Genomic DNA, 144,179 nt, shown 5'->3' with positions numbered 1-144,179 from the left:
GCAAGGTAGTGAGTGATAACGGAAGGAATTTTATGGCTGCCATAGCCCTTTCACAACTGAAACACATTCCTTGCCTGGCTCACACCTTAAACCTGGTGGTGCAGTGCTTCCTGAAAAGTTATTCGGGGTTACCCGACCTGCTCCTCAAGGTGCGCAGACTTTGCTCGCACATCCGCCGTTCGCCCATACACTCCAGCCGTATGCAGAACCATCAGCGATCTTTGAACCTTCCCCAGCATCACCTAGTCATCAACGTTGCAATAAGGTGGAACTCCACACTGCACATGCTTAAGAGACTGTGCGAACAGAGGCGTGCTGTTATGTATTTGTGGGAGGATACACATACACAGGCAGGCAGTTGGATGGCAGACATGGAGTTGTCAGGTGTGCAGTGGTCGAAGCTACATGACCTTCAGTGTTTTGAGGAATGCACACGGCTGGTTAGTGCAGACAACGCCATAATAAGCATGAGCATCCCCCTAATGCATCTGCTGATGCAAAGTTTGACGCACATGAAGGAGCAGGCGTCTGCAGCCGAGGACGAGGGAAGCCATGATGACAGTCAGCCATTGTCTGGTCAGGGAAGTCTACTGGACGAGGTGGCGGGCGAAGAGGAGGAGGACGAGGAGGATGATGGGGATGAGTATTTTTTGGATCAGGAAGCTTCTCAGGGGGCAATAGAAACTGGTGGCCTTGCAAGGCCAGGTTCAGGGTTTTTGAGGGACGCAAGATACGTTGATTTGCCCGAAAGTGCTCCTCAACCCAGTACAAGCAGTGAATTGACAACTGGAACATTGGCCCAAATGGCAGATTATGCTTTGCGTATCCTAAAAAGGGACCCCCGCATTATAAAAATGATGACCGATGATGATTACTGGTTGGCCTGCCTCCTGGATCCACGCCTTAAGGGGAAACTGCAAAACATCATGCCACATGAGAACTGTTATGTAGGCAATCCAGTGACACAATGTGCCAGCAATAAGAGCACATACAGTGATCTGACAATAACCCAAAAACAATAGAACGAGCTCTGAGACGTGGAATCTCTGTAGACCGCAATACCTGAACCTATCCTAAACACAACTAAAGGCAGCTGTGGATTGCGCCTGACACTACCTATGCAACTCGGCACAGCCTGAGGAGCTGACTAGCCTGAAGATAGAAAAACAAGCCTGACTTGCCTCAGAGAAATACCCCAAAGGAAAAGGCAGCCCCCCACATATAATGACTGTTAGCAAGATGAAAAGACAAACATAGGGATGAAATAGATTCAGCAAAGTGAGGCCCGATATTCTAGATAGAGCGAGGATAGCAAAGAGAACTTTGCAGTCTACAAAAAACCCTAAAGCAAAAAACCACGCAAAGGGGGCAAAAAGACCCACCGTGCCGAACTAACGGCACGGCGGTACACCCTTTGCGTCTCAGAGCTTCCAGCAAAACGAATTGACAAGCTGGACAGAAAAAGTAGCAACAAAAGCAAAGAAGCACTTATCTAAGCAGAGCAGCAGGCCACAGGAAAGATCCAGAAGCTCAGATCCAACACTGGAACATTGACAAGGAGCAAGGAAGACAGAATCAGGCGGAGTTATATAACAAAGCAGCCAACGAGCTCACCAGAACACCTGAGGGAGGAAGCTCAGAAGCTGCAGTACCACTTGTGACCACAGCAGTGAATTCAGCCACAGAATTCACAACAGTACCCCCCCCTTGAGGAGGGGTCACCGAACCCTCACCAGAGCCCCCAGGCCGACCAGGATGAGCCACATGAAAGGCACGAACAAGATCTGGAGCATGGACATCAGAGGCAAAAACCCAGGAATTATCTTCCTGAGCATAACCCTTCCATTTAACCAGATACTGGAGTTTCCGTCTAGAAAGACGAGAATCCAAAATTTTCTCCACAATGTACTCCAATTCCCCCTCCACCAAAACCGGGGAAGGAGGCTCAACAGATGGAACCATAGGTGCCACGTATCTCCGCAACAACGACCTATGGAATACATTATGTATGGTAAAGGAGTCTGGGAGGGTCAGACGAAAAGACACAGGATTGAGAATCTCAGAAATCCTATATGGACCAATAAAACGAGGTTTAAATTTAGGAGAGGAAACCTTCATAGGAATATGACGAGAAGATAACCAAACCAGATCCCCAACACGAAGTCGGGGACCCACACGGCATCTGCGATTAGCGAAAAGTTGAGCCTTCTCCTGGGACAAGGTCAAATTGTCCACTACCTGAGTCCAGATCTGCTGCAACCTGTCCACCACAGAATCCACACCAGGACAGTCCGAAGACTCAACCTGTCCTGAAGAGAAACGAGGATGGAACCCAGAATTGCAGAAAAATGGAGAGACCAAGGTAGCCGAGCTGGCCCGATTATTAAGGGCGAACTCAGCCAACGGCAAAAAGGACACCCAATCATCCTGGTCTGCAGAAACAAAACATCTCAGATATGTTTCCAAGGTCTGATTGGTTCGTTCGGTCTGGCCATTAGTCTGAGGATGGAAAGCCGAGGAAAAAGATAGGTCAATGCCCATCCTACCACAAAAGGCTCGCCAAAATCTTGAAACAAACTGGGAACCTCTGTCAGAAACAATATTCTCAGGAATGCCATGCAAACGAACCACATGCTGGAAGAACAAAGGCACCAAATCAGAGGAGGAAGGCAATTTAACCAAGGGCACCAGATGGACCATTTTAGAAAAGCGATCACAGACCACCCAAATGACTGACATCTTTTGAGAAACGGGAAGGTCAGAAATGAAATCCATCGAAATATGTGTCCAAGGCCTCTTTGGGACCGGCAAGGGCAAAAGCAACCCACTGGCACGTGAACAGCAGGGCTTAGCCCTAGCACAAATCCCACAGGACTGCACAAAAGTACGTACATCCCGTGACAGAGATGGCCACCAGAAGGATCTAGCCACTAACTCTCTGGTACCAAAGATTCCAGGATGACCAGCCAACACCGAACAATGAAGTTCAGAGATAACTTTACTAGTCCACCTATCAGGGACGAACAGTTTCTCCGCCGGACAACGATCAGGTTTATTCGCCTGAAATCTTTGCAACACTTGCCGCAAATCAGGGGAGATGGCAGACACAATGACTCCTTCCTTGAGGATACTCGCCGGCTCAGATGACCCCGGAGAGTCGGGCACAAAACTCCTAGACAGAGCATCCGCCTTCACATTTTTAGAGCCCGGAAGGTATGAAATCACAAAATCGAAGCGGGCAAAAAATAACGACCAACGGGCCTGTCTAGGATTCAAGCGCTTGGCAGACTCGAGATAAGTAAGGTTCTTATGATCAGTCAATACCACCACGCGATGCTTAGCTCCTTCAAGCCAATGACGCCATTCCTCGAATGCCCACTTCATGGCCAGCAACTCTCGGTTGCCCACATCATAATTACGCTCAGCAGCCGAAAACTTCCTGGAAAAGAAAGCACATGGTTTCAACACTGAGCAACCAGAACCTCTCTGTGACAAAACCGCCCCTGCTCCAATCTCAGAAGCATCAACCTCGACCTGGAACGGAAGAGAAACATCTGGTTGACACAACACAGGGGCAGAACAAAAACGATGCTTCAACTCCTGAAAAGCTTCCACAGCAGCAGAAGACCAATTAACCAAATCAGCACCCTTCATGGTCAAATCGGTCAATGGTTTGGCAATGCTAGAAAAATTACAGATGAAGCGACGATAAAAATTAGCAAAGCCCAGGAATTTTTGCAGACTTTTCAGAGATGTCGGCTGAGTCCAATCCTGGATGGCTTGGACCTTAACCGGATCCATCTCGATAGTAGAAGGGGAAAAGATGAACCCCAAAAATGAAACTTTCTGCACACCGAAGAGACACTTTGATCCCTTCACAAACAAAGAATTAGCACGCAGGACCTGGAAAACCATTCTGACTTGCTTCACATGAGAGTCCCAATCATCTGAGAAGATCAAAATGTCATCCAAGTAAACAATCAGGAATTTATCCAGATACTCACGGAAGATGTCATGCATAAAAGACTGAAACACAGATGGAGCATTGGCAAGTCCGAACGGCATCACTAGATACTCAAAATGACCCTCGGGCATATTAAATGCAGTTTTCCATTCATCTCCTTGCCTGATTCTCACCAGATTATACGCACCACGAAGATCTATCTTAGTGAACCAACTAGCCCCCTTAATCCGAGCAAACAAGTCAGATAACAATGGCAAGGGATACTGAAATTTAACAGTGATCTAATTAAGAAGGTGGTAATCAATACACGGTCTCAGCGAACCATCCTTCTTGGCTACAAAAAAGAACCCTGCTCCCAGTGGTGATGACGATGGGCGAATATGTCCCATCTCCAGGGATTCCTTCACATAACTGCGCATAGCGGCATGTTCAGGCACGGATAAATTAAATAATCGACCTTTAGGGAATTTACTACCAGGAATCAAATTGATAGCACAATCACAATCCCTATGCGGAGGTAGGGCTTCGGACTTGGGCTCTTCAAATACATCCTGATAATCAGACAAGAACTCTGGGACCTCAGAAGGAGTGGATGACGAAATAGACAAAAATGGAACATCACCATGTACCCCCTGACAACCCCAGCTGGATACCGACATAGAGTTCCAATCCAATACTGGATTATGGGTTTGCAGCCATGGCAACCCCAACACGACCACATCATGCAGATTATGTAGCACCAGAAAGCGAATAACTTCCTGATGTGCAGGAGCCATGCACATGGTCAGCTGGGTCCAGTACTGAGGTTTATTCTTGGCCAAAGGTGTAGCATCAATTCCTCTCAACGGAATAGGACACCGCGAAGGCTTCAAGAAAAACCCACAACGTTTAGCATAATCCAAATCCATCAGATTCAGGGCAGCGCCTGAATCCACAAACGCCATGACAGAATACGATGACAAAGAGCATATCAAGGTAATGGACAGAAGGAATTTGGATTGTACAGTACCAATGACGGCAGACCTATCGAACCGCTTAGTGCGCTTAGGACAATCAGAAATAGCATGAGTGGAATCACCACAGTAGAAACACAGACCATTCAGACGTCTGTGTTCTTGCCGTTCAACTCTGGTCATAGTCCTATCGCACTGCATAGGCTCAGGTTTAATCTTAGACAATACCGCCAAATGGTGCACAGATTTACGCTCGCGCAAGCGTCGACCGATCTGAATGGCCAAAGACATAGACTCATTCAAACCAGCAGGCATAGGAAAACCCACCATGACATCCTTAAGAGCCTCAGAGAGACCCTTTCTGAACAAAGCTGCCAGCGCAGATTCATTCCACCGAGTGAGTACTGACCACTTCCTAAATTTCTGACAATATACTTCTATATCATCCTGACCCTGGCACAAAGCCAGCAAATTTTTCTCAGCCTGATCCACTGAATTAGGCTCATCGTAATGTAATCCGAGCGCCAGGAAAAACGCATTGACATTACTCAATGCAGGGTCTCCTGGCGCAAGAGAAAATGCCCAGTCCTGAGGGTCGCCGCGCAAAAAAGAAATAATAATCAAAACCTGTTGAATAGGATTACCAGAAGAATGAGGTTTCAAGGCCAGAAATAGCTTACAATTATTTTTGAAATTAAGAAACTTAGTTCTATCACCAAAAAACAAATCAGGAATAGGAATTCTTGGTTCTAACATAGATTTCTGATCAATAGTATCTTGAATCCTTTGTACATTTGTAACGAGATTATCCATTGAAGAGCACAGACCCTGAATATCCATGTCCACACCTGTGTCCTGAAACACCCAAATGTCTAGGGGAAAAAAAAGACTGAACACAGAGCTGAGAAAAAAAAATGATGTCAGAACTTCTTTTTTCCCTCTATTGAGAATCATTAGGTTGGCTCCCTGTACTGTTATGTAGGCAATCCAGTGACACAATGTGCCAGCAATAAGAGCACATACAGTGATCTGACAATAACCCAAAAACAATAGAACGAGCTCTGAGACGTGGAATCTCTGTAGACCGCAATACCTGAACCTATCCTAAACACAACTAAAGGCAGCTGTGGATTGCGCCTGACACTACCTATGCAACTCGGCACAGCCTGAGGAGCTGACTAGCCTGAAGATAGAAAAACAAGCCTGACTTGCCTCAGAGAAATACCCCAAAGGAAAAGGCAGCCCCCCACATATAATGACTGTTAGCAAGATGAAAAGACAAACGTAGGGATGAAATAGATTCAGCAAAGTGAGGCCCGATATTCTAGATAGAGCGAGGATAGCAAAGAGAACTTTGCAGTCTACAAAAAACCCTAAAGCAAAAAACCACGCAAAGGGGGCAAAAAGACCCACCGTGCCGAACTAACGGCACGGCGGTACACCCTTTGCGTCTCAGAGCTTCCAGCAAAACGAATTGACAAGCTGGACAGAAAAAGTAGCAACAAAAGCAAAGAAGCACTTATCTAAGCAGAGCAGCAGGCCACAGGAAAGATCCAGAAGCTCAGATCCAACACTGGAACATTGACAAGGAGCAAGGAAGACAGAATCAGGCGGAGTTAAATAACAAAGCAGCCAACGAGCTCACCAGAACACCTGAGGGAGGAAGCTCAGAAGCTGCAGTACCACTTGTGACCACAGGAGTGAATTCAGCCACAGAATTCACAACAGAGAACCTTCAACAAATATTGGCAACCAAACAAGCAACTCTTGTTGACCGTTTGATTCAGGCATTCCCAGCACACAGCGCCGGTGATGGTTCTCACACGAGCTGCAGGGGGCAACAGGGCAGAGGTGTTAGAGGTGCACAAATCAGAAGTGGCGTTGGACAGAGGAGTTTTATGACCAGGTTGTGGAGTGATTTCGCAATGACCGCAGACAGGACAGGTACTGCAGCATCAATTCAAAGTGACAGGAGACATCATTTGTCCAGTATGGTTACTAACTATTTTTCCTCCCCTATCGATGTTCTCCCTCACTCGTCATTCCCATTTGATTACTGGGCATCCAAAATAGACACCTGGCCTGAATTGGCAGAATATGCATTGCAGGAGCTTGCTTGCCCAGCAGCTAGTGTGCTATCAGAAAGAGTATTCAGCGCTGCTGGTTCAATACTGACCGAAAAAAGGACTCGTCTGGCTACCCAAAATGTTGATGATCTAACCGTCATTAAAATGAACCACTCATTGATTTCTAATTATTTTACCCCACCTTTCCCGACTGACACCTAGCTTTCCTTTAAAAAGGTCTTGCTTTTGGACTGGTCTTACTGAGTGTTCCAATTTCTCCATTTGCAGCTGCTGTATATCCAGCATACGACATGTTTAAACCTCCCTAAATGGGCTGACTCCCCCCACGTGGCCGTGGTCTCACCACTTGGTGAGAGTGCCATTTGTCTGAAGAGGTGGGTGTGCCTACTTTTGGTCGACGGCACTGGCACCGGGTCCCTCATAGTACAATGAAGTGTCTCTGGTGGTGGTGGCGCGCACCCAACGTCAGACACACCGTTGTAACATGAGGGGCCTTGGGCCAGTACCGCCGGGCATGAGAGAGTGCTCCCCACCCCCAGCTCAAACTGTGCTCTACCACTTGCAAAATTATCTGTCACTGCTCCCCCGCTGTTTAGTCTATGCGGTGAAATCTTTCAATGCCTGGCACTGACAATACCAATTTGTTGACATGTATGATGCTACTTAAACTTTTCAGTGGCCCTGTCCTACATTTACACCAGTAAATACTTTGCGCCAAATAACAATGTCTGAAAGTCAGCAGAGGAGCCCACACCTGTACCTAAGTATGCCACCCTTTTTTTTGTTTGTTTTGTTTTTTTGCGAGACATTAACATCTATGTATTATTTTGGAGTACTAACTGTGTCAGACACTCCTTCCAATTGTCCTCTGCTGACCACACCAATGCTGCCTGTGTACCCCTGCAAGATAATTGAAACTGCATTGAGCCTCCTTTTGTTATTTTAGGCCTACTAAGTCTGTCTGCGGTCCCTCCTTCCAATAGTCCTCCACTGACCACACCAATGCTGCCTGCGTACCCCTGGAACCTATTTAAAAGTGCATAGAGCCTACTTTTTTTATTTTAGGCCTACAAAGTCTGTCTGCGGTCCCTCCTTCCAATAGTCCTCCGCTGACCACACCATTGCTGCCTGTGTACCACTGCAAGATAATTGAAACTGCATTGAGCCTCCTTTTGTTATTTTAGGCCTACTAAGTCTGTCTGCGGTCCCTCCTTCAAATTGTCCTCCACTGACCACACCAATGCTGCCTGCGTACCCCTGGAACCTATTTAAAAGTGCATAGAGCCTACTTTTTTTATTTTAGGCCTACAAAGTCTGTCTGCGGTCCCTCCTTCCAATAGTCCTCCGCTGACCACACCATTGCTGCCTGTGTACCACTGCAAGATAATTGAAACTGCATTGAGCCTCCTTTTGTTATTTTAGGCCTACTAAGTCTGTCTGCGGTCCCTCCTTCAAATTGTCCTCCACTGACCACACCAATGCTGCCTGCGTACCCCTGGAACCTATTTAAAAGTGCATAGAGCCTACTTTTTTTATTTTAGGCCTACTAAGTCTGTCTGCGGTCCCTCCTTCAAATTGTCCTCCACTGACCACACCAATGCTGCCTGCGTACCCCTGGAACCTATTTAAAAGTGCATAGAGCCTACTTTTGTTATTTTAGGCCTACTAAGTCTGTCTGCGGTCCCTCCTTCCAATAGCCCTCCGCTGACCACACCATTGCTGCCTGTGTACCCCTGGAACCTATTTAAAAGTGCATAGAGCCTACTTTTTTATTTTAGACCTACTAAGTCTGTCTGTGGTCCCTCCTTCCAATAGTCCTCCACTGACCACACCAATGCTGCCTGTGTACCCCTGCAAGAAAATTGAAACTGCAATGAGCCTACTTTTTTTATGTTAGGCCTACTAAGTCTGTCTGCGGTCCCTCCTTCCAATAGTCCTCCACTGACCACACCAATTCTGCCTGTGTACCCCTGCAAGATAATTGAAACTGCATTGAGCCTCCTTTTGTTATTTTAGGCCTACTAAGTCTGTCTGCGGTCCCTCCTTCCAATAGTCCTCCACTGACCACACCAATTCTGCCTGTGTACCCCTGCAAGATAATTGAAACTGCATTGAGCCTATTTTTTGTATTTTAGGCCTACTAAGTCTGTCTGCGGTCCCTCATTCCAATAGTTCTCCACTGACTAGGGTTGAGCGAAACGGGTCGTTCATTTTCAAAAGTCGCCGACTTTTGGCAAAGTCGGGTTTCATGAAACCCGATCCGACCCCTGTGCGGGGTCGGCCATGCGGTACGCGACTTTCGCGCCAAAGTCGCGTTTCAATGACGCGAAAAGCACTATTTCTCAGCCAATGAAGGTAAACGCAGAGTGTGGGCAGCGTGATGACATAGGTCCTGGTCCCCACCATCTTAGAGAAGGGCATTGCAGTGATTGGCTTGCTGTCTGCGGCGTCACAGGGGCTATAAAGGGGCGTTCCCGCCGACCGCCATGTTACTGCTGCTGATCTGAGCTTAGGGAGAGGTTGCTGCCGCTTCGTCAGAAGCAGGGATAGCGTTAGGCAGGGTCCATTAACCACCAAACCGCTTGTGCTGTAGCGATTTCCACTGCCCAACACCACCTTCGGTGTGCAGGGACAGTGGAAGCTACATTTTTTTTTTTTTTTCCCTCAGCGCTGTAGCTCATTGGGCTGCCCTAGAAGGCTCCCTGATAGCTGCATTGCTGTGTGTACGCCGCTGTGCAAACCAACTGCTTTTTTCAAAGCACAAATCCTCTTGTTCCTTCCTTTCTGCACAGCTATCTTTTTTGTTTGTCCACACTTTTATTTAATTTGTGCATCAGTCCACTCCTTATTGCTGCCTGCCATACCTGGCTGAGATTACTGCAGGGAGATAGTAATTGTTGGACACTCCCTGTTTTTTTTTTGTTTTTTTTTGTGGGAGATTAAGATTGACATTTCTGCTAGAGTGCCATCCCTGTGTGTGCCATCTCTCACTCAGTGGGCCATAGAAAGCCTATTTATTTTTTTGCTTGATTTGGGTTATAAAATCTACCTGAAAAAATCACTACATCAATCAGTGGGAGAAAAATATTGGCCTCAGGGCTTGTGTGCCACTCTTGACTCCTGTGTGTGCCATCTCTCAGTCAGTGGGCCATAGAAAGCCTATTTATTTTTTTGCTTGATTTGGGTTCTAAAATCTACCTGAAAAAATCACTACATCAATCAGTGGGAGAAAAATATTGGCCTCAGGGCTTGTGTGCCACTCCTGACTCCTGTGTGCATCATCACTCACTCAGTGGGCCATAGAAAGCCTATTTTTTTTTTTTTTTTGCTTTATTTGGGTTCTAAATTCTACCTGAAAAAATCAATAAATCAATCAGTGGGAGATTAATATTGGCCTCTGGGCTTGTGTGCCAATCCTGAGCGTGCCATCTCTCTCACAAATAGTGGGCCATAGAAAGCCTATTTATTTATTTTTTGGGGGTTTTATAAATTCTCCCTGAAAAAAAAAAAGGGAGATTAATATTGGCCTTTGGGCTTGTGTGCCAGTCCTAAGCGTGCCATCTCTCTCTCAGATAGTGGGCCATAGAAAGCCTATTTATTATTTTTTTTATTGGGTTTATAAATTTTCCCTGGAACAAAAAAAAAAAAGTGGGAGATTAATATTGGCCTCTGGGCTTGTGTGCCAGTCCTGAGCGTGCCATCTCTCTCACAAATAGTGGGCCATAGAAAGCCTATTTATTTTTTTTTTTTTGGTTTTATAAATTCTCCCTGAAAAAAAAAGGGAGATTAATATTGGCCTTTGGGCTTGTGTGCCAGTCCTAAGCGTGCCATCTCTCTCTCTCAGATAGTGGGCCATAGAAAGCCTATTTATTATTTTTTTTATTGGGTTTATAAATTTTCTCTGAAAAAAAATAAAAAGTGGGAGATTAATATTGGCCTCTGGGCTTGTGTGCCAGTCCTGAGCGTGCCATCTCTCTCACAAATAGTGGGCCATAGAAAGCCTATTTATGTTTTTGGTTGATTTGGGTTCTAAATTCTACCTGAAAAAATCACTACATCAATCAGTGGGAGATAAATATTGGCCTCTGGGCTTGTGTGCCACTCCTGACTCCTGTGTGCGTCATCTCTCACTCAGTGGGCCATAGAAAGCCTATTTTTTGTTTTATTTGTTTTATAAATTCTCCCTGAAAAAATCATTTTTATTTTATTTGGTTTCTAAATTCTTCCTGAAAAAATCTTTTTTTTTTTTATTATTTTTTTTTTCTAAAGTCTCCCTGGAAAAAAAAAAAATCAAATCAGTGAGAGATTAATATTGCCCTTTCTGCTTGTGTGCCAGTCTTGACTCCTGGGTGTGTCATCTCTCTCTCTCTCTCCAATTGTGGGCCATAGAAAGCCTATTATTTTTTTAGCTTGATTTGGGTTCCAAAATCTACCTGAAAATATCACTACATCAATCAGTGGGAGATAAATATTGGCCTCTGGGCTTGTGTGCCACTCCTGACTCCTGTGTGCGTCATCTCTCACTCAGTGGGCCATAGAAAGCCTTTTTTTGTTTTATTTGTTTTCTAAATTCTCCCTGAAAAAATCATTTTATTTTATTTGGTTTCTAAATTCTTCCTGAAAAAATCATTTTATTCTATTATTTTTTTTTCCTAAAGTCTCCCTGAAAAAAAAAGAAAAAACAAATCAGTGGGAGATTAATATTGCCCTTTCTGCTTGTGTGCCAGTCTTGACTCCTGGGTGTGCCATCTCTCTCTCTCTCTCCAATTGTGGGCCATAGAAAGCCTATTATTTTTTTAGCTTGATTTGGGTTCCAAAATCTACCTGAAATAATCACTACATCAATCAGTGGGAGATAAATATTGGCCTCTGGGCTTGTGTGCCACTCCTGACTCCTGTGTGCGTCATCTCTCACTCAGTGGGCCATAGAAAGCCTTTTTTTGTTTTATTTGTTTTCTAAATTCTCCCTGAAAAAATCATTTTATTTTATTTGGTTTCTAAATTCTTCCTGAAAAAATCATTTTATTCTATTATTTTTTTTTCCTAAAGTCTCCCTGAAAAAAAACAAAAAACTAATCAGTGGGAGATTAATATTGCCCTTTCTGCTTGTGTGCCAGTCTTGACTCCTGGGTGTGCCATCTCTCTCTCTCTCTCCAATTGTGGGCCATAGAAAGCCTATTATTTTTTTAGCTTGATTTGGGTTCCAAAATCTACCTGAAAAAATCACTACATCAATCAGTGGGAGATAAATATTGGCCTCTGGGCTTGTGTGCCACTCCTGACTCCTGTGTGCGTCATCTCTCACTCAGTGGGCCATAGAAAGCCTTTTTTTGTTTTATTTGTTTTCTAAATTCTCCCTGAAAAAATCATTTTATTTTATTTGGTTTCTAAATTCTTCCTGAAAAAATCATTTTATTCTATTTTTTTTTTCCTAAAGTCTCCCTGAAAAAACAAAACAAAAACAAATCAGTGGGAGATTAATATTGCCCTTTCTGCTTGTGTGCCAGTCTTGACTCCTGGGTGTGCCATCTCTCTCTCTCTCTCCAATTGTGGGCCATAGAAAGCCTATTATTTTTTTAGCTTGATTTGGGTTCCAAAATCTACCTGAAAAAATCACTACATCAATCAGTGGGAGATAAATATTGGCCTCTGGGCTTGTGTGCCACTCCTGACTCCTGTGTGCGTCATCTCTCACTCCGTGGGCCATAGAAAGCCTTTTTTTCTTTTATTTGTTTTCTAAATTCTCCCTGAAAAAATCATTTTATTTTATTTGGTTTCTAAATTCTTCCTGAAAAAATCATTTTATTCTATTATTTTTTTTTCCTAAAGTCTCCCTGAAAAAAAAAAAAAATCAAATCAGTGGGAGATTAATATTGCCCTTTCTGCTTGTGTGCCAGTCTTGACTCCTGGGTGTGCCATCTCTCTCTCTCTCTCTCTCCAATTGTGGGCCATAGAAAGCCTATTATTTTTTTAGCTTGATTTGGGTTCCAAAATCTACCTGAAAAAATCACTACATCAATCAGTGGGAGATAAATATTGGCCTCTGGGCTTGTGTGCCACTCCTGACTCCTGTGTGCGTCATCTCTCACTCAGTGGGCCATAGAAAGCCTTTTTTTGTTTTATTTGTTTTCTAAATTCTCCCTGAAAAAATCATTTTATTTTATTTGGTTTCTAAATTCTTCCTGAAAAAATCATTTTATTCTATTATTTTTTTTTCCTAAAGTCTCCCTGAAAAAAAAACAAAAAAACAAATCAGTGGGAGATTAATATTGCCCTTTCTGCTTGTGTGCCAGTCTTGACTCCTGGGTGTGCCATCTCTCTCTCTCTCTCTCCAATTGTGGGCCATAGAAAGCCTATTATTTTTTTAGCTTGATTTGGGTTCCAAAATCTACCTGAAAATATCACTAAATCGGAAAGGGGTGTGTGGAAACCACACAGAAAAACGACCAATAAGGGTATATAGTAAATATGAAAAAATCTTTATTAATACAAAAATGCATAAATATAAAAACAGTAAAAGGGAAAATAGATACAGATCCCTGGACTACAGTGGAACAAACAGAGGGAGTGGTGGCGACCGCTGCAACTAATCGCCACTATACAGAACAGGACGCGCACACCGAAAAACCAGACACAAAAATAGCAACATATGCTGGTAACTATACACATATATACTGACTCCACATAGTGATGGTAAATCTATGACGCACCTGTCCAACAGTGGACAAATAGATTGTAGCAAAAAAGATCATATATGAAACTGTATACCACAATGGGTTCCTAAACAAGCTACATAGAATAGTGCATTCATGCAGCACCTGCATACAGAAGGGATGCTCATATAACATATTAATACAGTCCTAAGACTAAAAAAACACCTTGGGTAACAGTAATCCAATCAGGATATAAGCAGGGCCACGACAATAAAGTGTTCGAACACACCAGCAGAGCCAAATATGGGAAAAGTCACCCTAGACAAAACATAATATGGGCACCCTAAACAGACATGAGTATGCGGCTGATAGCTGCATAGCAAGGGTGTAGCCAGGCAAAATTGCCATAGGCACACCTGATAATTACCTCAGCGTGGGAGCCACCGATGTGTCAGGGTCCTGTGTGCACGTCCGCCCGACGCGCGTTTCGGAGCGGAAGCTCCTTCGTCAGGGGGCGTGCCGGCTGGTGTGGATGACGGGGTTTATATAACGGCGAGGTTAGTGACCGCTCGAGCGGAAGCCGGAAGTGACGCAGGCGCTACCATGGTAATCGGGGACGCCAGGCGGCGGCGGCGTCATGCATGGAAGTCACCATGGTGACCCACCATGCATAATGACGCCGCAAGCCGCCGGGAGGCGCCGACCCAGGCACGCATGCGTACGGGCAACGCTCCAGCGATCAGACCAGGCGCAGTAAGGATAGTAGTAGATGTTCCTGAAGCATAGAGAAATGTGTAGCCATCAAAGGGACTTCGAAGAGGAGAGCAAAGAACAAATCAAGGGAAGACAAAGAGAATACAAGGGGGAAGAAAAAGAAAGGGAAGGCAGAAGGGGAGCTAAATAGCATGTGAATATACCCCAAACACCGTACGCGGGGTGAGACCCATTACGTCCGTATACAAAACTCCCGCACATATGGAAACAGCAGTATGTGATCTCGGAAACATTTTACGGGTCACACAGACCAAAACTACATCACATTTCCAATCAATTATCCATATGACAGGCCTAACGCCACCGGTAATACTATACCCCACATACAGAAAACTGAAAAATAAAAAATAAAAAATAAAAAAAAAAAAAAAAAAAAAAAAAAAAATTTTTTTAAATAGAGCACCAAGGATGAACAAAAAACTAAACCCCACAAGCATAAAATACAATACAACTAAATGTAAAGACACAAACAGAAAACCAAATAAAATAGTTGTATGCAAAAAATTCTTCTGATCATCGTCTTCATGTATCTTCTGTGGTCTCCAGAGAAGGAAAAACTTGAATGCCATTATCATATCACGACACCATAGCTGGACACAACGAATATCTGAGAATGAAACGGTAAAATTAATAAAAATGATAAAAACAAAAAACAGGGGCGACCATACAGAAGATCGCCACCACTCGCACCAAATAGCAGGATCACAGGAAGGGGGCAAAACTGATGGTTTCGTTTAAACCATGAGGGTGGACAGTATTTAGAGTCCACATCCATCTTGATTCGAGCCGTGCCAACCTCTGGGAAATATTACCACCCCTAAAGCCCATCTCTATCATATCAATACCTTTCACTTTCAGACCACTGCTCTCACAATTGTGGTGTGACCTGAAATGCCTCGGTATCGTTTTTAACAAATTAGGGTCCGTAACACGTGCTGCTGCTTCAATCCCAAGGACGTGTTCACGTACCCTTATTTTTAGCTGCCTGGTTGTAAGGCCCACGTAGATTAGTGGGCAAGGGCATACAGCATAGTAGATTACGTTCCTCGATGTGCACGTAATGGCCTTTGTGATCTTATAGCTTTTAAGTCCAGAGGAGTCTACGAAAGTGTCGTCCCTCCAGATATTGCAGCATGCCACACACCTACCACAACTACGACAACCCCACCTAGGTTTATTCAGTGGATCATTTAAAAACGTTCTGGGTGGATTATCTACGTAGTGGCTGCGCACTAGATGGTCGCGTATGTTCTTGGACCTTCTAAAAGTAATAGGTGGACGATTAGGTAAAAGTTTGGCCAGTGTAACGTCTGTTCTAAGTATCGGCCAGGCCCGTTCCAGAGCATTTCTTATTTCTCCTGCTCTCGAATTGTAGCTAGTAATGAACCTGACAACATCAGAATCATGGCCTTCCGTACGGTTAGCGTATAGCAGTGAGTGTCTATTGCTATATTTCGCTCTGAAATATGCTCTTTTAATGGCCCGACTACTATATCCCCTGTCCTTAAAACGGCATTTAAGGTCTTTGGCCTGAATTTCAAACTCTGAGTCAGTAGAACATATCCGTCGTATGCGTAAGAACTGTCCAATAGGGACAGCCCTTATCATATGGGTCGGATGAGATGAGGACGAGTGGAGCAGCATATTAGTAGCAGTTGGTTTTCTATAAATTGTTGTCTGTATTGTATCAGTGCAGTCTCTTTTAAGAGTCACATCAAGGAATTCAATGCTCCATCTATTACAAGTGGCTGTGAGTCTGATGTTCAGAGAGTTGTCGTTTAGAATGGACACAAATTGCATGAAGGACTCGCAACCACCCTGCCAGATGACCAGAATGTCATCTATGTAGCGCGCCCAGAGGAGGGCGCACTCCATAGATGACGGACCATCTGAACGTAGGAGGTCCCTTTCCCACAGCCCCAGGAACAGGTTGGCATATGAGGGCGCAAAAGCCGCCCCCATTGCTGTTCCCTGGAGCTGTAGGAAATAGGACCCCCTAAACGTAAAAAAGTTGTGGGTAAGGGCGAAGTTGAGGACCTCCAAAAGGAATGCAACAAAATCCGGGGACCAATTGGATGTGGACAAAAAGAATTGAGTTGCTGCCAAGCCATCACTGTGGCGTATGCTCGTATATAAGGATTCCACATCCATGGCCCCCATGACCGTGTCCGTCCCCAATTTCAGGTCGTCAACCCTCCGTAATAGTTGGTTCGTGTCCTTCAAAAAAGAAGGGAGCTCTTCCACGAGCGGTTGAAGGATCGAATCAATCCATTTGTTTATCTGTTCAAGGTAGCTACCATTCCCCGACACAATGGGTCGTCCAGGTGGAGTGGACATATTTTTATGTGTCTTAGGAAGTAGGTAGAAGGTTGGTATTGTGGGTTCTGTCACCACCAATGCCAAACACAATTCCTTAGTAATCGTCCCTTTTTCCAACCCCCTTTGAAGGATCTCCCTGAGTTGCGAACAGTAGGCGGACAAGGGGTTATAGGTTAACTTTTTGTAACAAGTGGAATTAGATAATTGACGCATAGCCTCCCTTTCGTACATGACTTTAGGCCATAACACAATGTTACCCCCTTTGTCCGCCGGCTTAATCACAACATCAGGGAGATCCCTAAGCTGTTTAAGTCGTACTCTCTCCTGCCTAGACAAATTGTCATTCTTGACAGAATGAGGAATCCGCATCAATTCCTCACTAACCACTTTCACGAATGTCTCAATGGCACTACAACTCGATAGGGGTGGGAACTTCTTTGAACGTACTCGTATTGCTTGTGGAATCATACCTCCTTCCACTGTCTGATGTTCCCTGGATAATTCCTCAAGGATTCTCAAGGCCGACTGTTCGCTTTCTGTGGGGAACAAATCATGCATGCTGTTATCAAAAAAATGACGTTTAAATAATAAAGACCGGGCGAATAAATGTAAATCTTTAATGACCGTGAAACGGTCAACACCCGCAGTCGGAGAAAATGATAGGCCCCTTTGTAACAGCGAACAGTCGGCCTGGGACAAGGGGTAAGTGCTCAAATTAATTACCTTATTGTCCTCCCTTGGTACTTCAACAGTACGGGCTTTATGTCTCCTATAAGGATGATAATTTTGTCTTCTAGTTCTATTATAGGATGCTCCCGACCGTGTGACCGCAGAAGAGACTGATCCATCAGACTGTGAGCCGTACGATGAAATGGACGTATTCGATACACTTCGTGTCATAGCATGGTTTTGAACCGATGGTTTCCTCCATTGATACACATTTTGAGATTGATAGTCTTTAAGATCTCTGTTTAGTTTAGATGTCTGCATCTCACTGATACGTTTAACAGTAGACTCCACTGCTTTGTCCATTTGTGTGTCATACTTTTTTAATTGCTCCTCTGAGCACTTATCACGTAGCTCTGATAGGACCACATCTATCTCTTTGTCAAGTCCTTCCATAGTTTTCGAGTTAAGTCCAATCAGTAGCTTCATTAGGACGCCTGAGCAGACACTACAGGCCTCCTCCCATTTAGTCACGAACTCAGAGTCATCCACCGGAAAGGTTGGCACCACTCGAACCCGAAGGCCCCTAGGGATCATGTTCCTGGAGAGATATTTCTCCAGGAACAATCTATTCCACCAGAGTCTGGTGCGCTTTAGTAATAATTTTTTCATGGATTCAAATAAAATGTCACCACTATGATCCTGGATAGGCGCGCTGCCTGCCCCATCTTGTCCAAAGACCTGTTCGATCTGTCCTAGCCAGGATTGTTCCCTAGCCCTAAAATCCATAATACCTGCAAATAAACCTGTGCAGAACACAGAAGGAGATAACAAAATAATAAAGGTATTAAACAACAGCATTACAAAGTATCACTAGTATAATAACTCTGTTGTCAAACTATAGGATAAGTCTGCACCCAGTCGTGAAACAACTAAATCGGAAAGGGGTGTGTGGAAACCACACAGAAAAACGACCAATAAGGGTATATAGTAAATATGAAAAAATCTTTATTAATACAAAAATGCATAAATATAAAAACAGTAAAAGGGAAAATAGATACAGATCCCTGGACTACAGTGGAACAAACAGAGGGAGTGGTGGCGACCGCTGCAACTAATCGCCACTATACAGAACAGGACGCGCACACCGAAAAACCAGACACAAAAATAGCAACATATGCTGGTAACTATACACATATATACTGACTCCACATAGTGATGGTAAATCTATGACGCACCTGTCCAACAGTGGACAAATAGATTGTAGCAAAAAAGATCATATATGAAACTGTATACCACAATGGGTTCCTAAACAAGCTACATAGAATAGTGCATTCATGCAGCACCTGCATACAGAAGGGATGCTCATATAACATATTAATACAGTCCTAAGACTAAAAAAACACCTTGGGTAACAGTAATCCAATCAGGATATAAGCAGGGCCACGACAATAAAGTGTTCGAACACACCAGCAGAGCCAAATATGGGAAAAGTCACCCTAGACAAAACATAATATGGGCACCCTAAACAGACATGAGTATGCGGCTGATAGCTGCATAGCAAGGGTGTAGCCAGGCAAAATTGCCATAGGCACACCTGATAATTACCTCAGCGTGGGAGCCACCGATGTGTCAGGGTCCTGTGTGCACGTCCGCCCGACGCGCGTTTCGGAGCGGAAGCTCCTTCGTCAGGGGGCGTGCCGGCTGGTGTGGATGACGGGGTTTATATAACGGCGAGGTTAGTGACCGCTCGAGCGGAAGCCGGAAGTGACGCAGGCGCTACCATGGTAATCGGGGACGCCAGGCGGCGGCGGCGTCATGCATGGAAGTCACCATGGTGACCCACCATGCATAATGACGCCGCAAGCCGCCGGGAGGCGCCGACCCAGGCACGCATGCGTACGGGCAACGCTCCAGCGATCAGACCAGGCGCAGTAAGGATAGTAGTAGATGTTCCTGAAGCATAGAGAAATGTGTAGCCATCAAAGGGACTTCGAAGAGGAGAGCAAAGAACAAATCAAGGGAAGACAAAGAGAATACAAGGGGGAAGAAAAAGAAAGGGAAGGCAGAAGGGGAGCTAAATAGCATGTGAATATACCCCAAACACCGTACGCGGGGTGAGACCCATTACGTCCGTATACAAAACTCCCGCACATATGGAAACAGCAGTATGTGATCTCGGAAACATTTTACGGGTCACACAGACCAAAACTACATCACATTTGGATGGATAATTGATTGGAAATGTGATGTAGTTTTGGTCTGTGTGACCCGTAAAATGTTTCCGAGATCACATACTGCTGTTTCCATATGTGCGGGAGTTTTGTATACGGACGTAATGGGTCTCACCCCGCGTACGGTGTTTGGGGTATATTCACATGCTATTTAGCTCCCCTTCTGCCTTCCCTTTCTTTTTCTTCCCCCTTGTATTCTCTTTGTCTTCCCTTGATTTGTTCTTTGCTCTCCTCTTCGAAGTCCCTTTGATGGCTACACATTTCTCTATGCTTCAGGAACATCTACTACTATCCTTACTGCGCCTGGTCTGATCGCTGGAGCGTTGCCCGTACGCATGCGTGCCTGGGTCGGCGCCTCCCGGCGGCTTGCGGCGTCATTATGCATGGTGGGTCACCATGGTGACTTCCATGCATGACGCCGCCGCCGCCTGGCGTCCCCGATTACCATGGTAGCGCCTGCGTCACTTCCGGCTTCCGCTCGAGCGGTCACTAACCTCTCCGTTATATAAACCCCGTCATCCACACCAGCCGGCACGCCCCCTGACGAAGGAGCTTCCGCTCCGAAACGCGCGTCGGGCGGACGTGCACACAGGACCCTGACACATCGGTGGCTCCCACGCTGAGGTAATTATCAGGTGTGCCTATGGCAATTTTGCCTGGCTACACCCTTGCTATGCAGCTATCAGCCGCATACTCATGTCTGTTTAGGGTGCCCATATTATGTTTTGTCTAGGGTGACTTTTCCCATATTTGGCTCTGCTGGTGTGTTCGAACACTTTATTGTCGTGGCCCTGCTTATATCCTGATTGGATTACTGTTACCCAAGGTGTTTTTTTAGTCTTAGGACTGTATTAATATGTTATATGAGCATCCCTTCTGTATGCAGGTGCTGCATGAATGCACTATTCTATGTAGCTTGTTTAGGAACCCATTGTGGTATACAGTTTCATATATGATCTTTTTTGCTACAATCTATTTGTCCACTGTTGGACAGGTGCGTCATAGATTTACCATCACTATGTGGAGTCAGTATATATGTGTATAGTTACCAGCATATGTTGCTATTTTTGTGTCTGGTTTTTCGGTGTGCGCGTCCTGTTCTGTATAGTGGCGATTAGTTGCAGCGGTCGCCACCACTCCCTCTGTTTGTTCCACTGTAGTCCAGGGATCTGTATCTATTTTCCCTTTTACTGTTTTTATATTTATGCATTTTTGTATTAATAAAGATTTTTTCATATTTACTATATACCCTTATTGGTCGTTTTTCTGTGTGGTTTCCACACACCCCTTTCCGATTTAGTTGTTTCACGACTGGGTGCAGACTTATCCTATAGTTTGACAACAGAGTTATTATACTAGTGATACTTTGTAATGCTGTTGTTTAATACCTTTATTATTTTGTTATCTCCTTCTGTGTTCTGCACAGGTTTATTTGCAGGTATTATGGATTTTAGGGCTAGGGAACAATCCTGGCTAGGACAGATCGAACAGGTCTTTGGACAAGATGGGGCAGGCAGCGCGCCTATCCAGGATCATAGTGGTGACATTTTATTTGAATCCATGAAAAAATTATTACTAAAGCGCACCAGACTCTGGTGGAATAGATTGTTCCTGGAGAAATATCTCTCCAGGAACATGATCCCTAGGGGCCTTCGGGTTCGAGTGGTGCCAACCTTTCCGGTGGATGACTCTGAGTTCGTGACTAAATGGGAGGAGGCCTGTAGTGTCTGCTCAGGCGTCCTAATGAAGCTACTGATTGGACTTAACTCGAAAACTATGGAAGGACTTGACAAAGAGATAGATGTGGTCCTATCAGAGCTACGTGATAAGTGCTCAGAGGAGCAATTAAAAAAGTATGACACACAAATGGACAAAGCAGTGGAGTCTACTGTTAAACGTATCAGTGAGATGCAGACATCTAAACTAAACAGAGATCTTAAAGACTATCAATCTCAAAATGTGTATCAATGGAGGAAACCATCGGTTCAAAACCATGCTATGACACGAAGTGTATCGAATACGTCCATTTCATCGTACGGCTCACAGTCTGATGGATCAGTCTCTTCTGCGGTCACACGGTCGGGAGCATCCTATAATAGAACTAGAAGACAAAATTATCATCCTTATAGGAGACATAAAGCCCGTACTGTTGAAGTACCAAGGGAGGACAATAAGGTCATTAATTTGAGCACTTACCCCTTGTCCCAGGCCGACTGTTCGCTGTTACAAAGGGGCCTATCATTTTCTCCGACTGCGGGTGTTGACCGTTTCACGGTCATTAAAGATTTACATTTATTCGCCCGGTCTTTATTATTTAAACGTCATTTTTTTGATAACAGCATGCATGATTTGTTCCCCACAGAAAGCGAACAGTCGGCCTTGAGAATCCTTGAGGAATTATCCAGGGAACATCAGACAGTGGAAGGAGGTATGATTCCACAAGCAATACGAGTACGTTCAAAGAAGTTCCCACCCCTATCGAGTTGTACTGCCATTGAGACATTCGTGAAAGTGGTTAGTGAGGAATTGATGCGGATTCCTCATTCTGTCAAGAATGACAATTTGTCTAGGCAGGAGAGAGTACGACTTAAACAGCTTAGGGATCTCCCTGATGTTGTGATTAAGCCGGCGGACAAAGGGGGTAACATTGTGTTATGGCCTAAAGTCATGTACGAAAGGGAGGCTATGCGTCAATTATCTAATTCCACTTGTTACAAAAAGTTAACCTATAACCCCTTGTCCGCCTACTGTTCGCAACTCAGGGAGATCCTTCAAAGGGGGTTGGAAAAAGGGACGATTACTAAGGAATTGTGTTTGGCATTGGTGGTGACAGAACCCACAATACCAACCTTCTACCTACTTCCTAAGACACATAAAAATATGTCCACTCCACCTGGACGACCCATTGTGTCGGGGAATGGTAGCTACCTTGAACAGATAAACAAATGGATTGATTCGATCCTTCAACCGCTCGTGGAAGAGCTCCCTTCTTTTTTGAAGGACACGAACCAACTATTACGGAGGGTTGACGACCTGAAATTGGGGACGGACACGGTCATGGGGGCCATGGATGTGGAATCCTTATATACGAGCATACGCCACAGTGATGGCTTGGCAGCAACTCAATTCTTTTTGTCCACATCCAATTGGTCCCCGGATTTTGTTGCATTCCTTTTGGAGGTCCTCAACTTCGCCCTTACCCACAACTTTTTTACGTTTAGGGGGTCCTATTTCCTACAGCTCCAGGGAACAGCAATGGGGGCGGCTTTTGCGCCCTCATATGCCAACCTGTTCCTGGGGCTGTGGGAAAGGGACCTCCTACGTTCAGATGGTCCGTCATCTATGGAGTGCGCCCTCCTCTGGGCGCGCTACATAGATGACATTCTGGTCATCTGGCAGGGTGGTTGCGAGTCCTTCATGCAATTTGTGTCCATTCTAAACGACAACTCTCTGAACATCAGACTCACAGCCACTTGTAATAGATGGAGCATTGAATTCCTTGATGTGACTCTTAAAAGAGACTGCACTGATACAATACAGACAACAATTTATAGAAAACCAACTGCTACTAATATGCTGCTCCACTCGTCCTCATCTCATCCGACCCATATGATAAGGGCTGTCCCTATTGGACAGTTCTTACGCATACGACGGATATGTTCTACTGACTCAGAGTTTGAAATTCAGGCCAAAGACCTTAAATGCCGTTTTAAGGACAGGGGATATAGTAGTCGGGCCATTAAAAGAGCATATTTCAGAGCGAAATATAGCAATAGACACTCACTGCTATACGCTAACCGTACGGAAGGCCATGATTCTGATGTTGTCAGGTTCATTACTAGCTACAATTCGAGAGCAGGAGAAATAAGAAATGCTCTGGAACGGGCCTGGCCGATACTTAGAACAGACGTTACACTGGCCAAACTTTTACCTAATCGTCCACCTATTACTTTTAGAAGGTCCAAGAACATACGCGACCATCTAGTGCGCAGCCACTACGTAGATAATCCACCCAGAACGTTTTTAAATGATCCACTGAATAAACCTAGGTGGGGTTGTCGTAGTTGTGGTAGGTGTGTGGCATGCTGCAATATCTGGAGGGACGACACTTTCGTAGACTCCTCTGGACTTAAAAGCTATAAGATCACAAAGGCCATTACGTGCACATCGAGGAACGTAATCTACTATGCTGTATGCCCTTGCCCACTAATCTACGTGGGCCTTACAACCAGGCAGCTAAAAATAAGGGTACGTGAACACGTCCTTGGGATTGAAGCAGCAGCACGTGTTACGGACCCTAATTTGTTAAAAACGATACCGAGGCATTTCAGGTCACACCACAATTGTGAGAGCAGTGGTCTGAAAGTGAAAGGTATTGATATGATAGAGATGGGCTTTAGGGGTGGTAATATTTCCCAGAGGTTGGCACGGCTCGAATCAAGATGGATGTGGACTCTAAATACTGTCCACCCTCATGGTTTAAACGAAACCATCAGTTTTGCCCCCTTCCTGTGATCCTGCTATTTGGTGCGAGTGGTGGCGATCTTCTGTATGGTCGCCCCTGTTTTTTGTTTTTATCATTTTTATTAATTTTACCGTTTCATTCTCAGATATTCGTTGTGTCCAGCTATGGTGTCGTGATATGATAATGGCATTCAAGTTTTTCCTTCTCTGGAGACCACAGAAGATACATGAAGACGATGATCAGAAGAATTTTTTGCATACAACTATTTTATTTGGTTTTCTGTTTGTGTCTTTACATTTAGTTGTATTGTATTTTATGCTTGTGGGGTTTAGTTTTTTGTTCATCCTTGGTGCTCTATTTAAAAATTTTTTTTTTTTTTTTTTTTTTTTTCAGTTTTCTGTATGTGGGGTATAGTATTACCGGTGGCGTTAGGCCTGTCATATGGATAATTGATTGGAAATGTGATGTAGTTTTGGTCTGTGTGACCCGTAAAATGTTTCCGAGATCACATACTGCTGTTTCCATATGTGCGGGAGTTTTGTATACGGACGTAATGGGTCTCACCCCGCGTACGGTGTTTGGGGTATATTCACATGCTATTTAGCTCCCCTTCTGCCTTCCCTTTCTTTTTCTTCCCCCTTGTATTCTCTTTGTCTTCCCTTGATTTGTTCTTTGCTCTCCTCTTCGAAGTCCCTTTGATGGCTACACATTTCTCTATGCTTCAGGAACATCTACTACTATCCTTACTGCGCCTGGTCTGATCGCTGGAGCGTTGCCCGTACGCATGCGTGCCTGGGTCGGCGCCTCCCGGCGGCTTGCGGCGTCATTATGCATGGTGGGTCACCATGGTGACTTCCATGCATGACGCCGCCGCCGCCTGGCGTCCCCGATTACCATGGTAGCGCCTGCGTCACTTCCGGCTTCCGCTCGAGCGGTCACTAACCTCGCCGTTATATAAACCCCGTCATCCACACCAGCCGGCACGCCCCCTGACGAAGGAGCTTCCGCTCCGAAACGCGCGTCGGGCGGACGTGCACACAGGACCCTGACACATCGGTGGCTCCCACGCTGAGGTAATTATCAGGTGTGCCTATGGCAATTTTGCCTGGCTACACCCTTGCTATGCAGCTATCAGCCGCATACTCATGTCTGTTTAGGGTGCCCATATTATGTTTTGTCTAGGGTGACTTTTCCCATATTTGGCTCTGCTGGTGTGTTCGAACACTTTATTGTCGTGGCCCTGCTTATATCCTGATTGGATTACTGTTACCCAAGGTGTTTTTTTAGTCTTAGGACTGTATTAATATGTTATATGAGCATCCCTTCTGTATGCAGGTGCTGCATGAATGCACTATTCTATGTAGCTTGTTTAGGAACCCATTGTGGTATACAGTTTCATATATGATCTTTTTTGCTACAATCTATTTGTCCACTGTTGGACAGGTGCGTCATAGATTTACCATCACTATGTGGAGTCAGTATATATGTGTATAGTTACCAGCATATGTTGCTATTTTTGTGTCTGGTTTTTCGGTGTGCGCGTCCTGTTCTGTATAGTGGCGATTAGTTGCAGCGGTCGCCACCACTCCCTCTGTTTGTTCCACTGTAGTCCAGGGATCTGTATCTATTTTCCCTTTTACTGTTTTTATATTTATGCATTTTTGTATTAATAAAGATTTTTTCATATTTACTATATACCCTTATTGGTCGTTTTTCTGTGTGGTTTCCACACACCCCTTTCCGATTTAGTTGTTTCACGACTGGGTGCAGACTTATCCTATAGTTTGACAACAGAGTTATTATACTAGTGATACTTTGTAATGCTGTTGTTTAATACCTTTATTATTCTGAAAATATCACTACATCAATCAGTGGGAGATAAATATTGGCCTCTGGGCTTGTGTGCCACTCCTGACTCCTGTGTGCGTCATCTCTCACTCAGTGGGCCATAGAAAGCCTTTTTTTGTTTTATTTGTTTTCTAAATTCTCCCTGAAAAAATCATTTTATTTTATTTGGTTTCTAAATTCTTCCTGAAAAAATCATTTTATTCTATTATTTTTTTTTCCTAAAGTCTCCCTGAAAAAAAAAAAAAACTAATCAGTGGGAGATTAATATTGCCCTTTCTGCTTGTGTGCCAGTCTTGACTCCTGGGTGTGCCATCTCTCTCTCTCTCTCCAATTGTGGGCCATAGAAAGCCTATAATTTTTTTAGCTTGATTTGGGTTCCAAAATCTACCTGAAAAAATCACTACATCAATCAGTGGGAGATAAATATTGGCCTCTGGGCTTGTGTGCCACTCCTGACTCCTGTGTGCGTCATCTCTCACTCAGTGGGCCATAGAAAGCCTTTTTTTGTTTTATTTGTTTTCTAAATTCTCCCTGAAAAAATCATTTTATTCTATTATTTTTTTTTCCTAAAGTCTCCCTGAAAAAAAAAAAAAAATCAAATCAGTGGGAGATTAATATTTACATTTGTGCTTCAGTGACAGTCCTGCGTGTGTGGCATCTCTCTCATTTGTTGCCACCAACAACAGAGTGTGTAACATTGTGCCTGATTTTCGTTGTGGTCTCACTCACCTGTAAAGGGGTAGCTAAATCATACTGAAGTTATAGCTCACCGTGTAAGTTGTGTGACAGCAACAAATACCGTTAGTTTGTTTACGTTTTTAAACCAATGAGGAAGTCTGGTGGAAGAGGTCGTGGTCGGGGGCGTTCATTGTCAGCTGGTAATGAGGGTAGTGGTAGTGGTGGAGCATCAGCTGGTCGTGGGAAAAAAAATATTGCACCTAAGTCTGGAGCTGTGAAGCCAGGTTCGTCATCTGGCTACACAAGGCCTCGAACGCTCCCTTTTCTGGGAGTAGGAAAACCGCTTTTAAAGCCGGAGCAGCAAGAGCAAGTTTTGGCTTATCTTGCTGACTCAGCCTCTAGCTCTTTTGCCTCCTCTCGTGAAACTGGTAAATGTCAAAGCAGCGCGTCGTTAGTGGATGTTCACGGTCAGGGACAAGTTGCTTCCTTGTCCTCTTCAGCAAAAACAACAACAGAGAAGAATGCAGCAGGCGACACAACGGGTTACTCCATGGAGCTCTTTACACATACCGTCCCTGGCTTACAAAGTGAAGCATTTAACAGTCCATGCCCATTACAAGTTGAATCTGACATGGAGTGCACTGATGCACAGCCACAGCCAGAATACTATGCTGGTCCTTTGACTCAGACCACAACATTGCCCTCGCAGGGTAATGATCAAGAATCAGACCCTGATGAGACTATGTTGCCCCATCACGAACGCTATACCACCGACCGACACGGTGACACAGACGAAGTTGCACACGAGCTACAAGAAGAGGTAATAGATGACCCAGTTCTTGACCCCGATTGGCAGCCATTGGGGGAACAGGGTGCAGGCGGCAGCAGTTCTGAAGCGGAGGAGGAGGGGCCGCAGCAGGCATCAACATCGCAACAGGTTCCATCTGCCGGGCCCGTATCTTGCCCAAAACGCGTGGCAAAGCCAAAACCTGTTGGAGGACAGCGTGGCCATCCGGTTAAAGCTCAGTCTGCAATGCCTGAAAAGGTATCCGATGCTAGAAAGAGTGCAGTCTGGCATTTTTTTAAACAACATCCAATTGATCAGCGCAAAGTCATCTGTCAAAAATGTTCAACTACCTTAAGCAGAGGACAGAATCTGAAAAGTCTCAATACAAGTTGCATGCATAGACATTTAACCACCATGCATTTGCAAGCCTGGACTAACTACCAAACGTCCCTTAAGATTGTAGCACCCTCGGCCAATGAAGCTAGTCAGCAACGCAACATCCCTTCCGGCAGTGTAGGGCCACCATTTTCCGCACCACCTGCAGTATCTGTGCAGGTTTCTTTGCCAGGCCAAAGCAGTCAGGGTCAGGGAATCACCAGTTTCGTAGTAGGAAACACTGCATCTAGGGCACCGGCGGCAACAATACCATCTCCCACCGTCTCTCAGTCTGCCATGTCCACCGGCACCCCCGCTAGTTCCACGATCTCCAGCTCTCCAGTCCAGCTCACCCTACATGAGACTATGGTTAGAAAAAGGAAGTACTTAGCCTCGCATCCGTGTACACAGGGTTTGAACGCACACATAGCTAGACTAATCTCGTTAGAGATGATGCCCTACCGGTTAGTTGAAAGCGAAGCTTTCAAAGCCCTGATGGACTACGCTGTACCACGCTACGAGCTACCCAGTCAACACTTTTTTTCCAGAAAAGCCATCCCAGCCCTCCACCAGCATGTTAAAGAGCGCATCGTCCATGCACTCAGGCAATCTGTGAGCACAAAGGTGCACCTGACAACAGATGCATGGACCAGTAGGCATGGCCAGGGACGTTACGTGTCCATTACGGCACACTGGGTGAATGTTGTGGATGCAGGGTCCACAGGGGACAGCAAGTTTGGGACAGTTCTGCCTAGCCCACGGTCTAGGAAACAGTTGGCTGTAGCCGTTCGCACCCCCTCCTCCTCCTCTTCGTCCTCCTGCAGAAGCGAGAGCTCGTCCACAGACCGCAGTTGCACAACCACTCCATCCGCAGCTGCCACTGTTGCACACCAGGTCTCCCATTATGGGGCAGCTACTGGCAAACGTCAGCAGGCTGTATTGGCTATGAAGTGTTTGGGCGACAACAGACACACCGCGGAAGTTCTGTCCGAGTTCTTGCAGAAAGAAACGCAGTCGTGGCTGGGCACTGTAGATCTTGAGGCAGGCAAGGTAGTGAGTGATAATGGAAGGAATTTCATGGCTGCCATCTCCCTTTCCCAACTGAAACACATTCCTTGCCTGGCTCACACCTTAAACCTGGTGGTGCAGTGCTTCCTGAAAAGTTATCCGGGGTTATCCGACCTGCTCCTCAAAGTGCGTGGACTTTGCTCACATATCCGCCGTTCGCCCGTACACTCCAGCCGTATGCAGACCTATCAGCGTTCTTTGAACCTTCCCCAGCATCGCCTAATCATAGACGTTGCAACAAGGTGGGACTCAACACTGCACATGCTTCAGAGACTGTGCGAACAGAGGCGGGCTGTTATGTTTTTGTGGGAGGATACACATACACGGGCAGGCAGTAGGATGGCAGACATGGAGTTGTCAGGTGTGCAGTGATCGAAGATTCAAGACATGTGTCAAGTCCTTCAGTGTTTTGAGGAATGCACACGGCTGGTTAGTGCAGACAACGCCATAATAAGCATGAGCATCCCCCTAATGCGTCTGCTGATGCAAAGTTTGACGCACATAAAGGATCAGGCGTCTGCAGCTGAGGAAGAGGAAAGCCTTGATGACAGTCAGCCATTGTCTGGCCAGGGCAGTGTACAGGACGAGTTAGCGGGCGAAGAGGAGGAGGAGGACGAGGAGGATGATGGGGATGATTATATTTTTAATGAGGAAGCTTTTCCGGGGCCACTGGAAATTGGTGGCGCGGCAAGGCCGGGTTCTGGTTTTTGGAGGGACACAAGTGACGTGGATTTGCCTGAAACTGCCTCTCAACCAAGCACAACCGCAGATTTGAGAACTGGAACTTTGGCCCACATGGCGGATTATGCCTTACGTATCCTCAAAAGGGACACACGCATAACTAAAATGATGAACGATGACGATTACTGGTTGGCCTGCCTCCTTGATCCTCGCTATAAAGGCAAATTGCAAAATATAATGCCACATGAGAACTTGGAACTAATATTAGCAACCAAACAATCAACTCTTGTTGACCGTTTGCTTCTGGCATTCCCTGCACACAGCGCCCGTGATCGTTCTCACACGAGCTGCAGGGGCCAGCAGACCAGAGGAGTTAGAGGGGCAGAAATCAGAAGTGGCGTTGGCCAGAGGGGTTTTCTGACCAGGTTGTGGAGTGATTTTGCTATGACCGCAGACAGGACAGGTACTGCAGCATCAATTCAAAGTGACAGGAGACAACATTTGTCCAGTATGGTTACAAACTATTTTTCATCCCTTATCGATGTTCTCCCTCAACCGTCATTCCCATTTGATTACTGGGCATCAAAATTAGACACCTGGCCAGAATTGGCAGAATATGCATTGCAGGAGCTTGCTTGCCCGGCAGCTAGTGTCCTATCAGAAAGAGTATTCAGTGCTGCAGGTTCAATACTAACAGAAAAAAGGACTCGTCTGGCTACCCAAAATGTAGATGATCTAACCTTCATTAAAATGAACCACAACTGGATTTCGAAATCTTTTGCCCCACCTTGCCCGGCTGACACCTAGCTTTCCTATGAAAAGGTCTTGCCTGTGGACTATTCTGAATGCCTTTTCCAATCTCGTAATTTTCTGCACCTGATTGTCCAGCATACGACATGTTTACACCTCACTAAATGGCCAAACTCCCCACACGGGGCCGTGGTATCGACACTTGGCGACAGCACCCGTGAGAGTGCTGTTTGTCTGAAGAGGTGGGTGTGCCCGCTTTTGGTCGACGGCATTGCCACTGGGTCCCTTCTAGTACAATAAAGTGTCTCTGGCGGTGGTGGTGCGCACCCAACGTCAGACACACCGTTGTAATATGAGGGGCCCTGGGCCTGTACCGCCGGCCACAAGACAGTTCCCCCCCCCCCAGCTCAAACAGTGCTCTACCACTTGCAAAATTATCTCACAGCTCCACCAATGTTTAGTGTATGCGCTGACATCCTTCAATGCCTGCCACTGACAATACCATTGTATTGGCATTTTTGTTATGTTAGGCCTTCGAAGCCTGTCTGCGGTCACTCCTTCCACTATGCCTCCACTGACCACACCACTGCTGCCCGTGTACCCCTGGAACCAATTTAAAATTGCCTACAGCCATGTGTTATTATTTTAGGCCTTCGATGCCTGTCTGCGGTCACTCCTTCCACTAGGCCTCCACTGACCACACCACTGCTGCCCGTGTACCCCTGGAACCAATTTAAAATTGCCTACAGCCAGCCCAATTTTTTTATTTTAAGCCTTCGATGCCTGTCTGCGGTCACTCCTTCCACTAGGCCTCCACTGACCACACCACTGCTGCCCGTGTACCCCTGGAACCAATTTAAAATTGCCTACAGCCAGCCCAATTTTTTTATTTTAGGCCTTCGATGCCTGTCTGCGGTCCGTTCTTTCTACTACTACTACACTGACCAGGCCACTGCTGCCCGTGTACCCCTGGAACCAATTTAAAATTGCCTACAGCCATGTGTTATTATTTTAGGCCTTCGATGCCTGTCTGCGGTCACTCCTTCCACTAGGCCTCCACTGACCACACCACTGCTGCCCGTGTACCCCTGGAACCAATTTAAAATTGCCTACAGCCATGTGTTATTATTTTAGGCCTTCGATGCCTGTCTGCAGTCACTCCTTACAATATGCCTCCACTGACCACACCACTGCTGCCCGTGTACCCCTGGAACCAATTTAAAATTGCCTACAGCCAGCCCAATTTTTTTATTTTAGGCCTTCGATGCCTGTCTGCGGTCCGTTCTTTCTACTACTACTACACTGACCAGGCCACTGCTGCCCGTGTACCCCTGGAACCAATTTAAAATTGCCTACAGCCATGTGTTATTATTTTAGGCCTTCGATGCCTGTCTGCGGTCACTCCTTCCACTAGGCCTCCACTGACCACACCACTGCTGCCCGTGTACCCCTGGAACCAATTTAAAATTGCCTACAGCCATGTGTTATTATTTTAGGCCTTTGATGCCTGTCTGCAGTCACTCCTTACAATATGCCTCCACTGACCACACCACTGCTGCCCGTGTACCCCTGGAACCAATTTAAAATTGCCTACAGCCATGTGTTATTATTTTAGGCCTTCGATGCCTGTCTGCGGTCACTCCTTCCACTAGGCCTCCACTGACCACACCACTGCTGCCCGTGTACCCCTGGAACCAATTTAAAATTGCCTACAGCCATATGTTATTATTTTAGGCCTTCGATGCCTGTCTGCGGTCACTCCTTCCACTAGGCCTCCACTGACCACACCACTGCTGCCCGTGTACCCCTGGAACCAATTTAAAATTGCCTACAGCCATGTGTTATTATTTTAGGCCTTCGATGCCTGTCTGCGGTCACTCCTTCCACTAGGCCTCCACTGACCACACCACTGCTGCCCGTGTACCCCTGGAACCAATTTAAAATTGCCTACAGCCATGTGTTATTATTTTAGGCCTTCGATGCCTGTCTGCAGTCACTCCTTACAATATGCCTCCACTGACCACACCACTGCTGCCCGTGTACCCCTGGAACCAATTTAAAATTGCCTACAGCCAGCCCAATTTTTTTATTTTAGGCCTTCGATGCCTGTCTGCGGTCCGTTCTTTCTACTACTACTACACTGACCTGGCCACTGCTGCCCGTGTACCCCTGGAACCAATTTAAAATTGCCTACAGCCATGTGTTATTATTTTAGGCCTTCGATGCCTGTCTGCGGTCACTCCTTCCACTAGGCCTCCACTGACCACACCACTGCTGCCCGTGTACCCCTGGAGCCAATTTAAAATTGCCTACAGCCATGTGTTATTATTTTAGGCCTTTGATGCCTGTCTGCAGTCACTCCTTACAATATGCCTCCACTGACCACACCACTGCTGCCCGTGTACCCCTGGAACCAATTTAAAATTGCCTACAGCCATGTGTTATTATTTTAGGCCTTCGATGCCTGTCTGCGGTCACTCCTTCCACTAGGCCTCCACTGACCACACCACTGCTGCCCGTGTACCCCTGGAACCAATTTAAAATTGCCTACAGCCATGTGTTATTATTTTAGGCCTTCGATGCCTGTCTGCGGTCACTCCTTCCACTAGGCCTCCACTGACCACACCACTGCTGCCCGTGTACCCCTGGAACCAATTTAAAATTGCCTACAGCCATGTGTTATTATTTTAGGCCTTCGATGCCTGTCTGCGGTCACTCCTTCCACTAGGCCTCCACTGACCACACCACTGCTGCCCGTGTACCCCTGGAACCAATTTAAAATTGCCTACAGCCATGTGTTATTATTTTAGGCCTTCGATGCCTGTCTGCGGTCACTCCTTACAATATGCCTCCACTGACCACACCACTGCTGCCCGTGTACCCCTGGAACCAATTTAAAATTGCCTACAGCCAGCCCAATTTTTTTATTTTAGGCCTTCGATGCCTGTCTGCGGTCACTCCTTCCACTAGGCCTCCACTGACCACACCACTGCTGCCCGTGTACCCCTGGAACCAATTTAAAATTGCCTACAGCCAGCCCAATTTTTTTATTTTAGGCCTTCGATGCCTGTCTGCGGTCACTCCTTCCACTAGGCCTCCACTGACCACACCACTGCTGCCCGTGTACCCCTGGAACCAATTTAAAATTGCCTACAGCCATGTGTTATTATTTTAGGCCTTCGATGCCTGTCTGTGGTCACTCCTTCCACTAGGCCTCCACTGACCACACCACTGCTGCCCGTGTACCCCTGGAACCAATTTAAAATTGCCTACAGCCATGTGTTATTATTTTAGGCCTTCGATGCCTGTCTGCGGTCACTCCTTCCACTAGGCCTCCACTGACCACACCACTGCTGCCCGTGTACCCCTGGAACCTATTTAAAATTGCCTACAGCCAGCCCAATTTTTTATTTTAGGCCTTCGATGCCTGTCTGCGGTCCGTTCTTTCTACTACTACTACACTGACCAGGCCACTGCTGCCCGTGTACCCCTGGAACCAATTTAAAATTGCCTACAGCCATGTGTTATTATTTTAGGCCTTCGATGCCTGTCTGCGGTCACTCCTTCCACTAGGCCTCCACTGACCACACCACTGCTGCCCGTGTACCCCTGGAACCAATTTAAAATTGCCTACAGCCATGTGTTATTATTTTAGGCCTTTGATGCCTGTCTGCAGTCACTCCTTACAATATGCCTCCACTGACCACACCACTGCTGCCCGTGTACCCCTGGAACCAATTTAAAATTGCCTACAGCCATGTGTTATTATTTTAGGCCTTCGATGCCTGTCTGCGGTCACTCCTTCCACTAGGCCTCCACTGACCACACCACTGCTGCCCGTGTACCCCTGGAACCAATTTAAAATTGCCTACAGCCATGTGTTATTATTTTAGGCCTTCGATGCCTGTCTGCGGTCACTCCTTCCACTAGGCCTCCACTGACCACACCACTGCTGCCCGTGTACCCCTGGAACCAATTTAAAATTGCCTACAGCCATGTGTTATTATTTTAGGCCTTCGATGCCTGTCTGCGGTCACTCCTTACAATATGCCTCCACTGACCACACCACTGCTGCCCGTGTACCCCTGGAACCAATTTAAAATTGCCTACAGCCAGCCCAATTTTTTTATTTTAGGCCTTCGATGCCTGTCTGCGGTCACTCCTTCCACTAGGCCTCCACTGACCACACCACTGCTGCCCGTGTACCCCTGGAACCAATTTAAAATTGCCTACAGCCAGCCCAATTTTTTTATTTTAGGCCTTCGATGCCTGTCTGCGGTCACTCCTTCCACTAGGCCTCCACTGACCACACCACTGCTGCCCGTGTACCCCTGGAACCAATTTAAAATTGCCTACAGCCATGTGTTATTATTTTAGGCCTTCGATGCCTGTCTGTGGTCACTCCTTCCACTAGGCCTCCACTGACCACACCACTGCTGCCCGTGTACCCCTGGAACCAATTTAAAATTGCCTACAGCCATGTGTTATTATTTTAGGCCTTCGATGCCTGTCTGCGGTCACTCCTTCCACTAGGCCTCCACTGACCACACCACTGCTGCCCGTGTACCCCTGGAACCTATTTATAATTGCATAGAGCATCCTTTTTTTAATAGTAGGCGTACAAAGTCTGTCTGCGGTTCACTATTGAAATTGTCCTCCACTGCCCAGAGCACTGCAGCTTGTGTACCCCTGTAACTTTTTTCTGCTGCAGTGAGCCACATTTTTGGTTTGAGTCCTACTACCTGTGTCTGTCTGCGCCACTCAATTCAGCTGTGTTCCTTTGAAAAAAGCTGAGCGTCAATAGTCTTGTTTTCAGCCTCTAGGAATTTTAAAACTGCATTGGGTGTACAACTTTGGTAGGGCCTACTAACGGTGTCTGCCTCCCCAAGGTGTTCCCCAGGTTTCCTCTCCATTGCTTCAATCTTCATGCTCTCGTTTAGTAGTTGTTGGAAACTACGCTGCATTAGGCCTACAAATTGGGTATGGGGTGTAGAGAGATGGTGTGTTCCACTCCAAGGTGTTCTCCAGGTTGCCTTTCCTGAGCTTCAATCTTCATGCTCTCGTTTAGTAGTTGTTGGAAACTACGCTGCATTAGGCCTACAAATTGGGTATGGGGTGTAGAGAGATGGTGTGTTCCACTCCAAGGTGTTCCCCAGGTTTCATCGCCATTGCTTCGATCTTCATGCTCTCGTTTAGTAGTTGTTGGAAACTACGCTGCATTAGGCCTACAAATTGGGTATGGGGTGTAGAGAGATGGTGTGTTCCACTCCAAGGTGTTCCCCAGGTTTCATCGCCATTGCTTCGATCTTCATGCTCTCGTTTAGTAGTTGTTGGAAACTACGCTGCATTAGGCCTACAAATTGGGTATGGGGTGTAGAGAGATGGTGTGTTCCACTCCAAGGTGTTCCCCAGGTTTCATCGCCATTGCTTCGATCTTCATGCTCTCGTTTAGTAGTTGTTGGAAACTACGCTGCATTAGGCCTACAAATTGGGTATGGGGTGTAGAGAGATGGTGTGTTCCACTCCAAGGTGTTCCCCAGGTTTCCTCTCCATTGCTTCGATCTTCATGCTCTCGTTTAGTAGTTGTTGGAAACTACGCTGCATTAGGCCTACAAATTGGGTATGGGGTGTAGAGAGATGGTGTGTTCCACTCCAAGGTGTTCTCCAGGTTGCCTTTCCTGAGCTTCAATCTTCATGCTCTCGTTTAGTAGTTGTTGGAAACTACGCTGCATTAGGCCTACAAATTGGGTATGGGGTGTAGAGAGATGGTGTGTTCCACTCCAAGGTGTTCCCCAGGTTTCCTCTCCATTGCTTCGATCTTCATGCTCTCGTTTAGTAGTTGTTGGAAACTACGCTGCATTAGGCCTACAAATTGGGTATGGGGTGTAGAGAGATGGTGTGTTCCACTCCAAGGTGTTCTCCAGGTTGCCTTTCCTGAACTTCTATCTTCAGGCTCTCATTAAATTGTAGTTAAATGGAACAACTGCATTTGGCGTACTAGTTGGTTTGGGGCCTACTATCGGTGTCTGCCACTCCTTGCTGTTCTCCTGGTTTCCTGTCCTGAAATTCCATTTTCAGGCTCTTGTTAAGTAGTTGTTAATGTTAGACTGCATTTGGCCTACTAGTTGGGTTGGGGCCTACTATCGGTGTCTGCCACTCCTTGCTGTTCTCCTCAACTGAACAAAGCTGGGCCGCCTGTTTACTACGGTTGCCAATTTTGAACTGCATGTCGACTACTTACTGATTTGGGACTACTCTCTGTGTCAGCCTCTCATTCCAGTTGTCCTCCACTGCAATGCCCCCTGGTTAGTCCTGTGTTACCAATTTTGAACTGCATTTAGCCCACTTTATTCTTTGGGCCAATATCTTTGTTTCCTCCTCATCCTGCCCATTGCCCAGCCAGTGATAGATGAGTCTGCTGGTACATTGACCCATAACGCAAAATTCCCCGTGCACGCTACACAGCAAGATTGTGACCCTGCTGAAAGTCAGGTTCCTCTTCCCGCATACCATACCACCTTACACGGGGACAAAGAGGAAGGTGCAGATGAAAGTGCAGGTTCCTTCATCAGGTGGGGGGAGGAATACTAGTTGGCGACGTCACTGGCACAGGGCCTCTCATAGTACGCAAAAGTGTTGCTGCCGGTGGGAGGCGCCCCCGCCGTGCAAACACACCGCTGTACTTTGAGGGGCCCTGTGCCAGTGCCAATGCCAACGAGTGGGCCCCCCCTGCTTGCTCAGGATCACAGCACTTGCAAAGTTTAAATATTTACCTCTCCCTGCTCCACTGCCGTGACGTGGTCCAGATTTACTGGGCCCACTAATTACTTGAACCAGCCCTACCCCCCACAACTTTAGCCAAATGACCCCCAATTTCAAATGCCTTCCAATTATTATAAGGTAAATTACGATTGACAAGCTTCTTTAACAAGAATGGATGTTTTTGCCATTAAAATGGGCAGTGTAGGTGTTTTCCTGGCCTCCACTCACTGCCGACTATGCTTCCCCATTGACTTGCATTGGGTTTCGTGTTTCGGGCGATACCCGACTTTTCGCGATAATCGGCCGATTCCACTCGACTCGACTTCTAAGATAGTCAGGTTTCGCGAAACACGGCTCGACTCTAAAAAGGTCAAGGTCGCTCAACCCTACCACTGACCACACCAATGCTGCCTGTGTACCCCTGCAAGATAATTGAAACTGCATTGAGCCTCCTTTTGTTATTTTAGGCCTACTAAGTCTGTCTGTGGTCCCTCCTTCCAATAGTCCTCCACTGACCACACCAATGCTGCCTGTGTACCCCTGCAAGATAATTGAAACTGCATTTAGCCTACTTTTTTTATGTTAGGCCTACTAAGTCTGTCTGCGGTCCCTCCTTCCAATAGTCCTCCACTGACCACACCAATGCTGCCTGTGTGCCCCTGGAACCTATTTAAAAGTGTATAGAGCCTAGTTTTTTTATTTTAGGCCTACTAAGTCTGTCTGCGGTCCCTCCTTCCATTAGTCCTCCGCTGACCACACCAATGCTGCCTGTGTACCCCTGCAAGATAATTGAAACTGCATAGAGCCACCTTTTTTATGTTAGGCCTACTAAGTCTGTCTGCGGTCCCTCCTTCCAATAGTCCTCCGCTGACCACACCAATGCTGCCTGTGTACCCCTGCAAGATAATTGAAACTGCATAGAGCCACCTTTTTTTATGTTAGGCCTACTAAGTCTGTCTGCGGTCCCTCCTTCCAATAGTCCTCCACTGACCACACCAATGCTGACCGTGTACCCATGTAACCTTTTTTAAACCAGCATCAAGCCAACTTTGTGGTGTAAGGCCTACTAGCAGTGTCTGGCTGCGCAACTCAATACAGCTATCCTCTTAAAAAAAATGACCTGCAATTATCAGGTTTTCAGCCTATCGGAATTTTAAAACTGCAGTGGGGCTACTAGTTTGGTTGGGGCCTACTAACAGTGTCTGCCGCTCCAAAGTGTTCTCCTGGTTGCCTTTCCTGAGCTTCTATCTTCAGGCCCTTGTTAAATAGTTGTTAAATGGAACAACTGCAGGGGGGCTACCACTTTGTTTGGGGCCTACTAATGGTGTCTGCCGCTCCTTGCTGTTCTCCTGGTTTCCTGTCCTGAACTTCCATTTTCAGGCTCTCGTTAAGTACTTGTTAATATTACACTGCATTTGGCCTGCTAGTTTGGTTGGGGCCTACTAACGGTGTCTGCCGCTCCTTGCTGTTCTCCTGGTTTCCTGTCCTGAACTTCGATCTTCAGGCTCTCGCTAAGTACTTGTTAATATTACACTGCATTTGGCCTACTAGTTGGGTTGGGGCCTACTAACGGTGTCTGCCACTCCTTGCTGTTCTCCTCCACTGAACAAAGCAGTGCCGCCTGTTTACTACTGTTACCAATTTTGATCTGCATTTAGACTACTTACTGAATTGGGCCTACTCACTGTGTCAGCCTCTCATTACAGTTGTCCTCCACTGAACAAAGTAATGCCGCCTGTTTAGTCCTGTTATTATTTTTGAACTGCTTTTAGCCTACTTTTGTATTTGGGACTATATCTGTGTTTCCTCCTTATCCTGCCCATTGCCCAGTCAGTGCTAGATGACTCTGCTGGTACATTGACCCAGACCGCTACATTCCCCTTGCACGCTACACAGCCAGATTCTGACCCTGCTGAAAGTGAGGTTCCCCTTCCCGCATACCATACCACCTTACACGGGGACAAAGAGGAAGGTGCAGATGAAAGTGCAGGTTCCTTCATCAAGTGGGGGGGATACTCGTTGGCGACGTCACTGGCACAGGGCCCCTCATAGTACGCAAAAGTGTCGCTGCCGGTGGGAGGCGCCCCCGCCATGCAAACACACCACCATACTTTGAGGGGCCCTGTGCCAGTGCCAATGCCAACGAGTGGGCCCCCCCTGCTTGCTCAGGATCACAGCACTTGCAAAGTTTAAATACTTACCTCTCCCTGCTCCACTGCCGTGACGTGGTCCACGTTTCCTGGGCCCACTAAATACTTGACCCAGCCATACCCCCCACAACTTTAGCCAAATGACCCCCAATGTCCAATGCCTAACTATTATTATAAGGTAAATAAAGATTGACAAGCTTCAGTACCAAGAATGGATGTTTTTGCCATTAAAATGGGCACTGTAGGTGTTTTCCTGGCCTCCACTCACTGCCGACTATGCTTCCCCATTGACTTGCATTGGGTTTCGTGTTTCGGTCATTCCCCGACCTCGACTCGACTTTTGAGATAGTCGGGTTTCGCAAAACCCGACTCGAACCTAAAAAGTAAAAGTCGCTCAACCCTATTGGCGAATACTGCAAATTTGGTGATTGTAATCCGAACCAAACATTGAAATATTCGCTCATCTCTATTCACTACTAGCAAATGTTTTTTTTAATCTCCTCCTGCTGTTTATTTGTCGCCTTAGTGTTAGCTCACTGTGCCTTTTCAATAATTAAAAATTATTTTGTATATATTCTTCACTAAGGATTGTACTTATTGATTATTCTTGCTTATATGCCTTTTTTGTGAATAGGTTATAATTTCTGTATGTATGCTCATCTATTATTGAATACTTATTCATGTACACCTTTTTTGTCTTTTGCTTTATATATACCATATAATAAGTGAACCATACCATTTACTGTTGTGATTCCCATCAATTTTAGTCTTTGTCTGTATTGCAGTGATTCATCTGTAGTCATTGTTTTTATGATTTGTACCCAATAAAGCTCACTATTTTTTTTAGTTATTTGTATTAGTATAACTCTGCCCCAACACATATCTCCCTCTTCAGTTTCTCCTCTTGATCTAGTGCCTATTTGGGACAATGACAGTGTCTAGGACTACAATCCTTGGTTGCTCAAAAATTAGATTTGCAGCAAGTAATTTTGTGCGAAAGCTTGTAATTGCTTGGAAAATACATGTGGGAGAAAGGAGAGGACCCCTCTCGACATAAGAGCCTTCACTCTATAGGAGAGAGAGGGAGGACCCCACTCAACATAAGAGCCTTCACTCTAAAAGGAGAGAGTGGACCACACTCACCATAAGAGCCTTCACTTTATAGAAGAGAGAGGACTCCGCTGACACTATGACATTCCACTCTGCAGGCAGAAGAGAAAGAAGACCCTGCTGACCATAAGAGCTTACACTCTACAGGAGAAAGAGATTTACTCAGTGACTCTGGAGATAGAATACGCCAAATAAACTGCTCATCTCTGATGGCCCAGGTACTGACCACCTCTCTACAAGGTATGATAATCCGTAAGATGTCACAGCTGCAGGGCATTGTGTGGATGTCCGCGCAGCAGCACAATATTGCAAGCCCACTCTCTGATGCTTCAACAGTGTAGGAAATATCAAAGTATTCAAATTCAAGTGGAACCACAAATTTCAGGAAATGCTACTCAAACTTGACCTTCAGCTGATCGAACCACTCATCTCTAGTACAGACTTATCCCTGCTGATTGCTCAAGTTTGTTAGAATTGTATCTATGGTAGCTAATTTTTTGTGAGATGCATATGATATTATATAGATATTTATTAAATCATACGCAAACTATAAATTCACAGAGGATTATGTAGACTACATACATGAGCAAATTATGAGGAGCTACTTTATAGGGTGTTTTATGGATAATTTTTAACTAGGCACCTTTTCCTTATGTTTTGCTTCTATTTTAAAATATAACAGGGTTCCGATATTACGTTGTTTTATGCTGAATTGAATGAATGCCTAATTAGACACTGCAAAGGAAAAATACACATTTTTTAAAGGTAGGATCGAGTTGTCCTATCTTTGGTGCTTTGCACCTAGGCACACAGGCTTTTATACAATCACATAGCTCTACAATGCATCTAATATGCTTATAAAGTCTAATAAATATATTAAAATATTTTTAGTATAATCTAATGCTTATCATACGTCGGTTACGCATATGACTATAGTATTCAAAAACAATAAGAACTTGAGAAATGGATTCCTCCCAAAAAATGTTCAATTCTGGGTCATTACCTTTGCTAAAACTTAAGTAATTTACGTCAAAACATTGTTATCCCTTAGAGACTCGCCCAGTCCTGCTATTCAGGTAAGTCAGGTATAAGAGAAGTGCTTTCTGTCATTCATCGGCTCCTGGTTATGGGAAACACTGCACAATGATGTCGCTGCTAGGCTCCGTGCTGCTACTGGCTAGTATCGGGATTGCAGGTATGGAGCATAGCTAGCTGGAGCTTCTCCAAGAATCATTATCACATGTCTAGCAAATCTTAATTAAAAAGTATTATTTTTTTCAGTATTTGAAATATTTTTCATGTGCATTTTTGTTTGAATTAGTCTTGCATAACAATATTTGGTTTCAATGCACGTAATATTAATCTTATTGATTAAAGAACTGATGTAAATGCAGAGACCTAAATCATGGTCCCTCTGTATGCATCATTTTATAAATTACTTTATATGTTTCACATAAGAAATGTCAAAAACTGAGATAAGTAGAAACTGCATTGCTACCTGCCCACCCTACAACAATGCTACTTTCTAAATGTTGTTTTTCCACTGCAAATGCAGGTCTTATATAAATGTGGGGGAGTGCGGATTGTACAGTATGTAGGAGGAACAGATAGATATGAGATAGATAGATAGATAGATAGATAGATAGATAGATAGATAGATAGATAGATAGATAGATATATGTATCTATCTCACTATCTCACTATCTATCTATCTATCTATCTATCTATCATCTATCTATCTATCTATCTATCTATCTATCTATCTATCTATCTATCTATCTATCTATCTATCTATCTATCATCTATCTATCAACTATCTGTTATTTATATATCTATCTATCTAATATGTATCTATCTATCATAGATAGATAGATAGATAGATAGATAGATAGATAGATAGATAGATAGATAGATAGATAGATATGGGATAGATAGATAATAGATAGCTAGATAACAGAAAGATTGATAGATATGGGATAGCTGTCTATCCCATATCTATCATCTATCTTTCTGTTATCTATCATTATCTACCTGTCTATCCCATATTTATCTATCTATCTATCTATCTATCTATCTATCTATCTATCTATCTATCTATCTATCTGAGATAGATACATACATACATACATATGGGATAGATAGATAGATAGATAGATAGATAGATAGATAGATAGATAGATAGATAGATAGATAGATAGATAGATAGATAGATATGGGATAGACAGGTAGATAATGATAGATAACAAAAAGATAGATGACAGATATCTCATATCTATCTATCTGTTATCTATCTATCTGTCTATCTATCCCATATCTATCAATCTATCATCTATCTATCATCTATGTGATAACATGATAGACATATAGCTAGATAGGTACAGTAGATTGATAGATGATAGAGCGATAGATATGGGATAGATGATAGATAGATAGATAGATAGATAGATATGGGATAGATAATAGATAGATAGATAGATAGATAGATAGATAGATAGATAGATAGATAGATAGATATGGGATAGATGATAGATAGAGAGATAGATAGAGAGATAGATAGTGATATAGATAGTGAGAAAGATAGAAAGTGATATATATGATAGATAGATATGAGATAGATAGACAGATAGATAATCGCTACTGATACATTCACAAAACCATATACAAAGTCATCCGATTTTCATCCAGAAAATACCATGATTTTTCATCTATATTGCCATCTGTATGCTGTCCTTATGCATTTTTTTTATGGCATCCATTTTTATGCATAAGTACTTCACATTTATTAGACTGAATATGATCAGTACACGATCCATTTTTTTTTGCACACCCATAAACTTGAATAGGCGAGTTTTAGCCAAAATACGGAGTGCAGGCAATTGGGGATCTGCGCTAGCGGGGAGGGAGAACGCCGACCCTATAGAAGCACTGCGTTAGCGCAATCCGCTAGCACTATGAGCTTAACGGATTGCCCTAACGCAATGGGAACCTAGCCTAACAGATCAGAGGTGGCCCACAAACTATTCACTTCTGAGTTGTCTTTTTTTTGTTGGTTAAACAAGGAACTGTAGCTCATAATGTGGCATCTGACATAGATTTGAACACAGCATAAAGTTGTTACTCTTCGTGATAAATCTGCATCTGTCTCTTGTGCATTTCTGTGCCCGTTCACCCAGACTCTGTATCGAGCACATACGGTACATTTTCTAATAAATCAGTTAACTTTACTTATGTATTGTATGTTTTTCAGTATATAATCTCAGAGAAATTGTGCACAAATTATTATTATTATTTATTTATATAGCACCATTGATTCCATGGTGCTGTACATGACAAATAAATGAAAGCCTATCATATATCTCCTTATGGTTAAGTTCGCTCATAAAGTACATTTAAAAGGTTATTAAATATATATTTAAATATCTATTGAAATGGAGGGGAAATGTATAATGTTAAAACTGTTAACTAAGGATGAGTGAACGTGCTCGGCGAAACTCGGTTAACACTTGAGTATCACAATGCTCGGATAAGCTCGTTACTCACCAAGCAATGGGTGGTGCTCGATGTAAAACTCAAATCCCCATCTTTGGCGCCTCTAAGGCTGGGGTTACACTACAGAGTAATACGGATGTATGAGAGGCAAAAAAACGCATTGCACACTGACCAATGGTTCTCTATGGGGCAGCTCCTATCTGGCGTATATTTCTCGGCTGTATTTTACGGGCTGAGAAAATCGCAGCATGCGATTGTAATAAAAAGTGATTAAAAAATGTCATGTGTCCGAAAATGGTACCAATAAAAACATCAACTTGTCCCGCAAAAAAACAAGATCTCACATGTCTCTGTAGGCTAAAATATGGAAAAATTATAGCTCTCAAAGTGTGGTGATGCAAAAACTATTTTTTGCAATAAAAAGCGTCTTTTAGTGTGTAACAGCTGCCAAACATAAAACCTGCTATAAATAGTGAATCAAACCCCCCTTTATCACCCCCTTAGTTAGGGAAAAATAATAAAACAAAAAAAATTATTTATTTCCGTTTTTCCATCAGGCTTAGGGCTAAGGTTAGGGTTAGGGCTAAAGTCAGGGTTAGGGTTGGGGCTAAAGTTAGGGTTAGGGTTTGGATTACATTTATGGTTGGGATTAGGGTTAGGGGTCTGAGAATGTGACCTAATACTATATACTTTTGTGTCCGTCCAGGGACTTCTAACTATCAGTTAGTTTTAAAGTGCTGTGGAATATGTTGATGCTATATAAATGAAATTACATAGTAATATAGTAACATAGTTAGTAAGGCCGAAAAAAGACATTTGTCCATCCAGTTCAGCCTATATTTCATCATAATAAATCCCCAGATCTACGTCCTTCTACAGAACCTAATAATTGTATGATACAATATTGTTCTGCTCCAGGAAGACATCCAGGCCTCTCTTGAACCCCTCGACTGAGTTCGCCATCACCACCTCCTCAGGCAAGCAATTCCAGATTCTCACTGCCCTAACAGTAAAGAATCCTCTTCTATGTTGGTGGAAAAACCTTCTCTCCTCCAGACGCAAAGAATGCCCCCTTGTGCCCGTCACCTTCCTTGGTATAAACAAATCCTCAGCGAGATATTTGTATTGTCCCCTTATATACTTATACATGGTTATTAGATCGCCCCTCAGTCGTCTTTTTTCTAGACTAAATAATCCTAATTTCGCTAATCTATCTAGGTATTGTAGTTCTCCCATCCCCTTTATTAATTTTGTTGCCCTCCTTATTAAATTAAATTATTATTATTTGAGACCAACTGGAACAACAATACTGTACAGAAGGTTGTTACTTGCAGCTCAATATTAGAAAATAATTTACAATTGATTATTTTAATATATATCTCTCACTATTAATCTGTTTTTTTTTTCTTGACAGGTTCCAGCCCTTCATGTTATGGTAAGTTTAATTATGTCCTGATTACTTTAAAACACATAATAATTAGAATGTAAAATGTTTCTATAAATATTCTTTAGGAAAACTTTAATCCAGAGTCGTGGAAAACTGATCAGCTAGATCTACCTCCAGCACTACTGGCATCTCCTTCATTACTGCCCACCCACCTCTCCATGATTGACAGCTCTGCTCTGCACTGGCCTATTGCAGAAGAGGGCAGAGCTGTGAATTATGGGGAGGAGGAAGGGAAGCAATGAAGAATGTGGAGCGCCCCCAGACACAGGGCCACAGGTCACTCGGTACCGGTCCCTTCTTCTTGGTTCTGCGGTTGTCACGGTGGCTGGACCCGGTCGTGACCCTGCTAAGGGGCGTCCAGTGAAGGTGGTAGTACAGTCTGTCAGAGGTTCTTGATGCCACCTGTGGTGTTCGGTCAGGCTGAATGACGCTGCTGTGGGGTCCGCTGGGGTGATGGAATGGCAGCTGGATGGTATACCTTCCCACAGGTGAAGTATGTCCCCAGGGCTTCCCAGTAAGGTGTATGGTGATGGTGTGAGGTGCAGGCAATAACAAGGACACAAGGTTGCAGTCTCTTTACCTTTTTACTGAAGGCTTCAATACACTCAGTCCAGTGCATGTTCAACTGGGCTATCAGAGACCGGCCGGTCTGATGGGCACATCCAGAGTTTCCCTCGCAGATGGAAATCGTTGCCTACCAATAGCGCCTGTGTGTTGTAGTCCTACCCTGCTGAGCATTCGGAATAGTCCTCACAACTGCTGTTCTCCTTCGTTCGTTCTCTACAGCTTTCTCTCTCTCTCTCGTTCTTTGGTTCCAGATGTTGTTAGTTTCTAACGTCCCCCAGGTATATTTTGGCTAGGACGCCACCCGTTTGACGGGAAGGCTTGGAGGTCTTCGGGGACCCTAGAGACGCCCCCCTCCCAATGTTGCCCCCATGTCTTCGTAGGTGTAGAAGGTAGACAGCCAACCTATAATCAACTGTCCAGCGGAATTTGAAGTAAGGCCTGAAGTCAGTTACTCCTACGGTGATCCGGCCACCGACTACGCGCCTCAGCAAGATGTTGCCTTTCTCTCTCGGCATGACTCTTACTGGCTCTCCTTTGTGCTGATCTCGTTTACACTGTTCCACAATATTCTTCCCTTCGTGTCTCTCTCTTGGGATACCGCCGCAAGGTGTGCAGGCGCGGTTCCGTTACGTTCTGTTCTGTTCGCTAGGCACCTGCCAGGTTCCCACGCCTGACAGGTACCCCCCTGTGCCTTCTCCCTGCAACACCCCCTGCCACGGGATGTTGCCTGGTTCCAACCCAGTCAGCTTCTGACTAACTTCCTCCCCAGCCCCTAGTTTTACCAGTGTGAGGAGTGGCCCAATAAATAAAGCCTTTTTCTCCCCCTAGTGGCCGGAGTGTGAAGTGTAATGTGTTCTGGTGATACCTGGTCAGGAAAACTCTTTAGTGCCATCAGACGTACCGCTACTCTCCTTAGTGGCAGAGTGCCATACTGCAACGACCAGGTCTCTGGGGCGCTGCAAATGCTTATGCCCTTACCTTGCATCGGTCCACCCCTCATCCATTTTAGTCTTATTAGTATATCCATTCAGAACAGTATTTCTCAGTACTGGAGCAATCCTTTGGGACCATACAACTGTTCAGTCTCCTGTACAGTATTTTAAAGACTACACTGCCATGCATGCTGTTGGGAGGGTCTAAAGTTGAAGATTGAATCCTTTGAGGCTACATTTGCATACAGCGAAAAAGCAGTGGAATTTCAGCTGAATGTTCCCTTGTAAAAAAATTAGTTGCTTTCTCCAGTGCCACCATAGCGGATGAAATTTTCAGAATTATCATGCGTACACTACAATATTTATATTAAACCGTACTGTACTGTTTCTCCTGAAGAAAAAAAACTTACCCGAATAAAATAAAATACCTACAAAAAACTACCAGGAATAAAACAGCCCATATAAAATGAAATAAATCTTTATTGAAAGCACATAATAAACACCATTCCGGCATTTTTTTTATCTTCAGAGTTGGAGTGGCATTTTAAATGTAAGCCCCCTGCTCCCTGGTCAAATACTTCCCCTCCAGTGTCTTCATTGTTTTTCAGTGCTGCTCTGGCCCCAAGGTGTCATCTTTTGATAGTAGCTTCTGATGGGCCGGAAGTCAGAAGCTACATCAAAACCTCTCAATTCAAATCTATGAGAGACAGAACAAGGCCAGAACAAGGCTCTTATGATTGTCGAGCATCTGTGGACACATAGTAGACATCGGATTTCTTGAAATCCCATCCACTATGCTGTAACAGCTGGCAACTGCGGGTTTGACGCTGCACTAGTACACAGTGTCATACCCATTGGAACTCCGGATCATGGCTAAGTTATCACTTATCTTGTTATCCCAGGACAACCACTTCGGAAATACCATTAGCTTTACATACCATGCTCATTGTACATAATGGGTGCTTTCTTGGATTTATCAAAACAAGAATCTGGGAGGGTATTTGATGAAAAAATATGACTTTCCCAGTCTTGAACTTATGCAGGAAACTTAATATCCCTTATTTTGACAACTCGAAAATTATAAAAAGTGACTGAAAACTGCATCCAAAAAGGTTATTGTTTATTTTGTTGCTCCATTTTTCTCTAATCCTCCCATGACAGTACACAGGAGGTTGCCTCCCCATCCTAATTAGGGACAGGAAACAAGAGGTTTGAATAACCCTCCCCTTCCCTTAATCCCCAGTGTTTTCATTTCCTAAAAGGGATGAAGAGGTTTTTCATGTGTGCTCCTGGGATGGGCCAGTGACATCCTCGGGGGTTACCGTTAGCCGGGCAGCCTGGGTCGATTGTTCCGGACCTTCCTCCCTGAAGCTTCTCCTGCCGCTGGCAGGACTGCACCATACTCTGGCGTCTCTGGCAATGCTGGATGGGAAGACAGGGCTGGGGGCCTCCTGTAGCCCCCAGCTTCATAACTCACTCTCCCCCTCACGCCTGTTTGCTGACGGTGGCTTCTGCTCTCCGGCATTTCGGGGCATACAGAGGAAGTGACGTACACCGCTAAGACACATAGCGCAACGTCACTTCCACCCTGTGTTCCATGGTGGAACGCATTGCCATTTTGGTGGGAAATTTGAATTTTTTTTTATTTTTTTGTTTCTCAACCCGGAAGGCGCCATGATACATCCTATCACAGAGGGGGAGAGATCTCATCCCATTGGATGAGAGGGGGAAAAGTGCTGAATTTCGGTTCCTCTAAAAAGGACCATGATAGAAGACTACATAAGGTAGGACTGAGGTCTGAATGATGGATGTATCGTCCCTGAGAGCTGCATCTGCAGAGCACAGCGCAAACCCTGGCCCACTGAGTATATCTGGTAAAGGGATACCCATCTTTGGTTCAGGACCCATCCTTATGGGACTCCCCTTTTATCTCTTCTAGGGAGACAAGGATCCTGCACCAAAAACACAGGAAAAAACTGCAAACCGCAAGTGCGCCATCTGCAGTAAAAAACTCCCCTCTAGTTACAAGAAAGTCTGGTGCCAGCTATGCACAAAAAAAATTGTCCGGGAAGAACAACCATCCCTGATGGATGTAGTTTTTCTCCACAGAAGATATGGAGAAGCTGCTGTCAGCGGTCAGAACACGATGGGGGTTGATGAAGAGAAACCATCCCGCTCAGTCCAGGATGATTTATTTGGTAGTCGGAAGTCAACAAGAAAGATGGTCTTTCCTGTCCATGACAACGTCTAGAATTTAATCCTGGAGGAATGGGAATTTCCGGAAAGGAAGTTGAACATTCCAAACAAAATGAAGGATCGCTTTCCCCTGGATGAAGACACCTTAAAGTGTTGGACTGAAGTCCCTAAAGTGGATATCCAGATGGATAGGGTTGCCAAAAAACTACACTACCCTTTGAAGACACCTCACAACTCAAGGACCCCCCCTTGACCGCAAGATGGACAGCTTATTGAGGAATTCCTGGGAGGCATCAGCCGCATCAAATGCCGCATCCGCCTGTGTCACGAGAACTTTGTTTCTCTGGCTACAACTGGAGGAACATATTAGGAATGGTACCCCGAGGGAAGATCTTCTAACATCTTTACCTCTCCTTCAGAAGGCAGTGGGCTTTCAGGCAGATGCCTTGGCTATGTCAGTTTGCATTGCGGCAAGGACATCGGTATTCTCCAACACTACCCGGAGAGCTCCTTTGGCTAAAGATATGGAGCAGAGACATTCTATCCAAATCTAAGCTATGCTCTATTCCGTTCAAGGGCGAATATGTGTTTTCCGCTGCACTGGACAAATTACTGTAACCGACAAGAATGAAAATCTTCCAGAACGAAAAACACCCAGGAAAAAGCCTTTTTGTCCTCCCCAGACTCAGACCCCTCATTACAGTGGGAAAGGTAACACTGGACGATGGAGTTACCCTAAAAGGTGTAAGGGGAAGAATATTTTTCAGAACCCTTGCTCAGGCAGGAAATGACGCCAAGCAGATAGGGGGCAGGATTTCGAACCACTTCCCAAAATGGCAGGAGATAACAACAAACCAAAAGATCCTGGACTCAGTCAGAGGGGGAGTGAAAATAGAATTCTCTTCCTTTCCCCCACAAAGGCTAGAAGTAACACACCTTCCGTCTGCAAGGCTTCAGAAGATTCTACGTACAGAGCAACAACAGATGCTATCTTCAGCAGTAATGGCTCTGCTTCCAGAAGCACAGCGTGGTCAGGGCCATTACTCCCAGCTGTTTCTAGTAAAGAAGCCAAGTGAGAATTAGCGGGTCATCATCAACTTAAAAAAGCTGAACCAGCATATTGTGTGTTATGATACGGTGGTCTAGGAGCAACATGGAACGAGCTCTGAAGGAAGTGGTAACTGTACTGACCGCAGTCCCTAAGCTCAACACAACACTAGAAGTAGCCGTGGGATGCTCCTAACTCTCCCTAGGCACCTCGTCACAGCCTAAGAGCTAACTACCCCTAAAGATAGAAGCAGAAAAACTATTTTGCCTCAGAGCAAATCCCCAAAGGATAGATTAGCCCCCCACAAATAATGACTGTGAGTGGAGTGGGAAAAGACATACACAGAATGAAACCAGGATGAGCACAGGAGGCCAGTCTAGCTAAATAGATAGGACAGGATGGAATACTGTGCAGTCAGTATAAAACACTACAAAAATCCACGCAGAGTTTACAAAAAATCTCCACACCTGACTAAAGGTGTGGAGGGTAAATCTGCTTCCCAGAGCTTCCAGCAAGACAGAATTAATTTATACTGATAAGCTGGACAAACATAGAAAGCACAGAACGGATAAGTCCACAATCTATGGACAGAAAAGAGCAAGCAAAAACTTAGTTTTGCTGAACTGGTCAGGATAACAGGGAAATCCAAAGAGATGTGAATCCAACCAGGAAGCATTTACAAGTGGCACTGGCTGAAGGAAAGAGCCAGGCATAAATAGCCGAGCAGAAAAGATGATCAGTGGAAGCAGCTGCAGACAGCTAAATCCAAGGAGCAGCCATACCACTAGAAACCACAAGAGGGAGCCCAAGAGCAGAACTCACAAAAGTGCCACTTACAACCACCGGAGGGAGCCCAAGAGCGGAATTCACAACAGTACCCCCCCCCTTGAGGAGGGGTCACCGAACCCTCACCAGAGCCCCCAGGCCGAGCAGGACGAGCACCAACCAACACTGGGGCAGGAGGGTCAACCGAGGGAACAACGGGCACCACATATTTCCGCAACAAAGATCAATGGAAAACATTATGAATGGCAAAAGAGGCTGGAAGACCAAAACGAAAAGACACCGAATTAATAATTTCAGAAATTTTATAAGGACCAATAAACCGAGGCTTAAACTTAGGGGAATAAACCTTCATAGGAACATGACGAGAAGACAACCAAACCAAATCCCCCACACGAAGCCAGGGACCAACACACCGACGGCGGTTAGCAAAACGTTGAGCCCTTTCCTGAGACAACGTCAAATTGTCAACCACATGAGTCCAAATCTGCTGCAGCCTGTCCACCACAGAATCAACACCAGGACAATCAGAAGGCTCAACCTGCCCAGAAGAAAAACGAGGATGAAAACCAAAATTACAAAAGAAAGGTGAAACAAAAGTAGCCGAACTAGCCCGATTATTAAGGGCAAACTCGGCCAACGGCAAGAAAGACACCCAATCATCCTGATCAGCAGACACAAAGCATCTCAAATATACGACCATGAATTTATCAAGATAATTGCGGAAAATATCATGCATGAAAGACTGGAACACAGATGGAGCATTAGAGAGCCCAAATGGCATCACAAGGTATTCAAAATGGCCTTCGGGCGTATTAAATGCAGTTTTCCATTCGTCACCCTGTTTAATACGAACAAGATTATATGCCCCTCGGAGGTCAATCTTAGTAAACCAACTAGCCCCCTTAATCTGAGCAAACAAATCAGTAAGCAAAGGCAAGGGGTATTGGAATTTGACCGTGATCTTATTAAGAAGACGATAATCAATACAGGGTCTCAAGGAGCCATCCTTCTTAGCAACAAAAAAGAAACCCGCTCCCAATGGTGACGAAGAGGGCCGAATATGCCCCTTCTCCAAAGACTCCTTAACATAACTCCGCATGGCGGCATGCTCTGGCACAGACAGATTGAAAAGTCGGCCCTTAGGGAACTTGCAACCAGGAATCAAGTTAATAGCACAATCACAGTCCCTGTGCGGTGGAAGGGAACTGGACTTGGGCTCATCAAATACATCCTGGAAATCCGACAAAAACTCAGGGACCTCAGAAGAGGGGGAACAGGAAACTGACATCAAAGGGACGTCACTATGTACCCCTTGACAACCCCAACTAGTCACCGACATAGTTTTCCAATCCATCACCGGATTATGTTCCTGTAACCATGGAAAACCCAGTACAACAACATCATGCAGGTTATGCAACACCAGAAAACGGCAATCTTCCTGATGTGCTGGAGCCATGTACATAGTCATCTGCGTCCAGTACTGAGGTTTATCCTTGGCCAAGGGTGTAGCATCAATACCCCTCAAAGGAATAGGGCTCTGCAAAGGCTGCAAGGAAAAACCACAGCGCCTGGCGAATTCTAAGTCCATTAAGCTCAGGGCAGCGCCTGAATCCACAAATGCCATGACAGAAAAGGACGACAATGAGCAAATCAGGGTCACAGATAAGAGAAATTTAGGCTCTATAGTACAAATGGTAACAGACTTAGCGACTCTCTTAGTACGCTTAGGGCAATCAGAGATAACATGAGCAGAATCTCCACAGTAAAAACACAGCCTATTCTGACGTCTGAATTCCTGCCGTTCTGTTCTAGTCAAAATCCTATCACATTGCATAGGTTCAGGACTCTGCTCAGAGGACACTGCCATATGGTGCACAGCTTTGTGCTCGCGCAGACGCCGATCAATCTGAATGGCTAGAGACATAGATTCGCTCAAACCGGCAGGCGTAGGAAAGCCCACCACAACACCTTTAGGGGCTTCAGAAAGACCTTTTCTGAAAATAGCAGCCAGAGCCTCCTCATTCCATTTAGTGAGCACAGACCACTTTCTAAATTTCTGGCAGTATAATTCTGCCGCTTCCTGACCCTCACACAAGGCCAACAGGGTTTTTTCTGCATGATCCACAGAATTAGGTTCGTCATACAATAATCCGAGCGCTTGAAAAATGCGTCTACATTCAATAATGCCGGATCCCCTGTTTCAAGAGAAAAAGCCCAGTCTTGAGGGTCACCACGCAGCAAGGATATGATGATTTTTACTTGCTGAATGGGATCACCAGAAGAACGGGGTTTCAAAGCAAAAAACAATTTGCAGTTATTTTTAAAGTTCAAAAACTTGGATCTGTCCCCAAAAAACAAATCAGGAGTAGGAATTCTAGGCTCTAAAGCCGGAGTCTGGACAACATAGTCTTGGATACGCTGTACTCTTGCAGCAAGTTGATCCACACGAGAAAACAAACCCTGAACATCCATGCCAAAGCATATATCCTGAACCACCCAGATATCAAGAGGAAAAAAGAGACAAACCAGAGCACAGAAAAAAAAATGGTTCAGAACTTTCTTTTCCTTCTTTTGAGATGCATTTAATTCATTTATGGCCACTTGTACTGTTATGATACGGTGGTCTAGGAGCAACATGGAACGAGCTCTGAAGGAAGTGGTAACTGTACTGACCGCAGTCCCTAAGCTCAACACCACACTAAAAGTAGCCGTGGGATGCTCCTAACTCTCCCTAGGCACCTCATCACAGCCTAAGAGCTAACTACCCCTAAATATAGAAGCAGGAAAACTATCTTGCCTCAGAGAAAATATCCAAAGGATAGATTAGCCCCCCACAAATAATGACTGTGAGTGGAGTGGGAAAAGACATACACAGAATGAAACCAGGATGAGCACAGGAGGCCAGTCTAGCTAAATAGATAGGACAGGATGGAATACTGTGCAGTCAGTATAAAACACTACAAAAATCCATGCAGAGTTTACAAAAAAATCTCCACACCTGACTAAAGGTGTGGAGGGTAAATCTGCTTCCCAGAGCTTCCAGCAAGACAGAATTAATGTATACTGATAAGCTGGACAAACATAGAAAGCACAGAACGGATAAGTCCACAATCTATGGACAGAAAAGAGCAAGCAAAAACTTAGCTTTGCTGAACTGGTCAGGATAACAGGGAAATCCAAAGAGATGTGAATCCAACCAGGAACCATTTACAAGTGGCACTGGCTGAAGGAAAGAGCCAGGCATAAATAGCCGAGCAGAAAAGACGATCAGTGGAAGCAGCTGCAGACAGCTAAATCCAAGGAGCAGCCATACCACTAGAAACCGCAAGAGGGAGCCCAAGAGCAGAACTCACAAAATTGCCACTTACAACCACCGGAGGGAGCCCAAGAGCGGAATTCACAACAATTGTGTACCGACGCTTCAAAATGGAATCAATAAAAACTACAATAGCATTGATAGGGAAGAACTGTTGTGAATTCTGTGGCCAAGCTCCCTCCTGTGGTCGTGAGTGGTACTTCGGCTGGTTCTGTCTATGAGCTTCCTTTGGTGGATGAGAGTGGTACTGCGGCTTCTGAGTTTCCTTCCTCAGGTGATGAGGTTAAGTCGTTAGGTGCTGATCTATTTGACTCCACCTGGTGCTTTGATCCTGGCCTCCAGTCAATGTTCTAGTATTGGTCTTGCTTCCTTCTGGATTGTTCCTGTGGCCTGTCTTCCTGCATAAGCTAAGTTCTGCTTGTGTTACTTTTGTTTGCTATTTTTTCTGTCCAGCTTGCTATATTGGTTTTTCTTGCTTGCTGGAAGCTCTGAGACGCAGAGGAAGCACCTCCGTACCGTTAGTCGGTGCGGAGGGTCTTTTTGCCCCTCTGCGTGGTTGTTTGTAGGTTTTTGTGTTGACCGCAAAGCTATCTTTCCTATCCTCGGTCTCTTCAGGGCAGGTTGAGTCTTCGGACTGTCCTGGTGTGGATACTGTGGTGGATAGGTTGAAGCAGATTTGGACTCATGTAGTGGACAATTTGACTTTGTCCCAGGAGAAGGCTCAACGTTTCGCTAACCGCAGGCGCTGTGTGGGTCCCCGACTTCGTGTTGGGGATTTGGTTTGGTTGTCATCTCGTTATATTCCTATGAAGGTTTCCTCTCCTAAATTTAAGCCTTGTTTCATTGGTCCATATAGGATTTCTGAGGTTCTTAATCCTGTGTCTTTTCGTTTGACTCTTCCGGCTTCTTTTTCCATCCATAACGTGTTCCATAGGTCATTGTTGCGGAGATACGTGGCACCTGTGGTTCCATCTATTGATCCTCCTGCTCCGGTTTTGGTTGAAGGGGAATTGGAGTATATAGTGGAGAAGATTTTGGATTCTCGTGTTTCGAGACGGAAACTCCAGTATCTGGTTAAGTGGAAAGGTTATGGTCAGGAAGATAATTCCTGGGTCTTTGCCTCTGATGTCCATGCTGCCGATCTGGTTCGTGCCTTTCATGTGGCTCATCCTGGTCGGCCTGGGGGCTCTGGTGAGGGTTCGGTGACCCCTCCTCAAGGGGGGGGTACTGTTGTGAATTCTGTGGCCAAGCTCCCTCCTGTGGTCGTGAATGGTACTTCGGCTGGTTCTGTCTATGAGCTTCCTTTGGTGGATGAGAGTGGTACTGCGGCTTCTGAGTTTCCTTCCTCAGGTGATGAGGTTAAGTCGTTAGGTGCTGATCTATTTGACTCCACCTGGTGCTTTGATCCTGGCCTCCAGTCAATGTTCTAGTATTGGTCTTGCTTCCTTCTGGATTGTTCCTGTGGCCTGTCTTCCTGCATAAGCTAAGTTCTGCTTGTGTTACTCTTGTTTGCTATTTTTTCTGTCAAGCTTGCTATATTGGTTTTTCTTGCTTGTTGGAAGCTCTGAGACGCAGAGGAAGCACCTCCGTACCGTTAGTCGGTGCGGAGGGTCTTTTTGCCCCTCTGCGTGGTTGTTTGTAGGTTTTTGTGTTGACCACAAAGCTATCTTTCCTATCCTCAGTCTATTCAGTAAGTCGGGCCTCACTTTGCTAAATCTATTTCATCTCTGTGTTTGCATTTCATCTTTACTCACAGTCATTATATGTGGGGGGCTGCCTTTTCCTTTGGGGAATTTCTCTGAGGCAAGGTAGGCTTATTTTTCTATCTTCAGGGCTAGTTAGTTTCTCAGGCTGTGCCGAGTTGCATAGGGAGCGTTAGGCGCAATCCACGGCTACCTCTAGTGTGGTGTGATAGGATTAGGGATTGCGGTCAGCAGAGTTTCCACGTCTCAGAGCTCGTCCTATGTTTTTGGTCAATGTCAGGTCACTTTGTGTGCTCTGAACTTCAAGGTCCATTGTGGTTCTGAATTACCTGTTCATAACAAGAACTTTGTCATGGCTGCCATAGACCTCCAGGAGGCATATTACCACATACCCATCCATCCGTCCTACCACCGGTATCTAAGATTTGCGGTTACTCTAGATCAGTATTTCCCAAACTCCAGTCCTCACGGGACTCATGTTTTTGGGATTTCCATAGTGTTACACAGGTGAAACAATTCCTGATGCCTTGATGATACTTCCACTACTTGCGCAATACTAAGGAAATCCTGAAAACATGACCCGCAGGGTCTGTGAGGACTGGAGTTTGGGAAACACTGCTCTAGATCAAGAAATACATCACTTCCAGTTCAGGGTTCTTCCTTTCAGTATATCATCGACGTCCTGAACATTTACACAGATAATGGGAGAGGTGGTAGCCTTCTTCAGAAAGCAAGACATCTGTATCGTCCCTTACCTGGACGACTTTCTCGTCATGGCTCCCTCCAACACCACTCTAAAAGAGCACCTTCGATCAGCCCTATATACCCTGGCATCTTTGGGCTGGATGGTAATTCAGGAAAAATCAGACCTGAATCCGTCAACTAAGTCAACTAAGAAAATCTTCCTAGGAATCCTGCTAGATTCCCTAAACCTAAAATCATATCTCCCGGTCTCCAAGCAGTTATTCATAAGATCAAAAGTGCGGACACTAAAAATACAGAAGAGGGTGACCATAAGATTTGCCATATCAGCTTTAGGATCAATGACATCTTGCATCCAGGCAGTTTCCTGGGCCCAGGCCCATTGAAGAGTGCTCCAGAAGTTTATTCTCTCCCGCTGGAACAAAAGCCCAGAGACTCTCAGTTCAAGAATCTCTCTTCCTCAGCACGTAAAGCTATCCCTCAACAGGTAGCTCAGCCAAGAAAACCTGGCAAAAGGGATACCCTGGATCCAATATCCTATGACGTCATGTACAACATACACCAGCAAATGCATTTGGGAAGCAGTAACGTCTCAGGGAGTCTTTCAAGGAGTCTGGCCCCAAAACATGGATGACCAGTTTTCCAATTTCAGAGAATTGAGAGCTGTAGAAGAAGCGCTGAGAGTAGCAGAACCATTAATCCAGGGAACACATGTCTAAGTTTACCCCATCAATATGACCACAGTAGCCCATCTTCGTCATCAGGGCAGCACAAAATACGAAAGTCTGCAACAGGTCTCAGCAAGAATATTTTGTTGGGCAGAACATCATCTTCAGTCCTTATCAGCTCTCCATCTGAAAGGATCCGACAACGTCGAAGCAGACTACTTGAGCAGGACAGATATAGATCCAGGAGAATGGAGTATTCCAGGATATAACCAAAAAATGGGGTCTCCCAGAGGTAGACCTATTTGCAAACCGAGGGAATGCCAAAACAGAGCAGTACTTCTCCATAGGTCCAAACGAAGCCCAGTCAAGGGTGGATGCCTTCGCTCACCCGTGGAACTTCAGACTAGCATACGCATTTCCACCAATTCCATTATTACCAAAAACTCTGCAAAAGGTCAGAACAGACGGGGTCAAAACTATCCTGATTGCCCTTCTCTGGCCAAAAAGGAGCTGGTTCAGAGCCCTAAGGCTGATGAACTCAAAAGGGCCTCTAATCCTACCTCTGGACCACGACCCTCCACATCAAGGTCCCATCTTTCACCCGGCTCCCCACCTCCTAAGCTTGGCAGCCTGGCTTCTGAAATGATAATCCTGAGAGCCAGAGGTCTATCATATGCTGTGATATCCACTGTACAGAAAAGTAGGAAGCCAATCACAAATGCTATATATTCTAAGTATGGAAAACCTTCTCAGCATGGTATGGAGCCACTCCCATTGATCCCTTCCACCTGGACATAGCAAAAATCTTAGATTTCCTACAAGACAGCTTATCCAAAGGGCTAAGACCAAGTACCTTAAAAGTCCAGTGTCAGCCCTGAGCTTCTACTTGGACCAAAATCTGGCAGACCATCGATGGATAAAGAGATTCATGTCAGCGGCGTCCAGAATCCGTCTAAAGAAATATAACATGATCCCATCTTGGGATTTGAACCTAGTACTGAAAAGTCTAACTATACCACCATTTGAACCAATAGACCAGATCAAGATAGACAGATTGTCTTTGAAAGCGGCACTCCTCGTAGCCATTACAACAGCAAGAAGGGTGCGCGAGATTCAAGCTCTATCCATCAGAGAACCTTATCTAAGAATCCTGGACAATAGAATAATATTCCGTCTAGACCCATCTATTTTACCAAAAGTATCATTGGACTTCCACAGGTCCCAGGAAATAATTCTACCCTCCTTCTGTGACAATCCAAAAGATGAGAGAGAATCAGGATTCCACTCTCTCAACGTTCGGCGGACAGCTCTCTCCTATTTGAATCAAACGAAGCCTTGGAGGAAAGATCAAAATCTTTTCATTCAGTATGGTGGACCAAACAAAGGAAGAAGACCTCCAAGAGCTCACTAGCGAACTGGATCAAAAAAGCAATCAGAGACACTTAGAGAAATCAGGATATATCTCCTCCTGAATCTTTGAAAGCCCACTCCACTAGGGCTGTCTCCGTCTCCTGGGCAGAAAGGGCCAATGCGTCCATTGAACAAATTTGCAAAGCGGCTACCTGTTCCTCGGTCCATACCTTCACTAGATACTATAGAGTAGATACAGTATAATGTCAATAAGAGATCTAGCCTTTGGCAGGAAATTCCTGTAAGCTGTTGTCCCCCTAACCGTTATTCTTTGGTATTCTCCTGTGTAATGTCATGGAGGGGATTCGAGAAAATAGAATTAGGGTACCGTCACACTATAACATTTCGATCGCTACGACGGTACGATTCGTGACGTTCCAGCGATATCGTTACGATATCGCTGTGTCTGACACGCAGCAGCGATCAGGGATCCTGCTGAGAATCGTACGTCGTAGCAGATCGTATGGAACTTTCTTTCATCGCTGGATCTCCCGCTGTCATCGCTAGATCGGTGTGTGTGACACCGATCTAGCGATCTAGCGATGCGATCCAGCGATGCGTTCGCTTGTAACCAGGGTAAACATCGGGTAACTAAGCGCAGGACCGCGCTTAGTTACCCGATGTTTACCCTGGTTACAAGCGTTAAACTAAAAAAAAAAAAAACAGCACATACTTACATTCTGGTGTCCGTCAGGTCCCTTGCCGTCTCTGCTTCCCGCACTGTGACTGCCGGCCGTAAAGTGAAAGCAGAGCACAGCGGCTGTGCTTTCACTTTCACTTTACGGCCGGCAGTCACTGAGTGCGGGAAGCAGACTGCAAGGGACCTGACGGACACCAGAATGTAAGTATGTGCTGTTTGTTTTTTTTTAGTTTAACGCTTGTAACCAGGGTAAACATCGGGTAACTAAGCGTGGTCCTGCGCTTAGTTACCCGATGTTTACCCTGGTTACCCAGGGACCTCGGCATCGTTGGTCGCTGGAGAGCTGTCTGTGTGACAGCTCCCCAGCGACCACACTACGATTTACCTACGATCACGGCCAGGTCATATCGCTGGTCGTGATCGTAGGTAAATCGTATAGTGTGACGGTACCCTTACACTTACCGGTAATTGGGTTTCTAAGCCCCTCCATGACAGCATGGGTAATAACTCCCCTAATAAATTATGTTCATTTAATTCCTTCCTGTAAATAAATAAATCAAGCATTCACACCTTGTGGTCCTTGGAAAACACCGAGGATTTGGGGAAGGGGAGGACTATTTAACACTCTTGTTTCCTGTCCCTAATTAGGATGGGGAGGCAACCTCCTGTGTGCTGTCTTGGAGGGTCTTAGAATTACCCTTACCGGTAATTGGGTTTCAATTTTTACTCTCGATTTCATCATGAATTTCAAAATGAATTAATCTTCCTGTAGTTGAGAGGTTTCTAGGCGAGGTCACTTAAATGACAGTTATTGAGACAAGGAATAATTAGAACTTTCTTTATTAACCCCTTAATAACCAAGCCTGTTAATCATTTAAGTTTTTGATTTATTCCATCCTCACATACAGTTTCACAGTTTTTTGTCTTTCCGGGTCTATACCTGTACAAATTGTACTTGTATTACCACCATTTATGGGGCACAAATACTTTATTGATCAGCTTTCCACAGCAATTCTGCTACTGTTCTAAGTGCTTTTTTCTCATATCATTAAGCATGCAGTAAAAATATCAAGATAAAGAATTATTCCCATCTTCATAATTGGGTATTGTACATACAAGCAATTTTAAAATTGACGGCTTATTTTCAGCCATTCTTGATATATTAACATTTTACTTTCTCTTGTTACCAGCTCGTTGCCTAAGAACTGACCACCACTGCTAGATGGCAGAACATGCACAGTGCTTACAAGCTCTATTCAATTGTGCTTGTAAGCACTGTTCTAAAGCTGGGCAAGATCGCTGGAACGTGCTGTTACCTCCTAATCCCGGCCATCTTCAACACAGTATTTACAGGTCAGACAACTGTTAGTGGTCAGTCTCCTAGGCAATGAGATGCAGACAAAAGAAAAAAGAAAAGGGTTAATATCTCAAGAGTGATTGCCAATTTTAATGATCAGTAAATTGCAATAGTGCTTGTTTTCTGACAATATCCATCTATGAAGATGGGAAAAATCTTTTAACTTTACTCTATAGGTTGATATGAATGCAGAAATATAAAACATATATACGTGTTTCAAATTTTTCTTTTCTTCTACTCTAACACAGTTAAAACACAATTGACAAATAAAGGAATTTTTACATCACTGAGCCATGGCTTTTTTATTTTTATGCCAATATAGCTTGTTTTAAGGGTATGAGTTCCTATAGCTATTTTCTGGCACATATAATTTATTGACTAGTTTATATTTTTTTGGGGGGGAGGCTTGACTTTCTTTCACCACTTATATAATGCTGTGGAATTCATAGAAAAGGCGTTAGGTTATGCTTCTGTCATGGACTACTACCTGACAGCCATTGTTAGACCCCCAACAGCTATGGTGTACCAACGGCACCCTGTCATCATGTTGCCCCCCTCTGTCAAACACTTCCCATACTGTGGCTGCTACTGACTGCAGCATTTAGAGAGTTATACTGTAGGCATTGGAAGTAACTACAATGCCAGAAGGTGCTGTATACTATAGTAGGGTCTGCAAAGATGAAAAACACCACATGCCACAGTGTGAAGATAATCAGAGAGCAACCTGCAAGTCAGGTGCGTGCTTGGAAAGTGCAGAACCCCAACTGCCAGAACTACAGGAGAAATAAGCTAGCACAGCAAACTATTGGTGTATTTTATTTAAAGGTGTCATCCAGGCTTGGGGCACAAGTCTGCAATCACTCTATGTAACTGCAGACTTGTGAATCCTCACAGTGTGCAGTCTGCGTGCTGTCAGAATTCTTTGGTACGGCACCAGAAATGGACAGTGGTGTGACTGCAAGTATGCGATTTGTGAGGCTTCTGACTAGATGTGTCCAGCATTGCTCTTTTCACTTGTAATGCCTCAAACATCTAATCAGCATGTAACTGCATGTCTGCAAATCTCATACTTGCTGTGATGCGCCCGCCCGCTATCCGTGCAGGTACTGGAGAGTACTGCACACTGCGCATTGTGAGGATTCACAAGTCTGCAGTCACATAGAGTGACTGTACACTGGTACCCAGAGCCTGGACAACCCTTTAATTGGTACAGATACATGAACAAAACTTGGCTAACACTGTTGTGTTTTTTGAACTATCTTCGTTATGGCCGCATCCAAGAATAAAAGTGAAAACCTGAAATCGACTTTGCGACATTGACTATATATGTGCACACTACATGTATTGAGTAAGCTAAGAAGCAGAGCCTGCTCTTTACAGTGCTTGTGCTGGCTTTGCTATAAAGCTGGTACCGGAGTCTAACTGCTAAGATTGGAGATGGCTCAGATCACTGCAGTTTAACCTCTTAGATGCTGCTGTCATTTGCAGAGCTGCACTGGGACAAAAAAAGCAGCCCTGCCACACAAACCCCACCAGCCCACATACTATAACACTCACCAGCCCCGATCAGTGAATTTTTGCTATACTTTGTCATGCCCTTAACCACTCTCTTAAAGGAGTTATTTGAAGTCACGTGTGAATGGCGCCACAGTGCGGATGATTGACTACAGCTCCATTACATGGTGTTCTTCAAAGCTACGTTTCCCAGGATCATGAGGGTCCTGGCAGTCAGATCCACAACAAACAGAAAGTCATCCCCTATCTGGAAGATACGGGAGAAATTCCGAAATTGAGATAACCCTCCATACAATATTATGGGCACCACCACAGTCATCCATACAGTACTATGAGAACCATATAGTCCTCCATACAGCATTATGGGCACCAAATAGTCCTCCATACAGTATTATGGGCACCATATAGTCCTCTATACAGTATTATGGGCAGCATATAGTCCTCTATACAGTATTATGGGCACTATATAGTCCCCAATACAGTATTATGGGCACCATATAGTCATCCATACAGTATTATGGGCACCACATAGTTCTCTATACAGTATTATGGGCAGCATATAGTCCTCCCTACAGTATTATGGGCACAATATAGTCTTCCATACAATATTATGAGCACCACATAGTCATCCATACAGTATTATGGGCACCATATAGTCCCCTATACAGAATTATGGGCACCATATAGTCCTCAATACAGTATTTTGGGCACCATATAGTCCTCCATACAGTATTATGGGAACCACATAGTCCTCCATACATTATTATGGCCCCATATATTGCTCCATACAGTATATTGAGTCCACATAATGCTTAATTCAGTATTATGAGCCCCATAAAGTACTGCATACAGTACTATGGGCCCCATATATTGCACGGTACAGTATAATGTGCCCCATACATTACTTCATACAGTATAATATTACTGTTCCCCAAATATTACTTCATGCTGTCATGAGCCTATGGTAGGTTTTGGATTGAGGGGCCGGGGGTTAATTATTGTGGCCTCTCTCTGGATCTGGGAGGGCTTTTTATAGCCTTGGTTAGCTCGAATCTTTGTCAGTTATATTTCTGCCCTCTGCTGAGTTAGTTGATCCTGGTGTATTTGCGTGCTTGTGCCTGTTCTGTTATATCCTGTTGCTGACCCGGTCTGACTCCCATGTTGCTCTTGCCTGTTGATTTGGTACTATTCTGTTTAGTTCTATGGTTGATTGACTCCGGCTTGATCCTTGACTATCCTTCTGTCTGTCCTCGGTACCCGTATTGCCCACTCGGTTTTCTGACTTCTGCCTATACCGGTTTACCACTCTGTGTGTGCTTGTTGGCTTCCTCACTTCTTACCTTTCCCGTTAGTCTCCACTGCATTCCACTCAGCTATCCATGAGCTCCCATGGCTGGGCCTGCCTCGGTCCCTCCCCTTGCAGTCACATGTCACAGGTCATGTGTGTCGGTAGTCTGGCTACCTCATCCTCCAGGCGTTGCCTTCCACGTCCAGCATTGCACCATACCAGACGCTTGTTATGTCCGCAACAAGTCGGTCACCTGGTCCATTACATTATAACTGATCTGGACATTTTTTTCCATTGCATGGACCCAATGTATACTCTCTCTGAGCAGGTGAAGCATCTGACTCAGATGCTGCAGAAGTTAAACCTGGAGCAGCGTGCCCTGGCCCAGTCCCACCAGCAGGTGGTGGATCCAGTTCAAGGGGCTCTGGCTTTGGGGATTCAGGGGGTGGGAGCTAGAGACATCGCTTTAGTTCCTCCTGAAACCCCCGGTTAAGTTGCCAGATACGTTTTCTGGTAGCAAAAAAGAATTCAGGGTGTTTAAGGAGGGCTGTAAGCTCTTTTTCTCCCTGAGACCCCGCTCCTCTGGGGATGAGAGGCAGAAGGTGGGAGTGGTTATGTCTCTGCTTAGGAGGACTCTGCAAGCCTGGGCATTTTCCTTTCCCTATACGGCCTTTGAAAGAGTGTCTGTGGATGCATTTTCTTTGAGGCCCTAGGGCACATTTTTGATGAGCCTGATCGAGTGCGCTTGGCTGAGGAAATGGTGATGAATGTGTGTCAGGGAAAGCACTCGGCTGAGTGGTTTTGCTCAGAAGTCAGACGTTGGGTTGCTGAGGTGTCATGAGGTGATGCCACCCTCCGGGGTTTGTTTTGTAGAGGCCTGTTTGAATGTCTGAAGGATGCCTTGGTACTTCATCCTCCACCTGACTCCCTGGAAGACGCTGTGACCCAAGCAGTTCATATGGATCGCAGACTACGGGCGAGAGGCATTAAGCAACTTGAAACACCACGGTTCTCCAGTGGAGGTGGGGCCATGGCTACTTCTGAAGCTATGGAGGTGGGCGCCATCACCTTTAAGGAGAAAGAGAGAAGACGGCCCCACGATAAGCAGTTGCGCTTCTATTGTGGGGAACCTGGACACTGGAGGAAGGACTGTCCCTCCTGCCCTTCATCATCTAAGGCAGCAGGAAACAACTAGGTCTGGGTAGTAGTCGAGGAGGCTATCCAGACCTTCAGGTACACTTTTTCTTATGTTTCAAAGTTTCACTGTAGGTGGAACTTCTAGTGGATGGTTGTCCTTCTTTTTCTACAGCTTTTGTGGGTTGCGGTTCATCCATCAATTTGGTCAACCCTCATTCGATTTCCCAATGCAAGATAGGGACAGTTAGGCTCCAGAATCCTGTTAAAGTGGTGGCCATTGACTTTTCTCCCTTCACCAAAGAAGGGATTCGTTACGTCTCGGAAGTTTTCTCATTCAAAGTGGGTTCTGATCACATTGAGAAAATTTGTTGTTTTGTTTTGGAGAATTTGCCAGCTGGATTGGTGTTGGGTATGCCCTGGTTACAAAGCCACAACCCTATCCTCAATTGGGAGATGGAGGAGATTGTCCAATGGGGTCCTAATTGTGTTAACCATTGTTGTGAATCTGAATTTTGTGAATCGGTTAATTCTGGTATTCCGGAGTACCTGAAGGACTTCGAGGACGTGTTCTCCGAAAGTGAGCCTGAGGTCTTACCACCTCATAGACCCTTTGATTGTGCCATTGAGTTAGTCCCAGGGGCTAAGTTACCGAAAGTCCATCTGTCCAATTTGTCCGGAACTGAGCGGTTTGCCATGAAGGAGTATATGCAGAAATCCTCCGTAAGGGTCATATACAGCTTTCCGTTTCTCCTGTGGCTGCCGGGTTCTTTTTTGTAAAAAAAAAAAAAAGATGGCGGTCTGCGTCCCTGCCTAGACTTTCCCACAATAAGAGAAAGAAAGCCTATGCATAGAAGAGCGCACACCTATTATATAACAAAATAATTAACAACCTTTATTATGACAAAAACAAGGACACACCAATCAATTTAAAATCAATTAAAAACATGTGATGAACACACCCTTCCCCCTGGAGAAACAGACGACCAAAATAAGGTCCAATACTGCATAAATAGTATACATTAATACATAAACAATATATTATGGCATGCTGAGATGTAAAAGCAAAATATAAACTCTCACAATAAAAGCAAGAATTGGGCGTCCCCAAAATAATCATAAACTATTTGAGCCAGAAAGAGAGTCTGCAATACCAAATTATAGGGAGAAAAATGAGAGTGATTGAGCCCCTATTGAAAGGTATTTGTTACAGCCAAAACCTGCAGTATAGTGAAGGGGAAAAACCTGCAGAGACAGGGAACAGGGAATCAAACATGTATCCCATCAATTATAATGCCCTAAAGGAGCCATAGGAAACCTGGATCCGTCTCATCAAATTGCCCGGTCGGTGTGACAGGACCGGGAGAAGGTGCAGCTCAAAGGCATACCCCAATGATGATGAAAATGCAGAGAGCCTCCAGGGTATCAGGAAGCCGAAATACCAGGGGAAAGGGGTGGGAAACAATCCCACGCGTATCGCTGCCGCTATGCAGCTTCGTCAGGGAGTGGAGATCAGCGATAAGGGTAAGCCTTATTAAATACAAGCAATAATATGAGTCTTGTTAGTTACCGCACCGGGAGCTCATGCCGGGGAACCGGAAGTGTGTGAAGGAGAGAGTGCGCACGCGCCGTAGCAGCCCGAGAGCTCCTTTTGGGCATTATAATTGATGGGATACATGTTTGATTCCCTGTTCCCTGTCTCTGCAGGTTTTTCCCCTTCATTATACTGCAGTTTTTGGCTGTAACAAATACCTTTCAATAGGGGTTTATATTGTGCTTTTACATCTCTGCATGCCATAATATATTATTTATGTATTAATGTATACTATTTATGCAGTATTGGACCTTATTTTGGTTGTCTGTTTCTCCATAGGGAAGGGTGTGTTCATCACATGTTTTTAATTGATTTTAAATTGATTGGTGTGTCCTTGTTTTTGTCATAATAAAGGTTGTTAATTATTTTGTTATATAATAGGTGTGCGCTCTTCTATGCATAGGCTTTCTTTCTCTTCTTGTGGTCATCCTATTTCTATGCATGTTTGTAGTACCCTAATGACTTATTAATACATCTTGGATATTTGGATTGCAGTGGTGCACCTGTGATCCCATTGTATACTGATTGCCTGCCTAGACTTTCGGGAACTCACAAAATAACTGTAAGAAACATTTACTCTCTTCCCCTTATCCCAGATTTGTGTAACCAGTTATCAGTGGCCAAATGGTTCTCCAAATTAGATCTCCAGGTGGCTTACAATCTGATAAGGGTTTGGGAGGGGGATGAGTGGAAAATGGCATTCCTCACATCAGAGGGACTCTGAAAATCTGGTCATGCCGCTTGGACTTACTAACGCTCCAGCTATTTTTCAAAATTTTATTAATGTGGTGTTTGCGGACCTTACAGGCTGCTTTGTTATTATTTATTTGGATGACATTTTAGTGGGTTCCCCGGACAGTCAGACTCATTTACAGCATCTACGAACGGTTCGCTAAAAACCCAGGGAAAATCAATTGATTGTTAAGATGGAAAAATGCTTGTTTTTTTTTGTACAAGAACTTTCTTTTTTGGGTCTGATTGTTTCCTGTGAAGGGTTTCATATGCATCCAAAGAAGGTGCAGGCGATTGCAGACTGCGTTCAACCACGAGATCTTAAGGGGCTGCGGCGCTTCTTGAGATTTGCAAACTATTATTGGAAGTTTATTAAGGGATTTTCACAAGTGGTTAAACCACTTAGGCTTGGTTCCCATTGTGTTATGGGACCGTGTTAAACGGACAGCGTTGCACGGCGAAATTAACGCCGTGCAACACGGCCGTTAACGCGCCCATTCACGCTAATGGGAACGCGCTACACTAGCGCGTGCCATGTTCGGCACGCGCTAGCGACGCGCCGGAGATTCCTGGCGCGCCACGGACGCTGCTTGCAGCGTCCGAAGCGCGCCCGCGGTCCGTTCCCCGCTCTCGCAGATCGGGGATCTGCGAGAGCGGGGACGTTACCGCGACCCCGAACGCGGCCCCATATAAAACATTGCGTTAGCGCAATCCGCTAGCGCTAAACGGATTGCAATAACGCAATGTGACCCTAGCCTTACTGATCTTACCCGCAAGGGCGTGGATGTAAGAAATTGGTATGGTTGATTGACTTTGGCTTGATCCTTGACTATACTTCTGTCTCTGGCCTAAGAACCTGCATTGCCCGCTCAGTTTTCTGACTTCTGCCTATACCGGCTTACCTCTCTGTGTGTGTGCTTGTCGGCTTCCTCACTTCTTACCTTTCCCGTTAGTCTCCACTGCCTTTCGCTCAGCTATCCGTGAGCTTCCATGGCTGGCCCTGCCTTGGTCCTTCCCCCTGCTATCACATGCCGCAGGTCCTGCGTGTCGGCGGTCTGGCTACCTCGTTCTCTGGGCGCCGCCATCCACTTCCAGCATTGCACCATACCGGACACGTGTTATGTCCACGACAGGTTGGTCACGTGGTACATTACACATGCAATATAATGGGCGCCATATATTACCCCATACAGTATAATGGGCACAACATATTACTCCATACAGTATGATGAGCCCCAAATATTACTTCATACAGTATAATGGGCCCCATATATTACTCCATACAGTATAATGGGCCCCAAATAATACTTTCTGGTCTCCTCAGCATATTCTGACCCTTTGCACTGCTCAGCACAGAGGATGCGCTGTAGTGACATCATCATGCTCTCTTCACTAAGACGTCATAGAGCTCAGTCTCAGAGGGGGAATGATGGGAGAGGCAGCATCAGCAGATGGATCACTCACTTATTGTTTTCAACTGTGTTTTTGCTGGCACCAGGGCCCCACCATTTACGAGCCCCATAACATGCCATGTCCCCAACAGCTTGTGGACCCCAGCACTTGCTCGCTTGCGCCGGGTGGTTAATGTCGGCCTTGATATACAGCTCTGGGAAAAATTAAGAGACCACTGCAAAATGTTCAGTTTGTCTGATTTTTCTCTTTATATGTATATTTTTGAGTAAAATGTCAATTTTTCTTTTATTCTGTTAAATTCTGACAACAAGTCTCCGATTTTCCAAGCAATTTTGCATTTTTTTTCAGACAAAGAAAAATGGTCAAAATAAAAAAAAACAAAACAGTGCTTTCATACCTCAAATAATGCAAAGAAAACAAGTTCATAATCATTTAGAAACAACAATACTAATGTTTTAACTCAGGATTCAGGAAGAGTTCAGAAATCAATATTTTGTGGAATAACCATGATTTTTAATCACAGCTTTCATGCATCTTGGCATGCTTTCCGCCGGCCTTTCACACTGCATCTGGCTCAAAAATTTAAGAAGTTCTTTGTTTGACGGCAAGTGACTATCCATCATCCTCTTGATTACATTCCAGAGGTTTTCAATGGGGTTCAGGTCTGGAGATTGGGCTGCCCATGACAGGGTTTTGATGCGATCGCCTCTTAATTTTTGCCAGAGCTGTATGTGTCATAACGAAGCACCATCAAATATTAAGCAGGGGTGAAATGCTTTTAGGACACACACCCTTAAATCAAAGGGATTGATAAAACGAACATAATTAGCACACCGATTAAAGGGACTCTGTCACCTGAATTTGGAGGGAACAATCTTCAGCCATAGGGGCGGGGTTTTCGGGTGTTTGATTCACCCTTTCCTTACGCGCCGGCTGCATGCTGGCTGCAATATTGGATTGAAGTTCATTCTCTGTCCTCCATAGTACACGCCTGCGCAAGGCAAGATTGCATATATTGTATATGCATGGAAACATTTATCTTGAGACTTAACCAGATGAGGGGGAAATTGTTAAGGAGCTGAAGCATAGAGGAGCTGATCCCGAATTTTACTGCTGATGGTGAGCAGGAAGAATCTTTTGAATAAAACAAGCATGTGCACACTACAGTACCTTGCTTGCTCGCAGTTATTATTATTATTATTATACATTTTTAAAGCGCCATTTATTCCATGGCGCTTTACATGTGAATACGGGGCAAATATAGACAAATACATTAAACATGAGCAGATAACAAGGCGCACTGTTATGAAAAGCAATTCAGAATCACAATGAACATGGAGGTCAGAGCACATACAGTGAACTGACAATAACCCAAAATAATAGAACGAGCTCTGAGACGTGGGAACTCTGCAGACCGCAATCCCTAAGCCTATCAAACCACTCCTGACCAGAACCTAGGCGCCTCGTCACAGCCTGAGAAACTAGCTAATCCTGAAGATAGAAAAATAAGCATACCTTGCCTCAGAGAAATTCCCCAAAGGAAAAGGCAGCCCCCCACATATAATGACTGTGAGTAAGATGAAAACACAAACATAGAGATGAAACAGATTTAGCAAAGTGAGGCCCGACTAGCTGAACAGAACGAGGATAGGGAAGATAACTTTGCGGTCAGCACAAAAACCTAAAAAAAAACACGCAGAGGAGACAAAAAGACCCTCCGCACCGACTAACGGTACGGAGGTGGTCCCTCTGCGTCTCAGAGCTTCCAGCAGGCGGGAAAAACCAATAAAGCAAGCTGGATAGAAAAATAGCAACAAAATAACATAAGCAAAACTTAGCTTTGCAGAGCAGCAGGCCACAGGAATGATCCAGGGAAAAAACAAGTCCCACACTGAAACATTGACAGGAAGCATAGATCAAAGCATCAGGTGGAGTTAAGTAGAGAAGAAGCTAACGAGCTCACCAGATCACCTGAGGGAGGAAACTCAGAAGCTGCAGTACCACTTTCCTCCACAAACGGAAGATCCCAGAGAGAATCAGCCGAAGTACCACTTGTGACCACAGGAGTGAACTCTGCCACAGAATTCACAACAGCGCACGGGTACATAAGGAGGGAGGACCCTGCCCGCGAGGGCTCACAGTCTGCAGGGGATGGGTGAGGATACACTAGGAGAGGGTAGAGCTGATTGTGCGGCAGTTCAGTAACTTCAGGATCACTGCAGGCTGTAGGCTGTAGGCAATCAGGGATGCCGCGGCCGCCGTACACTCACCACTACAAGAGCCGCACAGCTACCGTGCGTGCGTCATTATAAGGGCCTCTGTGTGCGCGTCAACACAAAAGCCGCCATGCACGCATCACTAAAAGAGCTGCGCGCAGCTGAAGTGCGCGCGTCATCATAAGGGCCACCACAGATGCTTTCATGCATGTTGGTAAGAGCTGCTGCGGCCGCCGCACGGCCTTGTTGCCGCGTGCACACGAGGCAGCATGCACAAACAAGAGTTAAAAGGTTCAAAGGGCCGGTGGCCACTTTGGAATGCAGAGCCACCAGCCCACTGGGCATATGCCGGCCTGGGCAGATTACCAATCCGGGCCTGGTCAGTTGTGACAGCAGCATTTAAGCGGCTGCTAATGTGGAAAAGTGCCTCTTCCAATTCCCTTTGGCCACCCCTGCAACATAATCTCATATATCACATTTGGACAATTGAGAAGCCCAGGCTCTTGGTGGGTGTTCATATGAGATGTTATTTCACAATATACCAGAATATTACAGAATTGCAGGGTATTGTAAATGCGATCAAGTGATCCTAAAAAGATATGATGAATGCTAAAGTAGTAAGTATTGAAATAGCAAAATCACTGATGTTTGGTCACTTTGCCTCCACCAAAAAAAATTGAATAAAAACAGATCAGAAAGTTGTTTTGACCCCAAATTATAATGGTAAAAATCACAGATTCATAACACAAAAAACAAGAACTGATACAAATAAAAGAATCATAGCTCATGGAAGTTAAGGATGAAAATTGAAAGTTCCAACATACGGTATCTCCCAAGCAAACCCATCATCCAAAGTTTCATTTACCTAAACAAGGCTGCTTTTGAGGTTTCCTGCTTTCTTCAAAAAGCTGGCTATGTGATCTTCAATATAGGAAGTTTAAAAAAAAAGTGTCTCTTATTTCAGGTAACGTTTCAGAATAATCCGTCATGAGAAATTACACTGTTTTACTTGTATTCTGCATTTTAATCAATTTTCTCTTCTTCAGACTCTGTCTCTAATTTTTAGTTGCTTGACACAGTACACTCATAGAGATGGATTCCTTTTCTTATTTCTTTGTAACATATGGATAAAAACACCTGTAGCAGCATGGAAGACATTATGCAGTAGTAGTTAACTGTGTGGCTGTGAATCCAGCCCTGAAGTAAATAAAAGTTGCTAGAAACTGAAACTCATTTTGTCTGTGACTATCTGATATCTCGCTGTACTGATTACTTCTCACTGTTTCTCCCCCTCCTCCCCATAGACTTTCAGTATGCTTAGATAGATATGAGCTTGGTTTTATTCCAGAGTGAATGAGGAGTTCAGGATGCATAGGGAGGAGAAGAAGTGGCGAGAAAGTGGAGAAAGAAGGATATTTCTAATGATAAAATATATCATTAAGTTGTTTAAACTTGTGTTCTATACATTTATGTAACATTTGGTGAAACAACACTGACAATTTATAAGCTGAGAAGTATAAGTGTTTAGAAAACATACAAGTGGGAAATCTAAGGTGGCGAATGCACAGCAAGAGAGTGAAGAGGATTTTATTGCTTTTAAATTATACAAAAGTGTATTTTCAGATGGGTTTAAATTTAACACCTTCATAAATTTACTATTTCCCTAAACTGCTGTTGTTTTTCCTGATAGGTGGTATAAATGGAGATCCACCATTATGTTCCACATGCAGTGGAAACTGTACTGTAAGTTCGGCCTGCAAGTGTACCACATCTTTATCATCTTGCCTTCCTGATCCCCATACGTGTCCGATGAACTCCTCTAGCTGCTGCCTCTCAAATCTCTCATGGTATCCGGATCTGGCCTGCTGTATAGGTGAGAGATTTATTTCTTTTTTAGAAAAATGCAGTCTTTTCTTCACTATATGCACTATTTGGGAATAGTATGTTTTGTACCGATATGCAGCAGAAACCAGAAGTTTACATACACTATATTAAAAGACACATATGTATGTTTTTCTCAATATCTGACATGAAATCAGAGTAAACCTTTCCCATTTTAGGTCAATTAAGATTACCATAATTATTAATATTTGCCAAATGCCAGAATAATGAGAGACAGAGAATGTTTAAGGCATTTTTATTACTTGCTGCAAGGTCAAAAGTTTACATACACTAAGATTACTATGCCTTTAAACAATTCTGGACTGCCCATATGATGATGTCATGTTTTAGAAAGCATCTCATAGGTTTTTTGGCAACATCTGAGTTAAGGGACACACATGTGGATGTATTTTTCGGGCTAACATAGTACAACAATATAATTTTTTATTGTACATCATAATTGACTTAGTAAAATGTATGTTTAATATCCACCTCAGCAAATTTGCTGCTGTCACCTGTCTAAACGTCTGGTTGGTTGGCGACCAATTAATTTGAAGCCATTGCTGATTATCCATTGCAGTTTATTTCCTGGTTTTATATCCTGCCAAAAACTGACCATCTGATTACACTCAAGTTCCATTATAGCTTCTGCGCCTCAGTGACTACTGAGAAGACTGCAACCTGGGGAACCAACCCAAAACCTCCTATTAGCAGTAAAGACTGGGATAAAACCTTAAACACCGCACCTCTTTTTACTATCTGCCATAGGGTAACTGCACATGTGTTTGGTTTATGGGGACTTTCTACAATTATTTAGTAACATGCATGTTGCATGTCTGTGTGAGCGGCAGCGGCCATAGTCATGGCCCGCACAAGTGTCTGCTTTAGCACGCCCTGGCCACCCGCATCACATACATAGTCTCACAGTCTTACTTGCCTGATTCTCAGAGGCCTCCCTTAGACGCAGAGACACTTCTTCACATAGAGGCAGAGTCCAATTTCAACTTTAAACGTAGAACATTACTTGTTTCCAATCGCAGCACGTGCACATCAGTTACAGCATCAACACTGAGTTCTGCATAGTTCACATCCTTTGCTTTCCCTGTGCTCTTCCCAATATCTTTCAGCTCATACCCGGGTCGTAACATCTTGACCACTACTGCAGCGTCCTCCCTGTTCAGCTTCACCACGTTCAGAGGTTCCCTTAGGCTTGGTTCCCATTGCGTTAATGGGAACGCTCTAACGGACAGCGTTGCACGGCGAAATTAATGCCGTGCAATGTGTCCGTTAGCGCGCCCATTCACGGCAATGGGAACGCGCAGCACTAGCGCGTGCCATGTTCGGCACGCGCTAGCGACGCGCCGGTGTTTCCTGGCGCGCCGCGGACACTGCTTGCAGCATCCGAGGCGCGCCCACGGTCCGTTCCCCGCTCTCGCAGATCGGGGATCTGCGAGAGCGGGGACGTTACCGCGACCCCGGGACGCGGCCCCATTAAAATCATTGCGTTAGTGCAACCCGCTAGCGCTAAACGGATTGCACTAACGCAATGTGACCCTAGCCTTATCTGTTTAATACCAGACATAAGGGCATCTGCCCAAGTAGTAAGCTGCCACATTTTAGAGCGACCTGCGTTCCGATGCTGCTGTACTTCTTGCTCCAGGGCTGTGGATGGCTGGGCTTTCCACTTCCCAATGTTGCAGAGCCATCCGCCTTGTACGGGCTCTGTAGCCCTTCTCCCTGTAATAGGGAAAAACCCTCTATCTTAACCACGGTTGGCTCCTCGTGTATAACTATATACACTAGTGTACCCCCATAACTCAGTGGCATAACTGAGGTACTGCTCTTTCCTCATCAATGATATACAAATAGCAGCACTAGATACAGCATGAAAAATACAATGGTAAATGCACAGTTTAACAACATTAAACCGGGACATGTTTGGGGCACAAGACTGTTTTTATGACCCCTTTACATCTGTTAATGAGGAAGGGTGGGATCCATGCAAGGTAGTATCTTGTTGGCTGCAAAGGTCTTTTAAGACTCAGAGCTATCACTCTAGCTAAGGAGAGGCAGGATGTGGTAGAGACTAGCCTCTCAGAGACCAGCGTGGTAGGATTGGATGAGGAGCCTACAGCCACTTTGACTCAGCCCTGACTTCTTGGAATCTCCTTTGAAAGTCTAGATCCCTGACCTTCATAGTGACCTCTCTGTAGTTATGTCACTTCCCATATCTTCTTCAGCTGCTGCCCCTGTGTCATCCTGGGAAGCACCTCTGATCAGTCTACACTTGTAAAAGATCTTTTACAGTATGGGTGTGAGATATACAGGGTGGGCCATTTATAACATGGTGGGCCAAACTTAACATGGACAAAACAGAATTCATCATCTTTCCCCCATCTCACACGACCTCCCCAACGAACCTATCCATTACAGTAAACGGCTGCCCACTCTCCCCAGTCCCGCAAGCTCGCTGTCTTGGGGTAATCCTTGACACTGGTCTCTCCTTCAAACCACATATCCAAACCCTTTCCACTTCCTGCTGCCTCCAACTCAAAAATATTTCACGGATCCGTTCATTCCTCAACCAAGAATCTGCAAAAACCCTAGTCCATGCCCTCATCATCTCCCGCCTCGACTACTGTAACCTCCTGCTCTGTGGCCTCCCCTCTAACACTCTTGCACCCCTCCAATCTATTCTAAACTCTGCTGCCCGACTAATCCACCTGTCCCCCCGCTATTCCCCGGCCTCTCCCCTCTGTCAATCCCTGCACTGGCTCCCCATCACCCAGAGACTCCAGTACAAAAGCCTAACCATGACATACAAAGCCATCCACAACCTGTCTCCTCCATACATCTGTGACCTCGTCTCCCGGTACTTTCCTGCACGCAACCTCCGATCCTCACAAGATCTCCTTCTCTACTCCCCTCTTATCTCCTCTTCCCACAATCGTATACAAGATTTCTCTCGCGTATCACCCCTACTCTGGAACTCTCTACCACAACATATCACATTCTCGCCTACCATCAAAACCTTCAAAAAGAACCTGAAGACCTACCTCTTCCGACAAGCCTACAACCTGCAATAACTACCGATTGACCAAACTGCTGCACGACCAGCTCTACCCTCACCTACTGTATCCTCACCCATCCCTTGTAGATTGTGAGCCTTCGCGGGCAGGGTCCTCTCTCCTCCTGTACCAGTTGTGACTTGTATTGTTCAAGATTATTGTACTTGTTTTATTATGTATACCCCTCCTCACATGTAAAGCGCCATGGAATAAATGGCGCTATAATAATAAATAATAATAATAATTATTTATATGGATACACCTAAAAAATGAGAATGGTTGATGATATCAACTTCCTGTTTGTGGCACATTAGTATATGGGAGGGGGAAACTTTTAAAAATGGGTGGTGACCATTTTGAAGACAGCCATTTTGGATCCAAATTTATTTTTTTCAATGGGAAGAGGATCGTGTGACACATCAAACTCATTGAGAATTTCACAAGAAAAATGTGATGGTGCACCATCTTGGGTGTCAGGTTCGAGCATTCCTACATGAACAGTTTCCTGGAAAGTGGATTGATCATCATCGGCCAGTTGAATGGCCACCAAGGTCTCCTGATCTGACCCCCTTAGGCTTTTATCTTTGGGGTCATCTGAAGGCAATTGTCTATGCTGTGAAGATAGGAGATGTGCAGCATTTGAAACAACAGATACTGGAAGCTTGTGCAAGCATTTCTTCTGCGGTGTTGCTATCATTGTATCAAGAGTGGGAGAAGAGGGTTGCCTTGACAATCCAACACAATGGACAGCACTTTCAACACATTTTATAAGTGGTCATAAACTTGTCAACAACTCATAAAAGAATAAGGTTACGTTAAAACCAAGCACACCATTGTTTTTCTTGTGAAATTCTCAATAAGTTTGATGTGTCACATGACCCTTTTCCCATTAAAAAAATAAAGTTGGATCCAAAATGTCCGACTTCAAAATGGCCGCCATGGTCACCACCCATCTTGAAAAGTTTTCCTCCTCCAATATACTAATGTGCCACAAACAGGAAGTTGATATCACCAACCATTCCCATTTTATTTAGGTGTATCCATATAAATGGCCCACACTGTATACTGTAATTGTATATTTACTTTAATCTGAGATATTCTTGTTTTCCTGACAGAGGAGCCATACTGCACCCCAGCCTGTTATGCAGATGAAGAGTGCACCTATGTAAATAACTATGCAGCCTGTGTAGCTAATACAACCTACTATCAAAATCTGGGCCTCAGTAAGTTGGTTTAAGAGCTAATTTGTTGCACAACTTACAAAAAAGTTGAAAGATGAGGCAGACATTGATGGGAATGAGTTGACCCTTGTGACATTTCATCTTTGCAGGCGTGTATAATGTGAGCACTATGATAGACTGTAAAGGAGCAAACATGACGGTGTCAGTGGGAAAGAACTTGTTGGAGACCCTACACTATAACCCATCTGCCCTAACTCTGTCCCAGTACAACTGCACAGGGGCTGTGGTGAACACATTGAATGGGCAGCGCGTGTACTCATTTACTGTACAAACAAAGGATGGTCTCTGTGGGAATACAATGACGGTGAGTCAAGAATCATATATACAAGTATATGTTTATACGTATATACATGTAATTGAAATGCGTGTTTTGGAATAAAATCCTTATCTTTTAAAGTGTGCTATTATCTGGTGAGATACCTGTGCAATATTTATTCATCTACAATTGTATCCCAGAGAGGATCATTTTCTGGGAAGAAGGAATCAATATCACCATTACACACTGAACGGGAAACCACTGGGTAAATCTGACAGGGAGAAGGACTTGGGGATCCTAGTTAATGATAAACTTACCTGGAGCAGCCAGTGCCAGGCAGCAGCTGCCAAGGCAAACAGGATCATGGGGTGCATTAAAAGAGGTCTGGATACACATGATGAGAGCATTATACTGCCTCTGTACAAGTCCCTAGTTAGACCGCACATGGAGTACTGTGTCCAGTTTTGGGCACCGGTGCTCAGGAAGGATATAATGGAACTAGAGAGAGTACAAAGGAGGGCAACAAAATAAATAAAGGGGATGGGAGAACTACAATACCTAGATAGATTAGCGAAATTAGGATTGTTTAGTCTAGGAAAAAGACGACTGAGGGGCGATCTAATAACCATGTATAAGTATATAAGGGGACAATACAAATATCTCGCTGAGGATTTGTTTATACCAAGGAAGGTGACGGGCACAAGGGGGCATTCTTTGCGTCTGGAGGAGAAAAGGTTTTTCCACCAACATAGAAGAGGATTCTTTACTGTTAGGGCAGTGAGAATCTGGAATTGCTTGCCTGAGGAGGTGGTGATGGCGAACTCAGTCGAGGGGTTCAAGAGAGGCCTGGATGTCTTCCTGGAGCAGAACAATATTGTATCATACAATTATTAGGTTCTGTAGAAGGACGTAAATCTGGGGATTTATTATGATGGAATATAGGCTGAACTGGATGGACAAATGTCTTTTTTCGGCCTTACTAACTATGTTACTATGTTACTATGATATATTGATGGCCTATCTGTGGAACAGCTAATATGAGATTGGTGATGGTTTGTGTAGATTTCTACTGAGTGGTATGGCTGATGAGTTTCCAACCCCCAACAATAGAATGTAGCAGTATTGTACGACCCCTTTAATGCCTGAAAAAGATGTCTATAACGTCAAATTATAACGTAATTTATAATATGGTTGTTGGACACGATGATCCTGAAGGAGCCCACCAATTCGAACACTCTATGATTCTATGTTTCTAGATGAACTTGGGTTTGATGATCATGCGCTTTAAAGAAAAAAAAATACTGATGGGATTATGTATAAATACCTTCTGACCTGCAAATTGAAAACTGTAAAAAAGAAGGGTGAAAACCAGCTATGATTATTTGCAGTATGTTTATCAAGTCCATTATGTCATTTTTCATTTCATCTCATTGCTAATGACACCTACACAATGGGCTTTAAGTCTCTTCATCTCGACATGCTTAACATGTCACTCTCCGCAAGGAGAAAGATACTTCTTGGATCCCGGTCAGACACCTCTCACTCAGCCAAATCAGATCTCCACTTTGCACTGACGAGGGGCAGTACCCCGAAACACAGTTTCTGCAAATTGAGATTCCGGTTTGGCTTTTATCCTAAGTCATGTGACAAGACTCATTAAAGGGTTGACATTGACTGTTAGGATTGCTACTTCCAATAGGTGGCACTAGAGTTCTAGTCCTCTTTCTCTCCGAAGAGACAATTTGCATATTTCCCAGAGAAGCATTACGGCTTTAAGTCTCCTCATCTCGACATGCTTAACATGTCATTCTCCGCAAGGTGAAGCGATACTTCTTGGATCCAGATTCTAATGACACCTAAGTATTTTAGCTTCTTATTCTGTTAAGGAGTTCTGTAGTAACGATACTTTCAAGTTTTCCCATCTATAGGTGTACGATAAAAGACTTGTTAGAAAGGTCAGCATGATCATTCTGTATCTCACTCTGCTTCTCTCCTCTTTCTGCTCCTCATTCCTCCTCCACCTCCCCTCTCCATAGATTTCAGTAGGCTGTGTCATACGACACCTCAAAGATCTAGCAGTCTGTCTTGAAGGATTTGAGCTCTTTTCTCAAAAGTGGATGACAAGTTCATACTGGGAGAGGAAAAAGTGTCTTATTGATTCCGATTTTTCAGATCAGATATATTACAAAGTATCTTACATTCGCTTGTTCCATTAAGTTATGTGAAATTTGTTAAAAGTCTGGTTCCTACTTAATATCATTTTTCAGAGAATACATGTATAAACAAAATTAAACATTACTAAGTGGCCCACTAAATAAAACTGAAATAAAAATTGTCAAAGCACTGGTTACAAACCATGTGGAAATGGGGGTTACTTAAGTTGTAAAAAAAACTATTCAGTACAATGGTTAGGCCATCTCTTCGTAAAGGGAACCTGTCACCTGATTCATGCTACCCAAACCATAGCAACAGACCTGTCAATCACCTATGGGAAAAGCTGGCCATGGTGGAGCTGGACCACTCTCATCTCCGGCTATGGTCCTCAGCTGGCTTTTTACACAATATTTTCTCTGAAATTCGAAAGCATTTCAAATAAAAATATACATAGATGCAATCATATAGCCAAGCTCTGATATTTGTTGCATGTGATATGGTACAGCATGAATCACATCAAACAGGATAACTTTAAATAAGTTAGCACTGTGAGGCAATGAGGCGAACCATATAGGTGGGCTAGTTTGTGTCCCCCAGGATGTGTATAGAGACATATCAAACCCGCTGGAGAGCATTTTGATTACAGCAAAACATCTGTGATTACAAGGCAGAGTAAAAATGAGTGTGAATTTATTCTAAGCAGTTAACCAAGTCAGATTTTAGGAAAACCCAACATGGGCTTTTATTTTTAGATGGATTTGCAGGATTGGTAGTGGGGCGAATCCCTCCCTCCACTCCGTTTTTTTGGGAGTGTCTCTATGTCCACGATTCTCACTTAAACTTTCAGTTTTACTGTTTGAGTGTCAATGTTTCTTTTGCAAACTGCAGAGATTGAAGCTCTGTGCAACCCAAGCCTATGTGAAGTTAACACAGAGCCAGGGACTTCAAAGCTGCTGATGCACCCAAGAGATACGGCGGTGCAGTTGGTTTGGATACGGACTGTTATGAGGACCCAGTTGTGAACTGGAGGATATAATTTACTTGTTTTTGTGAGTTTTCTGTAATAAAGACGTTTAATGTTGAGCTTTCAGAGGTCCTTGCCTATATGTCGCACTGTGTGCGCTACATATGGTTGAAAATGCGGACATTGTGAATTGAGGCATACCCCAAAACAAGTTGCATGTCCATAATTAAGCTCGAGACACTACAGTCCAGGCTGGCCGATAAAATGGAGGAGCTGCAAAAGCAGCTGGTTCTCTGTCAGCAGCAACAGCAGGAGTTGTACCAGCAGCAGCAGATGAACAACCTTTTAATGCAACAGATTGCGGCCCTGCGAGAGATGCCCTCACCACTGACTTCAATCTGTTCTGTGGCCCGGCAAAAAGTTCGGAAACCGTTGAGGAAGTTGAGTCTGGAGGACAACGTGGACTCCTTTCTCACCATTTTAGAATGCACAGCGGAGCAGGAGAGCTTGCCTACTTCCCAGTGGGCTAGAGAGGTGGCCCCTTCCTGATTAGAGATGCTCATAAACCCTACTTTGACCTCAGTTGGGAGGATTCCCAGAACTATGGGCAACTGAAATGTGAGATCCTTGCCCTACTGGGGGTTAGAGGGTTGACACGTATGTATCAGCACAGCGTGTGTTTCAGTGGTCCTTTGTGGAGACCCGACCAGCCAGATCTCAAACATATGACTTGCTGCAGCTAGTAAAAAAAAATGGCTTCAGCCTGAGATCTTGACTTCTTCCCAGATGAGAGAGTGGTGGTCTACTGGTTTGTCAGAACTCTGCCAGCAGCTATACAACAGGTGAGGCAAGGGGATCCATGCACCCTAGACCTGGTAGATGGCCTGATCAAGTATTATATGGCCACTCGGAACTTCATACAGAACTCTGCCCCACTACGGTTATCACATCAGCCCCGCCGGGGAGTGACAAGACCCTTTGTGGGGTCAGTCAGGACCGAGCCAGTGCTGAAAGGGTACCCCAGAGTGAGGGATCCAGGAGACTAGTTTCTCAATAACCGAACTCGTAGGCTAGCTATGCTGCAGCTACAGTATTAGGCGTTTGCAGTGCCAAGGGCCAGGACATATGTCTGCCAACTGTCCCTGACAGCTGACCCATGTACTCTGGCTTTACTCTCCGTTTATCAAAGTATGCCCAGGCTGTCTTCACCGTGGATGAGTTCACTCCTGCGGATGACCCCACCTGTCCCAGGTGCATGTCAATGGACACCAGGCTGACGCTCTCCTGGATTCAGAGAGCCTAGTGAAATTTGTGCATAGGTCATTGATCTCAGGGTTAGAACCCTCTGGAAAAAAAAGTTGATGTCATATGCATTCATGGTGAACTCTGTGAGTATGGAGCATCTGCCAGGGCTGCGGGGTACTCAGGCCGGGTCCAACGGTTCTTAAGGGGGTGGTCATGACAACAGTGACCTGGTTGGTGGCTCTGGGCATCCAATAAAAGTCAATTAAAGGGGGAATGAAGTTTATAAGGGATTAGTTTATGATGCCACCCGTGGTGCTCGGCAATTGGGAAATAGCCAACGCTGCGGTTCAGGTCCACTGGGTCAGATGGTGAAGCAGCAGAGTTGTTACAGCTCTCCATGTGTAGAGCTGGGCCCCAGGGCAATTATCGTTTTAAAGCTGTTGGTAATGGTTGTAGTGCAGGGTGGATGGTGCTGTAAATACAGTAACTCGGAGGACACAGTAGGGTGCAGTTTCCACACTTTACTCATAGTTCTTATATGCAGTCTCCAGCCGGGTGCTGTGTCCTCCGGGTCTGTGGTCCAGCCAGCTCTCAGGTAATTTGGGGTTCACTTTCCCGAGACTTCTTTTCTTATGTTCCTCCCCTGGCCATCTCTCTGCGCTGCCTCTCGCCCTCCTGCCCTGCACCGCACACACAATGTCCCAAGCCAGCAGCCTCAGATTCTGTTGGGCGACATCCTCCTGGTCCCCCTGACCCAATGTGGCTGCCTTTTCAGCGAGTGTGTGTGGATGTGGCTGTGGCACATACAGATAGCACAGCCTCTGGCTTGCTAGTTGAGTCTTGTAGTTCATCCACTAGTCTGGGTGCCGATTCCCTCACTGCGACCTGGTCCTTCCACCCAACTATGGTCAGCATGGATTTGGGCACCCAGGGTGAAATCCTCACTTCCCTGGCCCCTAGGACCCCTTCCTTCCTCTCAGGAGCTTCTCTCAGACACTTCCTCTCACTCCTCTCTCCTCTCTTTGACTGACTAACTCCTCCCTCTTGTTCCCATGACAACTCCGCACAACTGACACTCTCCCAACCTACACCTTCTACCTAGTCCCTCCCTGGCCTGGAGAGGTCTAATGTTGGGTGCTAGTGTGGGTCTCGAGTAGTGCCCCCTCCGTACCCAAGAGCGGAGCACCACACCTCTGGCTGAGGTGCAGTACCTCTGTGGCGACTGGACTCTCAGGGGTCCCACAAGTATTCGACAGCAGAGGTTACATTTTTTACTCCATGTGGAGAAGGTAAACATGTGGTGGGAGAGGTGAAGACCCTTCCTTACGGGGCTGTTCTGGTCACTGTTGAGAATGAAATTAACCCTCCCACAGTAAATATATTTCTGGGCACAGAGCCCAAAGATCCTGAGAAAGGGATTCCTGTCATAGGGATCACCCACATGGGGAAAGAGTGTGAACCCGACAGGTTTCTCCTAGAAGTGCTGGCAGGAGAGGTCAAGGAGACTACAACAATTTCAGAGTTTTGGGACAGCTCATCTCCAGGATCCCACTCTGACCTCGGCACGGGAAGGGGTGATAGAGGTAAAAACAGGGTGTGGAAGCATTTTTTCCACGCATGGCGGTCATCCAGGAGTTACTTTATAAAGTTGACAAAATCCGTGACAAAGTAGTGGAGCAGCTGGTAGTGCCCCAATTCTACCATCGGGCGGTGCTCAAAATGGCTCACACACATGCTGGGGGGGAACCTAGGGGTTAAAAACGCACAAGAACGTATTTTACAATGGTTCTTCTTGCCAGGGATTTATGCTAAGGTGCAGGGCTTTTGTGAGATGTGTCCAGAGTGTCAGCTCACCATACTCACCTCAAACTTCCACAGTCCATTGGTTCCTCTACTAATTAAAGAGGTCCCGACTGTCGCCACCAACATACTGTTGTGCTCAAAAATTTGCATGCCCAACAGAATTTTTGCTTTCTTGACCTTTTTTCACAGAATATGAATGCTAACACCAAAACTTTTCCTCTACTCATGGTTAGTGGTTGGATGAAGCCATTTCTTGTCAAACTACTGTGTTTTCTCTTTTTAAATTATAATAACAATACAAAACATCCAAATGATCAAAAGTTCACATACCCCATTTCTTAAAACCGTGTATTGCCCCTTTAACATCATTGACAGCTTGAAGTCTTTTGTGGTAGTTGTGGATGACGTTCATTATTTTCCCAGATGGTAAAGCTGCCCACTCTTCTTGGCAAAAAGCCTCCAGTTCCTGGGCTGTCTAGCATGAATTGCGCGCTTGAGATCTCCCCATAGTGGCTCAATGATATTGAGGTCAGGAGACTGAGATGGCCACTCCAGATCCTTCACTTTGTTCTGCTGTAGCCAATGACAGGTCGACTTGGTCTTGTGTTTTGGATCGTTGTCATGTTGGAATGTCCAAGAACGTCCCATGTGCAGCTTCCGGGCTGATGATTGCAAATTTGCCTGCAGTATTTTCTGCTAATGTTCTGCATTCACCTTTCCTTCAACTTTGCCCAAGTTTCTTGTGCCTTTGCAGCTCACACATCCCCAAAACATCAGTGATCCACCACCGTGCTTTACAGTAGGAATGGTGTTCCTTTTATCATAGGCCTCGTGGACCTCTCTTCAAATGTAACGTCTATGCTTGTGGCCAAAAAGTTCAATTTTGGTCTCATCACTCCAAATTACCTTGTTCCAGAAGTTTTGAGGCTGGTCTCTGTGCTGTTTTGCTTATTATAGGAGAGATACTTTGTGACATTTGTGCAGTAATGGCTTTCTTCTGGCGACTCGACCATGCAGCCCATTTTTCTTCAAGTGCCTCCTTATTGTGCATCTTCAAATAGCCACACCTCTAGTTTTCAGTATTTCAGCTGTTGTTATTTGTGGGTTTTTCTTTGCAATCTTTCTGGCAGTTGTGGATGAAATTTTTTTTGGTCTACCTGACCGTGGTTTTGTTTTTACAGAATCCTTTATTTTCCATTTGTTCATCACAGTCTGAACGCTGCTGACTGGCATTATCAATTCCTTGGATATCTTTTTTGTATCGCTTTCCTGTTTTATACAGTTCAAGTACCTTTTCCCATAGATCCATTGACAATTCTTTTGCTTTCCCCATGACTCACAATCCAGAAAGATCAGTGGTTGGATGCAAGAGTCTGTCTGGATCCCAGAAACTCACTCAGCTTTTATGAACATGTAAGGCGGTGGCAGATCCCCTCAGTTGCGCCCTCTCCTTCTCAGTGTGGCACCCCGTGCGTCCTATTTAAATATGTTTCATACTTTATTGTAAAATGTCTGTGTATTGTCATGTGTAATACTGTGTACCATTTAATGTTATCCCCTTGTGTATTACACTGCACTGTGTTCGTATTGTGTAATGTGGAGAGTTGCCCTTTAAGTATCTATGTGTTGCACTAAGTTAGGGACAGTTGATAGTTAAATTGTGGGCTGGGTCAGCAGCAGGAAAGGTGGAAAGAAGCTGCTGACCCCAGTAAGAAACTTGGGTCTGTTAGCCCTGAGCAGATGTATAGTAACAGCCGGGGCATTGCCAGACTCCCAGATGGGGAGAGATCTGTTGTCCCAGGCTCAAGGAGACTCAGAGGAGTCATAAAGGACACTAGAGGACTCAAGAGGGGTCCCAAAAACGAAAAAGGACTAAATATCGCAACACGGGCCCCAGGAATCTGGAAGGGCCCCCCCGCTGAAGGAGTACTTAGCTCCCAGATCCCAGCGAGTGGACTACTGTGAACCTTCGGCTACTGTGGGTGCAGTTGTAGAGAGTGTCGGGGAAAGAGCAGGAATCCATTGTTGTACGCTTTTCTTTCTATTCCATCCCTGTTCATTAAAAAGTTATTCCCATTTGGACAACAGTTGCTTTCTTGGACTCTAATTCACCTGGACCACCGTGGCCAGAGAGGAAAGGGTAAACTGTGGGAAAAGCTGTGTCAGTCCCGTCTATTTATTTACAAGGGGCCGGTGGTGCTCGCTGACCATTTGCTCAGTGGACTCTGTCTGTGGACTGTGCCTTTAAGTAACTCAGCCATAACTACTCCCCGGTCAGCCTTGTTGCACACACACTGATTACAAGCAAACAAGCTGCAGAGCAGGAGGCTCTGTGCAACCCAGGCCTGTGTGAAGTTAACACAGAGCCTAGGACTTCAAAGCTGCTGACGCACCCAAGAGATACGGCGGTGCAGATGGTTTGGACACGGACTGTTTTGAGGAACCAGCTGCGAACCGGAGGATATCTCTTACCTGTTTTTGTGAGTTTTCTTAAATAAAAATCTTTTATGTTGAACTTTCTGGGGTCCCTGCCTATCTGTGATGCAGTGTGAAACTGCTGCACTACAATACACATAAATTTGCATGGGACAGTAACCCATCCATTGTCTGTCAAATATCAGAAAAAGTGAGTTTTGACCACAATGAAAAAAATAAATTAAAAAACTAAATAGAACCTAAACAAACGCCACAGCATTCACTTTAAGGCAGGGATGTCAAACTCAAATTCACAGAGGGACAAAATTAAATGCTTGGAAAAAGTTGTGGGTCAACCATGATGTTTATTAAAACAATTTCTACAAATGAGGAAGTTTTTCCTTAGCATAAAATATAACAATGAACCTTTTCATAAGGAAACAAAAGTACAGTGTAATTAATAGATCTTATCATATTGAAATAATATAATATGTTATGTAAGAGCAGCAAAAAGCATATGACCCAATGGCCTAATTTAAAGAAGTAATAACAAATGATAAAAAAATTGAATAATGCAGATAATAATGTATGATGCCAACAAAAGTTCTCCCCAAACACAGTAATACACGCCCACAGTAAATTCCTCCACAGTAACCTCTGCATGCACGGTATGATGACCCTACTGTACCCCCTCAAATCCCCTGACAAATTAAGGTGACCCCATCACAATATGATTCCCTAACAGTGGTCCCCACACAGTACAATGGACCCTACATAGTCCTACATACAGTGTAATGGCACCACATAGTGCTCCATAAACTTGTAGAATTTTGGGCACCTTATCCGGGCCATAATGCAGGGCCAGAATTTGACTGAAATTCAGTCCTGACATTTGAAAGCATAGAAGCTCACTGTCGTATAATCTGTAGTTATCGATCGATAACTTCTGTCATTCTGATCTGTATTGCTGAGGTAAAAGTTAGCACCGTGCAATGAAAATGCTGTGTGCTGCAGACCTGTTTAGCTGGCGGCCAATGATAGAGAAGCAGAGCGGGGACTAATCAGATGCTTTACGGGCCAGCAATCGAAACCGGAGTAGCAGCAATTAGACATTTGCTCTGCACAAACTCTCTTGGGCCTCTTCCCAAGTCCCAGTTAAACCGGGTTGACCAACAGAGAAATAATTTTTTTTTTTTTTTTTTAGACATGGATGGTTTATGAATTAACAAATGGAGAAATACTCACCTTCAGAGAAACATCTGACTGCAAAATTCCGGTGATATTTGACAAGAGCTCACAGTTTCCCTACATCCTGGGGGCTTGTGTGCTCCTGAATGGTTCACAGTTCTGACCAGCAGCAAGTGCAAGTTGAGGTCTCTGTACCTTCGGAGGAGCACAGTGGTACTGAAACTTGCCCAGTCCAGCTTTCGGCCAGCTTTGTAGCATTGCTTGCATGTTAGTGATTAACTGCAGAAGTGGTAACTTAGATAACGAGCAATAAACAATAAAACTAAAAATCTCTCCACTTTTGAGAATTGAAAATAATTTTTAAATAACAAATAAATTTCAAAGTTGGGTATTTTTTAAGCACATTGCAATTTTATAATTTAAGATGATGAGAAAGCAACTTTTATAGTCCACCTCTTGCTGCTGCTTCTAGATTCCTTCAGTCCCTATATTGATATTCAAAATATGAAGGCGACCATTCAGAAAGTGGATATAGGTGGTAATAAGAGGAGAGTGGACCACCCACTGCAAGTACTGGAGCATTTGGCAATTGTTTTACTTCACAGTATTGCCAGATGGGCAGTCCAGTCGTGGTTATAGTAGGTTATGCACACATTCAATGGTCAGAACTTTGCAATGCAAACAATCGTCATGAGCTGTTACACATTTCAATAAATAGGTCACAAACATCATGAAAATGAATGATAAATTTTGCTTTGTGCCAGAACTTATCCTGTACCAGTCTCTACTGTCATGCACATGCATAAAAAGTATAAAACATACGTTATACACGGGAAAGCTTACAATTTCTACCCAGGTTACTTTTACACAACGCAGATTTCCTCAAAATATTGGTAAACTTGCAGCAAGTGAAGGCATCCTGCTGTACAGGTCACCACTATCCATATTATTGTAATTATTTATTTTACTCCCTTACGAAGCGCCATTATTTCTGCAGCACTTTACAGACACCATAATCACTGTTTCTATTTAGGCTCACTGCCTAAAATTCTGTATCAGTAGAGTGCAGGAGGAAATCTTAGCACCAGGAGGAAACCAACACAAATCCACATTTCTTATAATCATATATTTGAGGTAGATTTCCTATTCGATGAATAATCTTAGCTTTCATCTTCTGCTTCTTTTTTTTGTTACTTGCAGAAAAATGTGACCCATGTAACGTTTGCAAATACCGTTAACATTCCAGGACAGAACAGCAATGGAGTTATCACTGCAGGAAACATTAGCATGCAGTTCTCCTGCACTTACAACATTACCATGGAGACTTCCCTGTACACCGTGTTCAAACCCGTTATGACGTATGTATGCCAAGAATTAAACATAATAATAGCTATAGAGTTAAACATGAAAACTCATTGAGTGGCGCTGATCTTTCTTTTATGTACTAATACGTCCATTGACCCTAACAGAAGCCAGAATCTGAATACTGGTGGTGTCGAGGGTAATGCTGGCACCACACTTGCAGCCTACGTGAACCCATCATATACTCAGCCCCTAGAACAGTCGCAACAGGACGATCTATCAATCGGATCAACTCTGTATTTTGGGATGGTGACACAATTCCCAGACCCTGCGTTCGTTCTTCGAGTAGATCAATGCTTTGCTACTCCGACTAGTGATGGCAGTGGAGCAATAAAAGTGCAGCTAATTCAAGGAGGGTAAGCAATTGCTTTGACTATATATTGACTGTTTATATAATACATGAAATTATTAAGAATCTATTACTCATACATCAGTATTATGATGAGATGCCATTTTACCACAGTTTTTAGTGTAAGCGTGTGAAGCAGTATGAATGGTAACGTGTGAATATGGCCTGAAGGTCAAAAAAGTGCAATACCAGGGTCCAGGAAGCTGATATGGAGAGTTGTCTGAATAATTCATCATACTAGAGAGTTGATAGTTTCTGTACAGCCTAACAAGATTGTGCTTACGTAGGTTGTTAAAGTGCAAAAAAAATGTATCACTTAGCAGAGCTATTGTTTTAAAAGAAAATCCGCTAAGGTCACTGATGACGACTAGCTTTCCAACACAAGTCCCATTCTTGGTGGCATACAGTCATACTTTAGCAGAATAATGCTTTGAGTGAAGATAGACTTTAAAGCAAATCTCTATCTTTTATTATCGTGCTATTTTAAGGTCCAAGATTCTTTGTTTTTAACATGGTTTTATAGGTAATCATTTTTTTCTGAAACAGAGTATCCTGCAATGGCTTATAGTTAAAATATAACCTGCTGACTTCTGGAAACTACTATTACAGGATGCTTAGGCAGTTACTAAATTTCATTTTTAATAGCATCAAGAAGCTTTTAGTTTCAACAAGTTTTTATTTTTCAAAGAAAAACCAAGAAAGTTTCACAACAAAATCCCACGCAGGGGAGTATACATGAATATTATCAAATTCTAGATTAGCCTTGATGGTATTTAAACAATACAGTTAAACACACAGACAAAGACAGGTGGTTGAAAAAGACAAGAGGGGTGGGGGTGGGGAGGTAAGAGATCCATTACTGCATCAGAATACTATCAATGGTCGGGTATAAGGAGCGAGTCAAAGGAGGGCAATTTAACACCAGATTGGCCTCATAGAGATAGTGTTAAGGCTTGATCAAGATTACTGCTAGAGTTCCTTTCAATCCACGGTCTTCATATTTGATAGTAAGGCTCCCATGAGTCTTCTCTTGTAGCTTGTATTCGTTCACATAACATGATCGTGTTCATCTTGTCAATTACTGAGGAAAGAGATAGGGTAGTTGTTTTCCATTTTGTTGCAATGTGTAGCTTAGCGGCGAGGAACAGCTGATTGACTAGATTATAGAGTTTGTTGGGGAAGCCCGGGTATCTAGCTCCGAGCAGGAACACCGTTGCATCTAACTGAATCATTCCGCCACATAGCTCCTCCACAATAGATTTGATCTTTGACCAAAGGGCGGAAACAACCGGACAATCCCACCACGTATGCTTTAGATCGCCCAGAGCTCCACACCCCCTGAAACACCGATCTGATAAACTTGGGTAGATGGCATGTAATTTGCTCGGGACTAAATATGTCCTATGTAGGAGCTTGATGGATGTTTCAACTAAAGAGGTTTGAAGACTGCCCTTAGAGAGAGTGCAGCAACATTTTTGCCACTCCAATGGGAACATTATCTTATTAAAGTCTCTTTCCCATTGAATCATATATGTGAGTTTTACATCCTTTGATATTGCGTTCAGGTTTGAGTAAATCAAAGAGATAGCTCCCCTGCCCAGTGGGTCATTTAAACATATTTGCTCGTAACCTGATGGGCGGTGGGTGACACCATGTCCCAAGATTTGTTCAGCAAAGTGAAAAATTTGAATGATACGCAATATTTCAGAGTTAGGTGGGGAGTACTTTTGGATAAACTCTTGCTTAGTGAGTAGGATGTTAAATGGCGAAGTAAGATGTTTAAGGGTAATTAGACCGCTAGACACCCACCAATGGAAAGGGCGGGGCTCCAACCCTGGTGGAAAAGCTGGATTATGAAAAATATGCATCATTAAGGAAGTTTTGGATTGTAGGGAGTGTTTAAATCTTTCCTTCATCCATAACATCAGGGAGTGTGCTGTGAATGGAGCCGATATATGGATCCCTTTTGGAAGTCTCTGCAATGACCACATGAGGCCTGGTAGAGTGAATGGGGTCAGGAAGTGAGATTCGAGATTCACCCATCTGGGTGCGCTATGGTTGTCCGCATTAGCACTTATTAGCTGGGCTAGTTGGGCCGCTCTATGGTGTAAAATGAAGTTGGGCAGAGACATACCTCCTCGTCTTCTACTAATAAACATGGTTTTAAGTCTTATCCTATGTCTTTTTCCCTGCCATAAAAATGTAGAGATCGTGTTATGGATATCTAGTAACGTTTTGGCAGGGAGAGGAATGGGCAAAGATCGGAAAACATACAGAAATCGTGGTAAGGAAACCATCTTAATGGCGTGTAGCCTACCTAACCAGGATAAGGGCATAGATGACCATCTAGCAAGATCCGATTTGAGATTTTTAATTAAGGGGGCATAGTTCCATTTAAATAAAGTCGACCTATGGGGGGTTAGATTGATGCCGAGATAGGTTAACCCCTTTCTGACATCGGACATACTATTCCGTTGAGGTGGGGTGGGCCCCCATAACCATGGATGGGATAGTACGTCCAGCGCGATCAGCGGCGCTCACGGGGGGAGCGCGGCCGATCGCGGCCGGGTGTCAGCTGCCTATCGCAGCTGACATCCGGCACTATGTGCCAGGAGCGGTCACGGACCGACCCCGGCACATTAACCCCTGGCACACCGCGATCAAACATGATCGCGATGTGCCGGCGGTGCAGGGAAGCATCGCGCAGGGAGGGGGCTCCCTGCAGGCTTCCCTGAGCCCCCCGCAGCAACGCGATGTGATTGCGTTGCTGCGAGGGTCTTACCTCCCTCCCTGCTTGCTCCAGGCCCGGATCCAAGATGGCCGCGGATCCGGGTCCTGCAGGGAGGGAGGTGGCTTCACAGAGCCTGCTCAGAACAGGCACTGTGAAGCCTGCAGTGCTGCATGTCAGATCGGTGATCTGACAGAGTGCTGTGCAAACTGTCAGATCACCGATCTGTGATGTCCCCCCCTGGGGCAAAGTAAAAAAGTTTAAAAAAAAATTTCCAAATGTGTAAAAAAAAATATACATATATATTCCAAAATAATGAAAAAAAAAAAAATATTATTCCCATAAATACATTTCTTTATCTAAATAAATAAAAAAAACAATAAAAGTACATATATTTAGTATCGCCGCGTCCGTAACGGCCCGACCTATAAAACTGGCCCACTAGTTAACCCCTTCAGTAAACACCGTAAGAAAAAAAAAAAAAAAACGAGGCAAAAAACGACGCTTTATTATCATACCGGCGAACAAAAAGTGGAATAACACGCGATCAAAAGGACAGATATAAATAACCATGGTACCGCTGAAAGCGTCATCTTGTCCCGCAAAAAACGAGCTGCCATACAGCATCATCAGCAAAAAAATAAAACAGTTATAGTCCTGAGAATAAAGCGATGCCAAAATAATTATTTTTTCTATAAAATAGTTTTTATCGTATAAAAGCGCCAAAACATAAAAAAATTATATAAATGAGGTGTCGCTGTAATCGTACTGACCCGAAGAATAAAACTGCTTTATTAATTTTACCAAACGCGGAACGGTATAAACGCCTCCCCCAAAAGAAATTCATGAATAGCTGGTTTTTGGTCATTCTGTCTCACTAAAAACCGGAATAAAAAGCTATCAAAAAATGTCACGTGCCAGAAAATGTTACCAATAAAAACATCAACTCGTCCCGCAAAAAACAAGACCTCAAATGACTCTGTGGACCAAAATATGGAAAAATTATAGCTCTCAAAATGTGGTAACGCAAAAAATATTTTTTGCAATAAAAAGCGTCTTTCAGTGTGTGACGGCTGCCAATCATAAAAATCCGCTAAAAAACCCACTATAAAAGTAAATCAAACCCCCCTTCATCACCCCCTTAGTTAGGGAAAAATTAAAAAAATGTATTTATTTCCATTTTCCCATTAGGGCTAGGGTTAGGGCTAGGGTTAGGGCTAGGGTTAGGGCTAGGGCTAGGGTTAGGGTTAGGGCTAGGGTTAGGGTTAGGGCTAGGGTTAGGGCTAGGGTTAGGGTTAGGGCTAGGGTTATGGTTAGGGCTAGGGCTATGGTTAGGGCTAGGGTTAGGGCTAGGGTTAGGGCTAGGGTTAGGGCTAGGGCTACAGTTTGGGTTGGGGCTAAAGTTACAGTTAGGGTTTAGATTACATTACAGTTGGGAATAGGGTTGGGATTAGGGTTAGGGCTGTGTCAGGGTTAGAGGTGTGGTTAGGGTTACCGTTGGAATTAGGGTTAGGGGAGTGTTTGGATTAGGGTTTCAGTAATAATTGGGGGGTTTCCACTGTTTAGGCACATCAGGGGCTCTCCAAAAGCGACATGGCGTCCGATCTCAATTCCAGCCAATTCTGCGTTGAAAAAGTAAAACAGTGCTTCTTCCCTTCCGAGCTCGCCCGTGTGCCCAAACAGGGGTTTACCCCAACATATGGGGTATCAGCGTACTCAGGACAAATAGGACAACAACTCTTGGGATCCAATTTCTCCTGTTACCCTTGGGAAAATACAAAACTGGGGGTTAAAAAATAATTTTTGTGGGAAAAAAAGATTTTTTATTTTTACGGCTCTGCGTTATAAACTGTAGTGAAACACTTGGGGGTTCAAAGTTCTCGCAACACATCTAGATAAGTTCCCTGGGGGGTCTAGTTTCCAATATGGGGTCACTTGTGGGGGGTTTCTACTGTTTAGGTACATTAGGGGTTCTGCAAACGCAATGTGACGCCTGCAGACCATTCCATCTAAGTCTGCATTCCAAATGGCACTCCTTCCCTTCCGAGCCCTCCCATGTGCCCAAACGGTGGTTCCCCCCAACATATGGGGTATCAGCGTACTCAGGACAAATTGGACAACAACTTTTGGGGTCGAATTTCTCCTCTTACCCTCGGGAAAATACAAAACTGGGGGCTAAAAAATAATTTTGGGGGAAAGATTTTTTTTTTTTAATTTTCACGGCTCTGCGTTACAAACTGTAGTGAAACACTTGGGGCTTCAAAGCTCTCACAACACATCTAGATGAGTTCCTTAGGGGGTCTAGTTTCCAAAATGGTGTCACTTGTGGGGGGTTTCTACTGTTTAGGTACATTAGGGGCTCTGCAAATGCAATGTGACACCTGCAGACCATTCCATCTAAGTCTGCATTCCAAATGAAGCTCCTTCCCTTCCGAGCCCTCCCATGCGCCCAAACAGTGGTTTACCCCCACATATGGGGTATCAGCGTACTCAGGACAAATTGTACAACAACTATTGGGGTCCAATTTCTTCTCTTACCCTTGGAAAAATAAAAAATTGGGGACGAAAAGATAATTTTTGTGAAAAAATATGATTTTTTATTTTTACGGTTCTGCATTATAAACTTCTGTGAAGCACTGGGTGTGTCAAAGTGCTCACCACACCTCTAGATAAGTTCCTTAGGGGGTCTACTTTCCAAAATGTTGTCACTTGTGGGGGGTTTCAATGTTTAGGCACATCAGTGGCTCTCCAAACGCAACATGGCGTCCCATCTCAATTCCTGTCAATTTTGCATTGAAAAGTCAAATGGCGCTCCTTCCCTTCCGAGCTCTCCCATCCGCCCAAACAGTGGTTCCCCCCCACATATGGGGTATCAGCGCACTCAGGACAAATTGGACAACAAATTTTGGGGTCCAATTTCTCCTGTTACCCTTGGGAAAATACAAAACTGGGGGCTAAAAAATAATTTTTGTGGGAAAAAATTTTTGTTTTATTTTTACGGCTCTCCATTATAAACTTCTGTGAAGCCCTTGGTGGGTCAAAGCGCTCAGCACACATCTAGATAAGTTTCTTAGGGGGTCTACTTTCCAAAATGGTGTCACTTGTGGGGGGTTTCTACTGTTTAGGTACATTAGGGGCTCTGCAAACGCAATGTGACACCTGCAGACCATTCCATCTAAGTCTGCATTCAAATGGCTCTCCTTCCCTTCCGAGCTCTCCCATCCGCCCAAACAGTGGTTTACCCCCACATATGGGGTATCAGCGTACTCAGGACAAATTTTACAACAACTTTTGGGGTCCAATTTCTTCTCTTACCCTTGGAAAAATAAAAAATTGGGGGCAAAAAGATAATTTTTGTGAAAAAATATGATTTTTTATTTTTACGGTTCTACATTATAAACTTCTGTGAAGCACTTGGTGGGTCAAAGAGCTCACCACACCTCTAGATAAGTTCCTTAGGGGGTCTACTTTCCAAAATGGTGTCACTTGTGGGGGGTTTCAATGTTTAGGCACATCAGGGGCTCTCCAAACGAAACATGGCGTCCCATCTCAATTCCAGTCAATTTTACATTGAAAAGTCAAATGGCGCTCCTTCGCTTCTGAGCTGTGCCATGCGCCCAAACAGTGGTTTACCCTCACATGTGGGGTATTGGCGTACTCAGGACAAATTGTACAACAATGTTTGGGGTCCATTTTCTCCTGTTACCCTTGGTAAAATAAAACAAATTGGAGCTGAATTAAATTTTTTGTGAAAAAAAGTTAAATGTTCATTTTTATTTAAACATTCAAAAAATTCCTGTGAAGCACCAGAAGGGTTAATAAACTTCTTGAATGTGGTTTTGAGCACCTTGAGGGGTGTAGTTTTTAGAATGGTGTCACACTTGGGTATTTTCTATCATATAGACCCCTCAAAATGACTTCAAATGAGATGTGGTCCCTAAAAAAAAATGGTGTTGTAGAAATGAGAAATTGATAGTCCAAAAACAAAGGAAAAAGTGAGCTGCACAGCGTTCCCTCCTCCGGCAGATCAGCAGCAGTGAGTGGTGACGGACTGACTTCAGTATAGGGGGTGCTCGCATGGAAGATAGATGCAAACATGTAGATCAGAACAGAAAATGCGGCAGCACTCACCCATCTGTGGTCCAATTCTTTATTCAAAACATGAACAAATACAGCCTTGCGGTCCGAGGGAGTGCAGATGGACGGGAGGTGAGCAGGTGAACGACGACAGCTGTTTCGCGCTGATCCAAGCGCTTCTACAGGTCTGCCAGACCTGTAGAAGCGCTTGGATCAGCGCGAAACAGCTGTCGTCGTTCACCTGCTCACCTCCCGTCCATCTGCACTCCCTCGGACCGCAAGGCTGTATTTGTTCATGTTTTGAATAAAGAATTGGACCACAGATGGGTGAGTGCTGCCGCATTTTCTGTTCTTATCTACAGAAATGAGAAATTGCTGGTCAACTTTTCACCCTTATAACTTCCTAACAAAAAAAAATTTTGTTTCCAAAATTGTGCTGATGTAAAGTAGACATGTGGGAAATGTTACTTCTTAAGTATTTTGTGTGACATATCTCTGTGATTTAATTGCATAAAAATTCAAAGTTGGAAAATTGCGAAATTTTAATAATTTTCGCCAAATTTCCATTTTTTTCACAAATAAACGCAGGTACTATCAAAGAATTTTTACCATTGTCATGAAGTACAATATGTCACGAGAAAACATTTTCAGATTCACTGGGATCCGTTGAAGCGTTCCAGAGTTATAACCTCATAAAGGGACAGTGGTCAGAATTGTAAAAATTGGCCCGGTCATTAACGTGCAAACCACCCTTGGGGGTAAAGGGGTTAAGTACTGCTCATTTCTGGTAAACTTAAATTGTGTTGTTATGTTGTTTTGTATTTCCCTGGGGGTGTTAATGAACAGGGCTTCAGATTTGTCGACGTTAATTTTGAGACCAGAAACCAGTTCAAACTCCTGGAGAGCGACAAAAAGGTTTGGGAGTGTAATAGTGGGATTGACTATGGATAATAGTAGATCATCCGCAAAAAGGCTAGCCTTGTATTGATCATCTCTAATTATAGGTCCATTAATGTTGGGGTTGGCTCTGATAGCTTCCGCTAGGGGCTCCATGGCTAGTGCGAATAAGGCTGGAGAAAGCGGGCATCCCTGCCTGGTACCACGTTGTATGTTAATATGGGTAGGCTGGTTTGAGGGTAATTTCAGATAGGCCGTGGGGTGACCATACAGAAGTTTAAGGCAAGAGGTAATACCTCTCGGGAAGCCAAACTTAGCGAGGACTTCGAATAAGTATGACCATGATACCGAGTCAAAGGCCTTCTCTATATCGAGTGCTAACAAGAGTAAGGATTGCTTGAGTGATTAGCTGAATGTATTAAGTTAAGGTTCCTCCTAATATTGTCAGGGCCCTGTCTCTTGGGGATGAACCCTACCTGATCCCGATGGATCAGGATGGGCAGTATTTTATTGATTCTGGCCGTGATTATGGATGTAAAAATTTTTAAATCTATGTTTAGCAATGAAATAGGCCTATAGTTCTTGGGGTAAAGGTGATCTTTCTTCGGTTTTGGAATTACAGTTACGTGGGCAATGCAAAATTCAGGTGGCATTTGAGCTCTGTTTAGTAGAGCATTACAAAAGCTCTGAATATGAGGTATGAGTAAGCTGACAAATTTTTTGTAGTACTGTGCTGTGAGCCCATCAGGCCCAGGAGCCTTGTTTTTTTTTTAAATTTTTAATCGTTGCTTTTATTTTGTCAGGGTTGATTGGTGCTTGGAGATAAGCTGTGTCTGAGTCCGGGACTTTAGGTAGTGTCAGATCTTCGAGGAAGTTCTGGATGTGAGTCGGGGAAGGGGGCTGCGGGAGGGAGTATAGGTTTTGATAATATTGCTGAAACGTTTTATATATTACATCTGGGTGGGCAGTAATACGACCTGTAGGATCTTTAATGGAGGGGATATTATTCAAGAGCTCTCTACTCCTAAGTTTACGGGCCAGCATGCTGCTTGGTTTGTTAGCATATTTGTGAAAAGTAGATTTAGTCCATGTCAGGGCCTTTTCTGATCTATTTGTTAAAATGGTGTTGAGTTGTAATTTAGTATCACAAATTTTCTTGGTTAGATAAAGTGAAGGGAGGTTTTGGTTTGCCTGTTCTAATTTTGAGAGTTTATTTTCTAATTGCAATTGCAATTCGGTCCTTTGCTTTTTCCTGTTAGAGGCAATTTTGATCAGGGTCCCTGTTATAAATTTTTTGTGTGCCATCCACACATTGCCCGGAGACACGTCTGCGGTATTGTTAGTTTGGAAATATAGGTTCAGCTCGTCCTTTACAGTAGATAAGACCGTTGGGTCTGTTAGTAGGGACTCGTTCAATCTCCACCTGAACAGCCTAGAAGTGGTAATGTTAAAGTTAAATGCAGAAAGGACGGCATCATGGTCTGACCAAGATGATACTATATGTCGGGAGTATAGAACCAAGGGGAGTGTTTTGGAAGAGGTGAGATGTAAGTCAATTCTGGAATAGGACTTTTGTGCGGGGGAGAAATATGTATATCCCCTCTGAGGGCCGTTTAGCTCTCGCCAGATATCTGCCAAACAATTTTCTTTCAGCATTTGTAGGATTTTTTTCCTGTCTGTTTTTGATATGTCTGCTCGATTCAGTGAGCTACTGTCAAGTGACGGGCTCAAAGTGAGATTGAAGTCGCCACACCATATGAGGTGATGATATGAGAGTGAAGCTAATTTTGATAAGATTAGACTTATGACCCGAGTCTGAGTGGCAGTTGGGAGGTAGCTATTAACAATGCATATATTTAGACCCTGCAAGGTCCCCATCAGGATGATGAATCTGCCCTCAGGATCTGAATACGTGTTAGTGGGTTGGAATGGAAGGTCGTTGTTAATTAGAATAGCCACCCCCCTCGTTTTGCGGTCCCAGGTTGAGAGGAAGAATTTCGAGTAATGTGCGTCTAGGAATTTGGGGTGGGAAGAATTTGAAAAATGGGTTTCCTGAATGCAGATCACATCCGAGTTGTGCTTCCGATAATCGTGGAAGGCCTTTTTACGTTTTAGAGGCGAGTTGAAGCCCCTCACATTATGGGAGAGCACTCTACACATGCTTAATTAAGTGGGCATTGCTAATAAAAGGCAACCCATCGCCCTCCACCCGACCCCGACCCACAAATCCATCCTCACAGCAATAATCTCTATGTGGAAACGAGAGGAAAGAGACAAACAGGGGGAAGACGTCAACACAAAACATAACATAAGTTTTCCAACGGGCATTGAGCCCACAAGATGCGGCGATCTGGGGTCCCATATTAAGAAGGACACCAAGATTCGCCGAGGTCGGGCAGCATGTTGCAACCCTGAGAACCCCAATCCTTGAATCATATAAGGTTGACTTTGTAATATGGGGGAGAGGAAGGAGAGGGAGGGAGAGAAAGTAAGGTGAGAAAGAGAAAAAAGAGAAAAAAGAAGAAGAGAAAAGAAATTAAAAAAAAAAAGGGGGGGGGGAGGGGGGATAAAAATCCTGGGCTATGCAAGTCAAGTAATCTGAGTGTTTTGACTTCTTGTTTTGGGATGGTTCCTCCACTCCCTTACAGGCCTGGGTTTCCTCTGCGGGAGCGAGGAGGTCTCCGAAGATAGTGAGATACCAGCCTTAATTAAGGCCTGAGTTCCTTCCTCTAGGGACCGACAGGTATAGAGTTGGGATTTGAATGTGAAGATAAGGGCAAATGGGAAGCCCCATCTGTATTTGACGTGGGCCTCTTGTAGTGAGGTCGTAATTGACCTGAGGGCCCTTCTCCTGGCCAGTGTGGTGGGTGCAATGTCTGCATAAATGTGCACTGAGTCTGGTAGGCCGGGTAAGATAGGATGGTTTCTAGCCGCCAGCAAGATCTGATCACGGGTCTCTTCATAGTGCATCTTTAGTATTACATCTCTGGGCATATCATTAGATCGTGGCTTGCCCAGTGCCCTGTGTATTCTTGTAATATGAAGTAGGGTCGGGTCCAGGTCAGGTAAGAGGGCCGTAAAGAGGACTGCTGCTGTATCTTTAAGGGCAACAACATGTTCAGGAAGTCCTCTAATTCGTATGTTGCTCCTTCTGGATCTATTCTCATAGTCCTCACACCTCAATTCTAGCTCAGTAATGCGGTCAGTATGTAGTTTGAGAGTTTCCTGATCCTCCTCTAGCGCATCTGAGACAGCATCCATTTTTTCCTCTAAGTTGTTTGTGCGCTGCATTAGATCTTGCAACTGGGATGAGATACCCTGCATAGCGGTGGTGAGTTCTTCTCTAAAGGTTTCTTGCAGGGACCTCGTGAGGGCAGCTGTTGAAATCATTGCTTCGGAGTCCAGGGAAATGTCATCCCGCTCTGAGCTCCCGTCACCTTGAATTGCAGAGGCAGGTGGAGGATTAGCTGCTGCAGCCATTTTGGAGGGGGTGCCGCTCATAAGGAGGTCTGAAATAGTGCGGCCCGCCGGCTGTGCCGCACTTCCCTTTTTCGGCATTACAGATTGCCCCGCTCTTAAAGGTATGCTGTCCCCGGGTGGGGGGAGATTTTTGCTGTGCTCCGGTCGCTGGAAAGGGTTAAATGGGGTCCATCGGGTAGCAGAGCTCAGCACAACATGTCTGTCATTGCCGTACTCTGCGCATGCGCCCCGTCAATAAAGTTTTATCTCCTAACTCACTTCACTTAGTTGCGGGATGAGTTGTAAGCAGGGGATAATAGTGCAGCCTGAGAGCTATTGTTAAGGTGTTTAGTGTGTCCAGCCCCAGTTACGACGTTGCAGCCTGCTGTTTTCTGCTGCTTAAAAGTACCACGTTCTCAGGGCGTCAATGGGGCTCTGTAGGCCTCAGGCCCCATATGGTTTGTGACCAGAATACTGATGTCTCCAGAGGGGAGATGTACGTCACTCCTGCCTATGGCTGTGCTATCAGCGTTCATAGAGACTTAGTCCTCCGGAGCCTGCTCACCCCAGCAGGAGAGAGTGCCTGGCCCTCAAGCACAGAAATGTGGGATATGTAGTGCGGAAGGGCTGGGGTTAACCGGCTCCGATGCGGCAGCCACGTAGCTATTGGGCGTTAACCGAGTGCTGGTCCCGGGACCTCTTACCTCCGGTGCCTCCGGTCTGATCAGCGGCACTGAGGCGGCGCTCTGGCAAGTCCGTGCGTCCCCTGGAATCTTCACCTCCCCCCCGTATATGCTCTCTGTGTATGGCCACTCTGCCGCGTCAGGCTCCAGCGTGGGCAGGGCGGCTCTGTACCTTTGCACCGGGATGCTGTGGAGGAGGGGGAGGGGGCGCTTACTGAAGTGTTTGTCCTCTCCGAGTCCCTGCGGCTCCGGGATGGCGAGGGTCCGACGGGGCTTCCTGCTCTGCTCGGGGCTCTCTCTGCCGCTCCGGTGCGGGTCTCTCCCCACTGGTCCTCCGGCTTGGTCCAGCGCTGAGAGGAGGTCACGCGGCAAGATGGCGCCGGCTAGGTAAAGGCGCCAAAACCTCCCAGGATCTCTCCAGTTGTTTATGGCCGCCCGGCTCCGCTGCCTACCCCGCAACCGTCCCAGTGTGTTCCTGGCAGCGTGAGGTCATTGCGGTAGGTTCTGTATCCCATCTATGGGGGTTGTAGAGGCGAACTTTAACGAGCTGAAAGCAGGAGCCACAGCAAGCTGTGTCCTCTCCGCTCGGGATCCAGGCCACGCCCCATCAAGAAGCTTTTATACTCTCTGGTGGTGGTTGCAGATATGTCTTACATAGAGCGTGTGTCGTTGCTTCTGCTTACAGGTTCCCATTGTCGTGTGCCCTTGGTTTGCTATGGCAGTAGTCTTAGCCTAAGATTCTTAGGCCTTCTCTGAAGTTCATATTTACTGATCTTCAAAAGGGACCTAGATTTGCACTATATAATGCTTATATATAGTATAAGTGATCGGACAATCACAGATTTAAGTTCCGTAAGGAAACTAAGAATTAAAAAATAAAAACAAGTTTTTAAACATACAAAATATGATAAGAAGCCCAATATGGTGGCAATGTTTTTTTTTGTTTGTTTTTTTTTTTTTTTAAACTACTGCATCTTTAAAAGGGTTTTCTTGTTGAAGTATGCAACTTGTGGGGAAGTAAAACATTGGAAACCTTAACAGTCTGTAATATACAGGCTTCTGCAATGTTTAATCATTCCGGCAGTCTTCACAGGTATGCATATATGCAAATCGCTTATAGTCACAATGACCAGTGCAGCTGTGAAAAATAGCTGAATCCTAACACTGCATATATTACATGTTGTCAAGTTTTGCTGTGTTACACTCCCCTGCAGTTGTGTACTTCGCCTGGAAAACCTCTAAAAGACTAAATAGGCTAAAAGACAAATACAGCATATTTTTACATTTTCTTGGACAGTTGTGCTGTTGGAGGTGGACCATATACTCAAGTGGTTGAAAATGGAATATCCAAGGAGGTCAGATTCAGTATTACAGCATTTGCCTTCCAAGGCTACACTACTGTCTACATATTTTGTGATGCTCGATTGTGTTACACGCCAGCTGGCAGCTGTTCGAACGTAAGTAATCTCCATTGGCCTCAAAGTTAAATCCTGTATTTTTCCTTGCCACTCAGTATCCTCAATTTTCAATGTGTAGTCTTTCTTTTAGACATTTCTGCTCTTTTTCATGCAGTGTTCATCATCTCGTGAGGCTTCTCAGGAATCTGTTCGATTTGGTCTTGGCCCTTTTACATACCAAGGTAATGGATATATTCTATAAATTTATACAAATTTGAATATGCGAAATAAGGAATAATTTCCCTAAAGAAAGAAAATACTGAAACTTTTTTATAAGCTTCTTCATATAACTGTCTATTGGTTTCTAATCATCTTATTTCACCTTAGCACCATTGAGCCCATGTACGGGGATGAAACGCAAACAATCACAACCAGTGGACAAGTTAAAAAAAAAAGCAACAGCTGTTTTCTAATCCCATAAAACCACTTTCAATGGGTTGTCTGACCTCAGGCTGCAAATCTGAAATCACTCCATCTGTGAGGGTGCAGCTAAACGGCCATGTAACAAAGACAACAGTGGCATCGCAATGCTCTGACTGGCCGTCAACTCTCCTTACCCAAACGGGACATAATTTATATCTATGCAGCTGTCACGCTTGTGTCAGGAGAGCCGCTGGCCAGTCTGAGCACTGCAATGTGATCATCATCCATATTATATGGCCTTCTGAATTTAAGGATTGTCTGGTGCCAACATGACCACATGTATGCACACATGCAGTCATGTACTGACTAGATGGGTGCGGACTCGCTAAATACAAGTGTACTGAGCAGGGACAGATACAGTCTAGTTGGAATGTGGTATGGAGTATGCAAATCACATGACCGCCCTCTCCTAGCACCGACACTGAAGAATCATCACAGCTCGCAGTGTGCATGATGTGAAGATCATAAGTATGCAGTCACATGTAGTGACTGCAGACTTGTAGCCAAAGGTCGGACAACCTCTTTAAAAAAGGGTCTAAAAATATAGACAAATTTATTATTCATAATACAACTCATACAAAAAGACATATTAAATCTCAGATTTGCCCCCCCAAAAATTAACAGAATCTTCCATGAAAAAATCATTGCTTTTTGGAGAGACTATCTCCAGACCTATGGCATCGATAGGCTTGACAGCAGCTCAACTCTCAAAAGAAAATTTACAAAATGTGCCATAATTCTATTTGAATCTTAGCTAGAATTCTGGCATCTATGCCATATAGGGCTACCACTAGAAATTTCAGGGTCCCATACTGGCAAAATTTTCGGGCCCCCTTGAGACTCTGCACAGGCTCCACCCCAGCTCTGCCTCCAACACTCGAACCTTCCACAGTCCCACCATGCTCTCTTGGAAAAACTCTACTTCTGCACCACGTAATCACCAATCACACATTAACAGTTCCCATTGTTCCTATCGAACACCGTATCACAGCCATCAGCCTTTGTTTTGGCCAAAATACATTTTAAGCTGCCATCACAAGTTACACTTTTTTGGCAGGTCAAATACTCTTTTTAGGTATATTTTTATTTATTTTTATTCCATTCCAAATATAAATTGTAATCTACCACTGTGCCCATCCTATTTATACACAACCACTTTCTCCGACCAATAAATATATAAATTAATTAGTACCTGTACTCTGTTCCCAATTCATTACCAGTCACACTCCGTCATTCTCATGCCTCCCACTATACACCTCCGGATCCCCTGCATCATTATATTTACATGCACCCCTCTGCCCCAATTCATAGTCATGTCCGCTCTCTCTCCCACCCATACCTTCTATTCATCATCATTAACTCTCCCCTCAGCCCCATTTCATCATCATTTTTTGTCCCTTAATTCATTATTTGTTCTCCCCTCACCCTCAGTTCATTACCATTTGCTATCCCCCAGCCTCAATTTATCATTTGCTCTCCCTCACCTCCAATTTGTCATTTGCTCTCCCCACCCCCTCCCACTCCCAATTCATCATTTGCTCTCCTGCCACTCCCAGTTCAGCACTTGACCTCCCCACCCCCACTCCCAGTTCATCACTTGCTATCCCATGAGACCATTCAATTAACTCTCTAAAACAAAAGTTTTCTATACTTACCTCTCATACAATCCTCTGCAGCTCCACTTCTGGACTGGCATCTCAGCGCTCTTACATGATGGTGCATACATGATGATTTCATCGCATACGCGCCATCAGCAGCACCTCACGAAAGGAGGGAAGGTTTGCCTTGGAGCTGCATGATCGTCACAGTCATGAAATCTCCAAGCCTCCCTGCACCGAGATGTACGCTGCCGGCGACGTGCCGGCACACGATACCCTGGGACCTGGTCAGCAGAAGCAGAAGAAAGGGCATGGTCCAGGACCCCTTTCTTTACTTCTGTTCACCAGGCCCCATACAGCAGTAAGGGCAGTAATGCCCTGATGATGGGCCTGATGCTATATACCATATTTATTAAGGATTTTAGACTTTTTTGTACCTCAGTAGACACTAGAAAGTATTTAGAAGTTCGGGTACTGTTTACTGTGCTTGTAAAATATACTAAATTTACTAAGCATGTGCTTCAATTTTTGGCTTAAAATTTAAAAGTAAGATTACATTCATTTACAGTTTATACCACAGATATGGCATAAATTATGACAGAAATGCATTTCAGCCCTGACAGGTTGACAATGTTGGCAGTGGCACACTGCAGTTGAAAGATGCTCCTAATGCTAACCCATTATAGAGGTACTCACCTCCTCATAAATTTAGCTCATATTACTCTAGCGTTCTTCCAAAGACTTCACTACTAATGAATTGAGGCATTGTACTATAAAATGGACTAGATTTCTCATCCAGCATGACCCACTGTGATAAATGTTAAGCATTTTAAGACTTTCTAGACTAAATTTATCTTGTCTAAGCCCCCTTCACATGTCCATATTTCAGGTACATGTGGCATCCATTTTATTCACAAATACCACTTGTACCCATTATAATCTATGGTGCTGCACACATGACCATGTTTCAGTAGAAAACACATTGAGACATGATCGTTTTTTTCCCTCTGTGTGCTGTATCTGTTTAACATTGCAAAGTGTTGGAGAATTAATTAATTTTTCTTAAACCATACTGGAAGAAAAATGATGACACAGATATTGTCTTTTCTGATACCGATATTATACTGATGTGTGAAGGGGGCCTTACTCTTGCATAAATTTGGTAAATCTCAGTCGACATCGATTTGTCACTAAAGCTAATTAATTTAGATTTTGACTTCTGTAAAATAAAAAAAAGATCTGTTGGATACTTCAAGCTTATATGTTAGCAATCAGAGGAAAATTAGAACAAAACATTCATCCTTTATTTTTCTTGAAGATTCAACCTAGTGTACTTGACTCTGCTTTTCAGTGCAGTGCTATTACACAAAGAAATGCATATACCACGTGGTGTATATTTATTTTGTATGAGAAATTATTAGACCTGAGACAGGGACAATGGGGCATTATCTACATCTGGAGGAAAGAAGGTTTAATCATAATAACAGATGGATTCTTTACTGTAAGAGCAGTGAGACTATAGAACTCTCTGCCGTATGATGTTGTAATGAGTGATTCATTACTAAAATTTAAGAGGGGACTGGATGCCTCTCTTGAAAAGTATAATGTTGCAGGGTATATACACTAGATTTATTGATAGGACGTTGATCCAGGGAACAAGTCTGATTGCCGTATGTGGAGTCGGGAAGGAATTTTTTTCCCCAATGTGGAGCTTACTCTTTGCCACGTTTTTTTTTGCCTTCCACTGGATCAACATGTTAGGGCATGTTAGGTTAGGCTATGGGTTGAGCTAGATGGACTTAAAGTCTTCCTTCAACCATAAATACTATGTCACTATGTATTATGTGTGACATAAGACTCTATGAGTGACCCCCAGCATCTGCACTGAACATAAGAATCAAACCAATGTGAACTTGTGGTCAGGTCACATTAGAGCCCCACATTTGCCATTTACACCAAGAAAGTTATCTTTACAAATAGGAGATAAAATAGAGTCCTTTTACAATACATTGGGTTAGTATATTTCAGAGTAGCCTTTGTGTGCTGTATAATATACTGCAGTAGATTATACTAGCCTTAGAAGAAGTAGTCAGCAAAGAGTGCTACGTGGTAGACTTTGATAACATGGGGACCTCCTACACTTGTACTCTAATATAATAAAAATGATGGCATCCATATTTATGCACTTCTAAAATGTCTGACATACTGTAGATAGATATACCTAAAGACTCTAAAACACTTATAAGTCTTGCTTTCTACTTGTTTTTCCTTTGTCTACAGATATCATAGATAAGTCTGCCAGCAGTCAAAATGGTAAGATATCCATCTGTGTACAAAATATATCATATATGTTTGAAGACATTGATATTTTTACCATTTCCCTTAAAGAAACACTCCTGTTCCCATCAAAGTTTTTATCCTCTCAATATATTGCAATCATCATATTGTATATGAGAGAGAATTTTAGTCTAAGAAGAGGTTTCACATGCACCCATTCAGATGGAGACGTTTATTCTCAGCGAGGAAGGCAAGCGTAGGACCTGGTATAAGAGAGATGCCGTAAAGAGGCTACCAGGTAACAAATGTCCATGAAGCCAGCATTCACAGGCCTATGGATCAGCAGTATGTCTGGAGAAGCAGGAATTAAACAGAAGCTGAGAAGAAAACCCTGAGTGGAGCATGACACGGTAATGGTCTGGGGCTGCTTGGCTTCCTCTGGCACTGGAAACCTACAGTGGATAGCCGGTAAGATGGATTTAGTCAAGCATTAGGAAATCCTAGGAGAAAACCTCATGCCTACTGGGAGGAACGTCATTGGACCTTCCAACAGAACTATAATTTACAGCATATTGTATAGCATTGTATACTTACAATTGCTATATTTGTTTCTACTCAGATAATTGTTCTCTTTTCCTGTAGGTCTATGATGTCACGTGATCAAAAACTGACTATCTGAATTCTTCTAAGCTTTATGTAGAAACAGAACTTCTCTTTTCCCTGCATAAGTCATCCCCCTCTTCAAATCCTGACCCACCTGCTTCCTTCTCTATCCTGCCAGGAACTTTTGCAGTGACTTATGATCCATGCAGGGAAAATAGTTTTCCTGTTTCTACATAGAGCTTAGATAATCATTGTTTAATCACATGATGTCATTGACCTAATGAAAAAGAGTATAATTAACTGGGTAGAAGGGCAAAATGAGCAATTGTAAGTACAAAGTGCTATATAATATGATGACTGCAATATATTAAGAGGATAACAATTTTGATGGGAGTGCTTCATAAGTACATCATGAGCACAGCCTTTTCATGGTAATTGCCTTAGGGAGACAACCAACGTCATACTCTTGTGTTTCCAGTTATTTGACCTTAATAACAATTCATGTTAGCTGCCCTATGTTCTACTGCTTACCTTCCTCATTCCTCTGTTGAGAAAGCAGTCTGCAAAATCCTTCTGTTCTACCTTTCCCCTTAAACATCCCTCTTTTTTGAGCTAGTGAATATTTTTGCTGCAGATGTCTAAATGTATGCTAGACCCCGAATTCTACGTTGTGTATCATTTCACAATTTGATTAAATCTGGACCCTAAAAAAAGGTAGAATTAATGATTTTAATAGTAAAGTTAAAGAACTGCTCTAGATGTGCACAGAGATGCATGAAATAGTGACACTTTCATACTATAAACCAATATTACGATGTATAATGAAAAATAATATTCAGCACTGTATTACCCAGAAAAATCGATGTAAATAATTGTATTTTTATGCCCAAAAAAGAGAAAAGTACGCTATCAGTGATACGTACAATTTTTCTGGTTAGGGCTCCCTCGGATACTTTTGTCTTGTTTGGGCATAAAAGTATTTACAGAATAAACCTGAAATCTCCATCTGACTGTAACAGTCTAAAAAGATAGGAGGTTTTGCTATTGTGGGATCATCTTTGCCCAATTTTAAACTTGATTAGAGATGAGCGGTACCATGGTCCAGGTGCCACTTTAGTATTCTGCAGCACCTTGACAGGAACCCTGTGAATCGCCTTGTGTCTGCAGGCATCCTGAGCGCAAATAAATGCATACATCATGTCACAACAATGATGTTGCACAGGGTCTACAATCAGAATGGGCCCTGGAGATTCCGACAGAGAGGAGATGGATGGCAGCACCCCTGTCTGGTGGCCACTGAATACTGATGTAGTCACTGGGCCAAAGTCCTGCAAATTATAATAATAGGCAAATATATAATAATCTGTGTATTTCCTCTTTATCTACTGTTTTAGTAAAGGACTAATATAAAATATTAGTGGATTGCCTCTATCCTGAATGTATTTCATTATTATTACACAAAGGATCTATTAATTTAAGTGAACCTGTCAGCTGATACATGCTGCCAAATCTGTGGGCAGCTGTAACAGATGCTGGCTGTATGAACACAGCCAAACGTGGTTCACTTTGATGTATTTTGTTATCAAGAAAACTTTCTTCCCAGGTCTATCGGTTACCATGCTGCTGGGCAGTCTTCTGTGCCTTTGGATGCACCTATTTAAATGGTGAAGAAGTTACAAAACTATGGTTTTCTCCTGGGTCAAACCACTAATCAACCAAGTATAGAATTTCTGCTGAGCATATCCTGAACTATATTGCCAATTTTATTAAATTGTTTTCCTTTTCTTTTTTCCATTTCAATAAAAATGTGATTTGCTGTGTTATCAGTTTATTGAAGAACTGAGTAATAAAGATTTAGATGCGAAGTTCTGTCATTCATTCATAAACTAATGCATCCAATTAATATTACTCCTAATAATCATTCGTAATTTAGATTGTGTTTTCCATACATTCATATTGGAAATATTTGCAAGAATGATAATGAAATTAAACAGTATTGATTTATGCTCAAAATTGTTAATAACTAGTGATGAGCGAATAGTGAAATATTCAGATTCAGGAAAATCGGCGCAAATAATTTCTAATTTCCGTGTATTCGTACTGAATAACGAATCCAATGCAAGTCAACGGGAAAGCCGAATATTTTTCTGCTGGACCCAACACACATGTCTGGGGGCATGGGAAAAAGCTGAAATGGATGAAAAAGAGCTAAAACTTAATGGAAACAGCATGGAGAAGATACCTGCATGCCTTTCTGACTCATATATGGTATCTGGAAATAATGTTGTCAGACTTTTGCACCAGTTTTACGGATTTTTCAAAAGACCTATCAAACCAAACCAAAAAATTTTTTAAAGGTAAAAATGCTAAGAAACATTTTTTCCTACATAATCTTAATATATACTTACCTTGTAATGTCTTCACATCCTGTTCCTTCCAGATGTCTCCGGATCCCACAATTCCGAGCGGTGGAAGTTCACCGACCTACATATTGGGACACCTAAGTGATGGGTGTCTCAATATATAAACTGCTGGTGGCACCAGTCTCTTGCACAGGAGCACCATTGCACCACACACACTGTATACACCGTACGCACCACACACACACACACACACACACACTGTATATGCCACACACACACACTGTATATGACACACACACACACTGTATATGACACACTCACACACACTGTATACGCCGTATGCACAACACTAATCATTCGACTAATCCCGGCGACAGATGCGCAACGTGTCTACAGGCAGAGGAAGCCGGTCACATTAAAGGGATTTTCCCACTAACGAAAGTTCATTTTAAAAATTGTCTGTGTCTGACCATGAACAGAGCATACCACATCTGAGCAGGGGAGGAAGCAAAAGACAATACTGACATTATAGCAGGGGATCCCAGAGGATTTCTTTTGTCAGGTAAAATATTTCACTGACTGTTTTTAAACAATATTTTACCTCACAAAATGTATCCTCTGCGATCTCCTGCTGTAATGTCATTATTGTCTTTTGCTTCCTCCCCTGCCCAGGAGCTGTGGTATGTTCTGTACATGGTCAGACATAGACAATTTTTTAAATGAACTTTCATTTGTGGGAAAACTCCTTTAAAAAGCCAATATCAATGCCAACATGGCTCCTTCTGAAAAGTACGCCAATGACAATGAAAGGAAAGCAGCAAAGGAGATTCTCAGCACTGAAAAGCCTGCCCCCATTGTGACATTAACGCCCTCCAGATGTGATAGCATTGGGCCTCCATCTAGTTACATGTATATAACGCAAAATAAAAATAATAAAAAATAAAATTATACCTCCCCTTTAGCATATGTTCACACAGAGCGTTTTTGCTTTATTTTTTACTTTAACATTTGTGAGAACTCTCACGCCTACATTTGGTAGATCCCTCACTCATGCAAAATAGTTAGCCAGATAGTGAAATACATATTCACCAACCCTTTACAAAAATATTTAGAATTGAGAGTCCTCAGTGGTTGATACCTTTTAATGACTAACTGAAAAGATGGTAACAAATTGCAAGCTTTTGAACTACTCCGCTCCCTTCATCAGGCATAGACTAATAAAAATTCTGAAGAATCACATACAGTGGGGCAAAAAAGTATTTAGTCAGTCAGCAATAGTGCAAGTTCCACCACTTAAAAAGATGAGAGGCGTCTGTAATTTACATCATAGGTAGACCTCAACTATGGGAGACAAACTGAGAAAAAAAATCCAGAAAATCACATTGTCTGTTTTTTTAACATTTTATTTGCATATTATGGTGGAAAATAAGTATTTGGTCAGAAACAAACAATCAAGATTTCTGGCTCTCACAGACCTGTAACTTCTTCTTTAAGAGTCTCCTCTTTCCTCCACTCATTACCTGTAGTAATGGCACCTGTTTAAACTTGTTATCAGTATAAAAAGACACCTGTGCACACCCTCAAACAGTCTGACTCCAAACTCCACTATGGTGAAGACCAAAGAGCTGTCGAAGGACACCAGAAACAAAATTGTAGCCCTGCACCAGGCTGGGAAGACTGAATCTGCAATAGCCAACCAGCTTGGAGTGAAGAAATCAACAGTGGGAGCAATAATTAGAAAATGGAAGACATACAAGACCACTGATAATCTCCCTCGATCTGGGGCTCCACGCAAAATCCCACCCCGTGGGGTCAGAATGATCACAAGAACGGTGAGCAAAAATCCCAGAACCACGCGGGGGGAACCTAGTGAATGAACTGCAGAGAGCTGGGACCAATGTAACAAGGCCTACCATAAGTAACACACTACGCCACCATGGACTCAGATCCTGCAGTGCCAGACGTGTCCCACTGCTTAAGCCAGTACATGTCCGGGCCCGTCTGAAGTTTGCTAGAGAGCATTTAGATGATCCAGAGGAGTTTTGGGAGAATGTCCTATGGTCTGATGAAACCAAACTGGAACTGTTTGGTAGAAACACAACTTGTCGTGTTTGGAGGAAAAAGAATACTGAGTTGCATCCATCAAACACCATACCTACTGTAAAGCATGGTGGTGGAAACATCATGCTTTGGGGCTGTTTCTCTGCAAAGGGGCCAGGACAACTGATCCGGGTACATGAAAGAATGAATGGGGCCATGTGTCGTGAGATTCTGAGTGCAAACCTCCTTCCATCAGCAAGGGCATTGAAGATGAAACGTGGCTGGGTCTTTCAACATGACAATGATCCAAAGCACACCGCCAGGGCAACGAAGGAGTGGCTTCATAAGAAGCATTTCAAGGTCCTGGAGTGGCCTAGCCAGTCTCCAGATCTCAACCCTATAGAAAACCTTTGGAGGGAGTTGAAAGTCCGTGTTGCCAAGCGAAAAGCCAAAAACATCACTGCTCTAGAGGAGATCTGCATGGAGGAATGGGCCAACATACCAACAACAGTGTGTGGCAACCTTGTGAAGACTTACAGAAAACGTTTGACCTCTGTCATTGCCAACAAAGGATATATTACAAAGTATTGAGATGAAATTTTGTTTCTGACCAAATACTTATTTTCCACCATAATATGCAAATAAAATGTTAAAAAAACAGACAATGTGATTTTCTGGATTTTTTTTTCTCAGTTTGTCTCCCATAGTTGAGGTCTACCTATGATGTAAATTACAGATGCCTCTCATCTTTTTAAGTGGTGGAACTTGCACTATTGCTGACTGACTAAATACTTTTTTGCCCCACTGTATTTATGCACAACACAGCACAGAAAAATGCCATAGATAAGACAGGTGACGTGAAGCAGAACTAACATTATGTGAGTGATAAACTGTTACGTCCATAAATATTGGAACAGTTCAGAGACAAGAAGTGTGAATGTTTTATCGTCCTCAGTTTTATAAAACCTTAATATAAAGCTAACGGTGGTAAATTCTCTGGATGTCTAAGTTCATCCAGACATTTTTTTTGAATGTTTGTTTTTTACTTTATATACCTCCATAACGTAACGCTAACTGTTGTGAATTCTGTGGCCAAGCTCCCTCCTGTGGTCGTGAGTGGTACTTCGGCTGGTTCTGTCTATGAGCTTCCTTTGGTGGATGAGAGTGGTACTGCGGCTTCTGAGTTTCCTTCCTCAGGTGATGAGGTTAAGTCGTTAGGTGCTGCTCTATTTAACTCCACCTGGTGCTTTGATCCTGGCCTCCAGTCAATGTTCTAGTATTGGTCTTGCTTCCTCCTGGATCGTTCCTGTGGCCTGTCTATCCTGCATAAGCTAAGTTCTGCTTGTGTTTCTTTTGTTTGCTATATTTTTCTGTCCAGCTTGCTTAATTGGTTTTTCTTGCTTGCTGGAAGCTCTGAGATGCAGAGGGAGCACCTCCGTACCGTTAGTCGGTACGGAGGGTCTTTTTGCCCCTCTGCGTGGTTGTTTGTAGGTTTTTGTGTTGACCGCAAAGCTATCTTTCCTATCCTCGGTCTATTCAGTAAGTTGGGCCTCACTTTGCTAAATCTATTTCATCTCTGTGTTTGTATTTTCATCTTTACTCACAGTCATTATATGTGGGGGGCTGCCTTTTCCTTTGGGGAATTTCTCTGAGGCAAGGTAGGCTTTTTTTCTATCTTCAGGGCTAGTTAGTTTCTCAGGCTGTGCCAAGTTGCATAGGGAGCGTTAGGCGCAATCCACGGCTACCTCTAGTGTGGTGTGATAGGATTAGGGATTGCGGTCAGCAGAGTTTCCACGTCTCAGAGCTCGTCCTATGTTTTTGGTAATTGTCAGGTCACTTTGTGTGCTCTGAACTTCAAGGTCCATTGTGGTTCTGAATTACCTGTTCATAACAGCTAACCATGGTAAAATCTATGGATGTCTAATTCAATCCAGAAACATTTTGGAACTTTTTCAGGACTTTTTTATACCACCGTAATGTCGTTTTATGTCGTTGTAAGTCCTTTTATATTGGCAAGACCATTCGCCCCCTCTATGTGAGGTTCAGATAGCATTACAACTCGATCGGTTCAGGCAAGGGGGTTCCACGTTTGATTAAACATGTTGGGAAATTCCATGGAGGAAACCCAGAGGTGCTTTCTTTTGCTGGCCTTGAAAGGGTGTCTCTTCCAGTGCAAGGAGGAGATCTGCACAAGCTTCTACTAAAAAGAGAGGCCATATGGATTATGCACACTCAAGCGCAAGAATCCGCTGGTTTGAATGAGAGATTGGATATGTCCATTTTACTATAAAAAGTCGGTTTTATTGTGTTTTTGTATTGTTTTCATTTGTTTTCCAAATGCATTTTAATTGTTATGTATAGCTGCTGCACATGTGTTCAAGCACCGGGGGTGGGGTTTAGCGGCCTCCCTCTGTTAAGAGGTGATGTCAGTCTCACTTACCTGTGTGACCAGTAGAAGCGTCACTGCAGCGCGAAACGGCTGTCGTCCATTCCACTCCTGCTCCCATCCTCCCGACGCCGATGTTTTAAAGTATTGGAATAAAGAAGTTTTTAACCGGTGAGTGCCATCTGTTCCTTTCAATTTTTGTATCCATTGTGGCTATTTTCTTTGGAGTGGCACCCCGGCTCACGGAGCACTTACTGCTGTATACATGCTTGCAGCATCAGTTCATGCAATTACCTGTGTACTGAGTGGGCTTCCCCACTGTGCGGATTAACACTTTGTTTGAGCCACCGTAATGTAACACTAACTATGTAAAACTATAAATTACAATATTGTCAATTTTTTCACCCAAAAATAGGAATGTCGTTAAGTGCAGCAGGTATTTATTTAGCAACAAACTGCAAAGCCCTAAGCCCTGCCTAGAGGCTGTATCCTGCCACTATTCCCGTTCTTGCAACTGTCCCTTAGCTAAATGCAGAATGTACCTGATACAAACTGTAAAGCACAGGGTAAGCCCTTAGGACTGTTAGTATGATGGTTCAGTATCAGCCCCAGTATCAACACCAGAGGACTCTGATTAGCTAAACTGTGCATGCAAAGACCTTGATAACTTCTCTTTCCCTCCAATCAGAACTGTCACTGAGCTTTGCAATGACATCAGTGTGCCAAACATGGCAGCACCAGTCCTTTTATAACCTGGGATGAGGTTATGCAGCCAGCCAATCGCAGTAATACCACTACCAAGATGACTATAGCTTTCGGCTGCCGTCACACTAGCAGTATTTGGTCAGTATTTTACATCAGTATTTGTAAGCCAAAACCAGGAGTGGAACAATTAGAGGAAAAGTATAATAGAAAGATGTCAGCACTTCTGCATTTATCACCCACTCCTGGTTTTGGCTGAGAAATACTGATGTAAAATACTGACCAAATACTGATAGTGTGACGGCAGCCTTACAGTGACCGGCAGGCAATCATCTCATGTTTATTGGCTGTGTAACAGGTGTCAAACATGCAGGGTGAGGTTTTGAGCAATCATACCAAGTACCAGCCAATGCTCGATGAATGCCGAGTGATATCTTAGTATCACCGAGCACCTTTGCTCATCCTTAGTTAGGAAATTAGAAAGGTTAAAAGTTTATCAGCAATTTTCCATTTTTCCAACAAAATTTAAAAAAAACATTTTCTTAGGGACTGCAACACATTTGAATTTACTTTGAGGAGCTATGTGACATGAAAAAATATCAAAAAATGAGACCGTTTTAAAAACTTCACCCCTCAAGGTGCTCAAAATCACATTCAAGAAGTACATTAACCCTCTAGATGCATCAAAGAATTAAAACAAATGTAGAGGGGGAAAATGAACATTTTACTGTTGACCAAAAAATGTTGCTTTAGCCCCCAAATTTTTAATTTTCACAAGAGTAACAGAAGAAAATTAACCATTTCATTTGTTATCCAATTTCTCCTGAGAGCATCAATACTCCATATATGGTGTATAAACTACTGTTTGGGCACTTGGCAGGTCTCAGAAGGGAAGGAGAGCTATTTGACCTTTAGGGTATGTGCACATGTTGCGGATTTCCTGCAGATCCGCAGCGTTTTTTGCGGTGCAGAAACGCTGCAGATCCGCAAGTGATTTACAGTACAATGTAAATCAATGGTAAAATCTGCAGCGTTTTTATACCCATTCCATTATAGAAATCCGCAGGGGTAAAAAACGCAAGAAATCCGCAGCAAATCCGCAACAAAAACGCACAAAATCTGCACAAAAAAACGCGAAAAATCCGCAACTGCGTTTTCTGCCAAGAGATGCAGATTCCGCACCAGAAATTCCTAAGCCTAATCCGCAACGTGTGCACATAGCCTAAATCTGGTTTTATACAAAAATGATTAGAACAATTCATCTCACAATTATGTTTGCAACGACCTGCAAAAGTTAATAAATACATAACACAAATTTAAAACCATTTTACAATATATACCATACTTCAGCTTTTCTGCTCTATGGCTGCCTGTGACCAAAACATTTTCTGTAATAGATAACGAATACCATGTTGCTTTTGGAGAGCCCCTTAAGTAAACAGTGAAAAAAAAAACATAAGTGACTCCATTGTGGAAACTATACCTCTCAAGGAATTTATCTAGAGAAAACACATTTTTTTTCCCATGACATGATCATTTTTCATTTTCACAAGGGTAACAGGAGAAAACGGACCACACAGTTTTTTTTATAAGGTTTCTCCTGCGTACACTGACACCACAGATGTGATGGAAAAGAACTTTCGGGGTGCAGCATGGGTTGGAAGAGAAAGAGCACCATTTACTGTAAGTTTTGGAGTGCAAAATTGTCAAAAATAGATAGCGAACACCATGCTACATGTGTAGAGCCCCTGATGTGACAAAAAAATGCAACGCCCCTACAGGTGACCCCATTATGAAAACTTTGCCCTTTAAGGCCGGTTTCACACATCAGTGGCTCCAGTACGCGAGGAGACAGTTTTCTCACGTACCGGAGCCACTGACACACGTACACACATTAAAATCAATGCATCTGTGCAGATGTCATTGATTTTTGCGGACCGTGTCTCCGTGTGCCAAACACGGAGACATGTCAGTGTTCGTGGGAGCGCACGTATTACATGGACCCATTAAAGTAATAATAATAATCTTTTATTTTTATATAGCGCTAACATATTCCGCAACGCTTTACAGGTTACACACATTATCATCACTGTCCCCGATGGGGCTCACAATCTAAATTCCCTATCAGTATGTCTTTGGAATGTGGGAGGAAACCGGAGTGCCGGAGGAAACCCACGCAAGCACGGAGAGAACATACAAACTCTTTGCAGATGTTGTCCTTGGTGGGGTTTGAACCCAGGACTCCAGCGCTGCAAGGCTGTAGTGCTAACCACTGAGCCACCGTGCTGCATTAAGTGCTGTCCCCCCCACTGGTGCTGAATCCGCCATTCATATCTTTCCTGCAGCAGCGTTTGCTGTAGAGAAGATATGAATAATAGTGTGTAAAATCCAGATCAAGGTCCCCACACCCCTCCAACCCCCTTCCCCCCCCCCCGCTGTGATTAAAATACTCACCCAGCTCCTGGCTCCCTCGCTGCTTCCTTTCCTGGCCGCACCTCCATAGGGGTGGAGCCGCATATTCATTACTGTAAATGAGCGGCCCCACGTGACCTCTCATACAGTAGAAGGTGCGGCCAGGACAGGACGCTGCGAGGGAGCCGGGGGTGGGGACCTGGATCTGGATTTTACACACTATTATTCATATCTTCTCTACAGCAAACGTTGCTGCAGGGAAGATATGAATGGGGCTTCAGCACGATGCAGGAGACAGCGCTAATCTTTAGCGCTGTCTCCGGCACAGTGCGTGTGGTACCCAGTGGGCACACAGGCGGCACACGTGTGCCGCACGTGTGCCACACTGATGTGCCACTGAAACGCACCGGCACACGGACACAGATAATTCCGGTACCGATTTTTCCGGTACCGGAATTATCTGGACGTTTGAGACTGGCCTCAGGAATTTTTTTAGAGGTGTGGTGAGCACCTTGAACTGAAAGTTGTTTCACAGAATTTTAAAACGTTGAGTCATGAAAAAAAAAATACATTTTTTCCATAAAAATATTGTTTTAGTCCCAAATAACAGGAGAAAATGAACCATATAATTTGCTGTGCAATTTCTCCTGAGTACATCAATACCCCATATGTGTACTCAGAAACTCTGGCTTGGGCACATGACAGGGACGCCATGTCGCATTTGGAGAGCCACTGAAGTTAAAGAACAGAAGAAACCCCGACAAGTAGAAACTACACCTCTTGAAAAATTCCTCTAGGGGTGTGGTCAGCATTTTAAACCCACAGGTATTTCACAGAATTGCATAACACTGAGCTGCGTAAATGAAAAGTTACATTTTGCCCACTAGAATGTTTTTTTAGCCCCAAGATTTTAATTTTCAAAATGGATAATAGTAGAAAATTGACCACAACAGTTGTAATGCAATATCTCTGAGTACGGCAATGCCCCATATGTGGTCAAAAACTACTTTTTAGACACAGTCCAAAGCTCAGTTGGGAAGGAGTCAGGGCCGTATTTAGAGTTTCTGCTGCCCTAGGCACTTTTAGTGCTGCCTCCCCCATTGGTGAGTATGACACTATCCGCAGTGACTTTGGCAAGAATCACTGATGTGAAAGTCACCTTTTGCAGCAGATCGGGCAATTTTTCTGCATCTGCCGCGTAACGGATCACTGACGGCAACATTGCGTTTGGTTTCATTCATTCCCTATGGGATTTGCAGTACTTGCTGTGATCTGGGAAATGCGGTACCATACCCCCCAACTTTTGCGTTGAGAAACACGTGATGGTGTCTCCGCAGCTCCTCTACTTGCATTTGCATATTTGGGGGCAGTGTTCTGGATCACTGCGCTGAGAAACACATGATGGTGTCTCCGCGGTGTTGGATGTTTTGGTCTCCACGAGGTCAATCATCCGTGCCTTTATAGACTTTCTACTAGGCACTGCTCCTGATAGCCAGTTTCCTACTCCACACTGATGAGGGGCAAAAACCCCGAAACAGCTGTCTGTGGATGGATACCATGCTTGGCATAGGTGGTTTTCCTTTATTGGATGTTTTCCTTTATTGGATGCTGCCCTTCCCTTGGTTGTTCCTTCCCGGGGAAAGGCCTGGCTATTCACTGCCTGCGTTGAGAAACACGTGATGGTGTCTCCGCAGCTCCTCTACTTGCATTTGCATATTTGGGGGCAGTGTTCTGGATCACTGCGTTGAGAAACACGTGATGGTGTCTCCGCGGTGTTGGATGTTTTGGTCTCCACGAGGTCAATCATCCGTGCCTTTATAGACTCCATACTGTATAATGGCCGCACATGATGCTCAATACTGTATAACGACCGCACATGATGCTCCATACTGTATAATGGCCATACATTATGCTCCATACTTTATAATGGCCCCACATGATGCTCAATACTGTATAATGGCCGCACATGATGCTCCATACTGTATAATGACCGCACATGATGCTCAATACTGTATAATGACCACACATGATGCTCCATACTGTATAATGGCCGCACATGATGCTCAATACTGTATAATGACCGCACATGATACTCAATACTGTATAATGACCCCACATGATGCTCCATAATGTATAATGACCGCACATGATGCTCCATACTGTATAATGGCCGCACAAGATGCTCCATACTGTATAATGACCCCACATGATGCTCCATATTGTATAATGGCCATGGCTCATATCCCCCTCCCCTCCTCCTGTATGCATGGCTCATAATTCCCCCCCCCCTATGCATGGCTGATGGCTCATAATTCCCCCCCCCCTCCCTATGCATGGCTGATGGCTCACAATTCCCCCCCCTCCCTCCCTATGCATGGCTGATGGCGCTCATAATTGCCCCCCTCCCCTCCCTATGCATGGCTGATGGCGCTCATAATTCCTCCCCCCTATGCATGGCTGATGGCTCATAATTCCCCCCCCCTCCCTATGCATGGCTGTTGGCGCTCATAATTCCCCCCTCCTCCCTATGCATGGCTGATGGCGCTCATAATTCCCCCCCCCTCCCTATGCATGGCTGTTGGCGCTCATAATTCCCCCCCCTCCCTATGCATGGCTGATGGCGCTCATAATTCCCCCCCCCTCTCTATGCATGGCTGATGGCGCTCATAATTCCCCCCCCCCTCCCTATGCATGGCTGATGGCGCTCATAATTCCCCCCCCCTCCCTATGCATGGCTGATGGCGCTCATAATTCCCCCCCCTCCCTCCCTATGCATGGCTGATGGCGCTCATAATTCCCCCCCTCCCTCCCTATGCATGGCTGATGGCGCTCATAATTCCCCCCCCTCCCTATGCATGGCTGATGGCTCATAATTCCCCCCCCTATGCATGGATGTTGGCGCTCATAATTCCCCCCCCTCCCTATGCATGGCTAATAGCGCTCATAATTCCCCCCCCTATGCATGGCTGTTGGTGCTCATAATTCCCCCCCCCTCCCTATGCATGGCTGTTGGCGCTCATAATTCCCCCCCCCTCCCTATGCGTGGCTGATGGCGCTCATAATTCCCCCCCTCTCTATGCATGGCTGATGGCGCTCATAATTCCCCCCCCCCATGCATGGCTGTTGGCGCTAATAATTCCCCCCCCCCCCTCCCTATGCATGGCTGTTGGCGCTCATAATTCCCCCCCCCTCCCTATGCATGGCTGATGGCGCTCATAATTCCCCCCCCTCCCTATGCATGGCTGTTGGTGCTCATAATTCCCCCCCCCCTCCCTATGCATGGCTGTTGGCGCTCATAATTCCCCCCCCCTCCCTATGCATGGCTGATGGCGCTCATAATTCCCCCCCCCTCTCTATGCATGGCTGATGGCGCTCATAATTCCCCCCCCCTCCCTATGCATGGCTGATGGCGCTCATAATTCCCCCCCCCCTCCCTATGCATGACTGATGGCGCTCATAATTCCCCCCCTCCCTCCCTATGCATGGCTGATGGCGCTCATAATTCCCCCCCTCCCTCCCTATGCAAGGCTGATGGCGCTCATAATTCCCCCCCCCTCCCTATGCATGACTGATGGCGCTCATAATTCCCCCCCTCCCTCCCTATGCATGGCTGATGGCGCTCATAATTCCCCCCCCCCCTCCCTATGCATGGCTGTTGGCGCTCATAATTCCCCCCCCCCTCCCTATGCATGGCTGATGGCGCTCATAATTCCCCCCCCTCCCTATGCATGGCTGTTGGTGCTCATAATTCCCCCCCCCTCCCTATGCATGGCTGTTGGCGCTCATAATTCCCCCCCCCTCCCTATGCATGGCTGATGGCGCTCATAATTCCCCCCCCCTCTCTATGCATGGCTGATGGCGCTCATAATTCCCCCCCCCCTATGCATGACTGATGGCGCTCATAATTCCCCCCCCCTCCCTATGCATGGCTGATGGCACTCATAATTCCCCCCCCCTCCCTATGCATGGCTGATGGCGCTCATAATTCCCTCCCCCCCTCCCATATTCATGACCTTAATTAGCGGTGCCACGTGACCGCTCACTCAGGACGCGCTACAGACGCTGAGACCAGGCATCGCTGGAGCAGGTGAGTATAGTCTTCAGGGAGGGTGGGTGGGACTTGGAGGTGGGGGTCTGGGGGGACTCGGAGGCGGGGGGGACTCGGAGGCGGGGGGGCGGGGCCGTCGGGCGCGTTTTTGACCCGGGTCGGGACTTATAAAAAAAAAAAAACACACACACCTTGCTCAGGTGCCACCCCCCACAATGTCGCCGCCCTAGGCACGTGCCCTCGCGTGCCTAGTGGCAAATACGGCCCTGGAAGGAGTGCATATCAGAGTGCATATTTGCCTGAAATGTTTTGCGGGTGCAATGTCCATTAGGTGTCAGGACAGAAGGAACCCCCATAAGTGACCATATTTTACAAAATACACATTTAATGAAATCATCTAGGGGTGCAGTGAGCAAATTGACACCACTTGTTTTTCACAAAATGTTATACGACAAAATGTTATACATTACATTTTTTCCACTACAATGTTGTTTTAGTCCCAGATTTTACATTTTTATAAGGGGAAATTGGTAAAAATTACCATATAATTTGTTACACAATTTCTCCTGAACATGGCAATACTCATTATGTAGCTGTATAGTATTATTTGGCCACACAGCGATAATCAGAAAGGATGGAGTGCTATTTGACTCATAGAATAGTTTGTGGACTCCATGTAAAATTTCCCTAAGGCCTGTCCCACACGTCCAGAAAATCGGTACCGGAATTATCCATGTCCGTGTGTCCGTGTGCTTACGTAGCAAATCAGTGTGGCACACGTGCGGCAGCCGTGTGCCGCCCGTGTGCCGACTGAGGACCACACGGACCGGGCAAGGGGACAGCGCTACAGTTAAGCGCTGTCCCTGCGTGCGGTGCTGAAGCCGGAATTCATCCCTTCTTCCCAGCAGCGTTCGCTGGAAAAAAGGAATGAATAATCTTTTTTTTTTTCTTTCCCCTTAAAAATAAAGTTTTTGCGTCCCCTCCCGCCTCCAATCCCCTGTGCACACCCCCCCCCCCCCGCTTGCCAGGAAATACTCACTGACACCCAGCTCCAGTGATGTCTCCTGTCAGCGACTGCAGCCTGTGCTGTGTGAGCGGTCACGTGGTTCTGCTCATTAATTACAGTGAGGAATGTGCGCATATTGTAATGAGCGCTGTCTCCTGCACGGCACACGGAATGCACACGGACAGCATCCGTGTGCGGTACATGTTTTTACACAGACCCATTGACTTTAATGGGTCCGTGTGATCCGTGCGCTCCCACGAACACTGACATGTCTCCGTGTTTTCCAAACGGACAAACGGTCCGTGAAAACACGCTGACATGTGCAGAGACACATTGATTTTAATGTGTCTGCGTGAGACAGTGTCTCCAGTACATGAGGAAACTGTCACCTCACGTACCGGAGCCACTGACGTGTGAAACCGGCCTAAGTGCCAGAAACCTCCCTCAATTGACCCCAGTTTGGAAATTACACGCCTCTTGAAATTGATCTACAGGTGTCGTGATGATTTTAATAGCAATAGATGTTGCTAAATGAAAATGCAAATATGCCATTGCAATGACCAGTACCCTGTAATGCCCAGTACATTTTCCCAGCTCGTGCTTCTGGAGACACACGCCCCATAAATTAAGTGGACTTTCCTCGCTACATTAATGCCAAACACACGGACGTTAACGGAGGTTTAGGTATACTATGGGACTCAGGATAAAATAGCATTTGGAATTGGAGTGCATATTTTGCTGGATTTCTTTTGGTGGGAGCCACATAATTTTTCCAGAGCCTTTGTGTTAACAGTAATGTGAACACCCCCTATATTTCTGTTAACTGAAGACAAACCTGTTGTGAATTCTGCTTTTGGGCTCCCTCCGGTGGTTGTAGGTGGTAATGCAGTTGTCCCTGGGTTGCAGTCCTGGTCAGGTGTATCTGCTGATTGCAGTTCTGACTGGGGTATTTAGCTGTGCAGGATTCATAAGTCCTTGCCAGTTGTCCATGGTTGTTGGGAGGTGTTGGACCCCTGTCTAGTTCCTCCTGCCTTGCTGCCAAATCAGCAAAGATAAGTGTCTGGTTTTGTTTCTGTGGCACACATGCTGTGTGCTTGATAATTCAGTGCTATTCATTTGTTTTTTCTTGTCCAGCTTTGATTGTGTCAGTATTTACTCAGTCTAGTTGGATTCTCAGGAGTTGCAGATATACATTCCACGTCTTTAGTTAGATGGTGGAATTTTTTGTATTATCTGCTGTGGATATTTTTGGAAGGGTTTTAATACTGACCGCTTAGTATTCTGTCCTATACTTTCCTATTTAGCTAATCCTGTTTTCTGCCTGCATGTGTCTTTCCTCTCCTACTCACAGTCACTATTCGTGGAGGCTGCCTATCCTTTGGGGTTCTGCTCTGAGGCAAGGTAGAATTCCTATTTCCATCTATAGGGGTATTTAGTCCTCCGGCTGTGTCGAGGTGTCTAGGGTTTGTTAGGCACACCCCACGGCTACTTCTAGTTGCGGTGTTAGTTCAGGATTTGCGGTCAGTACAGTTACCACCTACTCCAGAGAAAGATTCATGCGGCTCCAAGGTCACCAGATCATAACAGTACAACTGGCCAATAATGAGTTAAATGCATCTCTGAAGAAGGGAAGAAAGGTGTTGAGCCATTTTTTTTCTGCAGTCTGCTTTGTCTTCTCTTCCCTCTTTTTCTCTGTGTGGCTGAGGAGTCTTGTGCTAGCATGGATGTTCAGGAATTAGCTTCTCGTGTAGACCAGCTTGCTGCTAGGGTACAGGGTATTTCTGATTATATTGTTCAGACTCCTGTTTTAGAGCCGAAGATTCCTACTCCTGATTTGTTTTTTGGCGACAGGTCCAAATTTTAACAACTGTAAACTGTTTTTTGCTCTGAGACCTCGATCCTCCGGTGATTCCATTCAGCAGGTTAAAATCGTCATCTCCCTGCTGCGTGGCGATCCACAGGATTGGGCATTTTCCCTGGAATCTGGGAATCCGGCTTTGCTTAATGTAGACTCCTTTTTTCAGGCTTTAGGATTATTGTATGATGAACCGAATTCTGTGGATCAAGCAGAGAAGACCTTGTTGGCCCTTTCTCAGGGTCAAGAGGCGGCAGAATTGTATTGTCAGAAATTTAGAAAATGGTCTGTGTTGACTAAATGGAATGATGATGCTTTGGTGGCAATTTTCAGAAAGGGTCTTTCTGAATCCGTTAAAGATGTTATTCCCACGCCTTTCGGTCTGAGTGATTCTATGTCTCTGGCCATTCAGATTGACCGGCGCTTGCGGGAGCGCAGAACTGTGCATGCTGTGGCGTTGTCCTCAGAGCAGATTCTTGAGCCAATGCAGTGTGATAGGATTCTGTCTAGAACGGAACGGCAAGGATTCAGACGTCAGAATAGGTTGTGTTATTATTGTGGCGACGCTTCTCATGTCATTTCAGTCTGCCCTAAGCGGACAAAGAGGATCGCTAGTTCATTTACCATCACTACTGTACAACCTAAATTTCTGTTATCTGTGTCCTTGATCTGCTCATTGTCATCATTTTCTGTCATGGCGTTTGTGGATTCAGGCGCCGCCTTGAACTTAATGGACTTTGAGTTTGCCAGGCATTGTGATTTTCCCTTTCAGCTTTTGCACGACCCTATTCCTTTAAGGGGCATTTATGCTACACCCTTGGCTAAAAATAAGCCCCAGTTTTGGACACAGGTGACCATGCGCATGGCGCCAGCCCATCAGGAAGATTGTCGATTTCTGGTATGGCATAATTTGCATGATGCTATCGTGCTGGGTTTTCCGTGGTTGCAGGTACATAATCCTGTGTTGGATTGGAAGTCTATGTCTGTGATTAGTTGGGGTTGTCAGGGGGTTCATCATGATGTTCCTTTGATGTCAATCTCCTCTTATTCCTCTTCTGAAATTCCAGAGTTTTTGTCTGATTTTCAGGATGTATTCGATGAGCCCAAGTCCAGTTTCCTTCCACCGCACAGGGACTGCGATTGTGCGATTGACTTGATTCCAGGCTGTAAGTTTCCTAAGGGTCGACTTTTCTACCTGTCTGTGCCTGAACATACCGCCATGTGGAGCTATGTTAAGGAGTCTTTGGAGAAAGGGCATATTCGGCCATCTTCTTCACCGTTGGGAGCGGGATTTTTTTTTGTTGCTAAGAACGATGGCTCCTTGAGACCCTGTATAGATTATCGCCTCTTGAATAAGATCACGGTCAAGTTTCAATACCCTTTACCTTTGCTTTCCGATTTGTTTGCTAGGATTAAGGGGGCTAGTTGGTTTACGAAGATTGACCTTCGGGGGACATATAATCTTGTTCGTATTAAGCAGGGTGATGAATGGAAAACTGCGTTTAATACGCCCGAAGGCCATTTTGAATACCTTGTGATGCCATTCGGGCTCACTAATGCTCCATCTGTTTTTCAGTCCTTCATGCATGATATCTTCCGGACTTATATTGATAAGTTCTTGATTGTATATTTGGATGATATTTTGTTTTTTTCCGATGATTGGGAGTCTCATGTGGAACAGGTCAGGATGGTATTTCAGATCCTTCGTGACAATGCTTTGTTTGTGAAGGGGTCTAAGTGTCTCTTTGGGGTGCAGAAGGTTTCTTTTTTGGGCTTCATTTTTTCTCCCTTGTCTATGGAGATGGATCCGGTTAAGGTTTAGTCCATTCATGATTGGATTCAGCCCACATCCGTGAAGAGCCTTCAAAAATTTTTGGGTTTTGCAAATTTTTATCGCCGTTTCATTGCTAACTTTTCCAGCGTGGTTAAACCCTTGACCGATTTGACGAAGAAAGGCGCTGATGAGGCGAATTGGTCCTCTGCGGCTGTCTCTGCCTTTCAGGAGCTTAAACGCCGATTTACTTCTGCTCCGGTGTTGCGCCAACCGGATGTTTCTCTTCCGTTTCAGGTTGAGATTGACGCTTCTGAGAATGGGGCAGGGGCCATTTTGTCTCAGAGGGATCCTGTTGGTTCCTTGATGAAACCGTGTGCCTTCTTTTCCCGTAAGTTTTCGCCTGCTAAACGCAATTATGATGTCGGCAATCGGGAGTTGTTGGCTATGAAGTGGGCGTTTGAGGAGTGGCGACATTGGCTTGAGGGAGCTAAGCACCGTATTGTGGTCTTGACCGATCATAAGAATTTGATTTACCTCGAGTCTGCCAAACGGCTGAATCCTAGACAGGCTCGATGGTCCTTGTTTTTTTCCCGTTTTCATTTCGTGGTCTCGTATCTTCCGGGTTCTAAGAATATTAACTCTGATGCCCTCTCTAGGAGTTTTTTGCCTGTTTCTCCTGAGGTCTTTGAACCGGTCGGCATTCTGAAAGAAGGGGTGGTCCTTTCTGCCATTTCCCCTGATTTACAGGAATTTCAGGCTGACAGACCTGACCGCTGTCCAGTGGGGAAACTGTTTTTTTCCTGACAGATGGACTAGTAGAGTGATTTCTGAGGTTCACTGTTCTGTGTTGGCTGGTCATCCTGGTATTTTTGGTACCAGAGACTTGGTTGGTAGGTCCTTTTGGTGGCCTTCTTTGTCATGTGATGTGCATTCTTTTGTGCAGTCCTGTGGGACTTGTGCGCGGGCCAAGCCTTGTTGTTCCCATGCTAGTGGGTTGCTTTTGCCATTGCCGGTCCCTGAGAGGCCCTGGACGCATATTTCTATGGATTTTATTTCTGATCTTCCGGTTTCCCAGAGGATGTCGGTTATCTGGGTTGTTTGTGACCGGCTCTAAGATGGTTCATTTGGTGCCTTTGCCTAAATTGCCTTCCTCTTCAGTAGGGTTGAGCGAAACGGATCGTTCATTTTCAAAAGTCGCCGACTTTTGGCACAGTCGGGTTTCACGAAACCCGACCCGACTCCTGTGTGGGGTCGGCCATGCGGTACGCGACTTTCGCGCCAAAGTCGCGTTTCAATGACGCTAAAAGCGCCATTTCTCAGCCAATGAAGGTGGACGCAGAGTGTGGGCAGCGTGGTGACATAGGTCCTGGTCCCCACCATCTTAGAGAAGGGCATTGCAGTGATTGGCTTGCTGTCTGCGGCGTCACAGTGGCTATAAAGAGGCGTTCCTGCCGACCGCCATCTTACTGCTGCAGATCTGAGCATAGGGAGAGGTTGCTGCCTTTTCGTCAGAAGCAGGGATAGCATTAGGCAGGGTCCATTAACCACCAAACCGCTTGTGCTGTAGCGATTTCCACTGTCCAACACCACCTTTTGTTTGCAGGGACATTGGAAGCTACTTTTTTTTTTCCTCAGCGCTGTAGCTCATTGGGCTGCTCTAGAAGGCTCCCTGATAGCTGCATTGCTGTGTGTACACCGCTGTGCAAACCAACTGCTTTTTTCAAAGCACAAATCCTGTTGTTCCTTCCTTTCTGCACAGCTATCTTTTTTGTTTGTCCACACTTTTGATTTAATTTGTGTAGCAGTCCACTCCTTCTTATTGCTGCCTGCCATACCTGGCTGAGATTACTGCAGGGAGATAGTAATTGTAGGACAGTCCCTTTTTTTTTTTTTTTAAATTCTCCCTAAAAAAATAAGTTGTGGGAGATTAAGATTGGCATTTCTGCTAGAGTGCCAGTCCTGTGTGTGCCATCTCTCTTAAATAGTGGGCCATAGAAAGCCTAGTGTTTTTTTTTTAATTTGGTATCTAAATTCTCCCTGAAAAAAAAAAACAGTGGGAAATTAATATTGGCCTTTCTGCTTGTCTGCCAGTCCTGAGTGTGCCATCTCTCTTAAATAGTGGGCCATAGAAAGCCTAGTGTTTTTTTTTTTAATTTGGTATCTAAATTCTCCCTGAAAAAATTAAAAAAAACGTGGGAGATTAATATTGGCCTTTCTGCTTGTGTGCCAGTCCTGAGTGTGCCATCTCTCTTAAATAGTGGGCCATAGAAAGCCTATTTTTTTTTTTATTTGGTATCTAAATTCTCCCTGGAAAAAAAACAGTGGGAGATTAATATTGGCCTTTCTGCTTGTGTGCCAGTCCTGAGTGTGCCATCTCTCTTAAATAGTGTGCCATAGAAAGCCTAGTGTTTTTTAAAAAAAAATTTGGTATCTAAATTCTCCCTGAAAAAAAAAAAAACAATGGGAGATTAATATTGGCCTTTCTGCTTGTCTGCCAGTCCTGAGTGTGCCATCTCTCTTAAATAGTGGGCCATAGAAAGCCTAGTGTTTTTTTTTTTTAATTTGGTATCTAAATTCTCCCTGGAAAAAAAAAACAATGGGAGATTAATATTGGCCTTTCTGCTTGTCTGCCAGTCCTGAGTGTGCCATCTCTCTTAAATAGTGGGCCATAGAAAGCCTAGTTTTTTTTTTTTATTTGGTATCTAAATTCTCCCTGAAAAAAAAAAAAACAGTGGGAGATTAATATTGGCCTTTCTGCTTGTCTGCCAGTCCTGAGTGTGCCATCTCTCTTAAATAGTGGGCCATAGAAAGCCTAGTGGTTTTTTAAAAAAAATTTGGTATCTAAATTCTCCCTGAAAAAAAAAAAACAGTGGGAGATTAATATTTGCCTTTCTGCTTGTCTGCCAGTCCTGAGTGTGCCATCTCTCTTAAATAGTGGGCCATAGAAAGCCTAGTGTTTTTTTTTTAAATTTGGTATCTAAATTCTTCCTGAAAAAAAAAACAGTGGGAGATTAATATTGGCCTTTGTGCTTGAGTGACAGTCCTGCGTGTGTGGCATCTCTCTCATTTGGTGCCACAGAAAACAGAGTGTGTAACATCGTGCCTGATTTTCCTTGCGGTCTCACCAACCTATAAAGGGATATCTAAATCATACAGAAGTTAGAGTTCACCTTGTAAGTTGTTTGACAGTAACAAATACCGTTAGTTTGGTGACGTTTTTAAAACAATGAGGAAGTCTGGTGGAAGAGGTCGTGGCCGTGGGCGTTCATTGCCAGCTGGTAATGATGGTAGTGGTAGTGGAGCATCGGGTGGTCGTGGGAAAAACAATATAGCACCTAAGTCTCGAGCTGTGAAGCCAGGTTCGTCGTCTGGCTACACAAGGCCTTGAACGCTCCCTTTTCTGGGAGTAGGAAAACCGCTTTTAAAGCCGGAGCAGCAAGAGCAAGTTTTGGCTTACCTTGCTGACTCAGCCTCTAGCTCTTTTGCCTCCTCTTTTGAAACTGGTAAATGTAAAAGCAGCGCGTCGTTAGTGGATGTTCACGGTCAGGGACAAGTCGCTTCCTTGTCCTCTTCAGCAAAAACAGCAACAGAGAAGGATGCAGCAGGCGACACAACGGGTTACTCCATGGAGCTCTTTACACATACCGTCCCTGGCTTAGAAAGTGAAGCAGTTAACAGGCCATGCCCATTACAAGTTGAATCTGACATGGAGTGCACTGATGCACAGCCACAGCCAGACTACTATGCTGGTCCTTTGACTCAGACCACAACATTGCCTTCGCAGGGTACTGATCCAGAATCAGACCCTGATGAGACTATGTTGCCCCGTCACGAACGCTATACCACCGACTTACACGGTGACACAGACAAAGTTGCACACGAGCTAGAAGAGGAGGTTACAGATGACCCAGTTGTTGACCCCGATTGGCAGCCATTGGGGGAACAGTGTGCAGGCGGCAGTAGTTCTGAAGCGGAGGAGGAGGGGCCGCAGCAGGCATCAACATCGCAACAGGTTCCATCTGCCGGGCCCGCACCAAACGTCCCTTAAGGTTGTAGCACCCTCGGCCAATGAAGCTAGTCAGCAACGCTACATCCCTTCCGTCAGTGTAAGGCCACCATTTTCTGCACCACCTGCAGTATCTGTGCAGGTTTCTTTGCCAGGCGAAAGCAGTCAGGGTAAGGGAATCACCAGTTTCGTAGTAGGAAACACTGCATCTAGGGCACCGGCGGCAACAATACCGTCTCCAACTGTCTCTCAGTCTGCCATGTCCACCGGCACCCCCACTAGTTCCACGATCTCCAGCTCTCCAGTCCAGCTCACCCTACATGAGACTCTGGTTAGAAAAAGGAAGTACTTAGCCTCGCATCTGCGTACACAGGGTTTGAACGCCCACATAGCTAGACTAATCTCGTTAGAGATGATGCCCTACCGGTTAGTTGAAAGCAAAGCTTTCAAAGCCCTGATGGACTACGCTGTACCACGCTACGAGCTACCCAGTCGACACTTCTTTTCGAGAAAAGCCATCCCAGCCCTCCACCAGCATGTTAAAGAGCGCATCGTCCATGCACTCAGGCAATCTGTGAGTTCAAAGGTGCACCTGACAACAGATGCATGGACCAGTAGGCATGGCCAGGGACGTTACATGTCCATTACGGCACACTGGGTGAATGTGGTGGATGCAGGGTCCACAGGGGACAGCAATTTTGTGACAGTTCTGCCTAGCCCACGGTCTAGGAAACAGTTGGCTGTAGCCGTTCGCACCCCCTCCTCCTCCTCGTCGTCCTCCTGCAGAAGCGAGAGCTCGTCCACAGACCGCAGTCGCCCAACCACTCCATCCGCAGCTGCCACTGTTGCACACCAGTTGTCCCATTATGGGGCAGCTACTGGCAAGCGTCAGCAGGCTGTATTGGCTATGAAGTGTTTGGGCGACAACAGACACACCGCGGAAGTTCTGTCCGAGTTCTTGCAGAAAGAAACGCAGTCGTGGTTGGGCACTGTAGATCTTGAGGCAGGCAAGGTAGTGAGTGATAACGGAAGGAATTTCATGGCTGCCATCTCCCTTTCCCAACTGAAACACATTCCTTGCCTGGCTCACACCTTAAACCTGGTGGTGCAGTGCTTCCTGAAAAGTTATCTGGGGTTATCCGACCTGCTCCTCAAAGTGCGCGGACTTTGCTCGCATATCCGCCGTTCGCCCGTACACTCCAGCCGTATGCAGACCTATCAGCGGTCTTTGAACCTTCCCGAGCATCGCCTAATCATAGACGTTGCAACAAGGTGGAACTCAACACTGCACATGCTTCAGAGACTGTGCGAACAGAGGCGTGCTGTTATGTATTTGTGGGAGGATACACATACACGGGCAGGCAGTAGGATGGCAGACATGGAGTTGTCAGGTGTGCAGTGGTCGAAGATACAAGACATGTGTCAAGTCCTTCAGTGTTTTGAGGAATGCACACGGCTGGTTAGTGTAGACAACGCCATAATAAGCATGAGCATCCCCCTAATGCGTCTGCTGATGCAAAGTTTGACGCACATAAAGGAGCAGGCATCTGCAGCAGAGGAAGAGGAAAGCCTTGATGACAGTCAGCCATTGTCTGGTCAGGGCAGTGTACAAGACGAGGTAGCGGGCGAACAGGAAGAGGAGGACGAGGAGGATGATGGGGATGAGTATTTTTTTAATGAGGAAGCTTTTCCGGGGCCACTGGAAATTGGTGGCGTGGCAAGGCCGGGTTCTGGTTTTTTGAGGGACACAAGTGACGTAGATTTGCCTGAAACAGCCCCTCAACCCAGCACAACTGCAGATTTGACAACTGGAACTTTGGCCCACATGGCGGATTATGCCTTACGTATCCTCAAAAGGGACACACGCATTACTAAAATGATGAACGATGACGATTACCGGTTGGCCTGCCTCCTTGATCCTCGCTATAAAGGCAAATTGCAAAATATTATGCCACATGAGAACTTGGAACTAATATTAGCAACCAAACAATCAACTCTTGTTGACCGTTTGCTTCAGGCATTCCCAGCACACAGCGCCCGTGATCGTTCTCACACGAGCTGCAGGGGGCAGCAGACCAGAGGTGTTAGAGGTGCAGAAATCAGAAGTGGCGTTGGACAGAGGGGTTTTCTGACCAGGTTGTGGAGTGATTTTGCTATGACCGCAGACAGGACAGGTACTGCAGCATCAATTCAAAGTGACAGGAGACAACATTTGTCCAGTATGGTTACTAACTATTTTTCATCCCTTATCGATGTTCTCCCTCAACCATCATTCCCATTTGATTACTGGGCATCCAAATTAGACACCTGGCCAGAATTGGCAGAATATGCATTGCAGGAGCTTGCTTGCCCTGCAGCTAGTGTCCTATCAGAAAGAGTATTCAGTGCTGCAGGTTCAATATTAACCGAAAAAAGGACTCGTCTGGCTACCCAAAATGTGGATGATCTAACCTTCATTAAAATGAACCACAACTGCATTTCGAATTCTTTTGCCCCACCTTGCCCGGCTGACACCTAGCTTTCCTATGAAAAGGTCTTGCTTGTGGACTACTCTGACTGACTTTTCCAATCGTGTAATTTGCAGCAGCTGATTGTCCAGCATACGACATGTTTACACCTCCCTAAATGGCCAAACTCCCCCCACGGGGCCGTGGTCTCACCACTTGGCGCAAGCACCCGTGAGAGTGTCGTTTGTCTGAAGAGGTGGGTGTGCCCGCTTTTGGTCGACGGCACTGCCACTGGGTCCCTCATAGTACAATAAAGTGTCTCTGGCGGTGGTGGTGCGCACCCAACGTCAGACACACTGTTGTAACATGAGGGGCCCTGGGCCTGTACCGCCGGCCACAAGAGAGTCCCCCCCCCCAGCTCAAACATTGCTCTACCACTTGCACAATTATCTCTCACAGTTACACCAATGTTTAGTCTATGCGCTGACATCATTCAATGCCTGGCACTGACAATACCATTGTGTTGACATGTATGATGGTACTTAACATAGTCAGGGGCAGTGTCCTTTATTTACACCATTAAATAATTAGCGCCAAATTACTAGGTCTAAAACTCAGTAGAGGAGCCCACCCCTGTACCTAAGTATTCCACCCTTTTGTGTTTTGGTTTTGTTGTAATGCGAGACATTAACATCTATTTATTTTTTTGGAGTACTAACTGGCAGACACTCATTACAATCGGCCTCCGCTAATAACACCAATGCTGCCTGCGTACCCCTGCAAGAGAATTGCAAGTGCCTACAGCCAAATTTTGTTATGTTAGGCCTACTACGCCTGTCTGCGGTCCCTCCTTCCACTAGTCCTCCATTGTCTGTTTATTGCTGCCCGTGTACCCCTGGAACCAATGTAAAAGTGCCTACAGCCAAATTTTGTTATGTTAGGCCTACTACGCCTGTCTGCGGTCCCTCATTCCACTAGTCCTCCAGTGTCCTGTCTACTGCTGCCCGTGTACCCCTGGAACCAATTTGAAAGTGCCTACAGCCAAATTTTGTTATGTTAGGCCTACTACGCCTGTCTGCAGTCCCTCCTTCCACTAGTCCTCCAGTGACCTGTCCACTGCTGCCCGTGTACCCCTGGAACCTATTTTAAATTGCATAGAGCATCCTTTTTTTAATAGTAGGCATACAAACTCTGTCTGTGGTCCATAATTGAAATTGTCCTCCACTGAACAGACCAATGCTGCCTGTGTACCCCTGTAACCTTTTTTAAACTGCATTGAGCCAAATGTTGTGTTTAAGGCCTACTACCTGTGTCTGTCTGCGCCACTCAATATAGCTGTCCTCCTTTTAAAAAAGCTGAGCGTCAATAGTCTGGTTTTCAGCCTATAGGAATTTGAAAACTGCATTGGGGCTACTACTACTACTTCGGTAGGGCCTACTAACGGTGTCTGCCGCTCCAAGGTGTTCCCCAGGTTTCCTCTCCATAGCTTAGAGCTTCTAGCTCTCGTTTAGTAGTTGTTGAAAACAACACTGCATTCGGCCTACAAGTTGGGTCTGGGGTGTAGAGATGGTGTCTTCTGCTCCAAGGTGTTCCCCAGGTTGCCTCTCCATTGCTTCAATCTTAAAGCTCTTGTTTAGTAGTTGTTGAAAACAACACTGCATTCGGCCTACAAGTTGGGTCTGGGGTGTAGAGACGGTGTCTTCCACTCCAAGGTGTTCCTCAGGTTTCCTCTCCATTGCTTCAATCTTCTGGCTCTCGTTTAGTAGTTGTTGAAAACAACACTGCATTAGGCCTACTAGTTGGGTTGGGGCCTTCTATCTGTGTCTGCCGCTCCTTGCTGTTCTCCTACAGTGAACAAAGCTGTGCTGCCGGTTTACTACTGTTGCCAATTTTGAACTGCATTTAGAATACTTACTGATTTGGGCCTACTCTCTGTGTCAGCCTCTCATTCCAGTTGTCCTCCACTGAACAAAACAATGCCCCCTGGTTAGTCCTGTTACCAATTTTGAACTGCATTTAGCCCACTTTATTCTTTGGGCCCATATCTGTTTCCCCCTCATCCTGCCCATTGCCCAGCCAGTGATAGATGAGTCTGCTGGTACATTGACCCATAATGCAACATTCCCCGTGCACGCTACACTGCAAGATTGTGACCCTGCTGAAAGTCAGGTCCCCCTTCCCGCATACCATACCACCTTACACGGGGACAAAGAGGAAGGTGCAGATGAAGGTGCAGGTTCCTTCATCAGGTGGGGGGAGGAATACTCGTTGGCGACGTCACTGGCACAGGGCCCCTCATAGTACGCAAAAGTGTTGCTGCCGGTGGGAGGCGCCCCCGCCGTGCAAACACACCGCTGTACTTTGAGGGGCCCTGTGCCAGTGCCAATGCCAACGAGTGGGCCCCCCCTGCTTGCTCAGGATCACAGCACTTGCAAGGTTGAAATACTTACCTCTCCCTGCTCCACTGCCGTGACGTGGTCCAGATTTACTGGGCCCACTAATTACTTGAACCAGCCCTACCCCCCACAACTTTAGCCAAATGACCCCCAATTTCAAATGCCTTACAAATATTATAAGCTAAATTAAGATTGACAAGCTTCAGTAACAAGAATGGATGTTTTTGCCATTAAAATGGGCTCTGTACATGTTTTCCTGGCCTCTACTCACTGCCGACTATGCTCCCCCATTGACTTGCATTGGGTTTCGTGTTTCGGTCGATCCCCGACTTTTCGCGATAATCGGCCGATTCCACTCGACTCGACTTTTGAGATAGTCGGGTTTCGCAAAACCCGACTCGACTCTAAAAAGGTCAAGGTCGCTCAACCCTACTCTTTAGATTTGGTTCCGTTGTTTTTTCAGCATGTGGTTCGTTTGCATGGTATTCCGGAGAATATTGTGTCTGACAGAGGTTCCCAGTTTGTTTCAAGGTTTTGGCGGGCCTTTTTTGCTAGGTTGGGCATTGATTTGTCTTTTTCTTCTGCATTTCATCCTCAGACAAATGGTCAGACCGAGCAAACTAATCAGACTTTGGAGACTTATTTGAGATGCTTTGTGTCTGCTGATCAGGATGATTGGGTGGCCTTCTTGCCATTGGCCGAGTTTGCCCTTAATAATCGGGCTAGTTCGGCTACTTTGGTTTCGCCTTTCTTTTGTAATTTTGGTTTTCATCCTCGTTTTTCTTCTGGGCAGGTTGAGCCTTCTGACTGTCCTGGTGTGGATTCTGTGGTTGACAGGTTGCAGCAGATTTGGGCTCATGTGGTGGACAATTTGGTGTTGTCTCAGGAGGAGGCTCAACGTTTTGCTAACCGTCGTCGGTGTGTTGGTTCCCGGCTTCGGGATCTGGTCTGGTTGTCTTCCCGTCATGTTCCTATGAAGGTTTCTTCTCCTAAGTTTAAGCCTCGGTTTATTGGTCCTTATAGGATTTCTGGGATTATTAATCCGGTGTCTTTTCGATTGGCTCTTCCGGCCTCTTTTGCTATCCATAATGTCTTCCATAGATCTTTATTGCGGAAATATATGGTGCCCGTTGTTCCCTCTGTTGATCCTCTGGCCCCTGTGTTGGTTGATGGGGAGTTGGAGTATGTGGTTGAGAAGATTTTGGATTCTCGTTTTTCGAGGCGGAGGCTTCAGTACCTTGTCAAATGGAGGGGTTATGGCCAGGAGGATAATTCTTGGGTTTTTGCCTCTGATGTCCATGCTGCTGATTTGGTTCGTGCCTTTCATCTGGCTCGTCCTGATCGGCCTGGGGGCTCTGGTGAGGGTTCGGTGACCCCTCCTCAAGGGGGGGATACTGTTGTGAATTCTGATTTTGGGCTCCCTCCGGTGGTTGTAGGTGGTAATGCAGTTGTCCCTGGGTTGCAGTCCTGGTCAGGTGTATCTGCTGATTGCAGTTCTGACTGGGGTATTTAGCTGTGCAGGATTCATTAGTCCTTGCCAGTTGTCCATGGTTGTTGGGAGGTGTTGAACCTGTTGTGAATTCTGTTGTCGAACTCCCTCCTGTGGTCGTGAATGGTACTTCGGCGAGTTCTGTCCATGGACTCCCTCTGGTGGCTGTGAGTGAAGCTGCTGCTTCTGCGGTTCCTTACACAGGTGACGTGGTTTATCCTTTGGTTGGCTGCTCTATTTAACTCCACTCAGATCGTTACTCCATGCCAGCTGTCAATGTTCTTGCATTGGTTCAGTTCGCTCTTGGATCTTTCTGGTGACCTGTCTTCTCCAGCAGAAGCTAAGTTCCTGATAGTTATTATTTGTTCATTGTTTCCTTGTCCAGCTGGTTATCATGATTTTGTCTTGCTAGCTGGAAGCTCTGGGATGCAGAGTGGCATCTCCGCACCGTTAGTCGGTGCGGAGGTCTTTTTGCACACTCTGCGTGGTCTTTTGTAGTTTTTTGTGCTGACCGCAAAGTTACCTTTCCTATCCTCTGTCTGTTTGGTAGGTCTGGCCTCCCTTTGCTGAAACCTGTTTCATTTCTCCGTTTGTGACTTTCATCTTTACTCACAGTCAATGTGTGTGGGGGGCTGCCTTTTCCTTTGGGGAATTTCTCTGAGGCAAGGTAGGCTTTATTTTCTATCTCTAGGGCTAACTAGCTCTTAGGCTGTGAAGAGGCGTCTAGGGAGTGTCAGGAACGCTCCACGGCTATTTCTAGTTGTTGTGATAGGATTAGGGCCTGCGGTCAGAAGGGCTCCCACATCCCAGGGCTTGTCCTGTGTGAGCTTAACTATCAGGTTGTGCCGGGTGCTCCTAACCACCAGGTCCATAACAGTACAGCTGGCCAAAAGTATTAATGCATCTCAATAGAGGGATAAGAGAAGTTCTGAGACCATTTTTTTTTCTTTGCACTGTGTTTTGTCTTTCTTTTCCCCTAAACCTTTGGGTGGTTCAGGACACAGGTGTAGATATGGACATTCAAGGTCTGTCCTCTTGTGTGGATCATCTCACTGCATGGGTACAAAACATTCAAGATTTTGTGGGTCAGAATCCTATGTTAGAGCCTAGAATTCCTATTCCTGATTTATTTTCTGGGGATAGATCTAAGTTCTTGAATTTCAAAAATAATTGTAAACTGTTTCTAGCTTTGAAACCCCGCTCCTCTGGTGACCCCGTTCAACAAGTAAAAATCATTATTTCTTTGTTGCGTGGTGACCCTCAAGACTGGGCATTTTCCCTTGCGCCAGGAGATCCTGCATTGCGTGATGTTGATGCGTTTTTTCTGGCACTTGGATTGCTTTATGATGAACCAAATTCAGTGGATCAGGCAGAGAAAATCTTGCTGGCTTTGTGTCAGGGTCAGGATGAAGCGGAGGTGTACGGTCAGAAGTTTAGAAAGTGGTCTGTGCTTACTCAGTGGAATGAGTGTGCCCTGGCGGCAATTTTCAGAAAGGGTCTTTCTGAAGCCCTTAAGGATGTCATGGTGGGATTTCCCACGCCTGCTGGTCTGAATGAGTCTATGTCCTTGGCCATTCAGATCGATCGGCGCTTGCGGGAGCGCAAAGCTGTGCACCATCTGGCGGTATTCTCTGAGCATAGGCCTGAGCCTATGCAGTGTGATAGGACTTTGACTAGAGCTGAACGGCAAGAACACAGACGTCGGAATGGGCTGTGTTTTTACTGTGGTGAATCCACTCATGCTATCTCCGATTGTCCTAAGCGCACTAAGCGGTTCGCTAGGTCTGCCACCATTGGTACGGTACAGTCTAAATTTCTTTTGTCCGTTACTCTGATTTGCTCTCTGTCGTCCTATTCTGTTATGGCATTTGTGGATTCAGGCGCTGCCCTGAATTTGATGGACTTGGAGTTTGCCAGGCGCTGTGGTTTTTTCTTGGAGCCCTTGCAGTATCCTATTCCATAGAGAGGAATTGATGCTACGCCTTTGGCCAAGAATAAGCCTCAGTACTGGACTCAATTGACCATGTGCATGGCTCCTGCACATCAGGAGGATATTCGCTTTTTGGTGTTGCATAATCTGCATGATGTGGTCGTTTTGGGGTTGCCATGGCTACAGGTCCATAATCCAGTGTTGGATTGGAAATCTATGTCTGTGTTCGGCTGGGGTTGTCAGGGGGTACATGGTGGTGTTCCATTGTTGTCAATTTCACCTTCCACTCCTTCTGAAGTCCCTGAGTTTTTATCAGATTACCGGGATGTATTTGAAGAGCCCAAATCCGGTGCCCTACCTCCTCATAGGGATTGCGATTGTGCTATTAATTTGATTCCTGGTAGTAAGTTTCCTAAGGGCCATCTGTTTAATTTATCTGTGCCAGAGCACGCCGCTATGCGGAGTTATATAAAGGAATCCTTGTAGAAGGGTCATATTCGCCCGTCGTCGTCACCATTGGGAGCAGGGTTCTTTTTTGTGGCCAAGAAGGATGGCTCTTTGAGACCTTGTATTGATTACCGCCTTCTTAATAAGATCACAGTCAAATTTCAGTATCCTTTGCCGTTGCTGTCTGATTTGTTTGCTCGGATTAAGGGGGCTAGTTGGTTCACCAAGATAGATCTTCGAGTGGCGTATAATCTTGTGCGAATTAAACAGGGCGATGAATGGAAAACACCATTTAATACGCCCGAGGGCCATTTTGAGTACCTGGTTATGCCATTCGGACTTTCTAATGCTCCATCTGTGTTTCAGTCCTTTATGCATGACATCTTCCGAGAGTACCTAGATAGATTCATGATTGTATATTTGGATGACATTTTGGTCTTTTCGGATGATTGGGAGTCTCATGTGAAACAGGTCAGAATGGTGTTCCAGGTCCTTCGTGCGAATTCCTTGTTTGTGAAGGGATCTAAGTGTCTCTTTGGAGTTCAGAAGGTTTCATTTTTGGGTTTCATTTTTTCCTTTTCTACTATCGAGATGGACCCTGTTAAAGTTCAGGCCATTTATGATTGGACTCAGCCGACATCTGTGAAGAGCCTGCAGAAGTTCCTGGGCTTTGCTAATTTTTACCGTCGCTTCATCGCTAATTTTTCTAGTATTGCTAAACCGTTGACTGATTTGACCAAGAAAGGTGCTGATGTGGTCAATTGGTCCTCTGCAGCTGTAGAGGCTTTTCAGGAGTTGAAGCGTCGTTTTTCTTCTGCCCCTGTCTTGTGCCAGCCAGATGTTTCGCTCCCGTTTCAGGTCGAGGTTGATGCTTCTGAGATTGGAGCAGGGGCTGTTTTGTCGCAAAGAAGTTCTGATGGCTCGGTGATGAAACCATGTGCCTTCTTTTCTAAAAAATTCTCGCCTGCTGAGCGCAATTATGATGTTGGCAATCGAGAGTTGTTGGCCATGAAGTGGGCATTCGAGGAGTGGCGACATTGGCTTGAAGGAGCTAAACATCGCGTGGTGGTCTTGACGGATCACAAGAATTTGACTTATCTTGAGTCTGCCAAATGGTTGAATCCTAGACAGGCTCGATGGTCGCTCTTTTTCTCCTGTTTTGATTTTGTGGTTTCATACCTTCCGGGATCTAAGAATGTGAAGGCTGATGCCCTGTCAAGGAGTTTTGTGCCTGACTCTCCGGGTGTTCCGGAGCCGGCGGGTATTCTTAAAGAGGGGGTAATTTTGTCTGCCATCTCCCCTGATTTGCGGCGCGTGCTGCAGAAGTTTCAGGCTGATAGACCTGACCGTTGTCCTACGGAGAAACTGTTTGTCCCTGATAGATGGACTAGTAGAGTTATCTCTGAGGTTCATTGTTCGGTGTTGGCTGGTCATCCTGGAATCTTTGGTACCAGAGATTTGGTGGCTAGATCCTTTTGGTGGCCTTCTTTGTCACGGGATGTGCGTTCTTTTGTGCAGTCCAGTGGGATTTGTGCGCGGGCTAAGCCTTGCTGTTCCCGCGCTAGTGGGTTGCTTCTGCCTTTGCCGGTCCCTGAGAGACCTTGGACGCATATTTCTATGGATTTTATTTCAGATCTTCCGGTTTCCCAGAGGATGTCGGTTATCTGGGTGGTTTGTGACCGGTTTTCTAAGATGGTTCATTTGGTACCTTTGCCTAAATTGCCTTCCTCTTCTGATTTGGTTCCGTTGTTTTTTCAGCATGTGGTTCGTTTGCATGGCATCCCGGAGAATATTGTGTCCGATAGAGGTTCCCAGTTTGTTTCTAGATTTTGGCGGGCCTTTTGTGCTAGGCTGGGCATTGATTTGTCTTTTTCTTCCGCATTTCATCCTCAGACAAATGGCCAGACGGAGCAAACTAATCAGACTTTGGAAACTTATTTGAGATGCTTTGTGTCTGCTGATCAGGATGATTGGGTGGCCTTCTTGCCATTGGCCGAGTTTGCCCTTAATAATCAAACTAGTTTGGCTACCTTGGTTTCGCCCTTTTTTTGTAATTTTGGTTTTCATCCTCGTTTTTCTTCAGGGCAGGTTGAGCCTTCTGATTGGTCCTATGGGACTTGTGCTCGGGCTAAGCCCTGCTGTTCTTGTGCCAGTGGGTTGCTTTTGCCCTTGCTGGTCCCGAAGAGGCCCTGGATGCATATTTCCATGGATTTTATTTCTGATCTCCCTGTTTCTCAAAGGATGGCTGTCATTTGGGTGGTTTGTGATCGCTTCTCTAAGATGGTCCATTTTGTACCCTTGTCTAAATTGCCTTCCTCCTCTGATTTGGTGCCATTGTTTTTCCAGCATGTGGTTCGTTTGCATGGCATTCCAGAGAACATCGTCTCGGACAGAGGTTCCCAGTTTGTTTCGAGGTTTTGGCGGTCCTTTTGTGCTAAGATGGGCATTGATTTGTCTTTTTCTTCGGCTTTCCATCCTCAGACTAATGGCCAAACCGAACGAACTAATCAGACTTTGGAAACATATCTGAGATGCTTTGTTTAAGTTCTTAATCCTGTGTCATTTCATTTGGACCTTCCAGCTTCTTTTGCCATCCATAATGTGTTCCATAGGTCGTTGTTGCGGAGATACGTGGCGCCTATGGTTCCCTCCGTTGATCCTCCTGCCCCGGTGTTGGTCGATGGGGAGTTGGAGTATGTGGTGGAGAAGATTTTGGATTCTCGTGTTTCGAGACGGAAACTCCAGTACCTGGTCAAGTGGGAGGGTTATGGGTTTTTGCCTCTGATGTTCATGCTGCTGATCTAGTTCGTGCCTTTCATTTGGCTCATCCTGATCGGCCTGGGGGCTCTGGTGAGGGTTCGGTGACCCCTCCTCAAAGGGGAAGGTACTGTTGTGAATTCTGTTGTCGAACTCCCTCCTGTGGTCGTGAATGGTACTTCGGCGAGTTCTGTCCATGGACTCCCTCTGGTGGCTGTGAGTGAAGCTGCTGCTTCTGAGGTTCCTTACACAGGTAACGTGGTTTATCCTTTGGTTGGCTGCTCTATTTAACTCCACTCAGATCATTACTCCATGCCAGCTGTCAATGTTCCTGCATTGGTTCAGTTCGCTCTTGGATCTTTCTGGTGACCTGTCTTCTCCAGCAGAAGCTAAGTTCCTGATAGTTATTATTTGTTCATTGTTTCCTTGTCCAGCTGGTTATCATGATTTTGTCTTGCTAGCTGGAAGCTCTGGGATGCAGAGTGGCATCTCCGCACCGTTAGTCGGTGCGGAGGTCTTTTTGCACACTATGTGTGGTCTTTTGTAGTTTTTTGTGCTGACCGCAAAGTTACCTTTCCTATCCTCTGTCTGTTTGGTAGGTCTGGCCTCCCTTTGCTGAATCCTTTTTCATTTCTGCGTTTGTGACTTTCATCTTTACTCACAGTCAATGTGTGTGGGGGGCTGCCTTTTCCTTTGGGGAATTTCTCTGAGGCAAGGTAGGCTTTATTTTCTATCTCTAGGGCTAGCTAGCTCTTAGGCCGTGAAGAGGCATCTAGGGAGTGTCAGGAACGCTCCACGGCTATTTCTAGTTGTTGTGATAGGATTAGGGCCTGCGGTCAGCAGAGCTCCCACATCCCAGAGCTTGTCCTGTGTGAGTTTAACTATCAGGTCATGCCGGGTGCTCCTAACCACCAGGTCCATAACATGGACCCCTGTCTGGTTCCTCCTGCCTTGCTGCCAAATCAGCAAAGATAAGTGTCTGGTTTTGTTTCTGTGGCACACATGCTGTGTGCTTGATAATTCAGTGCTATTCATTTGTTTTTTCTTGTATAGCTTTGATTGTGTTAGTATTTACTCAGTCTAGTTGGATTCTCAGGAGTTGCAGATATACGTTCCACGTCTTTAGTTAGATGGTGGAATTTTTTGTATTATCTGCTGTCGATATTTTTGGAAGGGTTTTAATACTGACCGCTTAGTATTCTGTTGTCAGCATTTATCAGGTGTATCCATTTTTTGCAATTTGGGCTGGGCTATTTAAGTCCTGCTTTATCCTTTAGTCAGTGCCAGTTGTCCATTGTTTTTGGAGGATTCACATCCATACTTGGTCTCTCCTGGTCTGCTGTTCATTTCTTCAAAGATAAGTTCTGGCCTTGTTTTTGCTGTCCACCTGCTGTGGACCCTATTGTCTGTGCATTTTCTTGTTTTGTTTTGTCCAGCTTTGCCTGTGAAGGATTTTTTGCAGCCTAGCTTTGTCTCTGGAGATGCAGATATACCCTCCATGTCTTTAGTCAGATGTGGTGTTTTGTATTTTCTGTGGTGGATATTTTCTAGTGTTTTAATACTGACCGCATAGTACTCTGTCCTATTCTTCCTTTTTAGCTAGTATGGCCTCCTATGCTAAATCCTGATTTCATGTCTGCGTATGGTATTTCCCTCTCCTTTCACAGTCAATATTTGTGGGCGGCTGTCTATCCTTTGGGGATTTTCTCTGAGGCAAAATAGTTTTCCCGTTTCTGTCTTTAGGGGTAGTTAGTTCTTAGGCTGTGTCGAGGGGTCTAGGGAGTGTTAGGTACCCCCCACGGCTACTTCTAGTTGCGCTTCTAGTTCAGGGTTTGCGGTCAGTAAAGGTACCACCTTCTCCAGAGTACGTCTCATGCTGCTCCTAGGCCACCAGATCATAACAGTATTCTGTCCTATCCTTTCCTATTTAGCTAGAGTGGCCTCTTTTGCTAAATACTGTTTTCTGCCTGCGTGTGTCTTTCCTACTCACAGTCAATATTCGTGGGGGGCTGCCTATCCTTTGGAGTTCTGCTCTGAGGCAAGGTAGAATTCCTATTTCCATCTATAGGGGTATTTAGTCCTCCGGCTGTGTCAAGGTGTCTAGGGTTTGTTAGGCACACCCCACGGCTACTTCTAGTTGCTCTGTTAGTTCAGGATTTGCGGTCAGTACAGTTACCACCTACTCCAGAAAAAGTTTCATGCGGCTCCAAGGTCACCGGATCATAACACAAACCTGAGTGAGGATTTGATTTTTGTGTGTTGAATAGAAGCTTTTATTGGTAGAATTTTGGGGTACAGAACATATGGATCACATTTATCCTGTGCTCTACGCTGAGCACTTACATCAAGTTTTCCATCTAAAGCTACAAAATACTTGATTCAGATGAAACCCCCAAAGAATCCATTCATTAATGAGGCAGCAAAGATACTCTGGACTCTGTGTTTCTTCTATTCTGTGGTGTCCAGCTTTTAAGAGGTGTACAAAACTGTGTCAAAAAGTACTTTTATGCACATCTAAAAAGACGGGCACAGCTGGATCATGGGCAAAGCAGAGTCCATGGTGTCTCCATCTGCCTCACTATAGAGACCTGAGGTTTCATCTGAATCACGTATTTCAGAGATTTACCTGGAAACCCAGGTGCAAGCGCTGATCGCAGAGCTCAGCTGTGAGCTGAGCCTTACTGCATTCTTTGCGAGGCAGAATAAACAAAAATTTAAACTGCAGCCACTTTGTGCTGTTTTAAATCTTGAATTTTTGGAGGATTTTTAGTCTTCTTTTTGTGGTTTTTCTATGAAGTTTAGCGTTAGGACTCACAAATGTGAGGACCCTTGCCGAGTACAAAAAATGTGTGATGGAGATACCAGACTTTAAATTATCTGGCCTGTATATTTTTTATTTTACAGCAAAATTGTGTCAATCAGTAGGCTAACATTTCAAAAACCTTACCTGCACATCCAAACATAGACTCAGTGTGAACAGGTGCTGAACGTAGTGTCGCCAACTCGTATATAGTTAAGTAAATAAGGCAGCACACTGCAGCGCTAGAACATACAAACTTGAAATACGAAATTTGAACTGCATTACTGCACTAGAAATATGAAAAATGAGAGCGTTTAGCGCATAAAAATGGCCAATTTTATGTGTACCTGGTAGCCCCTTTACGGCATCTCTCTTATACCAGGTCCTACGCTTGCCTTACCTCGCCAAGAATAAACGTCTCCATCTGAATGGGTATATGTGAAACCTCTTCCTAGACTAGATTTCTCTCTCTCTGTGGAGGGGTATTGGAACTGCTGTAATTAAAACACCTGTAGGCTAGGAGGCGGAGTGCACGATCAGAAGGCTAGAGAATACATTTCAAAAACCTGACCTGCACATCCAAACATAGACTCAGTGTGAACAGGTGCTGAACCTAGAGTCGCCAACTCGTATATAGTTAAGTAAATAAGGCAGCACACTGCAGCGCTAGAACATACAAACTTGAAATACGAAATTTGAACTGCATTACTGCACTA

At 44.8% G+C, this 144,179-nt stretch overlaps 1 protein-coding gene across 1 annotated transcript; it reads left to right on the top strand.

The window, feature by feature from the left end:
* The first annotated feature begins 41,421 nt into the window (after positions 1 to 41,421).
* LOC138669732 (uromodulin-like) lies at positions 41,422 to 108,470 on the top strand. Its single transcript, XM_069756451.1, has 11 exons — positions 41,422 to 41,519; positions 45,228 to 45,248; positions 72,168 to 72,350; positions 76,542 to 76,649; positions 76,757 to 76,971; positions 87,893 to 88,050; positions 88,162 to 88,410; positions 101,545 to 101,704; positions 101,820 to 101,886; positions 106,006 to 106,038; positions 108,209 to 108,470. The coding sequence occupies exons 1-11, from the start codon at positions 41,468 to 41,470 to the stop codon at positions 108,271 to 108,273; spliced, it is 1,311 nt and encodes a 436-aa protein (XP_069612552.1). The 5' UTR covers positions 41,422 to 41,467; the 3' UTR covers positions 108,274 to 108,470.
* Positions 108,471 to 144,179: the final 35,709 nt, after the last annotated feature.

Source organism: Ranitomeya imitator, chromosome 3 (assembly GCF_032444005.1).
Source record: "Ranitomeya imitator isolate aRanImi1 chromosome 3, aRanImi1.pri, whole genome shotgun sequence".
In the NCBI taxonomy this organism is placed as follows: Eukaryota; Metazoa; Chordata; class Amphibia; order Anura; family Dendrobatidae; genus Ranitomeya; species Ranitomeya imitator.
This window is presented reverse-complemented; position numbering and strand designations above follow the sequence as displayed.

What these genes read in the sequence shown, in the direction of transcription:
- LOC138669732 (XM_069756451.1), top strand. Translation starts at nt 41,468, where the DNA reads ATGATGTCGCTGCTAGGCTCCGTGCTGCTACTGGCTAGTATCGGGATT. An exon ending in GGCTAGTATCGGGATTGCAG is followed by an intron (nt 41,520 to 45,227) that starts GTATGGAGCATA and finishes TTTTCTTGACAG; the next exon opens with GTTCCAGCCCTTCATGTTAT. An exon ending in CAGCTGGCAGCTGTTCGAAC is followed by an intron (nt 101,705 to 101,819) that starts GTAAGTAATCTC and finishes TTTTTCATGCAG; the next exon opens with TGTTCATCATCTCGTGAGGC.